This window comes from Mytilus trossulus, chromosome 1 (assembly GCF_036588685.1).
Source record: "Mytilus trossulus isolate FHL-02 chromosome 1, PNRI_Mtr1.1.1.hap1, whole genome shotgun sequence".
Taxonomy (NCBI): domain Eukaryota; kingdom Metazoa; phylum Mollusca; class Bivalvia; order Mytilida; family Mytilidae; genus Mytilus; species Mytilus trossulus.
Genome location: NC_086373.1, coordinates 39,488,991 through 39,610,886, shown reverse-complemented (window position 1 = coordinate 39,610,886; position 121,896 = coordinate 39,488,991). Strand labels below are relative to the sequence as shown.

The 121,896-nt window shown below is 30.9% G+C and overlaps 6 protein-coding genes across 10 annotated transcripts; 3 read left to right on the top strand and 3 right to left on the bottom strand.

Annotated features, from left to right (window-relative positions):
• Positions 1–419: 419 nt before the first annotated feature.
• On the bottom strand, positions 420–31,375 carry LOC134724308 (ubiquitin carboxyl-terminal hydrolase calypso-like). 2 transcript variants are annotated; one of them, XM_063587450.1, is made up of 15 exons: positions 31,258–31,375; positions 25,150–25,179; positions 24,580–24,634; positions 19,936–20,065; positions 18,902–19,021; positions 17,914–17,975; positions 13,816–13,958; positions 13,363–13,441; positions 12,960–13,083; positions 12,349–12,363; positions 9,064–9,913; positions 8,011–8,123; positions 3,405–3,497; positions 2,027–2,968; positions 420–1,429 (listed from the first exon to the last, which is right to left on the bottom strand). In XM_063587450.1, exons 1-14 carry the CDS (start codon positions 31,292–31,294, stop codon positions 2,765–2,767), a joined length of 2,055 nt encoding a protein of 684 aa, XP_063443520.1. In that variant the 5' UTR covers positions 31,295–31,375; the 3' UTR covers positions 420–1,429; positions 2,027–2,764. The 2 variants fall into 2 exon arrangements, with proteins under 2 accessions (XP_063443520.1, XP_063443521.1); XM_063587451.1 differs by lacking the exon at positions 12,349–12,363.
• A 236-nt stretch (positions 31,376–31,611) lies between these two features.
• On the top strand, positions 31,612–37,544 carry LOC134724292 (putative Dol-P-Glc:Glc(2)Man(9)GlcNAc(2)-PP-Dol alpha-1,2-glucosyltransferase). Its single transcript, XM_063587448.1, has 3 exons — positions 31,612–31,777; positions 33,406–33,603; positions 36,414–37,544. The coding sequence occupies exons 1-3, from the start codon at positions 31,631–31,633 to the stop codon at positions 37,524–37,526; spliced, it is 1,458 nt and encodes a 485-aa protein (XP_063443518.1). The 5' UTR covers positions 31,612–31,630; the 3' UTR covers positions 37,527–37,544.
• A 5,969-nt stretch (positions 37,545–43,513) lies between these two features.
• On the bottom strand, positions 43,514–56,382 carry LOC134724276 (ras-related protein rab7). The gene is made up of 5 exons (XM_063587447.1): positions 56,247–56,382; positions 53,681–53,733; positions 47,940–48,066; positions 47,423–47,641; positions 43,514–46,263 (listed from the first exon to the last, which is right to left on the bottom strand). The coding sequence occupies exons 2-5, from the start codon at positions 53,731–53,733 to the stop codon at positions 46,045–46,047; spliced, it is 618 nt and encodes a 205-aa protein (XP_063443517.1). The 5' UTR covers positions 56,247–56,382; the 3' UTR covers positions 43,514–46,044.
• LOC134724260 (EEF1A lysine methyltransferase 2-like) lies at positions 56,369–63,439 on the top strand. The gene is made up of 6 exons (XM_063587446.1): positions 56,369–56,470; positions 58,043–58,108; positions 60,017–60,134; positions 60,387–60,494; positions 62,755–62,989; positions 63,327–63,439. Exons 1-6 carry the CDS (start codon positions 56,415–56,417, stop codon positions 63,422–63,424), a joined length of 681 nt encoding a protein of 226 aa, XP_063443516.1. The 5' UTR covers positions 56,369–56,414; the 3' UTR covers positions 63,425–63,439.
• A 4,787-nt stretch (positions 63,440–68,226) lies between these two features.
• On the bottom strand, positions 68,227–93,375 carry LOC134724233 (copine-8-like). Of its 2 annotated transcripts, XM_063587445.1 has the most exons (22): positions 93,197–93,375; positions 88,058–88,098; positions 86,949–86,995; positions 85,642–85,745; positions 85,193–85,232; positions 84,839–84,912; positions 83,934–83,965; positions 82,986–83,014; positions 82,467–82,570; positions 81,304–81,408; positions 80,356–80,397; positions 79,896–79,971; positions 79,489–79,554; positions 78,327–78,388; positions 77,637–77,789; positions 76,852–76,927; positions 76,345–76,472; positions 75,542–75,588; positions 75,141–75,196; positions 74,236–74,293; positions 73,323–73,396; positions 68,227–73,018 (listed from the first exon to the last, which is right to left on the bottom strand). In XM_063587445.1, exons 1-22 carry the CDS (start codon positions 93,268–93,270, stop codon positions 72,818–72,820), a joined length of 1,689 nt encoding a protein of 562 aa, XP_063443515.1. In that variant the 5' UTR covers positions 93,271–93,375; the 3' UTR covers positions 68,227–72,817. The 2 variants fall into 2 exon arrangements, with proteins under 2 accessions (XP_063443515.1, XP_063443514.1); XM_063587444.1 differs by lacking the exon at positions 75,141–75,196 and having other exon boundaries at positions 75,486–75,588.
• A 14-nt stretch (positions 93,376–93,389) lies between these two features.
• On the top strand, positions 93,390–116,293 carry LOC134724197 (constitutive coactivator of PPAR-gamma-like protein 1). 3 transcript variants are annotated; one of them, XM_063587443.1, is made up of 17 exons: positions 93,390–94,288; positions 95,453–95,541; positions 97,194–97,288; positions 97,775–97,872; positions 98,034–98,101; positions 98,613–98,742; positions 100,893–100,984; positions 101,471–101,602; positions 102,190–102,346; positions 104,581–104,842; positions 107,170–107,278; positions 107,628–107,834; positions 108,176–108,500; positions 109,529–109,700; positions 110,182–110,470; positions 111,132–111,292; positions 111,949–116,293. In XM_063587443.1, the coding sequence occupies exons 1-17, from the start codon at positions 93,571–93,573 to the stop codon at positions 112,118–112,120; spliced, it is 3,276 nt and encodes a 1,091-aa protein (XP_063443513.1). In that variant the 5' UTR covers positions 93,390–93,570; the 3' UTR covers positions 112,121–116,293. The 3 variants fall into 3 exon arrangements, with proteins under 3 accessions (XP_063443513.1, XP_063443512.1, XP_063443511.1); XM_063587442.1 differs by having other exon boundaries at positions 100,893–101,017; positions 108,176–108,482; XM_063587441.1 differs by having other exon boundaries at positions 100,893–101,017.
• The last annotated feature ends 5,603 nt before the right edge of the window (positions 116,294–121,896 follow it).

Genomic DNA, 121,896 nt, shown 5'->3' with positions numbered 1-121,896 from the left:
TGAGAGATTTAACCAAAAGAATTAAGGTGAGCGATTCAGGCTCTTGAGAGCCTCTTGTTTAATGTCAAGCTGTATGTACAAAGAGATATTGAGTATTTGTATATGAGATAGTAACTCAGTGAGACTGGATGAGTTGTACTTTTAGCTTCTGTTCAGGAATGATTCTCAACTATAAGTATTTATTAAACAGAAAAATTATAGTGGGCTCAGATTCTTAGTTCTAAATGGTCATTATGAGTAAGCCTCTGTAAGAATATAAAGTATTTGCAGGTAAGTTAGAACTTGATGGATGAATGTGAAAAATGCATCACACAATAAAGCATGCTTTTAGGAAGCTTTGATTTTTAGTTGGAGAAATAAGCAACAAAAAAATCATCAGACAACACTGAGAGAGGGGGGTATGAATTAAACAGCAGAAAGTCAAAATTAAAACATTTTATTTTTATCTTGTAGCACATAGTAATATTTACTTACATCTTTTTAAATACAACAAGTGTTATCCTTTGGCTCAAGAATTACAAAATGATTATCCATACCTAGAATAGACTTTTCTTTTCAAGTTTTAATTCACATGATTGTAATTTATTCAACAGATAAGAAAAACATGAAATTGTGATAAATGCAACATGTCATTAATAATAATCACAGATATCTCTGAACAACAAAGACAATGATTTACAATTTCATTCAAACACAAGGATGGCAGTGAATAAAATCTTAAACAATGTGAAACCTGACAATTCTATCAAGGTCCAAACAGCGGCATCTATAAATAGGAAGTTAAATTCACATCTGCACATTTGGTCATATTAACAGTTATGGCTTTGTATGTAGAAAATGCCAGAGTCCATGTTTTGCTAAAGGAAACCCAAGTCTGCATACAAGCCTTTAGATTTATTTTTTATTTCTTAAATATTTAATAACATTGTTCTCCAATACCCATGAAATCAACTAAAATTGGTGACCAACAAATATTGATGAATCCACAGTAGATGCTGACGGCATAAAGTAAATGCTGATTGAACTGACTTTTAACTTCTGTAATATGTGTTTGAATTAGTTGAATTCAATTTAAAAATTCATCTCATAATAAAAATATCTTAACACATTTACTGGAAAGCAATGTTCTACAAAGACTAAATTTTTACATTGACAAAATAATATTTTTACATGTATGAGTATTTGAGTGTATACAAAAAAACTAAAATAACACATAGCTTAACCTTGATCTTCATTGTAAAACTTTCATGTAAATACACAAAAATTCACCTGGCTTTTTTCATTTCACTCTGTCCATGTTGGATGTACAAAAAACTTTTTAATATCCCTATGGACTCGACATACCATTTATTCATTTTTTCTAAAGAGCAGAATTGATACTACAATACCTTGAAAAAGTAATAAAAGCTAATGTATTCACAAATTTTTACTTAAGGTAGCTCGCCAGTGTATATTTTTTGAGAAAGAATATTTTTATAATTTGCCAAAATGAAAATTTTACTATGCTCTTTTCAAAAATTTAGTAAAAGTTATGGGTCACCGTGCTATTTTTCAAGCTATGAGTCGTTGAAAATTTCAAAAATTTGGATAGTTTGTTCATGAAAAAACACATTAGTGTGCATAAATTTTTTTCTATGAGATGAAATTTTGAAATAAATTGTGAGAAGAAAGGTTTCATAATATGTTTTAAGAAAATAAAAAGAAAACATGGTGTCACCGAACTTTTTTTTTTGCTACAAGTAAAAATAAAAAAAATCCCTATTAGCCCAGTATAAATTTTGTACTAAAAGAGTTATCTCCCCTTAAATGGCTCATTTAAAAAAATGATTTTTTAAACCAAAAAAAAAATTATATTTGTTAAAATATTTTGTTTAATACGATAAACTAACAAGTTCCCTTAGATAGAAAAAACAGTCTAACCATTGAATGGCAAATCTGTCTCCAAATTTGCAGATTTAGGAAATTTACTAGAACCAGTTAGTACTGTGAATGTACAATCCAAGATGGCGGTATACCATAAATCTACCTTAATTTTATGATATATGATAAAAAATAATGCAACTTTTCAAAATATGTCATGAAAAACAAACTTAACATACCAGTATCTATTGCATATCTAAAATTGTTTATTATCGGATATTCCTAATCATACTCTTGAGATTGAATAGACCATTCTTGAATGTCCTGTGGTTTCAAAATAAATAGTATAGAGAGTAAAAGATGACTGATGGTAAATCATTGCTTATGAAAGTAACAGACTAGATGAAAATAATTTACATAAACTTTTTAAGCTTCAGGTGGTAACTAACACTACAGGGAGATAACTCTGTAAAATCAGCTAAATGTTTTAATTACGTTGTGTTGTAAAGGGAATAGTAAGCATCTCAATGATCAAACTGCTATATAACCAGTGTAATTTTTTCTGACAAAATTTTATGAAAATTAAACAAGCCAAATTAATTTGATTTAAAGTGTTGGGTACCGCCTTAAGAAGGCTCAAAGTGATATTGATTCTGTAAGTTTAAATAATTTCAGTGAGCCATTTCTTATTACTTCTAATGCAGTTTAGTTGCAAAACTGTAATTAAACTGACAATACCATGATCATGAATGTAATAGAAAAGTTGGCTGAAACAAGTAAATTGTTAGAGCTACATACAAGTTTAATAAGTTACATTCCAATTACTTTCAAACAATATTTTGAAACATCAATAACTGTCATACAGATTAAAAATTACAGAATAATGCTCAAAACTAAACTTTTATTATCTTCGTCTCTTTGGTTTTGGTCGAGACCCTTTGACAGGTAAAGAATGCTTTGTTGGGCGGCCTGCATTGCCACTATTGTGCCTCTTCTTGACCGACATCTGTTGGTCAATAAGATTTGCTAAATGTCCTTCTTTGGCTAACATTGATAAAAATGTACAGATAAATTCATCATAATTATGTGTTCTTCTACAGTCATCTATCTGCAAGTAAAGGATAAAACTAGATGTTATTTTAGTAATTTTATGATGAGTGAACGATGTATATATGTTAAGACAGCTAATTCCTGCCAAAAAGTCATTTTTTCTATGCTTTTATATTTTAAAAAAACCAAGCAAATTGATCTATCTTTATCATGTTTATCATGCCCCATCTTTAATAGAAGGCGGACATATTTTATGATTTTTGGTCTATATATAGATTCTTTGGTACCTATTCTAATCGCCACAATTATTATTTTTTCGCAAATTGCGAACATGTCGACCGCCAGCGGAAACCCTGACACAATAGCTGATAAAGGTTATGACCTTTTTACTTGGCAAATCAAAATTAGAGATCATCAGAACTACAAAACCTTGTAGGGCATACCATGAACATTATGCTAAAAATATAAAAATATCAACTATAATACAAGCTTACCCTATATTTCTTTCTCTTTTCTAATTCATCTTTCAAATTTACTTCACACAACTTTATTTCATTTTCTACATTCTTGAGAAGAGCTAACAAATCCTAAAATATAAGACTCTGACTATTAATGCCTAACTTCCACTGAAGATTTCATACATATTCTTATAACGTTCAAAAACATTTAATATCTGTCCATAAATAAATGTTGGAGGGATCAAAAGCTATTAGACAAACATTTAAATTTTGACTGCCATTTGCAAAGAAGGGAGTTGAGTAACAGTAATGTGGGCTAATCCGTTTTTGTATTGGTTTTTCTGCAAACCCTTTTTGCTATTTTTTACGAAAAGCACAAAATATAACTCCTTGAACATTATCTTCTTTATGAATCTTTGGTCTTTCCAAACTATCATAGCTGTATTTAATCCAGTCATTTACAAACAAGAGGCTCTCAAGAGCCTGAATCGCTCACCTTAATTTTTTTGGTTAAATCTCTTATCAATGATTATTTTGGCTTTTCAATTTATTTAAATGTTCTTTGAATCGTCCTATTTTCTTCAAAAGCAAAAAAAAAATCATTTTCTCCTATGTTCTATTTTAGCCATAGGAGCTATGTTTCTTGACATACAAGGAAATAAAATATAAAATTTATACTAGATACTCTGAAACTCATTTAGCCTAAGTTTGGCAGAAATTGATACAGCAGTTTCAAAGGAGAAGATTTTTTAAAGTAAGTCAACATGATGAACAAATTGTGAAAAAAGTCTTTAAAGGGCAATAACTCCTTAAGGGGTCAATTGACAATTTTGGTCAAATTGACTTATTTGTAGATCTTACTTTGCTTAACATTTTTGCTATTAACAGTTTATCTGTATCTATAATAATATTCAAGATAATAACCCAAAACTGCAAAATTTCTTTAAAATCATCAATTCAGGGGCATTATACCTGAAAAAACAGTTACCCAATTCAGCTGAAAATTTCAGGACAGGTAGACCTTGACCATACTATAACTTCTTGTCTTATTTGCTCTAAATGCTGGAGTTTTTGAGATATAAGCCAAAAACTGCATTTTTAGCCATGACGGCCATGTTTTTTGACGAAATAGAAAATAAAACACAAACTTTATTTTATACACCCTACTGATCATTCAGTTGAAGTTTGGTTGAATTTGGTTGAGAAGTTTTAGAGGAGAAGATTTTTTAAAGTTAGCAAATATGATGAACAAATTGTGAAAAATTGTCATTAAAGGACAATAACCCCTTAAGGGGTCAATTGACAATTTTGGTCATATTCACTTATTTGTAGATCTTACTTTGCTGATCATTTTTTCTGTTTACAGTTTATCTTTAGCTATGATAATTTTCAAGATAATGACCAACCAGATGCTCCGCAGAGGTTGAACCCTGAACGGTTGGGGCAAGTATGGACCCAACATTCAAGCTGGATTCAGCTCTAAATTTGGATTGTGATTAAATAGTTGACACAGCATAGGTTTCTGACACAGAATGAATGCGTTCTAATGAAATTAAAACTTTTGTTTTCTCTTAAGAGTAATTCACTATGCTGTTGAATATTATTCCTCTCAAAAAAATGTTTGAAGAAATTTTCTTTTTATTTATGAAATTTCAAATGAGAAAATTGAACCCCATTTTTTTAATCACATCCCCCTTTCCCTTATTCCAAAACTAATCTCAATTAAAATTTCTAATGGAGTTTGCAACAATTACTACTCATTTAAATACATCATAAAATATTAAGATGTAAAAAAACTGCTTGTTATCACTGAATGGTAAAGATTATTTTAATTTATCAGTTGGTAGTAAAAAGTGAATATACATTGTATATTGTATATATAACAAAGATTTAAGTTGATTCTGGACAAAGAAAGATAACTCCAAATAAAAAAAATTCTTACAATTAGATATTTCTTGCTTACTATTCTGGACAAAGAAAGATAACTCTAATTAAAAACAAAATTGCTATTTCACAATATTTTGCAATAAGATATTTCTTGCCATTGCGCAATACTGTGCAATTGAAAAGACTTGCTATTGCACAAAACTTAATATAATGATTTTAGATCCTGATTTGGACCAACTTGAAAACTGGGCCCAGAATCAAAAATCTAAGTACATGTTTGGATTCAGCATATCAAAGAACCCCAAGATTTTAATTTTTGTTAAAATCAAACTAAGTTTAATTTTGGACCCTTTGGACTTTAATGTAGACCAATTTGAAAACAAGACCAAAAATGAGGAATCTACATACACAGTTAGATTTGGCATATCAAAGAACCCCATTTATTCAATTTTTGATGAAATCAAACAAAGTTTAATTTTGGACCCCGATTTGGACCAACTTGAAAACTGGGCCGATAATCAGGAATCTAAGTACATTTTTAGATTCAGCATATCAAAGAACCCAACCGATTAATTTTTTGTCAAAATCAAACTAAGTTTAATTTTGGACCCTTTGGACCTTAATGTAGACCAATTTGAAAACGGGACCAAAAGTTAAAAATCTACATACACAGTTATTTTCAGCATATCAAAGAACCCCAATTATTCAATTTTGATGAAATCAAACAAAGTTTAATTTTGGACCCTTTGGACCCCTTATTCCTAAACTGTTTGGACCAAAACTCCCAAAATCATTACCAACCTTCCTTTTATGGTCATAAACCTTGTGTTTAAATTTCATAGATTTCTATTTACTTATACTAAAGTTATGGTGCGAAAACCAAGAAAAATGCTTATTTGGGTCCCTTTTTGGCCCCTAATTCCTAAACTGTTGGGACCTAAACTCCCAAAATCAATACCAACCTTCCTTTTGTGGTCATAAACATTGTGTATAAATTTCATTATTTTCTATTTACTTAAACTAAAGTTATTGTGCGAAAACCAAGAATAATGCTTATTTGGGCCCTTTTTTGGCCCCTAATTCCTGCACTATTAAAACCAAAACTCCCAAAATCAATCCCAACCTTTCTTTTGTGGTCATAAACCTTGTGTCAAAATTTCATAGATTTCTATTTACTTTAACTAAAGTAATTGTGCGAAAACCAAGAATAATGCTTATTTGGGCCCTTTTTTGGCCCCTAATTCCTAAACTGTTGAAAATAAAACTCCCAAAATCAATCCCAACCTTTATTTTGTGGTTATAAACCTTGTGTCAAAATTTCATAGATTTCTATTAACTTAAACTAAAGTTATAGTGCGAAAACCAAGAAAATGCTGATTTGGGCCCTTTTTGGCCCCTAATTCCTAAAATGTTGGGACCAAAACTCCCAAAATCAATACCAGCCTTCCTTTTATGGTCATAAACCTTGTGTTTAAATTTCATAGATTTCTATTCACTTTTACTAAAGTTAGAGTGCGAAAACTAAAAGTATTCGGACGACGACGACGACGCCAACGTGATAGCAATATACGACGAAAATTTTTTCAAAATTTGCGGTCATTTAAAAACTGCAAAATTTCCTTAAAATTACCAATTAAGTGGCAGCTACCCAACAATGGGTTGTTTGATTCATCTGAAAATTTCAGGGCTGATAGATCTTGACCTAATGAAAATTTTTACCCCATGTCAGATTTGCTCTAAATGCTTTCCTTTTTGAGATATAAGCCAAAAACTGCATTTGCCCCCTCTGTTCTATTTTTAGCAATGGCCACCATGTTTGTTGATAGATCAAAACTTCGGATACAATTTATAAACTAGATACCCTAAGGAACATTCAGTTAAAGTTTGGAAGTATTTGGCCTAGTAGTTTCAGAGGAGAAGATTCTTGAAATAGTTTACGACGACGACGACGACAGACGACGACGACAGACGACGGACGCCAAGTGATGGCATAAGCTCACTTGGCCCTTCGAGCCTGGTGAGCTAAAAATTCAATATATACTTGTTCATTCAAAATTTAATGAAATTTATAAGCCTCAAAATGTCAGTGGCTGTCTCAATATGTCAGTGGCTATCTCAATTTCAAAGTGCATCCCTCTCCCAATCATGTTTGAATGAAACAATAAAACTTTCCTCCATTAACCTGTACAAATGTACAGTAAAGCATTGACGGATAATGTCCCCTTGTGTTGCTTAAATGCTAAACATATGGTAATTTTATAGAGATTTATATATTTGGTAATTGGGTTCTTGATAGATTGAGGATAATTGCATGCAGTGCTAGCAATGATTTCCTTAAAACAAGTTTATAAATTTAGATATTGGTTTAACTAAATATAAATATGGACCAATTCAAGTACACCTTCTAGGTGAGCTCAACTTTAGTGATTCAGCACAAGATGTTTTGAAATAATAAGGTTATTTAGGACTTTTTGTAAACAATAAACGCTAGCTGATCATAGAAAAATAAGTGAGTAAACTATGTTTCAAATTTTATAACCAAAATTCTTGATTTTATTTTCACCAAATTCCATTTTTCTATTAAATGCAATGAAACTATAAATAATTATTCTTAGCACGAAGTTTCCCCTTGGTATATATTCAAAATGGCCCATCCCTATTATTCATTATCTTTGCTGTTTTGATACTATTGCAGTTGAAAAGTTCATAATTCACAGGCCACAGAAGGGGTCATAAACCTTTTAATATATCTGACCTTTGGTGTAAAAGCTTGATGACTATGGAATTTCCTTTTATGTTTATGATGGTGACTAGAATCTGAAGATCTTCCCTCTGACCTTCTGTCTGATAAAGTATCTTTTTTCATGTCTGAAAATAAATAAGTAATGTAATGTGAAATTTTAATTTTATGATTTGTATATATTCTTAAGACACAGTCCACTATACCATAATGACTGAATACATATATATATTTGAATATGTGCATGATGTGTGTATAAATTCTTTAAGGCGGTAAAATTCAAATGTGTACATCATAATGGTTATCTCCATTTTACTGGATCTTTTTCGTTGATTATGATAAAAGACAACATGAAAGAATAAATGTTGCATCTGTATTTTTTTTTAGCTTTAACAAGGACCACCTAAATTTAAAAAAATCTAAATTTGAAAAATAAGCCAAAGCAGTCTTTTTATTTAATTCGGAATACATATGACATAGTATGTATAAACTGAATCATTTTATACAAGTATTCTTCCTTAAAAAAAATGTTCAGATTGTAGTAACTTCAATGAATCTCTATTTTTAGAGCCATGTTTGATTTAATCATTACGCTACATAAATTTTGCTATCAGATGAAAATCATGCATATTCTGTTATACCTTCAAATACTTTTTTTATAAACCATTATTAATATTTGTAACTATTTTTTTCCTTCCTTGTTTTAAAACCTAAATTTTCATAAGATTTTATATATATATTGTTTATCATGTTTATCATATTTTGTTTTAAAATTATTCCAAACAAGTTTCAAGTTTGAATATAAATCATTATTTTTCAAAGCAAATAAGAAGATTGTTAAGGTTCAGAATTTAGTTATATATCTCAAAGACTTTAGATGATACATCTTTTTTATTAATGTACCTGCCTTCCATTTTTCAAATTTAGAATTATTAATACATGTCATATGATCAGATTTTCAAATTTGGTCTAACCAACAGATTTCAAAACAGAAAAATGATTTGTATGTCCAAGACATGGCTATCATGCCTCACATCAAATACATTTGTTCAAATCATAATTTCTAACCTGCACTTTCCCCATTACTACACACAGGGCTATTCTGACATGAATTTGTATTTGGTGAACTAAAACAACTCCCTCCTTCTGAAGCAGTGTCTGTACTCTCACTACTGGGTCCAGACGGACCTCCAAACTTTGTTTCTATAGTCAATGGTTTAGTAACATCTGTTGACGCTACCGATCGTGGAATTGTAACTCCCTTCCCACAATCCCCATTGTCAACAGAGATCTGAATTTTCACATTTTTATCATCAGTACTAGTCACTTGTATTCCTTCAAGAGATTCTTTGTTACTTAAAATAAGAGGTGGTTCTTCAATAGATTCTGTATATACAGAAGTTAAAGTAACACTTTCAGATTCAATTTCAACAGAACCATCAGATTTCGATTCAATTTCAATTTTACTATCAAAATTATCTTTCTTGATATTTCCAATTGTTTCAGACAATTTTTCATTATCTTTTATATCAGATTCTGTTTCCATGGAATCAACATCGATTATAATGTCTTCACTGTTTTCAGAAATATTGACGACTTTATTTTCATCATCCATAGGCACTATTTTTGATTCCGAAGAACTATTTTCTTGTACAGTCGTATTATTGTCTGAGTCATGTGATTCTGTAATATTTACAATGCTTCCATCTTGAGATGTCTCACTGGATTGTGATTGGTCGCTATTTGTCATATTACTTAGAGATTTTTCTGCTATGTTATGTTTTGCCGCTGATTTGGCGGCAGCATCCTCTTGAGCCTGTGCTATCAGAGCTTCTTCCATCTTTTCATGCTGTTTCACGGCAGCTAAATATTTGTCTTTATCAGAAGATGTTAGTCCAGGATTTGTAACCTTGACCATCTGAAAAATATCATTGTAATGAAATGTGTATGTAAACAAGGCTGTAATTAGATAATGTAATGTGCAATAAACCAATATTTGTATTTTAGTTCTTAGCTTATTGGTCAGCATCATGAAAACAAAAAAAGTTCTAGAATCTAAGGAATTTAAATTCCTTCACATGAAAATAACATTTGTAAGTGCTGAGTGAAAGGCTGAGTTTATTGCCAATCAACTCCATATCAGTAGGTTGGAGATTTGCTCATTTTTGAAGGCTGTATGGTGGCTTTTACTTGTTACCTTCTATTTCAATTTGTCTTTAATGAAGAGTTGCCTCACTGGCAATCATACCACATCCTCTTATTTTGATGTTATGGGCTCATAATTCTAATAAAATGCACTTAAACTATGTTAAAATTAAAATATATTTCAATATTCTTCAATGCTATATTGAAATATAAATTGGTTCAGACTACATGGGAATTCAGTAAAGGTAAAAGAAATAACAACAAATAATAAAAAGTTTGATATGTATGTATATTGGATTACAGGTTAAATACAGTTTCATATAATAAGACATTTCTGAATATTTTTTATCAAAGAATTGATATCCACAGTGACTTAAATAAATGGATCCACTGTAAATTAGTTTTAGTTATAAAAACATGTAGCAATATCACCTTAAAAACCCCCACAGTTTACCCTAGATTAAAATAAACAAGAAAGAGCAGTCATATTGACAACAAATAAGGTTTTCTATATTTTGAAAGCAGCTTTCAAGGTTTTTTGCCTGCCACATTCTATATGTCTATTTTCAAATATGTCAAGGACCATAACTCCTGAACCTCAAAAATTAAAATCATTAAAATCAATCTTCTTCACCACATTGTCATCCCTAATTAGATATAGGAAGATGTGGTGTGAGTGCCAATGAGACAACTCTAACACCATATTAAAATTTTAGAGCATTGACTGGACCTAGCATAAGTTATATCATGGAAACAACATAAATTATCAAATCTACATATCTACAAAGGACTTGTATGACAATAGAAATGTGAAACAACAAGAAAACAAAAGATTCCTTATACATGTATAAAATTACCTTATAAGGTTAATTATCAAAAAGTTTGAGGTTAATATGAATAATGCTTATTTACAATTGGTCATTAATCTTAAGATTCCACTGTTTGTCAAAATTTATTCCCAATTAGACATGTCAGAATATCTTTATATATATATATATGTATGACATGTATTGTTTTTATGCTTTAAATGAATGAATCTTAATTTGTATTTCTATTGATAGATAAAAGCTGAGTTCAACTAGGTACAATTTATTTTTAAGTACCAGGATACATAAAACAAACAAAATACAATGTGACAACGCATTCACACTTTTTATCTAGTGAATAGGGTCATTCAGTTAAAATTCTATATGTGTAAAGCACATTTTTCATTTTTTATAAAAAAGAAAAGAAACGGTGAAACAATTCAATACAAAAAAATCACTAAGTGCATATATGATGAAAATAAAAGAAGAATAAGTTCGTTGGACAGATGTCCTTTGTAAATATACTGAAAATTTAGCAATTTTTCCATTTATAATGGGTCATGAATTTAGTAAAGTGAAAATTACAACATCCAAAATTGATCTATGTTTGATTGATATACATTTTTCTGAGTTTTATAATATTTGGTTGACGAAAGTTAATGTTGGAGAAAGGAAACCAATTTTTCAGCATACAGATGGATGTTCATTACCAAAACCACATAAATTTATTGTAACCTTATTTTCTATTTACTCATTTTTAATCAACAGTTTCTTGTCCTGAATATTCATGTTATATCTGTAACCCAAACATAAGGAAATTATTGTCCAAATATTGTTCTATTAGTGGAAAAGAAGGTATAATTATCATTAATAGAGGAAATTTTTGGGATTTAGAATGAATATGAGTTTTCATTTGGGAAAAAAAGCATTTTCCAGTTTTAAATTTCATAATTTTAGAAATGTTTAATGTTCAATATCATGATGCTTTACCTCTTTTAGTTTCTTTTTATTTCTTTATGGGTTGCTGTCTCATATGTTTACAACCCACCTCTTGTTTAATTCAAATACATTGAAAGCAAATTGTTATTCCATTTATAGTGTGCAGTTTCATTTATTTTAGGCTATCTTTTAATGGAAAAGAAAAGATATGATGTAACAAATTAATGACATAAAACCACTACGGGCATTCAAAATAGCAAAAAATAAAGGAACAGCATTTTTACATAGTTCTTTGTCACACTTTATACTTTACTTAGGGTTGCTTACTGCATAAAGTTAATCTGTCTACATGAAAAGAATACAAATATAAACAACAGGAAAAGCACAAGTATTTCTGTCTGAATATAAAAATTTATAAGAAAATAATAATATAACACGACAATAAAATACAAAGGAGATATACCTTGGCATCCAGCAGCTTAAAAAGGAGAAAATGAAAGTAAATCAATCTATATATCTCATATTCTGTCAACCAGCTATACATAAATTAACTTGGAACTCATGAGTTATTCCCCTTCTACCAATTAAAAAAACTTTGAAAATTGTAAATAATTGTAACAGATTCCTTGATAATCTCTATTTATGCTATTATGGAAAGTTTAGCATAACAAATTTCCATGCTCAAATTTGCCTGACATTTTCCTGCTCAAAAATATATCTTAAGCAAGTTTGTAATTTATAAACCAAAACTTAAATTAAATCAGTTCCAACACCCATTCCTATATTAAAACAAATACATATATTTAAGAAACTAAAGCTAAATCATTAATTACTAAAAACATAAATATACTAGAGCTTATATGGATCAGTTTTCTGTCCCTCCAATCAAAAAATAGGTACAGATTGCACAAAAGCCTACCAGTGTAAATACATTTAATGATTGGGAAGTAAGCTACACATGGTAGACAGGTGAAAAATTATCAACTCCATCTGAGCTGTAGTGTATTTCTAGTTTAAAGTGAATACAACATGTCCTTTTCCAGTTTTAATTCCATTTAGAAAATCCAAACCTACCTGTTGTAATGTTTCCAATACAATTTGTCTGTTTGTTTTCAGGGTAGCTAACTTGTGTTCGTACAACTGACATTTGTCAGGAACAACTGCCATTAAGTTAAATCTGATATCATTATTAGGTTCACTGAAATACAGAGCATAATAATCATAGTCTAACTTGTATGAATATCTATGCTTTGCAAAACTAGTAGATATTGATATAGTGTGTAAAAATTCCAGTAAGGAATGTATTATTTCAAAATCAAATTATTTAGTATACTTTAACATCAAACTTGTTAGAAATATGATGAGAAGACACAAGAAACCAAATATTAAAATACTTGAGTACTATGATATCATGGAGTACTAAATTCCATATTTTAGAAGATGACAAAAATCGAAGTTACTCTTTACAAAAGCTTACCCTCCAGCAGCCATTCCTAATCTTTCTGTTATCACACGCCTAAACTTCTCTGTCCAGTATTCATCCCTTTCCCATGGCCCTGAAGAATAAGACAGTTAAAAATCTATCATGTGACATTTACAATTTTGACATGATAAGAGGATTTAATGAAAGTCACTTCTATACAAAAAAGTTAAGATTCTTACAATAAAATAGCTTCTTTTTAGATTCTTCAATATTTAGTAACAGTTTCAGGTATTTATTGCTTTAGAGTTTTAAAAAATCTTTGACTGGCACAACTGAACATAAAAGAAGTCATGTCTGAATGATTTTATTAAAGTCTAAAGGAGATAATTTTAAATTCAATTTTATTTATAATCATTTACAATGTTTGTGGCAATACAAGTTTAAACAAAATAAAAACAGAACAGTATTTTTCTACTACAAATAACAAACAAAAGTCTTATAACTTACCATGATCTATAGGATAAGGCTTTAGTCCATCCAATTCAAACAGATGATTTTTAATAGGTACATAACTAACAAAGTGGAAAGCTTCCATAGTTTTAGTTGTTGCAATACCTTGCTGTTTCTCTGGAAGGTGACGTGGCTCAGGCCTAAAAAAATAAAATACCACAAGTTTTACATCTTTATTACAATCAATCAAGTTTAAGTAATTGAAACATTTTCCCCCCTTTTGTATATTATCGGACCACAGATAAATTATCACGTTGTGATTGGTTAAACGTCGTCACGTGGTGACCCCCTATGAGACCGTATGGGGTTAGTAAGTTTCATATGGGGTTCGTGACGCGTTAATGGCGACGTCATCTATTAATGTTGTTGTGTTTCATTGTTTATTTTTCAACAAAACGCCGCAGAAAAAGTGCAGGTCCGATAAATTCGTTATACGGTTAACTACTGACCCCCTACGGATCCATAGAGGGTGAATAAAATTCATAGGGGACTCGGCCTCCGGCCTCACCCCCTATGAATTTTACTAACCCTCTATGGATCCGTATGGGGTCAGTAGCGAACCATATAACTTATAATATGGAAAAAATGTAACTTTATCATTGTGTTCTGCCATTTGGTAACCAAAGAACAGGAAAACAGTTGGAATAAAAAAAATAAGTTTTGTAATCACATTTTATTGACAGTAAAATTGGTTACAATTGAAAATTAATCAATAAACTGTTGATATTAATTTTTCTAACTCATATAACAAATATCTGTAATCCTAAATTACAGGTCTATTCCATTAATAAAAAGTATGAGGTCATGAACGATCAACCTACTTTCTTGAGTAATTTTACATACACCAAACTGATATACCTTAATAAATGACCAATGACCCTTTTACAAATATAAAACTTTCCATTTTATCCTCATTATCTAGTTTTAATGAAAGACACTCAATTAACCAGATGCTCCGCAGGGCGTAGCTTTATACGACCGCAGAGGTTGAACCCTGAACGGTTGGGGCAAGTATGGACTCAACATTCAAGCTGGATTCAGCTCTAAATTTGGATTGTGATTAAATACCGTAGATACTCGCTTATAAGTCGGAAGTTTGGGAGTAAAATTCAGAACCCAGAGAGGGGTACCGACTTATAAGCGAGATCTAGAGACAAGAGGAAAAATCCAAGCTCGAGAAAAGTGGTCAGGAGTGAATTTCCTGGTCAAAACTACGTTGGTGATTACCAAACCTACATAAATCCCTAAATTGAAAGTTTTTGGTGAAAATAAATGACTACAATACTGTCTTTGTGTTTTATTTGTTCTCTGTTAACCTTTTTCTGACAATTTGTGTTGAATTGCCGACTGTTTCCGGTTTGTGTATTGATTTTCATGGTCAAATGGTTTGTGCATAAACCCAAAAGAAAGAGCCAAGAACCAAAAATGTAAACGAGATTACAATGTACCAACTATGTAAAAGGATGTATTCAGTGGAGTTATTGTGTCATTGTTGTGATATAATGATATCAATTCAATACTTATAAATCATACAATAATAAAAAATAATTTTGATAGTCATTCCTAGATCAAAATGTTATTCATTAAAATGTCTCAGGTAAACACAAAGATTACAAAATTAATAGGCAAGCCAATATAATCCATTGATAACCCCTAATTAAGAGACAAAGAGTTGTATTCACTAAAGGTGTGAAAAATATCAGTGATAGGTGAACAGATGACACTAATGAGTTGGGAGGTATTTTAATATAAAGTTGATTAGCTTCACTTAATTTTTTTCAATCCTTTAATCATCACAATATGAAAAGAATTATGAAGTCTACAAGCTTCTTTAACACTGAGTTATTTGTGCTGGGAAAAATATTGATTGACTTTAAAAAAAAAAAAAGGTTCATATTGGTTGATGTTCGCTTTTCTCAAACAATAGGGTGTTAGTCATACCCTACAAAATCATTAATGCATTACGTAAACAACACATGGCCAATCTGTAATCAAACAGTGAACAAAACAACAGGAATAAATACATCTTTATTCATCTTTATTATTAAAAGCTATATAAATTATCAAAATCAACATCAACTAAATTCAAATCAAACAAACATTCATGCAGAAAATGAATAGTATTCCTGTATTTGCATTGGTTTTACCGGCGTTCAGTAACTGTCAGCTGCAAAAAAAATGTCCCAATTTCGTCCGACTTATACGAGGGTTAAGACTAAATCCTCAGAATTTGGAGCTGAAAAGGGCATCCGACTTATAGTCGGATCGACTTATAAGCGAGTATCTACGGTAGTTGACACAGCATAGGTTTCTGACACAGAATGAATGTGTTCTAATGAACTTAATTTTTTTGTTTTCTCTTAGAGCAATTCACTATGCTGTTGAATATTAATCCTTTCAAAAAAATGTTTGAAGAAATTTTCATTTTATTTATGAAATTTCATTTCAAATGAGAAAATTGAACCCAATTTTTTTAATCACATCCCCCTTATGTAAAAAAACTGCTTGTTATCACTGAATGGTAAAGATTATTTTAATTTATCAGTTGGTAGTAAAAAGTGAATATACATTGTATATAACAAAGATTTGAGTTGCTTTTGGACAAAGAAAGATAACTCCAATTAAAAAAAAATATTGCTATTTCACAATATTGTGCAATTAGATATTTCTTGCTTACTATTCTGGACAAAGAAAGATAACTCTAATTAAAAAAAAAATTTGCTATTTCACAATATTGTGCAATTAGATATTTCTTGCCATTGTGCAATACTGTGCAATTGAAAAGACTTGCTATTGCACAATACTTAATATAATATTTTAGATCCTGATTTGAACCAACTTGAAATCTGGGCCCATAATCAAAAATCTAAGTACATGTTTGGATTCAGCATATCAAAGAACCCCAATATTTCAATTTTTGTTAAAATCAAACTAAGTTTAATTTTGGACCCTTTGGACTTTAATGTAGACCAATTTGAAAACAGGGCCAAAAATAAAGAATCTAGATACACAGTTAGATTTGGCATATCAAAGAACCCCATTTATTCAATTTTTAATGAAATCAAACAATGTTTAATTTTGGACCCGGATTTGGACCAACTTGAAAACTGGGCCAATAATCAAGAATCTAAATACATTTTTAGATTCAGCATATCAAAGAACCCAACCGATTAATTTTTTGTCAAAATCAAACTAAGTTTAATTTTGGACCCTTTGGACCTTAATGTAGACCAATTTGAAAATGGACCAAAAATTAAGAATCTACATTGTACATACACAGTTAGATTCTGCATATCAAAGAACCCTAATTATTCAATTCTTGATGAAATCAAACAAAGTTTGATTTTGGACCCTTTGGGCCCCTTTTTCCTAAACTGTTAGGACCAAAACTCCTAAAATCAATACCAACCTTCCTTTTATGGTCATAAACCTTGTGTTTAAATTTCATAGATTTCTATTTACTTATACTAAAGTTATGGTGCGAAAACCAAGAAAAATGCTTATTTGGGTCCCTTTTTGGCCCCTAATTCCTAAACTATAGGGACCTAAACTCCCAAAATCAATACCAACCTTCCTTTTGTGGTCATTAACATTGTGTTTAAATTTCATTGATTTCTATTAACTTTAACTAAAGTTATAGCGTGAAAACCAAGAAAATGCTTATTTGGGCCCTTTTTGGCCCCTAATTCCTAAACTGTTGAAACCAAAACTCCCAAAATCAATCCCAACCTTTCTTTTGTGGTCATAAACCTTGTGTCAAAATTTCATAGATTTCTATTAACTTAAACTAAAGTTATAGCGTGAAAACCAAGAAAATGCTTATTTGGGCCCTTTTTGGCCCCTAATTCCTAAAATGTTGGGACCAAAACTCCCAAAATCAATACCAACCTTCCTTTTGTGGTCATAAACCTTGTGTTAACATTTCATAGATTTCTATTCACTTTTACTAAAGTTAGAGTGCGAAAACTAAAAGTATTCGGACGACGACGACGACGACGAAGACGACGCCAACCTGATAGCAATATACGACGAAAATTTTTTCAAAATTTGCGGTCGTATAAAAAAGAAACATGGTTAAAACCAAGACTATTATACCTTGCATGACTGTTATGTGCTTCAGCTAATTCAGGCATATTTCCAATGGCATAACCTTTGTCCTAAAATTACAAAGTAGGTCATACAATTATGTACATAGGTATCAGAATGTTGCATCTCATTTCCCATTTTAAAGAGAATTTAATCCCTTTCTTTCTCATATAAAGGATAATTTTTAAATTAAAATATTCAGAATCTGTAGCTTAACTACATGTAGCATTGTTTTAATTGGTAAAAATGCAACTTGAGATCAGTAATACTGTAAATTCAGAAATTATTGCGAGGTTTTTATTTTTGTGAAAATGTGAGAGAGTTGTGAACGCAATAATTTAAACTCGCACTTGTAAATATTCCATATGAATTGAATAGGATTTTTCTCAAAATCGTAAAAATTAAAATCACATTTAAGTCTTATATGCCAAAATCACACAAATAAATGCACGCAATAATTTCGGAATTTACAGTAGTTGATTAAGCCAAATTAAACAACTATTAATTAAGAAATCAGTTGTGTTTTGAAAGAGCCAACAGTAATATGTTTTACTTAAATACTGCAACACAATTTTGAGACATAAAAGTGAAAATTTCAATAAACTGTTTTCAATCTTACAGTGCTAGTCATATTATTTCTATTTTCTATTCATTTCTTTTTTTGACATCTTTATATTCTTGTTCTCAACTTGTAGTGCTGTTTATCATAAACAATTTTCACTATAAAGTGTGTTTTGCCAGTACATGTAGTCCCGTCTTGTTAAAAAATACAAAGAAATGTAAAACAAATCACATTTTAAAACAAACTATTGTGTTTATGATTCTGGCATGTTTGCAGTATCTAAAATAGTATCAGGATTGACAAATTATCAAGCCCAATCATCACTGATCCATATCTGAAGATTAAAGCCATAACTGCTAACAAGGAAAATAATATCTCTTATGAATACTATTACACAATAAATAATGCATCATTATAAACCAATACACAAATTACCTCAGGATTCATGCCTCTAGAAAACAGTTTGAGCTTTGACAATGTATCTCCAAGTCTCACTTTATCACAGTTTAACAGCACACTCAATAAGGCATGTGTAGCACAGGAATTAGGAACCACCTAAAAGATGTAAAATATATGTTAAACATTTACTTATATTTTCATCATTTGAACTCTGGTGGATAGTTGTATCATTGGAAATATTTTTGCATGTCCTTCCTCACAATACAAGTGACAAATTTGTCCTGAAAACACTTTCTCCCAGAACCAAACATTTATTCAGAAAAAGAGGGGCAAATGCTTAATAATATTGCTATATTTTTTTTTTATTATTAAAATCTTGTTTTATTCACCCTGAAACAAATTGACAGTTTTTTTTGTAGACACCGGCTAACCTGACAGGTATGGCTAATACTGAATATCATTGCTGTTTTTTTTATAAGTTTAGATTTCCCATGACCATTGCTATTTACACCATATCTGGAGGCACATGATGCAAAATTTGATATTCCAAAATTGCTGTACACAATAAGTAAGATATCAGGATTACAGAAGATTTTCATACTGTAAAGATACTTTTTAGATCTTCAGCATAATAACATTTAAATTGATAGGCTTCCTTACTATAAACATTTAGTGTAAGTTTTATTATATTGTAAGTATGCCTCAAGTCATTACCCATAAATAACAAATTTCTCTGAATATTTGGAATATTGGTATATTTTGAGACTAAATTAAGCAGTTGTGAAACTTTGAATTAAATTGATAGGTTTCTTCTCCCTTCCTGATACCTTCGGTCTATGTAAGTTCATATTTAACCAAAAATGATCAACTTATCATCTGGAGCCAACTTTTTGTCATTGAAGAATTGTTGTATTCTGATATTTAAATAAAAAAATAGAATTTCACAGACTTGTTTACTTGGAATGTTTTAAAAGTATTTGGGAAACTGAAAATCCACATGAGAAAGCTGTAAATATTAGCTCAGATTGAGAACTAACTACTTTAAAAACATATGCTGTTTTTCTACATACCTGTTGTGCAAAGAACAAATTGTTAACTTCATCATCATTTGTAAGAAATGTTTCTTCTTCTGTGATTGTTTTTCTTCTGCTTCTTCTTTCTTCTATCCATCGGAATAAAAAGATAAATCCATAAACTGGCCTGAAAGAAATAACATTTTGTAAGACATTACATATGTTTTATCAAGCAGAGAAAATAATACTGTATCTTTTCAGAAGAAACTATGTGTTAATGTGCCTTGAACTCAAAATCATCTTATTAAAATGTTCATACATCATAACAGGAAAAAAATAAAAGAGTGATCCCAAATTCAAATTCAGAAAACATTGTAGTCATTAGAAGAAAAGAAAGGTATGTATAAACAGCAAGCACAAAAAAAATGTTAGCTTTTGGCTAATCAAACTCCCATCAAAAGTGGATTGATATTATATGTAGATACAGAATTGCCTTAACAATTTATAACTCAGTAAAAAAGACTTAAATCTATGACAATCCCTGAAAAGCATGTGATCTCTCTCAAATCAAATCGAATTCAATCTACGGTAGTATTCATTAACAAAGGAAATCAAAGAGCTGAAAGCTCTGAAGAAAAATGACGCCACTGTCTCTAATATTGGGATAGTTTTTATGCAAGTCTTGTTTTCACATACCGTAATTAGTTTAACAATGCAACATGTCTCGTAAGCATATAATTGATATTCGTATATGCGTGTGTGTGAAGTGAAGGTGCCAACTGGCTGGGTTTTTTTTAAAGACAAATGAATAGGTCAAGACTACCTGAATTGTACAAATAAATACCGTAGAAAGGCTTCTATATTTCTCACTGGTACATAGGCTGAATCCGGGTCCGTTCGCGCCCATTCACGTTTGCGCAAACTCATGTTCGCCCCCTTTCACTTTCACACCGTACATGTTCGCAACTAATCTTAATTGGTTTTGTGTTTAATAACTCTGTAAGCAAGTGTTTTCTTATAAGTATAATTGTTGTCATTGTCTCAAAATAAAGTGAGACAGCATTTTTTTTTGGTGTTGAATAAATCTTAATCATGTTTTGGATAGCGTATTGTTAAAGATAATAATAATCCTTTCTAAATAAAGTGGTATTTTGTCAACGTTTTATTTAGCGTTGAATAACTCTTAATCATGTTTTGGTTAGTGTATTGCTATACTTTGTTTCATTGACCTCTTTCATAATGAAGTGAGATTCTGACTATTTTTTTTTCTGTGTGTTGAATAAATTTTATCATGTTTTGGTTATAATAGTGGATTGCTATATTTTGGTTCCTATATTTTATTGTTTCGTTGTTTCAGATCAAAGGGCTTAAAAACAATTATCTTTTGTGTTTTTCCTTTAAAATCTTTAATGTTTTACTCATACCAAGCTATAAATACATTCAGTATTTACACCAAAGCAATTTAAAACAACAATCATGATTTTCCAATTATTCAACTTGAATTTGAAATTAAAATTGGGCGCGAATGAGTAGAGTGCGAACGGACTTTGGGTGTGAACGTGCGAGGTGCGAAAGTGTATTGGGCGCAAACAGACCTGATACCACATAGTCTGAACCCCCTTCTCCCACAAAATATGAAGTAAATTAAAAACAAATTGTTCAGAGAACAATTGAAGTCTTTCCACTAGAAAAGATCTATTTCTATATTGAAATATGAAAAATCAGTTTAAAATGTTAGTTCCTATGGCTTTATGACGTCCTATTAACCTATGACCTTGACCTCAATTTCAAGGTCACAAACCATGGACCTTGAATCAAAATATCCTAGGTCTTTAATATGTTTGGTTAATGAGTACTACCACTTGACGCGTAATTTTAAATGTAAGATGGACAAAAACTCCCTTTTATTGTATGCGCAGCCTTTCAACCAAAATATACAAGTAAGGACATGTCGCAACTAATAATTTATGAAAAATTATTTGTCAAAATGTCATACAGTATTTGAAAAGAAGTGAAAATAAGCCAAAATCAAAATTTATAATATGACCTTGACCTTTGACATTGACCTCATTTTCATTTTTAGTACCAATGACCTCATGAAGACCCTATGTCTCTATCAGTTATCGTTTACCAGTTGAAAATGCATATCGCTTGAATCAAATGAAAAAGGGGGAATAACTCTCATATGGAGTCCCCATAGAGCTATGGTTCAAACGAATATTCTTATCCTAAATATGTAACGAGCAATTTGGTAAAATAAAATCTTTTACGGTTACGAAGGAGAGGTGGCCACAAGAAAAACAGTGTTTGGGGAGATAACTCTTACAACGTAATGTATTTTGTTATAATAACATTTGATATATGTTTCATTATAATACTTTATTCTGATTGGCTAACTGCACATCACATGTTATTCCTCAAGCAATTGCATCACTCAATAAAACTTTTCATTCATGATAACACGTGGTCCCACAATAAAGTGCACAGATGAATTGAATAAAAAAGTTATAAAATTCGTGTTTTCATGATCCTAGCTAAAAAAAGTAATTATAAGTATTGAATGTTTCTTTTTGTAACCTCATAGGGTTGCAAAAGCGTTGACTGTGAGCACATTTTTAGAATGAAGCGCTTACGCTTACGCGCTTCATACAAAAAGTACTTCGGTCAACGCTTTTACACCTCAATGAATTTACAAAAAAAAAGCATTCAATACTTAAATGCAGTTGTAAATTTTTAAAGCAAAAAGAGTTAATACTAACTTTCACTTTTTTGGATGTTCATGTACATTTTGTATGTATTTATTTTTCTCAACTACATGAATTTTTTGGTGTATTTTTAATGATATATATGAGTAGTCCAAATAATTATTACGTCTGGCAAGGCTTTTTAAATTTTATTCTGGGACACCTTCCTATGACCACAACATGCACAAGGCTATGTTAATTTTTTTCTGGGACGCCTTCTTAGGAAGCCTTCCTTATGAACGTCTTAGGAAGGCGTCCCAGAAAAAAATAAAATAGCCTTGTCAGACGTCATTTTTATTTGGACTAATATGAGATATTGGATATTTTTATGCATTATTTAGCCAGTTGAGTCTTTTACAGGATTGTTTGTTTAATGCTGTTTAAACATTACTGAAAAAAAAACACCTTAAATTTGCTAATTATTTGGCATGAAAGTTTGATTTATTGAAAGGGACTCATAGTTTTCCATTTAATTTTAATCTTGGTTAAAACAATAGCTTCGTTGTTTACTTTTATACACAACAACATATTCACTTTGGTTTCGTTGTTTACCTAATATTCACTATGTATTTGGTAACAGTTATTAATTAATTGAATAAAAAATATTATAATAAATATTATTGGAAGCCGAATTGACGTCAAATAGGTGCCGATTTGACTAGATGCCAATTTAACCAGGTGCCGACTTGACTTGTACGTTTCAATTCCTCTGCGATCGTTTGCGGTATTTTCTTGAGAAAACCTATCTTCCGTCATCAAAGAGAAGAAGAAACTGCTTGAAATGATTCCCGAACGCTTCGTGATTGTTAAAATAAGTTTAATTCACTCAAAAAACAATTTTAAAACTTGCGATGTTTAAACAGGAAGTTTCAAAAGCACGTGTAAAAGAAGAAATTAACCGGTGAGAGTGGAAATCCGTACATAACATATATCACTATAGTACGACTTTTAAACAGTTTCATCCTTTTGTAAAACAGTCTTTAATATACCTATCACATTAATGTTTGAAGGGTCTTAAGCTTATTCAAACCATATAAGTCGGTATGAAACACCAAAACGGAATGATAATAACCGATTACGTTTTGTAGTTTACAAAATTCTGGACTGGTTCCTGTCAAACTACAACACTTTGTTCGACTGTAGTGGAATACAAACAGAAACCAGTTAGTTTGTAAACTGGTTCCTGGCTGATTACTACACAATGCTCATGCATAATGATATCACAAGCACATTCCAGTTTGTATTGAAATTAGTAAATACGAAACCAAGCGCGGTAGGCAGAGAAATCAGGTCGGCAGTTATGGAACAATGACTGCGTCATTTTCCAAAAATACAGACATACAGATGAAGAGCTTTATTTTCTCCAAAATGTGATTATGATATTTGCCTATTAATACCATTCTCCAAAATGTTCTGCACATAAACTATCCATCTACTATTGTTATACATTTATATGTATTGCAGTTCTTGTAGTAGATTTATAATTGTATGAAAAGACTGTGCAGTGCCTTATAAATGTTTATATCCTTGTAAATCCTTATACTTTGGTCTCTGGTGAATAGTCATCTCATAGGAATCATACCACATATAAAAAAGAAGATGTGGTATGATTACCAATGAGACAACTATCCACCAAAGACCAAAATGACACAAACATTAACAACTATAGGTCACCGTACGGCCTTCAACAATGAGCAAAGCCCATACCGCATAGTCAGCTATAAAAGGCCCCAATAAGACAATGTTAAACAATTCAAACGAGAAAACTAACGTCCTTATTTATGTAAAAAAAAAAAAAAGGAGAACGAAAAACAAATATGTAACACATAAACAAATGACAACCACTGAATTGCAGGCTCCTGACTTGGGACAGACACATACATAAATAATGTTGCAGGGTTAAATACATGCATGTATAAATTTATTTTATATAAATGTATAATCATGATATTTTTACCCATCAATGGCCTTCTGTAGGTCATAAATTTCTTCTACTTGAACTCCTTTTACCCCTGGAAAAAAGTAAAGAATCATTAGACTTATTTCTTTATCGACATTCTCACTGATAAACATTTATGTTGAATCAATTTCAGGTGTCCACTTATGCAATGTTTAACAGCAGTATTTTATATATTTATCAAAAAGACACAGATTTTTCGATTTAAAATGTTTGTATGATGAAACATCTTAACTAGAAACTGTTCTCTTCACCTGCTATGTCAATGAACATATTGTTTGATGTTATCTGCTTGAAAACATGAAATAAAAATTAAAAACAATTAAAATTAAGATAAAAATCTATCTACCAAATTTTGCAGCACAGGTTAAAATCATAAACATGATAAAGAAAGCATGTAAATGTTAATTTTTGTTGAAAAATATACTAACTAGATAAGTGAGTAAGATAGTGTTATTCTTCTAATTTTTGACAAGTTTTGGATGATTTCTGTTTTAATATTTTGACTTATTAGCTAGACTGTACATTGAATTTGTCCACTATTCTTATCTTTATTATATCCTTACTTACCAAAATCTTCCAACAACAATGTAAACAATCCTGAAATAAAAATTATTTTTAAATATATAAATATTATCATTTATGTCTCATATATGGGCAGGAATTCACTAGTGAAATTTTAGGGTCAATAGTGTTTATCCAATTAAAAAATAAAGAAATCATGCAAATATGGAGAATAAACATTGTTTAAATAGCAAAGTGGGTTAGTCTTTATTGCCACATGCAAAAAAAATGGATCCAATTAAAAAAAAAATAAAAAAATCAGCACTTGTTATGTGCTGGCAGTTGAAAACTGTAGACAAAAAGTGTGACATTTCTGCAGTGGCAAAACCCCTAGTCATATTTAGAATATGCCTGAAGAATTGTTCTACTATAATAGTTGAAAATCAACTGCAAAATGATCGGTCTATCATTTAGAAACCCCATTTTGTACAGAATCCGATTATTGCTGCAAATAAAATACGTTTGAAAATGGACAAGTGCATGTAACTTTTCGGGTCAACAAATGTTACATGCACCTTTTCATTAGCTGATTTGCTTTGGAAGCAAGTTATTGGTCCAGCATGGCAAATTTTGAAAGGTGTCAACAATGGTTACAATTTGGATTTCATGATTTTTATCAATCAACTGAAGTTTGAAAAATATAGAAGGTAAGAAAATTTATTTCATTTTCGTGTCAATACTGCCCAATAATACTCATCTTTTTATAACAGTTGTATACTTTTTATAGTAAGCATTAACATAACTATTTTTTTCAAATTTCAACCCACTGATAATTACATTAAAATGTGGCTTTGTCATCTTTCACACTTGACATCTACCAGTGATCAAGCAGATGATAAGAGAGTGGGACCAGGTTAATTTTGACCTCACAATGAAGTGTTACATGCACTTTTTGTGTAAATTAGGTTCTTTGATAATGATGTGTGACTTGCTTTGCAATTTTGTCAAAAAATATAAGTTTATCTTGTATTTAAACAGGTTTGACCCTTACGATATTCATTTTATTGCTGGAGAGATTTCTGTACATAACATTGACACGGAAATATTTACCAAGGAAAGGTGTTTATGATACATGCAAAAGCTTTTTTTTGTACGGTTTGCCTTATCAATCTAATTTTTTACATGAAATACCACAGATTAATTGCCAATTTGATTAACTAGTACTTGTATTCATTCTCAGCATTATAAAGATAACTGGCCAATTAACTTGAAAACATAAAATGTAACATTGACACCAGAATAAAAACAATATTACTTTATTACACTTAAAGCATAACTGGCCAGTGCATAATATTAAATCAAATGTAAATTTATGCTGAATTTTTAACAGAGAAGTTGTTGATCTTTCTTCACTTGATTTCTAGACTTTACAATATTTACTTGTAATTCTTATCGTTTAAAGGCATGTAACATTGACACATCTTCTGCGTCCAGGTTACATGCTACAACCTAATAAATGTGCATACAATTATTCAATCAATAAAATCTTGTTGAAATTTAAAATTTGCTTCATTAAAATGATATTAAAGAAATAAATGAGTTTTAATTATTTGTGTTTATTTTTTTCCTGATTGACTAGCAATTTTTCCTCATCATTTGTTGGTGTTCCTGTCAATGTTACATACATAACCCAGAATTATAATGTTTTAAAAGCATTGATTTCCAAACCTCTGTTATGAGCTTTAAAACGAGTTTATCTGAGTTTATAAATGACTAACATCTGAAATATTGTCATCACACAATTTCTTTGATGCTCCTATGATAACTTTATGAGTAACATGGACTACGATTTTTGTATCAGGTCTTTTTTGTGTTACATGAGAAGATTTTACTGTGTTGAAATCAACAGTTAATCTAATTTTTAATATTCAAAGTTATTATTATGATACTTATTTTAAAAAATAATGTATAAAGTAAACCCAAATTAAACTTTTTTTTTCATTAAGAAATTGTGTTTGTAACATTGACAGAGTCTATTATTTAGACTTTCACATGTTCAGGCCAGTGTTACATGCGTAAACAAAACTTACTGCCATATGGAGCTATTATCTTATTTTTTATTTTACAAAATTAAAGCGTTTTTATGTTTTCCTGTTTAATTTGTCTTTTAACACTAGTTAGTAACATTGACAACAATATTTTGTGTCCAGATTTTTTATGTTACATGCAAAGGTATTACTTCCTTAAAGTCAGACATTTATATAACATTTTATAACCTAAATGATTAATTAGATATTACTGGGCAGCAATTATATTATTTCTCCAAAGTTGACTATTAAGCACACCACTTTCATCTTCTGGTCTTCATGTATGTAACATTGACATACAACCTTTTACTTTCTGTCAATGTTACATGCATGAACAGAACTGATAACATTTACTAACTCCTTTGCTCTATTAAGAGATTATTGATAATTTAACTTGTTTTACCACCATCAAACTTCATCTTTATTTCTAAATTTAGACATTCTTTTTAGAAGTGTATTTTCTTTATTGACAACAAAATTGGTGTCGGTCTTGAAAATTTACATTCAATTTTTAATAAAAAAAATCTACAGGCAATATAAACCTAAAAAGGAAAAAGTTGATCAGCAATAAATGTGATGAAGAAAACTCTTAGGAAGATGCTGCAAAAAGATACTGTCCCTGTCAACCAGTCAGATGGTGATGTCCCTGGCAGCCAGACAGATGGTGATGTCCCTGTCAGCCTGGAAGATAGTGATGTAAATATCAGTCAATCAGTTAGTTGGTGATGTTCCTGTCAGTCAGTCAGTCTGTGATGTTCTTGTAATCCAGTCAGAGGGTAATGTCCCTGTCAGCCAACAGCTGGTGGTGTCCTAGTCAGCCTGGCAGATGGGGATGTTCATATTAGTCAGTCAGTTGGTGATGTTCCTGTCAGCCAGTCAGAGGGTGATGTCCCTGTCAGCCAGTCAGATGGTTATGTCCCTGTCAGCCAGTCAGATGGTGATATCCCTTTCAGCCTGTCAAATGGTGATAACCCTAGCTATCAGCCTAGCAGATTATGATGTCTGTGTTAGCCAGTCTGATAAGGTCCCTATTAGTGAGTCAGGTGGTGATGGTCCTTTAAGCCAGTCAGATAGTAGTGTTTGTCTGTGTCAGAAAACCAGATGATGGTGACTGTGTATGCAGACATACTAGTGATCTCCAATTTGACCATTCTACAGCAGTGTAGAAGATAGTTATTTCAAAATCTTGTTTATTTATCCCTTTTCAATCACCAGTCAACACATGTATCATGTGTATTTACTGATGCTCATTATAGAAATCATGAGAAATTCCATTTGTAACATATTTTTTTTAATTGTTATGCCAATAATTGACATTCCAGAATATCTTTTGCATTATAAGAGGTTCAGGCTCCTTCTGATTTCAAAATAATAATAATAAACTCATCATGGATACCAGAATTAAAATTTTGTAGGCCAGAAACGCTTTTCGTTTACAAAAGACTTCAGTGACGCTAATTATAAAACAACAAAGTAAAAGAAGGCCAAATAAAGTTGAAAACAGGACTATGGTCTAGTGGGTGTTGGTTTTCTCTTCTGAATTGTTTTACACTGGTCATTATGGGGCCCTTTAAATTGTGGCTTCCTGTAGTTTAGGTAACAAGTTTTCAAGATGAAATGGCATTGAAAAATCGAAACAAGATATTTGAGAGTTTCTATATTATTGTAAATTTTATAATCTATGCATGGATTTTGGTTCTGATTAAGGGTAGATTAATTGGTTTTTTTTCAGATAGATAGTTGAAAATGTTGGAGACAGAAAACAAGAAACAAGAAACTTGTTTTGAATGTTTGAAATAAAATTTATTGTTTAAACCTTAAAAAGTTATCATAAATGTAAGATTTACCAGCAGAAATAAAACGAGATATTGGGTAATATGTCTATCAGACAACAACCTCAAAGATGAAACCCAAATTGTTCTTTATAGAAGTTATGTAAACGATTGAAAATAAGATTCTCAATAAATGCAGCTGTATCAACCTCTCTTAGATTTGTCCATATTTTGTCTTGGTTTTTCATACTATTAATTTAAAGTGTTACTGTGTCACATGAATGAGGGATACATGTAATCATTTTGTACCCTTACTTTGTCAGTATTAGTTATTGAGTGAGAAACTTGTGGATGCTGATGGTTGTGTGGTTGTCTTCTTATCAATCTCATCCCTGTGCATAAAAAAACGGGTTGCTTAAACTTACTGATATAAAAATGTTTCATGTTGCAGAAATTTTGGATGACTCCTTCATCAATTGATCTATCTTTGGTCTTAATTTGATTTTTCTGGTTATTTTGACATTTGATTATCTTTTAATTTAGCCTTCCATAGTGTACCACCATGAACAAGCATAACTACTGGTATAGTTAAAAAATATGTCTGCTGTCTGAAATTTAGGTGAATGGTTTTGGTATTAACCACTATTTAAATAATATCATATATGAGAAATGTGGCAGTATAATTGTATAATTTACATTCAGATGGTTGTTTGGAGGCTTTTTATATCTTTTAAGGTCAATTCTGGCATGGTTCATTATTCATATATTTTGTGTCCACGTTACATGCAACATTTAAGTCACTATTTTATGACAGAAATGAGATAATTGCAAAAATATTAATACAATTTTTTAATGTGAGGGTAACACAATGAAAAAGAGCCTTTACATGTTCAGAAAGAAAATGATTCTTACTGTATTTATCTCTTAAACATTGCATGTAACATTGACAGAAAAGTAGAGGAAACTTGTTTTCACAAAATTTCTGAAAGAAATGAAAATATACATTTTAGAGTTTTGATGATAGACAATGTTTTGTGATCAATATATATGATATTGAATGTTGAATAAGTTAAGGAATCATTAATCTCAATTTGGAAAAAGTGTCCATGTTACATGCTCCAAATTCATTATTTGCATTGGTAATCCAAACTGACGCAAGTTTGAAAATGATTTTTTGGTTACAAATAGAAGGACACCATTTGTAGCAATAATTTGTAAAAAATTTAGAAGCTTATAATGATTTTTATTTTTTTCTTACAATGTCACACTAAAGTAGCATTAGTGAATTCCTGCCCATATGTGTAATATCATCAGCTTGAATATATAATATAGTTGTCATATATCATAGAAATCATCTTCCAATTTTATTTTCAACATATGATCTAGAAAAGAAAGATACAGTGTTTGATCTAGAGATATCCTCGTCTCATGGGTTTCCGTGCTATTAAGAATGCATCATGACATCATAATTCCTGTTGAAAAGCATGCATAATTCAAATTAATATAACGTTTGAAAACATATGATCTGATCATACATTTCGTCATTCTTAACTTCTGTCTAAGCTGAATTCATTTTCTAGCGTCTTCCTGTTATCCTTGGTGGCTTCAGACAGTTTCTCTTGCAATAGAAATAAGGGGTTTAATACACCTATTCGCTATTTCTTCCATTCCGGATAAGTTCTAAAATTACACAACTTTTTCATCCAGTTGAAGCTATTTGGGACCCTGTTTAAACAATTCACCATGCATGATACTTTTTAATGAGACCTGTTTAAACTACCGTAAATTCTTCAAACAAAATATTTTTTTACTTTAATTTTAATTTCGAAAAAAGTGGATCATACTAAATCAAAGTTTCTTGATTATCACTTTCTAAAGTTTTTTCTCCCTCAGCTCACTACTGATGACCTCCATTTTTCGGCCGTTGACCCAAACAGGAAGTTGTATAAATGACTGTTTTTCCCAGAATGGACAAAATAGAGATAAGGTATGTCCAATGATGCTTCCCTCCCCCTTCCCCCCCCCCCCCACACAAAAAAAACAAACCAACACCAGTACACTGACACCCCCACCCCCCAAAATCGCATTTATAACCTAAATTCGAATTCTACAGGATGACCAATAGAAAATTCTACATGTGCCATGATGTGGTCTGGTAGGCCTGTGTGCAAGCATTGAGTCTTCTAAAGTTGGTGATCAATCATGTCAACAAAACAACCGGTCTTTTATGTTTATCTAAAATCAAAATAACTCAATGTAATGAACAGCCAGTTTACTCAAATGTGGCAAAAACAGAAGCTTATTTAGATATTTACCTGGATCACTTTCTAGCTCAAGCCATCCTTTGTTCATTTTTGAATAATATTAAATCAAAATTTAAAAAAAATATTGATCAGCAAGTGCTTTTTTGAAGCATGCATTCCTATCTCTAAATAGGAGAAGAGAGGGACCAGTTATTTTCGTAAAACATTATAATTTAATCAATCTTTTTATATATATATACATATACCTATATTTTCAATATTCTATCTTATTGAAAATTAATTTCAGCTACAAACATATTACTTAGCAGATAGAAGTTACCTTGTGAATAAATATTTTTCAAAACTTTCAAATAAAGGCAATAACTGCTCCACATATTAAAGATTTTAGGAGTCTCTCTAGAGCTTTCCAGTTGATTGTTGCATCATGAACTTCCCAGTGGCTCTGGCCTTTCTTGTTTTATTGTTTGCATTCACCTTTTTTGCCATTCATAATGAACAGACTGATCCATACATGGATGAGATTTTTCATATTCCTCAAGCAAAACAATATTGTCAAGGAAATTTCAGTCATGTAAGACATTTTTTATAACATCCAAAATACAAGTTATATTTCTAACTAGTTAAGTAGTTTAGGCTTTGAATTATTAGTCTGAGTTGTTTTATCAATGTTTATAGGAATGAGTAAATTCTTACGTAATAACAAAACCATAATCATCATTATTATAGTTTACTATATATAGTAACCACTGATAAAATATCAATGCTATAAACTCCTCTCTCCAGCGGGTGACTGTGCGTGTAGGCAAAATAACTCAGGATATAATTAACTTTTGATGAAGGCCTCAATTGTATATAATGTGACAAAGAAAATGTATGAGAAAAGACACAACTGTGAAAGCTGTCAATTAGTTTCTTATGTATTTCAAAATTAAATGATGTGATCGTATTATATTATTCTAAAATGACCTCCTTATTACGCTTTGTTAAGAAAGCTGTGTTCTAATGAGCACAAAAAATATGTTTGACACATGCCCACAGAGTTACTGTTTATATTAACATTATTTCCATCGTTATCCTTTTAAATTATTTATGTTTAAGCAGCTAACATAAACTTTTATTATATATTTTTATCAAACAACATATATTTGCCCTGCTCGTAGTTTTTAATCTTATCAAATATGAAATGTAATATACAGACTCCTCAGGGAGGACCAAGAACAGCCAAACATTCTTATGGTATTTTTGTACGCTTCAATCTATAATTGTATTTGTCATATATTAGAATCGAAAATAATTCCTTCATGTCATGCTCTATGCTCATTTTAACATGGGTAGGCATTATATTTGACCACATTTTACACCTCGCTAATGCTCAGTGTAAAATATTGACAAATATAATGCCTATCCATGTTAAAATGAGCATAGAGCATGACATGAAGGAATTATTTCTTAAGTTAAAACAAATAATTATGATGTCTTGAAAGTCAATTTCTATTTCTCTGAAGGAGGGTGTCACAGTAAATAATAATTTGGAGAATTAATATAATTGCAACGGGAACATTGTGTGTTTTACTCATGACATGCCCATATATGCTCTTTTGGTTTGAGATTTATGAGGATTCAGAGAGAAAAGTCTTTTCATTATGTTAAATACAATTTGTTTTAACGCTGTTGTCGATGTTGTTAAACATGTTAAGAGTGGTAATTGAGAAAAAATAAATAAATGCTGAAAGAAGAATCATAATGCCTTTCACTATTTGTTCAGGGTGGGAAAATTTATACTGTTGATTGATTTATTTTTATGAGTACCAATTTTCATGGATTAAGGTCAAAATTTATTAATTTAAAAGTGGATTTAATTTTGTGGTTTTGTTTAAAGCTGACTGTTATATAGAAATTGAGAACTTCATTGAACATAAGAATTGTGGTTCACCATAAGCAATGGAATCTGCATCACACAAATAATAATGGATCCCTGGTTATTTATTTATTGATACGGGTCAGTATAATACACTGAACAAATATTATATATATATATTTACATTTTCAAGTTTTGTATTTTAAATTATTTCTATTGCATGTATTAAACTAAGATTGATTGGAAAGTGATTCTGTGATTCATGTAACTCTTTTGACTGATATTTTTCAATCAAATCATATATTTTGGCAGAAAAAGTCATTTTTTTTCTCTCATTTTAGTGGGATCCAATGATTACTACCTTACCTGGCCTCTATTTGATGTCAGTAGGCATTCTGGTACCAGTAGGGAAAGCTCTTGGTGTTCAGACTGATTTTGTGTGCTCAGTGTTATGGCTAAGATCTGTCAACCTCCTGTTTGCCATTGGAAACTTTTATGTAATATATGCAATTATGTGTAAATTACACCAAAAAGGAAAGGTAAATGTATTTGTAGATATTTACTTGAAGGTCAACTATAGGTGTAATACCAACAAATTCATGGTACGTCACATCGGGTTGTATACAAAAATAGGTAGAAAAAAATGTTCCCTTGAATTTGACAGTTGTAGGTAATTAATCCTACATTTTATTGCAGTTAATTAAATTTCGGTTTCATAAACAAATGACATGGGTATTTCGAAGCACCATTATTTTTAAAGGACTGCAATAATTAAAAAAAAATTTGGTCGTATATTGGTATCACATCGGCATCAGCAGAGTTTTTTTGTAGACGGATGATTTCCGTAAAAATAACTTTAGTATAAGTAAATAGAAATCAATTAAATTTTAACAGAAGGTTTATAACACCTTAAAGAAGGTTGGGATTGATTTTGGGGGTTTTGGTCCCAAAATTTTAGGAACAAGGTGCCCAAAAGAGGTCAAATTAAGTTTTTTTTTTAGTTTCCAGACAATAACTTGTGTGTAAGTACATGGATCTTTCTGAAATTGTACCACAAAATTTCATTTAAAAAAAGGAAGGTTGGGATTGATTTTGGGGGTTATGGCCCAAACTAGTTAAGATTTATTGGCCAAAAAGGGTAAAAAACAACACTTTTCTAATACTTTGTATAAATTGCTCGTTTCTTGACCAATTTCAAAGGGGTTTATACTTGAGTTCTTGGGGTTCTTTAATATGCTGAATCTAAACGTGTATTAAGATTTTGGAATTTGGTCCCAGTTTATAAATTGGTCCACACAAGGTTCAAATTAAACTTTGTTTGATTTATCAAAAATTGAATTATTGAATGTTCTTTTTTATGCTGAATCTAACCATGTATTTAGATTCTATGTAAGAAACCTATGCTGTGTCAACTATTTAATCGCAATCCAAATTCAGAGCTGTATCAAGCTTGAGAGTTTTGTCCATATTTGCCCCAAACTGTTCAGTGTTCGACCTCTGTGGTCGTATAAAGCTGCGCACTGCGGAGCATCTGGTTTTATTTGGGGTTTCTATAGAATATTTTGTAACCTTGAGGTTACAATACATGGTTACTAATGCGTGTACATTATTTTCTTATATGCAATGAAATGTTATGTGAAATTTTTTCATAAGTACTGGGCAGGATAAACTTTACTCATGCCAAGTATTTCTTTATTTAAAACAAAGATAAATTCTGCGCAGTTTTTTGAAAAGTGCAAATTTAACAAAGACTAATAGGGGAAAATAAATGATGGTATTTCACCTATAGAGGTTAATTATATTTTGTCAAATATTCAATTTTGCATATAAAAAGGAGATTTGAGGTATGCATCATAAAGACAGCTATTACCAAACAGCAACAATCTTATCATTTTGTCTATTAAAATTATTATAAATGATATGTTATATTTAAATGATATAAGTTACACAGCAACTAGCTCAAATAGTCACAAAAAAATATGTTCTCATTAATAATTCTTATCTGACAGCCTTAACAGCTTTTCCCGTTTGAATGGTTTTACACTAGTAATTTTGGGGCCCTTAATAGCTTGTTGTTCGGTGTGAGCCAAGGCTCCGTGTTGAAGGCTGTACTTTAACCTATAATGGTTTACTTTTAAAATTGTTACTTGGAGGGAGAGTTGTCTCATTGGCACTCACACCACATCTTCCTATATCTATTGATATTGTAAGACTTAAAATGTAAGGAGCTCTAATACTATATATCATTAGTTGGTGTTTTGGGCTTTGAATGGTCAGTTAAATATTTATTGTTTCATTATTCTTGTACAGCACTTTTATCATAGATGAACTGTGAAATGTTATTTAGGTAAATTTGCAAGAAAAAATTCCACAGATGAAAAAAAATATCTTTTTTGTTGAGCCTTTGACTTTAGTCGAAAAAGCAAGACTAAGCGATCCTACATTCCGTCGGCGTCGTCGTTCGCGGCGTCCACAAATATTCACTCTGTGGTTAAAGTTTTTGAAAATTTAATTACTTTCTTAAACTATACTGGATTTCTACCAAACTTGGACAGAAGCTTGTTTATGATCATAAGATAGTATCCAGAAGTAAATTTTTCAAAAATAAAATTTCATTTTTTCTGTTTTTTACTTATAAATAGACTTAGTTTTTCTGCGGGGAAACATTACATTCACACTGTGGTTAAAGTTTTTAAAATTTGAATATCTTTCTTAAACTATACTGGATTTCTACCAAACTTGGACAGAAGCTTGTTTATGATCATAAGATAGTATTGAGAAGTAAAGTTTGCAAAAATAAAATTCCTTTTTTTCAGTTTTTTGCTTATAAATGGACTTAGTTTTTTCTGCGGGGAAACATTACATTCACTCTGTGGTTAAAGTTTTTTAAATTTTTTTAAATAACTTTCTTTAACTATCATGAGTTTGTACCAAACTTGGACAGAAGCTTTTTTATGGTCATAAGATAGTATCCAGAAGTAAATTTTGTAAAAAAATAAATCCAGTTAACATAAAATACAGTCTGCACTTTAAGTTTTTAAAACATTTATTCGATTCATAAACTATCCTGAAATATATACCAAACTTGGACAGAAGCATCTTACAATCAAAAGATATTATCAGTAGGAATATTTTTATTGATTGTTTTCCTCATTTTTGTTGAGCCTGGGAGTTACAGCAAAAGTAGGCGAGACACTGGGTTCCGCGGAACCCTTACAATTTTTTTTACTTTAAATAACTTGCTAAACACCAAAATGAGATACAATAGCTATTTAACTTAATTTATTCTTTTTATGAAGCTTATATTTCTGTTACATATATTTTACCCATTTTATTTTCTAATTTTCAGATTGAGCCAAAGATTATCGTGACAGCTTTGACATTAAGTCTTCTCCCTTTGTTGTTCTTCTTCAACTTCCTGTATTACACAGATGTGGGATCAACATTTTTCGTCTTGTTTATGTATTTACTTCATCTCCAAGGCAACAAAGCCCTGGCTTCATTAGTGGGAATCATTGCAATAATGTTCAGACAAACTAATATCATTTGGGTAGTCTTTATGGCTGGTCTAACAGCAAGAAAACTCATTGTTGATTGGTTTAAAGAAATAAGTGGGAGTGGCTACCAAAGAAAATCTTTAAAGGAACATTCAAATCTATCTAGATCATCACAGCCAAGTGAAGACAATGATGTGACGTTATTTCAGATAGTTAAACTACTATCAAAACCACCACAAAACAAAGAACTAAATTTAATGTATTTGATATTTAACATTCTTAAATCAAGTGCATGCAATATTATGATTATTTTAGGATTTTTAGTATTTGTGTATGTAAACCAAGGCATTGTTGTAGGCGACAGAAGTCACCATACAGCTAGCCTTAATTTCCCACAGTTATTTTACTTCATTTCATTCACTGCCGTTTTTGCATTTCCCTATATTGTGACACCAGGGAAAATCTACAATTTTCTTACATCGTTTAAACAAATATCAAGCTATGTGAAAGCTTTCATGTTTGTAACTATTTCTTTTCTTTTGATCCACTATTTTACATATGTTCATCTTTATACTTTATCAGATAATAGGCATTATACATTTTATATTTGGTCAAGACTTTATAGTAGACATTATGTGGTCAAATATCTTCTCATTCCTGTGTATATGTATTCATACTGGTCATTTTCAACATTGCTCAATACAAATTCACATACAGATGAAATATGGAAAACTGTATTTGGCATATGTTTAATTGCAGCTACTGTGCCACAGAAATTGCTTGAGTTTAGATATTTTATTATTCCTTATTTAATTTTCCGTCTTAATATTAGGCCAGGTTCCTGGGTACAGTTATGGACAGAAGCTATGTTATATATTGCGGTAAATTTTTTAACAATTTATTTGTTTGTAAACAAACCATTTAAATGGGAGAATTCATCTGATGTACAGAGATTTATTTGGTAAAATAAAAAATGATCTGATTGTTTATTATTTATTTTTTTACCTGACTAATTAGGATGGAAACAATTTTCTGTGTTCCCTAAAAGTTTTTTGCATAAATATGAGGAATGAATTTCACTATAGTTTGAATATAAAACTTTGGTTTACACAAGATACCATTGTACATTTCCAGTTTTTGGTACCACAAAATCAGTATGATACAGATATTTCAAAAGCATCAGTAATCAAATGAAGTCAGTGAAAAAAACTATGTGAATTAAGTTATTTATCCTACATTGAACTTTTGATGTTGTCCCTTAGAGAAAAGATACCAAGACATTTGCAAGAGGGGGGGGATAAGTTATAAAAAGACTCACAACACAATGCATGAACAAGAAGAAAAAGATTAAAAGACAAACAACTGGTCACTATACAATAAACAAATATAATTGAGCTACAGGAACCCAACCAAAACCAGACCATGAGCTCATAGGGGTTAGCAGATCGTGGTGTTTTTTTTAACTCAATTTCAATCTTTTAAGTCATAGTCTGTGACTAGGATTCATGATCCTCTAAACCTCTGAAAATTTGTAAAGTTCAGTTTTGATGATTTTGCTCAACCTCTGTATATTTGGTATATTTAATGTGTTGATACATTATGTAGTTGTTATACGACCGCAAAATTTGAAAAAATTTCGTCATATATTGCTATCACGTTGGCGTCGTCGTCTGCGTCGTCGTCGTCCGAATACTTTTAGTTTTCGCACTCTAACTTTAGTAAAAGTGAATAGAAACCTATGAAATTTTAACACAAGGTTTATGACCACAAAAGGAAGGTTGGGATTGATTTTGGGAGTTTTGATCCCAACATTTTAGGAATTAGGGGCCAAAAAGGGCCCAAATAAGCATTTTCTTGGTTTTCGCAAAGTAACTTTAGTTTAAGTAAATAGAAATCTATGAAATTTTGACCCAAGGTTTATGACCACAAAAGGAAGGTTGGGATTGATTTTGTGAGTTTTGGTTCAAACAGTTTAGGAATTAGGGGCCAAAAAAGGGCCAAAATAAGCATTATTCTTGGTTTTTGCACAATAACTTTAGTTTAAGTAAATAGAAATCTATGAAATTTAAATACAAGTTTTATGACCACAAAAGGAAGGTTGGTATTGATTTGGGGAGTTGAGATCCCAACAGTTTAGGAATTTGGGGCCAAAAAGGGACCCAAATAAACATTTTTCTTGGTCTTCACATTATAACTTTAGTATAAGTGAATAGAAATCTATGAAATTTAAACACAAGGTTTATGATCATAAAAAGAAGGTTGGTATTGATTTTGGGAGTTTTGGTCCCAACAGTTTAGGAATTTGGGGCCCAAAGGGTCCAAAATTAAACTTTGTTTGATTTTGACAAAAATTGAATCCTTGGGGTTTGTTGATATGCTGAATCTAAAAATGTACTTAGATTTTTAATTATTGGCCCAGTTTTCAAGTTGGTCTAAATCGGGGGTCCAAAATTAAACTTTGTTTGATTTCATCAAAAATTGAATAAATGGGGTTCTTTGATATTCCAAATCTAACTGTGTATGTAGATTCTTAATTTTTGGTCCAGTTTTCAAATTGGTCTACATTAAGGTTCAAAGGGTCCAAAATTAAACTAAGTTTGATTTTAACAAAAATTAAATTCTTTGGCTTCTTTGATATGCTTTATCTTAACATGTACTTTGGTTTTTGATTATGGGCCCAGTTTTCAAGTTGGTCCAAATCAGGATTCAAAATTATCATATTAAGTTTTGTGCAATAGCAAGACATTTTCAATTGCACAATAGCAAGAAATATCTAATTGCACAATATTGTGAAATAGCAATTAATTTTTTAAATTGGAGTTATCTTTCTTTGTATAGAATAGTAGTTGAATCAACTTTAATCATAGTTTTATACAATATACAATGTATTTTCATTTTTACTACCAACTAATAAATTAAAACAATCTTTACCATTCAGTGATAACAAGCACTTTTTATTACATTTTAATATTGTATGATGTATTTAAATCAGCAGTTATTGTTGCAAACTTCATTAGAAATTTGAATTGAAATCAGTACATTATAACTTTAGTATAAGTGAATAGAAATCTATGAAATTTAAACACAAGGTTTATAACCATAAAAGGAAGGTTGGTATTGAGTTTGGGAGTTTTGGTCCAAACAGTTTAGGAATTTGGGGCCCAAAGGGTCCAAAATTAAACTTTGTTTGATTTCATCAAAAAATGAATAATTGGGCTTCTTTGATATGCCGAATCTAACTGTGTATGTAGATTCTTAATTTTTGGTCCCGTTTTCAAATTGGTTTAACATAAAGGTCCAAAGGGTCCAAACTTAAACTTTGTTTGATTTTGACAAAAATTGAATCCTTGGGGTTCTTTAATATGCTGAATCTAAAAATGTACTTAGATTTTTAATTATTGGCCCAGTTTTCAAGTTGGTCTAAATCGGGGGTCCAAAATTAAACTTTGTTTGATTTCATCAAAAATTGAATAAATGGGGTTCTTTGATATTCCAAATCTAACTGTGTATGTAGATTCTTAATTTTTGGTCCAGTTTTCAAATTGGTCTACATTAAGGTTCAAAGGGTCCAAAATTAAACTAAGTTTGATTTTAACAAAAATCAAATTCTTTGGCTTCTTTGATATGCTTTATCTTAACATGTACTTTGGTTTTTGATTATGGGCCCAGTTTTCAAGTTGGTCCAAATCAGGATTCAAAATTATCATATTAAGTTTTGTGCAATAGCAAGACATTTTCAATTGCACAATAGCAAGAAATATCTAATTGCACAATATTGTGAAATAGCAATTAATTTTTTAAATTGGAGTTATCTTTCTTTGTATAGAATAGTAGTTGAATCAACTTTAATCATAGTTTTATACAATATACAATGTATTTTCATTTTTACTACCAACTAATAAATTAAAACAATCTTTACCATTCAGTGATAACAAGCACTTTTTATTACATTTTAATATTGTATGATGTATTTAAAACAGCAGTTATTGTTGCAAACTTCATTAGAAATTTGAATTGAAATCAGTACATTATAACTTTAGTATAAGTGAATAGAAATCTATGAAATTTAAACACAAGGTTTATAACCATAAAAGGAAGGTTGGTATTGAGTTTGGGAGTTTTGGTCCAAACAGTTTAGGAATTTGGGGCCCAAAGGGTCCAAAATTAAACTTTGTTTGATTTCATCAAAAAATGAATAATTGGGCTTCTTTGATATGCCGAATCTAACTGTGTATGTAGATTCTTAATTTTTGGTCCCGTTTTCAAATTGGTTTAACATTAAGGTCCAAAGGGTCCAAACTTAAACTTTGTTTGATTTTGACAAAAATTGAATCCTTGGGGTTCTTTAATATGCTGAATCTAAAAATGTACTTAGATTTTTAATTATTGGCCCAGTTTTCAAGTTGGTCTAAATCGGGGGTCCAAAATTAAACTTTGTTTGATTTCATCAAAAATTGAATAAATGGGGTTCTTTGATATTCCAAATCTAACTGTGTATGTAGATTCTTAATTTTTGGTCCAGTTTTCAAATTGGTCTACATTAAGGTTCAAAGGGTCCAAAATTAAACTAAGTTTGATTTTAACAAAAATCAAATTCTTTGGCTTCTTTGATATGCTGTATCTTAACATGTACTTTGGTTTTTGATTATGGGCCCAGTTTTCAAGTTGGTCCAAATCAGGATTCAAAATTATCATATTAAGTTTTGTGCAATAGCAAGACATTTTCAATTGCACAATAGCAAGAAATATCTAATTGCACAATATTGTGAAATAGCAATTATTTTATTAAATTGGAGTTATCTTTCTTTGTATAGAATAGTAGTTGAATCAACTTTAATCATAGTTTTATACAATATACAATGTATTTTCATTTTTACTACCAACTAATAAATTAAAACAATCTTTACCATTCAGTGATAATAAGCACTTTTTATTACATTTTAATATTGTATGATGTATTTAAATCAGCAGTTATTGTTGCAAACTTCATTAGAAATTTGAATTGAAATCAGTACATTATAACTTTAGTATAAGTGAATAGAAATCTATGAAATTTAAACACAAGGTTTATAACCATAAAAGGAAGGTTGGTATTGAGTTTGGGAGTTTTGGTCCAAACAGTTTAGGAATTTGGGGCCCAAAGGGTCCAAAATTAAACTTTGTTTGATTTCATCAAAAATGAATAATTGGGCTTCTTTGATATGCCGAATCTAACTGTGTATGTAGATTCTTAATTTTTGGTCCCGTTTTCAAATTGGTTTAACATTAAGGTCCAAAGGGTCCAAACTTAAACTTTGTTTGATTTTGACAAAAATTGAATCCTTGGGGTTCTTTAATATGCTGAATCTAAAAATGTACTTAGATTTTTAATTATTGGCCCAGTTTTCAAGTTGGTCTAAATCGGGGGTCCAAAATTAAACTTTGATTTCATCAAAAATTGAATAAATGGGGTTCTTTGATATTCCAAATCTAACTGTGTATGTAGATTCTTAATTTTTGGTCCAGTTTTCAAATTGGTCTAAGGTCCAAAGGGTCCAAATCATAATGTGACATAAACCTATGTTGTGTCAACTATTTAATCACAATCCACATATTAAGCTGTATCAAACTTAAAAGTTGTGTCCATACTTGTCCCATCTGTTCAGGGTTCTACATCTGCAGTCGTATAATGCTGTGCCCTGCGAAGCAACTGGTTTACCAATTCCTTGGTTTTCTATAAAAACTGTTGAAGTCAAAAGCAAAACAAATACATGGAATAGAAGGTTATGATGCAGAATTTATACCTTTTTTGAACAGTTAAAAAAGTTTACAAAACTCCTCACAATGACTAAATATGAATAGATTGACAGCTACCTTGCAATGCAATTCTAAATTGGGAAGTGAACCTTGTCAAATGACTCAAATCGGTTCCTCAGATACCAGTTCTATATATCAACTTTATTTGGCATATGGAATGATTGTATGGTCACTTTTATGGTGAAGGTGTTCATTTGGCAGTGTTCACTTTAACTTAACCCCATTTTTTATGGCTAGTCCTCAGAAACAAGTTTAAGAAATAGGTCATATATATTTTGTGTTTGGAATTGTGATTGTTTTATAGGTCTGCCAACGTATATCTGAGTTTGAAGTCATTTTTAGGGTGCATTGGTCAATGTTTAGTTGGTGGTTAGTTATGTTTCCCAGATATAGGTACTATAAGAAATAGGTCAACTATATTTGGTATATGGAATTGTTGTAATGTCTTCATTTCTGTCAGACAAGGTTCATATGACTGGTGTGAGTCAAGGCTCCGTGTTGAAGATCGGTCATTGACCTATAATGGTTTACTTTTTCAAATTGTTATTTGGATGGAGAGTTGTCTCATTGGCACTCACATCACATCTTTTGAAGTGTTCAAGTTTTGTGGCTAGCTCCATTTCTCAGATACTATTTGTAAAAGGACAACTCTGTAAGGTGTATTGAAAAAATTGTATTGGTGTACAAATTGGTCTGGCAAATTTCATCTGACCTTGACCTCAATTGCATGAATCATTGATATGTGAAGTACAGTAAAACTCATTCTTAAAAATTCTTTCAGCATATATTTCTATGCTTATTCAGTAGGCTTTTGGTATAATAATAGCAATGGCTAAAACAGTTTACAAAATTGCAGTTTGAATGCTTCTTCAACAACCTTTGACTGAAGCAATTTGTTAAAATATTTTTACCAGTTGATAGGTTTGTTGTGGCATTCAAACTGAAATTTGGTAAACTGTTTGAGCCATTGCTATTGTGATACCACAAAGCCTACGGAACCACAGTTAATCATGATAAGTAAGGTAGGCAGCACATTCAGCATTTGCCCTTTATCTCCTCTGTAGCTGAAATTCCAACATTGTTTCTTTGTAGCCAATATGGCCATCCATACTTTTTCTTATACTGGTGGCAAATTCATGAAAATAAAACAATGATGATAAGTTCTTGATTTTTATTCATAATTATCACCTTAAATATGACAGATACAGGAGTATTCCTTTTAGAAGAAATTACTGGTGTTGATAAATTAAATTTCAACATAAAACAGTCACACATTGTAAATAAATATGTATATGTTGGCATCTTTTCTGACAATGAGGCTATATTTCTGCATGACCTGACTTTAATTTTACAGTTGGTAGTATTTCAGCATAATCATATTTCTTACTTCCCACTATTCATATAACTGCTTTAAATATGTGTACTGATGTTTTTCATTATACAGTGTATTTTCTGAATTTACATTCAATGTAAAGCAAACTGATGTCTGGTCCCAGAAAAATGCCATGTATCTTGAAAGTAAGAAAGGGACATTACATTAACGAATTTCACAACACTTAACATGAAACTAAAGACCTGAAATATGTATAAAGCACTTTGTTTTATGCACTTAATTGCTTGCGGATTCTAAATAAAAATTTAATCAATTAATTCTGGAAAATAAACAATTATTGTTCAAAGCATTAAGCTACAAAATGTTATGAAAAATGCCCATTGATTGATATAATCAAAATATGTCATTTAAATTTGAATTATTGTTCAATATTTTGTCATCTTTTACGCTTTCTACAGCAGTCCTGAAAGGTGCTCTTAAATTGGGGGATATACCAATTTGAAAATGTTCATGTTAACCATTATCAGCTGTTTTGAATGACCATAATAGTGTTTAATCAGCTGTCTGTCCAATAGTTATAATTTATTTTGCATAACAAAATCAGGCACATGTATATTCATCTTCAGTGGTATAGGACTAATATTTGGTCAAATAGGGCAAGTACTTTGATAACATAACTTAAACATTGTCAAAGGACAGTGGGTCTAAAAGCCTTCTAAATTTGTATTGGATTATTGTTTCAGTATAGAAAAGAACACTTTGCCGTTTTCAGGACCGATAATAATGTAAAAAACATAACCCAATGCATTACAATCGCTACATGTATATTATTTGCCACTAGAAGCAATATTATTGAATACCAAACTTGCAGGGAGGAGAATATTGAGACCTAGGTATCATTTGAATATACTTAGATATACTTATATTGCTCCTAGAAAAAGATATACATGTATATCAGTATGCATGTTTGTTATAAGGGTTTGAATAATCAACCACTATATAACCCTAAGGATGGCACTAAAAAAGCTTTCAAAATACAAAATAGCTTGTTCAGAAACACAGCCCACTTTTTCAGAGTGGTAACCCTGGGAACAGTATTTGTTATGATGGTACATTAAATATTACATAATATGAATCCAAGGAATTACCAAACTATAGCATATATGAATATTTTCCTATACATTAAACATCATCAAATGTGTTCAAAAGATTACTGACATTAATTAATAAAATAGTAATTATTACAAATCGAATAACTATATGCATGGTAGAGACAATTTATATTCTATATCAGTCATAATATTATAATATTAAAAATCAAATATGTACATTCAAATTTTGAAACTGTATATAGAACTATCTATAGAGAATTGACCAGGAAGAAATTTGCACTAATTGAACATTGTTGACTATTCATTAACAAACATGAAACCTTGCACACACTTAAAAACTTAGGGATTCATTTCAAAACATGCCCAAAATTTTATAACATCCTTTAAATATATACTTCCCTATCAGTAACAGTTTGAACATGAAGAATAAAAATTCCTCTTCAGTTCCCTGATCTATAAATAGTACATATTTTGAGGTGCATATCAAGTATCTTTTTTTAAAATAGAAAATGTTTTCTTTTGGTAATACACCACATTATCTTCAAACTGGTTTTGTGCAATGATAGATCAACAAAGCTTACATATGTGAAAAGATACATATGAAATAAATATAATAGTTAAGATATTATAATTTATAGTATGATTCAAAATAAGCATTTCTCCATATCAGCATTTAATAATAGATTACCCATTCAGACTAATCACTTTCATTCTATTGTCTTGATTCAAGAATTCATAATAACTTTTAAGAGATATACAGGGGCAATCTGTTATATTAAACATTGTCAAATTTTGGGGGAGGGGGCGTTACATGTGACGATGAAATATTACAATGAAGACAGGATTGCAATATAAAATCAACTCAACCCAGACATTATATTATTTTTTTTTTATTTATGAAGCTTTAATCATCAATATGAAATCTAAAATGATTGCATTGCCTCACAAAATTTGACATTTTGAAGCAGAACTATCTTTTCCCATAGACCTGTTATCAAATTAAACTGTAGGAATAGAAGATTTGGTCATACCACATATAAAATGTTAAATATCACATGAATCAATTATTTTAACAATTGCTGTCACAGAAAAATGTTTTTGTTATTTTCCAATGACCTGGGTGCATTTGACCCTGTTGAAATAAAGTTTTATATATCACATTCTATGCTTGTGTGTGTTCTTCAAGCTGTACACATAATTCAATGAGTTATTTTTCAGAAATAAAAATTATCCTAATAGATATTAACATCCACAACCCTCTTTGGGTTTACCACTGTCATTTGTTATTTTTATTTGATCGGGAAATTCGTTATAAAGTTCTACTTCTGTTTCTTGCGCTAATGCATTCTTGGCTACAGTCTGGAAAGCTTGTTCTACGTTGATGGCTTCTTTTGCACTGGTTTCAAAGTATGGTATATCTCCTTTACTCTGACACCAACCCTGTGCTCTTTTTGCTGTAACCTAATTAGAAAAGATACCAGTATTAGAATATTTTCATTTACTATTATGTTATTTTTTCAAAAATCAGGTGTTGGATTTCTCAATGGAATTGTTTCAATTTTTTTCATGTTGAGGCCTTTTATTGGTATCTATGCTGTATATGTATTGCTCATTGTTGAAAGCTATATGGTGCCCTAAAGTTGCTTCCATCAAACCAATGTTGATGCTGTTTGATAGTTGTCTCATTAGCAACATGTCACATCTCTTTACTTTTATCATAATTGTTGAATGGCATTCAATGTCATATTGAGAAAATATATGGACAAATAAATGAATAGTCCTTATTCTGCTAAAGTGATTTCAGAAAGTCTGAATGACTTAAAGTTATTTTCTTTTACAGCTATACATGGATTACTTATTTGTTCAAAAGAAGAGTTATTTTTAGGAAATCCATTAACAGACAAAATTCACAAGTAAACTTCCCTCTTTATAAGATACTTTGCATAAACAAACAATGTTTTAGGTAACACATATTTATTCAACAGTGTAAATAAACAACTCTGTTAAAGTACTTATAGTGACATTTAAAACATGAATTAAAAGCAAGCTATCGTAATATCATACATTAAATCTATTTTAAAAGTGATATGGACTAACTAAATTCTACTTTGCTTCCAGCAGAAAACACATTAACAAGATTGATCCATATCATTTTCCAAAGAAATAAAAAAATTACTGTTTTGATTGTTGTGTATCCAATTAATTATTTTTATAACATCTTCAAAAAGATACCATCAATGGTAACAGAGCATTTCAAAATTCAGTAAACATAATAAATTAACAGTCATGACAGTTATTTTCAACCAATTCATGTAAGATGTATTATAGAAAATGTCTTTACAATTTTATGCAAATAGTTGTTCGATTAGCATGATTAGGTGATGGCACTTAGGGAACAAAATTGAATTTTTTAAGTTGACGGTTGTTTAGATAGCTGGTCAAATGTTTTATTGTCACCATTGAAATGTTGCAACCTCACTTGACGTTATGCATTTAAGTATTCATTTTGAAACATATAACAACTTGGCTTCAATTAAAAAGATGTAACATATCTTGATTCTTATATCCCATTTTTAAATTCTCATCTATCATGTCTATATTCCCTATTCCTAATACTTACTGCTCTATTTTCTAAATCAATTTTATTTCCTATAACCACAAATGGGAAATTTTCTGGGTCTCTCGGACTAGCTTGTATCAAAAATTCATCACGCCAACTGTCCAACTGTTTAAATGTATTTGGCACAGTAACATCAAACACTAACACACAGCAATCAGCTCCTCTGTAAAAAGCTACACCCAAACTCTGAAATCTTTCTTGCCCAGCTGTGTCCCATATCTGAAACAAATGCAATACATGTATTTAATTACCATCATTGTCCTTCCTTTACCTATCATGCCTTTGGCAGAACTTATCATTGATTGAGGGATCATTGAAACCAAACCGTTCCAAGTTTCTTGAGATTGAAGTAAGCTTTACATTCTAAATTTTCTTAAGAAACATCTGATGTAAATTATTAAAGAATTATCTTCTCATGTTTCCTACATTATACCTGTAGTCTGCATAAACCAGCAATAGTACTTCAAACATAGTAAGTATGTGCAATAAAAGTTAACTGTAATGCTACTATACAAACCTGCATTGTAACTAATCTGTCGTCCACCATAACTTCTTTTGTAAGGAAATCTGCCCCGATTGTGGCTTTGTACTGGTTACTGAACTTTTTATTTACATACTGGTTCATCAATGATGTTTTTCCAACACTGAAAGATAAAATAATTAAGTATTACACACATTACACAGATGCTGTGTTTTTTCCTTAAAGCAGGATATATATCTAAGACTGAACCAATGGACATTACCTGTATACATGGTATGCAGCTAGTGTACTAAAGCATTTCAGGGGTCTTTGTGCTTATGCGAATTATATGTTTTATTTAGCTGGATGGATGTTTAACTTCATGTGGCAAATTAAATGCATATTCAGGCATGAACATATTAATGTAAGATGAATATTAACCTTGCTTTGTATTAGAAAGACATGCTAGTTCACAAAGTAACTGCAGTCTGAAGGAAATCATATCAACCTTCCTATCACCAATTATTCCGAATCTCAACTGACCTATCTTTCCTCTTACTCCTAAATTAAGTGTGATAAGTGAAGGAGAAGCAGTTACAGTAATCATGGTTGTTAAGATTTGAAACTTTTTGAATATTTCCTTACATCTGATCTATTCTCAACCAGTTCATCCAAAAATCCGGTCTGTAACTTTGAGACATCACATGTACAGAAGCTTAAACTTGAATCATTAATATCAATTTTGACCCTACTTTTTCAGCAACATATACTCATGTAATGTGTTGACCCTACTATATACTGGTAAAGTATGATTAGACCTGAAACTAGTAAAGACACCTTAAAAATCCTTGCAACAAGTTACAACTATCAAACTGACTACGTTTTTGATCAAGAAAACCCCAAAATCAATTTGTATTCCTATAATTATTGTATCAACCAGATTATTATTTAGTTAGAGGGATATAAAAAAGTATTTTATAGCGAACCCTATTGAACCTTTCTATAGATTCACCTGCAAGTTACCTGTCCAGTTCTATTGTCCCATCTAACAAATACAACAGGTATTGTTCTCTGTATAGTTTATTCACTCAGACCTTTAAATTTCTTCTAAGAGAAATATATCATTCATTGATTAATCTACCTCAGTAGAAAATTTATCTGCTAAATTGATAGAAATTACATGTTTCACATAAAAAAAAAATGCCTGTGATTTCGTGTTTATTAAACATTTATAATATTTTTTTCAATATGTTCAAAATAAATAATAACTTAATCATAAACAGTTTGTTTTTAAAATAAAAAGTATTGTTCGTATGAAAATTTGCATTTTTTAGTTTTTGTTAAGTTATAGAATCCTTTTAAGAAGGCCTTGATAATGTAATATATACGTGTTTCTCGTTTCTCGTTTTGTTTATATAGATTAGACCGTTGGTTTTCCCGTTTGAATGGTTTTACACTAGTAATTTTGGGGCCCTTTATAGCTTGTTGTTCGGTGTGAGCCAAGGCTCCGTGTTGAAGGCCGTACTTTAACTTATAATGGTTTAATTTTTAAATTGTTATTTGGATGGAAAGTTGTCTCATTGGCACTCACACCACATCTTCCTATATATATCTATCAACATTTTTAGGGTTTTTTATTAATTTTTTTTTGGAAATAGGAATAATGTTAATTTTTTTTTAGGAATCAACTTTTATTAATGTTTGAATCAGTGTTTACATTGAACAGATTGAAAATATAATACATTCAAACTCATATACAGTTTTTTATAAATAGTACATATGTTATTTCCATCTAATTCAGCAGATAAATTTTTTACTCAGGTAAATTAATCAATGAGTGATATATTTCTCTTAGAAGAAATTTAAAGGTCCTGGTGAATAAACTATACAGAGAACAATACCTGTTGTATTTGTTAGATGGGACAATAGAACTGCCAAAAGTTTAAATGGACAGGTAACTTGCAGGTGAATCTATAGAAAGGTTCAATAGGGTTCGCTATAAAACAAGTAACATTTGCATTAACTACAGATCTCTATACACATGATACACAAGCTTGGAGTGGATATATATAACATGTGATAGCCACTTTAAATAACAACGTCAGAGGTGCAGTTACATTTATCAGTTCACATACCAAATTTACATGTATTATGACCTTTATCTATTTACAGTGCAGACCTGATAACACATTTATGAACATGTTTTATTCTTCTACATCTTTATACACATTTATTAAATCAAATTATGTATATATCCTATTTACACCATGATACTTTCAGTTTGCTTTTGCAAAATAATTGCTTTCAAACATTTAGTAATTCAATAATTCGACCTTATTTTAGGATAAAGCATGATGTAGTACAGGACACATAATTACATTTAATGACACACATACTTATGTCACATGTACATGTATGTTCAAAGTTAATTATCAATTTAATAATACATGTTAAACAAGGATGTACAAAAGCAGTTCCCACATTCAATATCTTAATATAAACTTTCATCTGCCTACTCATAATTTTTTAGTGGGAGTCTGAGAGTTAGCAGAATTTAGTTCAAAGTTCTCACTAAGGTTTTATGAAGGCAATTGCATGTCAACTGTGACTCTTCGTTTTTTGCTATGGTCAATGGAGAGTCTATCAGTCAGAAGACCCAATTCAATTGATATTGGATATATTTTCAGTCCCCATGACAAAATACAGCAAGGAAATTACACAAAAAACATAGATGATTTTTTTGGTATAAAATGATGATATGTACATGATACATGTCCTTAGTTGATACAAACTCTTATAATATTGAGGCATCTTGGGACTCATAAATCTGATTTTGATGAGTTCAGAACTCGTGATTCACCTTTTAATGAGAACCCTGAAGTTTTGATCATAAACATTCATCTGGATATCTTCAAGTTTTGTATGTGTGGACATTAAGTTGCTAATATAATTCAGAATTTAAATAATCCACTAACACTAATACAGCCATCTGTAAATAAAAAGCTGAATTCAACCCAGATGTAGCTTAAAACTTTACTTGACAAGAAAAAATTTAATTTGTGTCATTTTTTTAACATGGTAGTGGAAGATTCTATTCCAATCATGAAGAAAAAATTAAATTGCCAGTAACCATGCATGATGTAAGAGGTTAAATAAAATTTTTTATATTTATAGACTCTGAAATGACAACCACACAAAAATCTTGATATTTTGACTAAGGATAAAATTTTATTGTGGTAGTTTTGGTAACCATGGTAAAGGTTAAGGACTATAAACATGTACATTTGTACAGTAAAGTACTTGAAGCATGTAAGGTATGAAAAAATTACATCTACATTATCAAATTAAACCAAGCAAATCACATGTCAAACAGGTACAACAATATAGGTGTAGCTACTAAGTAATTATTGTTTGATGGATATCTTGTAACACCTACAATTCTATAAAGTGAGTGGTGACAATATTCTTTACTCATAATAAATTACCTCTCATTTTATTTTTTTTAAAAATAGGAAAATAATTTTAGAAATGATCACAAATGAAGGTGTTCAATAGATTCAGTAACATTGTGGCACATATAAAACTGGGAAATTATGCATTAATTTGGTTATTAACTGAAAATATGACATTATATATAGACCCACTTGAAATTGTGTCCATAAACAATGTGCATGATATGTATTAGTATATAGGACACCATGCATTGCTTCCGCTATCACATTTTTAAGTTCAATGACCTGTAAATTAATTATTCAAATGTAGCCTCAACTTCATGGCAAGCTATTTAACCTTAACAGGACTGATGATCAGATTGATATATCTGGTTGAAAAAACATTATTGCCTCTCTTTCATAGGTGCGACTTAAAATTAAAGTTTTCATTTAACTGAACAATCATCATACATTTTAATTTATCAAGTTTTGCATTATCAAGATATCACAATGAACTATGTGGACTTTTAGTAATAAAATTATCTATGAAAAGAAGATGTGGTATGGTTAATAACAAAAAGTTATCTCATACATTTTTTTGTGATAGTGAAAGGTCCATGCTTGTGATGCAACACTAATTTTCAATTTAGAGATATGACATCACGATGATGATTGCCAATGACAGCCATTCATTCATGTAACTTTTAAGGTGGTTCACAACACAACAGGGAGATAACTCTGTAAAAATTAGTTGAAAAATTGGTTTATTTATATAATTATATAAAGTACAAATGAAGTATGTTCCTTATTGGAATTTTGAAAACAATGAAAGTTTTAATTACGTTTATTACGTTCGATTGTTCAGGAAATATTAAGCCTCTCAATGATTCAAATTTGGGTTAATCAAACTGCTATTTGGTCAACAAGACTTTTACAATAGTGTGTGGTTCAAGTTTATTTCATTTTTATATTTTTGCCATAAGGTCAAAGAAAATATTTTGTCAAAGTTTTATGAAAATTAAACCATCCAATTTAATTTTTTTGAAGGTGTTTGGTACAACCTTATGCCACAAAAAGAGCAGACAAGAAACTATGAAGTTCTTGATTAAAAAGTTTCCATTATTTTTGCCATACTAGTAGTAATTATCATGATTGTGGGGAATTAAGTATTTAAAAACAAATTTTGATTATAAATATTTTTGGACCTATACATGTACATACCAGTAATTCAATAAGGCTAGAAAATAAACTGTAGGTCAGAATTACCTTTTATTGATCAGGGATGCTTTCCCTTTTAAGTTTACCGATATTATTGTAGTGCAAGTTGCTAATATCATGAAAATGTGATTATTACATGTATGTATAATCATGTATGCCATTGTAGATTTACATGATTATTAACCCATACATGTAGCAAAATATAAGTAAGTGGCAGTATTGTATATACATGTAGGTATTCAATCAAGCAGTAAGCATATGATTACAGCTAACTCTAAAAATAATCCAACATTGATGTATCATTTATGTGTACTTTGATTTGAAACAAACATCATTAATTAATGACAACGGAAATATATCAATTGTTGTAACCGCAACCACATCCTCTTTTCCTCCAATGTGACATCACAGAATAAGAGTGGTAACAGAATTTGTACATACATTGTACATGCATATATGTACATGAGCAACAGGGTAGGCAACACATGTGGAGCAGAATCTGGTAACCTTTTGGGACTCATACAAACACCCTCAATTTTTGGTGGTGTTCATGCTTTTGAGTGTTTGAATAGATAACAGAAAACAAGAATAAGCCCCTAGTACACGGATGCCCCACTTTTTTTATGTTCAGTGGACCGTGAAATTGGGGTAAAAAATGTAATGACAAATAAGGCATTGAAATTAGAAAGATCATATCATAGGGAACATGTGTTCAGCTTCTACATTCAATGACATTTGGATCTTACAAATTCACAATATACTTAGTTTTTTTTATAATAAGAAAATACATTTAGGGGAAGTTCCTGAGTTGGACATGAAGTGTCATAACATTTGCTCTTGAAACAGTTTTTTTTTATCTTTAACAATTGGAACCTTAACTTCTGTCAAACTATTGAAAGTTTTGTAAAATTCCATCATCAAAGTTTGACAAAGTTATAGATTATGATCCCTTATATGCCTATTAAACCAAACATGAACCTCATACTGAAAATTAATGTTGACAACATCAAGACATAGATTGGAATACAGGATCACTGTCTTGCTGGCAAGAGCAAATTCATCAAAGTCAAGATAGCATAAATAAATAAAGCATACTACTGTTCATTAAAATAATATATTCCTTAAAGTTAAAGTGACGTTTCAACTTACCCACTGTCCCCTAATATAATAACTTTAAGCAAAACCTTTTTTCTTGATGCCATCTGAAAAAAAATTAATCCATTATTAAATTATATTGACATTTCTAATAACCAGTAATCCGCATAATAAAAAAAAAAAATATTATAAATTGTATTTCTATAAATTTATATTGTAATTTTTTTTATTAATATTTATCTCTTATATTTTATCTATTTGCATATGTACATGTACATTTACATGTATAATATGCAATTGTTAAGCATAGATTCCGCGCATAATGAAACCAATTGCAACTGTTTATCTAGCAGGCTTCTTTCAAGCATTTTAATAGATGGTCGTTTATACCTGTCATTATAGCATATTCTTATAAATGGACACAATAACATGAAGAGATAGCCGCAACCACTGACCACATTCCAGACATGTACATGACATGTTTACTTTTAGTTCATTAGTTTCATAAATACATGTACAACAATGTAATGATGTAGCTACATGTCCATCTAAAATGTCATGGTCTTTAACTTACCCACATCACAAACTAGAGGCTCAATTAGCATGATAAGGAATCTGAATTTGTTTACCTTGCAAAAAAATATTATTATTGTTACTTGATATTAATTTTATACTTTTCATTAACATCTTGTATCATTATCAATAATAATATATAGTTTACAAAATTTGCAGACCTTGTTTCCTCCCCAATAATCATGATCAAGGCAAAAAATTGCTTGAGTGTTTGCAACTGATCAATATTATTTTTAAACATACACAAAATGTATGTCAGTATTCACCGCAGAAACTAACAAAACCTTTAAATAGACTTATTAAGAAGGGATATAGTTACGATACTGTTGTCAGGTCATTAAAGATTGCATATTTTGGCGTCAATATTGATTCACTTATAGGGTCTTTGCATCGGAACTAAACACATTTTTAAAAAAAAAACAGTTGTTGGCATTATGTTCTTCTCATATATATGTTATGATGGTACATGCATGATACTAAACCCCAAACAGGAAGGATTGTGCCTGATATTCATGTGAATCTTTTTAATTGAAGTCTGGAGCTGGCATGTCAGTTAACTGCTAGTAGTCTGTTGTTATTTATGTATAATTGTCATTTTGTTTATTTTCTTTGGTTACATCTCCTGACATCAGACTCAGACTTCTCTCGAATTGAATTTTAAATGTACGTTTTGTTATTCATTCACTTTTCTACATCGACTAGAGGTACAGGGGGAGGGTTGAGATCTCATAAACATGTTTAACCCCGCCGCATTTTTCTATGTTCAATGGACCTTGAAAATGGGGTAAAATTTCTAATTTGACATAAAATTATAGAGAATGTGTAATAAGTTTCAAGTTGATTGGGCTTCAACTTCATCACAAACTACCTTGACCAAAAACTTCAAACTGAAGTCAGACAGACTGACAAACAAACGAACTGATGGACAGACCAGAAAACATAATGTCCATATTAAAATGGGACAAAACAACATCATTTTGGTCTCTTGTGAACAGTTGTGTCATTGGCAATCATACCACATCTTCTTTTTTATATGAACAAACTTGTCTGAAAGCAATCCAAATAATTCAATCTCTTGCCATAATCTATTTCTCCTAGATACATTGTATTTGAGAGGGCCTGATGGAATTCCCTATACAACAAAACTTAACCTGGATTTGATTACATGTAAATGAAATAGCACTCACTCACTGCTGTACATGTCTTGTCATCATATAAGTTGTAACAGTTGACCTACCAGCAGTCAGATCAATTTTACCTACATTAAGGACAAGTGTACTGTGAAATAATACCATCAGCAATGAGACATATAAAAATTACAAGAAGGGGTAAAATTTGGAAAGAGGTCAATGAATGATTCTGTATGATTCAAACATTAATGTAGGCTGTAGTCATTGTCATGATTGTAGAGTAGCAGCATAATTTCAGACTGAAGTAAAAATGTATTCAAATTACTCAGCTACCATAGGCAGATTCATGGGGGCCCGGGCCCCCCCTTTCGTGGGAAAAATTTGGTTGCTTGTATATGGAATCACTGAAGCATGACTGGAGTGCCCCCCTCCCCCTTTATGTCAGTCAGCAGGGCCCCCCTTATGAAAAGTTATCATACGAGACTGGGCATTTTTTCCATGTGGCATAATTTTTATTCTCTCATGCCAATCTTTAACTTAAAAGAAAAGAAAACAGACTTGACAATAATTATCTTGTTTCTAGATGAATCAGCTGATCAACATCAAATTAATTGAGGTCATGTTTCTAGGTAATTTTTTGTGTGACTTTTCCTCAGGATGTTATTTTTCAAAATAAATCTGCTTCCTTTGCAAGAACTATAGACATCTAAGCAGTCTTATGAATAATCAAATGTGTTACAGTTTGTTGATTGGTTTATATCAATAGTTGTCCTGTTGATCAACATGATCAACATTTTGGTGAAATAAAAACTAGGTGTCATTGAACAGTGGTTTCTGGTGTTCTTGAGCAATTATATGACTGACAATAGCGATCAAACTTAAATATGAGTACAGATCTAACTTCTGAATAAAATTACCTTGTTTTTGTTTGAGAATAAATAGGTTACTTCAGCTGTAAGATCTGTTAATAATCAAAACTCCTACAAAATGGCGCAGTCGCGTGACCCATATTACGTCAAAATTTATTTACTTCCGGAATATTTTTTTCGGAAGGTCTCTTACAATATTGACTCAAAGTTGTTGACATGTCAGGTCCAGGGCAACGTGATTTTGAATCATCATCATTAGGCACTATTGAACAGTAAGCACGTGTGTACAAAACCAAATGCGTTTTCTGTAAACATTATAAAGTTGTCAGCATGAAATTTATTAATACAACACAAGGCCAAAATAGTGATGACTGAAAGTTGTCAGACATTGAATCTGAGACTACTATGTGTTATAGTAGTTAATGATTGAATGAACAAATGAATGATGGAAATCAATTGATCAAAGGGAGACTGAAACAGGTTTTTTTTTCATGGAATCTAATATACTATCATTGCAAACTAGTGCTATATCATTCTGTACCATTTAAGTTCTACTCATGTACCATTTCTAAGTCCTTTTGTTTTAAATATGGCGTGTACACACAAGAACGTCACTTATTTCTAATTTTGTGACGTAAAGAATTTCTTAAGTCACACCTTTTACTTTGGAATTCTGTAGATCATTACAAATTATAACATTGAACATTTTCTTCCATCACATCTTCTCAACATTTTGGGGTCGTGACCAGGATGTCAATAATATGTGATTTAAGTAATGATATAGACAAATGCATTGTACTTACCATCAGCCAGAAAAAAAACACCATTGGAACATCATACAAACTACATGGTCATACTTTAGAACCTGTCAAAAGCACCAAGTACCTAGTCCGCACATTCATGTCCTGTCTTGAATGGAATGACCATGTTAACATCTGCAACAAAGCCAATGAAACAATCAGCTTCCTAAAACAAGATGGGATCCATACAATAAAACAGAAATAGACTGACTAGAGATGGTCCATAGACGTGCAGCATGTTATGTGAATAACAAAGAACAAATTAAAGTTGGTGATGTTGTTCTTGTCCATAATCAGTCAACAAAAATCAATTACAAAACTGCTTTTGTAACAGAATTTATTTGAGGAAAAATGGATTTGTGTGTGCAGCCAAAATGAAGATGAAGAATATTGAAACTACTAGGCTGCATGATAGTGAAACTTTATCCGCTCAAAATAACATGCAGTAATGAAAAAGATGATACATGTGAACAAAGTACCATATGATACATCTGTCCAAGTCATCAAACAAGTTTAAAAGATGGTGAAAAAATCTGTAATTGGATGAATCTGCTTTCAAATGAGGATGATAAAGGATTTATTGAAACTGTTGACCACATGTACCCCTCTTAAATAAACTGTGAATCTTTATTAAGTATTTTAGTATCAAAGTATCAAATTCAATTACCGCTATACAGAGACATTAATTATTTTCTAAACTTAGAGACAAATGTCGTATTTGCCAGTCATGACCAAATCTGAAATCTTTTTGTCCTAAACAATAAATTGGGATTTAGGAGACAAATTTTATTTTTTTAGTGAAATAATTTCGGTCGTTTCAGGTTTCTTCGTCACCCTTTTTGCATTTGTTTTTGTTGTATCTCTTTCCTGTAATGAAACTGCCTCTCAAGTATAGTATGATAATCCTGAGTACCTTTCTAATAGCTACTGGTGTATTTAATGCTCTTATGGAAATAATGGATATGATTGCTTATATCTTTTTACCAGTACATTATTAATTCATAAACATATGTCTAAACTGACATCCTCTTATTTTAATTTCAGCTGGGATTCCACTTATGAAAAAGAACTAGAAGCTTTTAAAGATATAGGAGATGTTGGAGAGATATGGTATATTTTTATAACAAAAAACTAGATCTGAAAAGTAAACTTTTTTCTGAGAGAAGGATTGTGTTGTGGTTATAATATTTATAAACATACGTTCAGGGTTTCCGCTGGCGGTCGCCATTTTCGCATTTTGCGAAAAAATAATAATTGTGGCGATTAAAATTCGTCATTGGCGAAAGAATTTGGCGAAAGAAATATATAAAAACGATTTATTTTCAGCCATCTTGTTTATTTACTTTTTACGGGTTTCTCTGACTTTACTCGGAATTCACCTTGAACTCGTTAAGATTTTGACAGAAAATCAATAATCAGCTGATTGCATTCAAAGCTATCGACATCAAAGGACTAATTAATAAAGGTGTTGATTGTATGATATTACAAAATGAAATTATGGTTAAATGGCTTCTGTCACATGTCACAAAAGGGATTTATTAACAACTTTGCAACGCACGTGTTTGAAGCAAAATGTTTACGCTTCTTCTCCTTCTTTTAATTATAGTCCAGAAAAGAAAATTGTTGTTATGACGAAAAATATTCAAAGCAAGAAAGGTCTCTGATTTAAAACTTTATCATTTAACTTTCATATAGATCATTGATTTGAGTGGGTACTTTAAAGTCGTTTCAGTTACACACATGTTTCAAGCATAAAGTTTTACTTATTTACGATGGTCTAGAAAAGAAAACTGTCGTTATGAAATCTATCCAAAAGGTTGGCATGAGAGTAACCCTTCAATGTAATGACTACACCTTACACGAGAGATCAATTCCAAGTGATAAGATGCTTCATTTTGTTGTAAAAAACAATTCTTATTTGGGCGGTGAGGGAGAGGGGGGGGGGGGGGGGGGGGGTGCTGGAAAAAAAGGAAAATTTTATAAGAAATATATATTTGTGTTACTTGGCGAAAAAAATAATAAAGTGGCGAAAAATATATTGTTTTGGCGAAAGAGGTGGCGAAAAAAATAATTGACCCAGGGGAAACCCTGCATACGTTTAATATACAATTACATTTAGTCATTTACACATATGAACAATATATAACTATCAATAGGGATATTGAATCAATGATAATTGAGCTGGCACAAACAATTAAAATACTTGAACACAAACCATTTTGCATAAATAAAAAAATGAGATGTGATATACTTGCCAACGAAATAATTCTCCACCAAATGAGGAAGAAGTTTACAACTATAGATCACTGTACAGTCTTCAAAAATGAGCAAACATATACTGCACAGTAAGCTCTTCAAAAAGCCTTAAAATGACATGTAAAACAAAGCAAACAAGTAAACTAAAGTAATGACCTGAGGTTAAAACAATGCAAAAAAATGAAATAAAGAAAATGATATTCATTGACAAATGATTGTTGTTTTTGACTGAAGGCTGTCTGTTTCCATATAATTTAGTACATAAGTAAGATTTATTTAAAGTTCTTCTTTTAATGAAAGATACAAAATAAATGCATAAATGAGATATGGTTAGCTGACCCTGAAATTCTAAAAAATAATTATATTATTCCATTCTTGCATTCACTGATAGATGTAAAAAAAAAAAAAAAAAAAATCTGGACAGTTACAATTGTTAACAGAATAAGAGTTGTTATTTCACTTTGACATCATAAACATCTTTAAATTGTCATATTGTGAATTTATTTTGCACTAATATATTGGCAATTTTTTTTATGAGCAAAGCCATACTCTTTTTACCATATCTATTTCAAGAACATAAGTCTTCATGTAACTTTGTTTGTTTTTAAATTAACTGTTTAAATTAATAACGCATACAGAGATATTTTCAATTCTCCTATAAGATGATTTTGATCAAAAGAGAACTAAAAAGAATAGAGATGCAAAAAAATCAAGAATTGTTTATAGATAGAAAATTTTATATAACCTGTTTAATATTTTTAGGTTTGGGGAGGATAGCCAGGAAAGAATACTGGACTGGATAGAGGATAATGAGGAAATAAAATCAGATGATTCAATAATAGATTTAGGATGTGGCAATGGAATGCTTCTTGTAGAATTGGTAGTTTGCTTATTGTTGTGTCCATAAAAATTGATTTACATGATGACTTACATGAGTAAATATATGTAGTGTTCGTTTAACTTTCTTTAAAGTCAGAAATTATATCTCCTTGAATTATCACTTTAATCTCCAATTACTTTCAAGTACGATTATTTGCAATCATCATATGAAATTTTTGTTTTTATAATTACAATTTTTTTTTTTTCACTTTACTATAATAATGATATTAACAGATATGTTTTTATACTTTAGAGTCAGAGAGGTTACAGTAATTTAACAGGAATGGACTATTCTGCTGGTGGAATAGAGTTAGCCAAGTCTATCGCTCAGACCAATAATGTTGAAAATATAAAATATGAAGTAAGGATATTTCACTTTTTATTTTTATGATATAATATAAGCCTTATTGATTTCAAAGTCTGGTTATAGCAGTTTACAAATTTTACAATCAATCAAGATGTTAGGACTGTATATTTAATTTAGATTTTTGTTATGCAGATGTAAATATTTGCTCTGCAAAAAAAGTTTAGATGATTATTTGCAAGAGTAACTATTTGTCCATGTTCCATATAAATGCAACACATAGTAAAAGGTGAGATGGCTATTTTTGAATTTAACACAGTTGTAGAACACTACCATGTGCATAAAGCGTTGTACAGTCTTACACTTAAGGGAAACTAATCTAATACCTCCCTTCAATTTACAAAAAGAGTTGAATGCCCTTGTTTTTCCAACAATTTTAGATCATTTAAAATTATCAAGGAATGACTGTGATATTTTTTCTGTCTATGAAGAAATAACATAAAAAAATGTGGTGCACACTGAATAACGTGTGTAGCCGGTTATTTACAGTGTGCACCACATTTTTTATGTTATTTCGAATAGACAGAAAAAATATTACAGTCATTTCTTATAATTTTATTCTAAATTCCATTTTAAACCGTAGAAAACCATAAAAAAAACATTGATGACGTCACATTCACATGACTAAATTATGTCTATGGGCTCATAACAAAATAATGTCAGCCATTCAGAAGACGCGTTACATCCAAAATTAAATTATTAACGGATAGAAAATTAATTTACACTACCAAGATATCTGTTGGAAAACTCAGACAGTGTATATGCCCCTTCTCTTCTATCAGATGCAATTCCTACATTCATAACATGAATTAAGGAAGGCACTTCTATTAAAATTTGATGTGATATATTGTTGAACAGCCCTAAGTTATATTTTAAGCCTTTTGCATTATACTTTTTAGTTCAATACATTTGCTTTCCATCATTTTGTCAGTTATCTTCTCTGTCACAAGTATATATCATTGCAATCCCAATACAAGTTTCTGTCACAAGTATATATCATTGCAATCCCAATACAAGGTTCTGTCACAAGTATATATCATTGTAATCCCAATACAAGGTTCTGTCACAAGTATATATCATTTTAATCCCAATACAAGGTTCTGTCACAAGTATAGATCATTGTAATCCCAATACAAGGTTCTGTCACAAGTATATATCATTGCAATCCCAATACAAGGTTCTGTCACAAGTATATATCATTTTAATCCCAATACAAGGTTCTGTCACAAGTATATATCATTTTAATCCCAATACAAGGTTCTGTCACAAGTATAGATCATTGTAATCCCAATACAAGGTTCTGTCACAAGTATATATCATTTTAATCCCAATACAAGGTTCTGTCACAAGTATATATCATTGTAATCCCAATACAAGGTTCTGTCACAAGTATATATCATTTTAATCCCAATACAAGGTTCTGTCACAAGTATAGATCATTGTAATCCCAATACAAGGTTCTGTCACAAGTATATATCATTGCAATCCCAATACAAGGCTCTGTCACAATCTATTGTCAAGTCATGTTTAATTCTTTGCTTTGTTATCTGTTTCAGCTTTGCATTAATCTGAAATATTTAGCACAGTTGTTATCCAGTTCATTGACCTATAATGGTTTATTTTTATAAATTGTGACTTGGATGGAGAGTTGTCTCATTGGCACTCATACCACATCTTCTTATATCTATTGATTTAGTTATCTCCCCTGTCATAAGTATGTTGACTATTTTTAATAATGCTAAGTTATTTTTAGGTAAGATGCATCACAATCACATCACAAGCTTTGAAATCTAATATCTCTTCTATTGTATTGAATAGTTTTAGTTGTTATTCTTTCATATTTACATCTACTTTAAAAAAAAAAAAAAAAGTAAACACAAGGTCAGTTTATTTTCTTAAGAGGTTATCTCCCTTGACACAATCTACAATTTATCTGTTTGTTTGGTAGTTTTTTTTTTAAGTTACTTCATCTCTTCTATCATCATCATAATTTTCAACCCTGTCACTCTCAAATTTGTGTATTTGTTGGATAATAGATATGCTGCTGTTCAATTCGCTCTTTGTAACAATCTTATTTGGTCGAGTTTTATCTAAGAAAATTTTTCTTCATGAGAATGAAAATGCATGGAAAAATAGTTAAAATTATTTGAATTTTTGTTTATTTTATTTAAATCTTGGCTGACCAATTACTGTTTTTTTTTGTGATCAATGGTGACATAAGACTCTCATAATATTTAACATGTTAACCATTTTTCAGGTGGCAGATTTGATTTGTGATGATGCAAACAAGAAATACACATGTCTTGGTCATACATATAAAGTATGTGTAGATAAAGGTACTTATGATGCAATCAGTCTGATGCCTTCAGATGAAATACCAGCACGACAATCCTACCTCCAAACACTGAAGAGGTTAATGACTAGTGAAAGCCTCTTTATCATTACTTCTTGTAACTGGACACAAGATCAGCTTGTAGAGTTCTTTGGATCAGGTATGAAGATATTTTTGAAATTTTGTATCCTAAAAAGTTATAAAATGTAATAAGTAAAATATAAAAAAAAAACTCTAGGGAAAAATCAAATCAGAAAGTCCACTGGCCTATGTGATTGATAGTTCACTCATAGACACCACCATCTTTTTATTTAGATAGATGCTTTTTACAGAAAAAGGGATCTTTTAGTGTCTGAATATCCAACCATTTATCAACATATTCAGTAAGAAAATAAATCTACACGAGCAAAATAAAAGATTTTAGAATAAGTGGTATCAATGTAAATTTTCAATGATTTTCTGCCTTTACTAATTCATATTTTTTTTTTATTTTTTAGATCTCCATCTGCATGATAAGATAAAGACTCCAAGTTTTCAGTTTGGTGGAAAAACTGGAAATACTGTGACATCTTTGATATTTAAATTAAAATCATGATATATGTGCAATAAATATCTCAGTCCTTTTTTTAACATATTGTTTCAATTAAACATGGTTCCAAATGATCTAGGACATTTCCTTGTCCAAACAATGCCTCTACTTTAGAGGGCTTAGCATTGAGATGTTAAAGCTTTTTACTACAGGTTATGTTTCCTTCTCTGATCAATAATTGTTGCTGTAAAGTAACTTTCAGAAACTTGCATGGTTATTTATTCAGAGCTATTTGAACATAAAATTGAGAATGGAAATGGGGAATGTGTCAAAGAGACAAAAACGTGACCACAGAAAAAAACCAGCAGAAGGTCACCAACAGGTCTTCAATGTAGCGAGAAATTACTAACATTTATACACATCATACCTGTCTCTAGAAGTTGGGACTATGTTACCTCAAAAACTATGTAGTAGAACAGCATCATATTTAGTCAGCAGCTTGACAGTGACAAGTTGTAGTGTGTGAGCACTTTTGGGTCAGATACCTGCTTCACTTTGACAATACTGCACATGGACAATAACTGGACCAACTCAAGTTGATTTACAGTAGTTTGAAATGTTTAAAACACCTTCATCTGGTTTGCTTTTACTTTGAATGATGAGTGTGGGTATCCTCAGCACAACATGGCTTGCATTTTTTTTTTTATGTCAATTTCTAGTTCTGACCCATGGCATTATTGTGTACATAGCCTCAGTATCTCTAACCAGATCCCAGTGACTGGTATGTGGACTATCTTGTACTGGTAATTTGATAGCAACATAAATGTTACATCAGTGGCACACACACTTTTCCTGGATAAGTTTTACTCACTATTTTGAGTTCATTTCCAGTATTATACAGATGCAGATTGCTGATTCAACTTTTATTTTAAGAATGTGCAACTCTTATTTCATAGTGTGTTATAAATGTTCAGGCTAAAAGTAGTTGACTAATATCAGCTCATGACTCATTAGCTTTGAAGAGATAGCAAATACCAACTTTCACAAGAGTGCACACACTGAAATGTCTCGCCTTCTTTACTAATCATTGATATAATGTTGATAATCCTAAATATAAAGCTTCATTACAACTGTCACATAAACTTAACATAAACCAAGAACACTAAACATTGACCTTTGAACCATGAAAATGAGGTCAAGGTCAGATGAACTATGCCAGGTAGGCATGTGCAGCTAACAATTCTTCCATACAACAAATAAAATTGACTTATTGCTTATAGTTTAAGCAAAAGAGAACAAAAGCTTAACACTGAGCAATGGACCGTAAAAAATGAGGATAAGGTCAAATAAAACCTGCGTGACTGACATGTAGATCATGAAATATTTCCATACACCAAATATATATAGTCGACCTATTGCATATAGTATAAGAAAAAAAGGCCAAAACTCGAAAACTTAACTTTGACCACTGAACCATGAAAATGAGGTCAAAATTAGATGACACCTACCAGGTAGACATGTACACCTTACAACCATTCCATACACAAAATATAGAAGACCTATTGCATACAGTATAAGAAAAACAGACCAAAACACAAAAACTTAACTGTAACCACTGAACCATGTAAATGAGGTCTAAGGTCAGATGACACCTGCCAGTTGGACATGTACACCTTACAGTCCTTCCATATACAGAATATACTAGACTTATTGCTTATAGTATCTGAGATATGGACTTGACCACCAAAACTTAACCTTGTTCACTGATCCATGAAATGAGGTCAAGGTCAAGTGAAAACTGTCTCACTGACAAGAGGACCTTGCAAGGTATGCACATACCAAATATAGTTCTCCTATTACTTATAGTAAGAGAGAATTTAACATGACAAAAAATCTTAACTTTTTTTTCAAGTAGTCACTGAACCATGAAAGTTTTTAAGAAGTGAGCTTACACCGCCTTCACCCCGCTGCCGGATCATTATCCCTATGTATATCGAGCTTTCTGTGACAAAAGGCGCAGGCTCGACAAAAACTAAACATTGACCAATGAACCATGAAAATGAGGTCAAGGTTAGATGAATCTTGTCAGGCAGGCATGTACAGCTGTTAATTTTTCCATAGAACAAATATAGTTGACCTATTGCTTAAAGTTTAAGAAAAATAGACCAAACACAAAAACTTAACACTGAGCAATGAACCTTGAAAATGAGGTCAAGGTAAAATAAAACCACCGCTACTGACATATAAATCATAAAATATTTCCATACACCAAATATGGTTGATCTATTGCATATAGTATTAGAAAAAAACTCAAAAACTTAACGTTGACCACTTAACCATGAAAATGAGGTCAAGGTTAGATGACACCTACCAGCTAGACATGTTCACCTAACAATCATTCCATACACCAAATATAGTAGACCTATTGCATACAGTATAAGAAAAACAGTCCAAAACACACAAACTTAACTGTAACCACTGAACAATAAAAATGAGGTCTTAGGTCAGATGACACCTGCCAGTTGGACATGTACACCTTACAGTCCTTCCATACACAGAATATACTAGACCTATTGCTTATAGTATCTGAGATATGGACTTGACCACCAAAACTTAACCTTGTTCACTGATCCATGAAATGAGGTTGAGGTCAAGTGTAAACTGTCTGACGGGCATGAGGACCTTGCAAGGTACACACATACCAAATATAGTTATCCTATTACTTATGATAAGAGAGAATTTAACATTACAAAAAATCTTAACTTTTTTTTCAAGTAGTCACTGGACCATGAAAATGAGGTCAAGGACATTGGACAATTGACTGACGGAAACTTCTTAACATGAGGCATTCATATACAAAATATGAAGCATCCAGGTCTTCCACCTTCTTAAATATAAAGCTTTTAAGAAGTAAGCTTACACCCCCGCCGCTGGATCACTATCCCTATGTATGTTGAGCTTTCTAAAACAAATGTTGCAGGCTCAACAAATACTGTTTAGAATTGGCTTTGAATCAAACCAACTCTAAATCTTGATTAAGCACGAGATAACTGAATGATTGATTGATTTTAAATTAGTTGTTGTTTGCTTAACTTCCAGTGGTAATGAGAAAACAGAGAGTGAACAATTAGTTATATATTGCTATCTGATTTTAAGTTTAAAACTAAAATATTGTATGATTGCCAATGACACTTCTCCACCTGAGAATAGATGACATAATTTAAGCAACTATAAGTCACTGGGTATGCATTAACCAGACCTGAACATAACAGAGGGGATTCAAGAAAGAAAATGAGAGGTGTGGGGCAGGTTCATATATACAAGTCATGAAACCGTACACCTCCACCGAATAAAATGCTTTTAAAAGAATCTAGACAGACAATTTTTAATTCTTACCAAGGGCATACTGCATCTGTTGTTGAATGCTTTTATGAGGGTTTATATTTTAAAGGTGTGTACTTTTCTAAATTTGTAATCAATGACTAAACTAAGCTTCAACTATCGTAAATTCAGAAATTTTTGTATGCATTTGTTATTGCGATTTTGTCTTTTTATACTGAAATGCAATTATCATTTTTTGCGAGATTTTGAGAAAAATCATGCTTAATTCATATAAAAAAAATGTGTGTGTTTTAATTTTTGCGATTATAACTCGGTTGCATTTTTCACCATAATAAAAACTTCACATTAATTTCTGAATTTACAATAAATCATTTGATTTGTTATCACAAAAAGAAACCAAAACACAGGTCAAGTATAGATTTGACACATTTATCATTTGTTTTTATAGAGTTGTTCTGAAATACTTTATTTTTGTATAAATGACTTTATATTGATTATATCATTTTTCAACAGATTATGTTCTCTGTGGTATGATATCCAGGAACTAGACTATATTTAAGAATTTTTTGGGGAAACTGGTCCCTGGTCTAAAAATGTCATGGTCTGTTTCAATGCACTGTACTTTAAAATGAGGAATTCTTTCAAGAGATATCAGTCTCCAGATGTTGAGGATCTACTATTGATCAGGATATATTAAAGATATGCTGTCAGTTCAAAATTATTGCATGTATTTATTATCAGTATTGCCATTTTGACATGACAGACCAAAACGTGAGAATATTTTTTGCAATTACAGGCAAAACTAGCTACAAACATATGTTCCCGATTTTAGACTGTGAGCTATTGTTTTGCATTTGTTTTTTCTACAGTGGCTAGAGGTTATTAAGGCTGAGGTATAGTGGGTTGAGATCTCAAAAAACATGTTTAACCCTGTCTCATTGTTGCGCCTGTCCCAAGTCAGAAGCCTCTGGCCTAAGTTAGTCTTGTATGATTTTAAATTTTAGTTTCTTGTGTATGTTTCTAAGTTAAGTTTGACGTCCATTATCACTGTACTAGTATACATTTTTGTTTAGGGGCCAGCTGAAATACACCTCTGGGTGCAGGAGTTTCCCACTGTATTGAAGACACATTGGTGGCCTTCTGCTGTTGTTTGTTCTTTGGTCAGGTTGTTGTCTCTTTGACACATTCACCATTTCCATTCTCAATTTTATTCTGTTTATTGGGATACTGAGTCTCCCACAGGCACATTATTTGAAATAATTTTCCAAATTTACTGCAATATAAAACATTTGATATACCAGAGGAATTTTTCCAGATAAAATCAGTTCCTGATTCCGTAGCTGTCAAGTTTTTCTGATTTAAATAGATGACTCATAAGCTAATAAACCACAAATTTCTGTAACTTTATGTTTCTTAAAGCATGGCATAGAATCAAATGCTCAAAAAGGAGAACAAGAAATATAACTCAGCAATACTTTGGTATATTTTACTAAAATATTGTCAAAATACAGGTAAAAACATAAAATACAATGATATTCAACAAAACATGGGTAAATATTGTATGATAATGTATCAAAATCAAATATAATATGAGGATATTCAACAGTATTAGGATAAATATGTAAATGTATATGATATTGTATCACAATCAATAACAATGAAACAAGTAAATAAACTGTTTCAAGGAATTAATGAGCATTATGAGTTTGATATAAATTACATAATACAAGAAGTACTTTCATACTACAAAAAGATAAAAAGGAAAATGATTTTATTTAGGAGATCTGAAATACATCTAAGCTAAAAAGTATAAAAAAAAAGATTTACAGCAGTATATTTTGTTAATAACGAAAGCATGGTTCTTACCGGTAAGTTAGAAATACAATAAAATATCTGTTTAAACTATAACTTGAATGTTAAGCAGAAATGTCTAAAATGAGTGCCTTAACATATAATGTTTGATGTATATTGCGTACTGTTACATATTTGTTAATGCTAGTTTTAATTTTGTTTACAAATAATAAAAAAAACATATTGATTAGATTCTAAAATTGTATATCAAGCCTAATAATCACTAATCCATCCAGTCTATTACTATATAATTTTGATATGATATGACTTTCTCAGTTTCTCTACTACCTAAATATAATACAGAGAAAAAAATCTCTTTCTAGATGGTGGTTTAAACTGTGGTTGTTTAGCTATACATGTATAATCAAAGTAGCCTACACTTTGGGAGGTGTTGAAGTCTTCCTCCTGTGATTTGTTAAAATGGCAAGGTACACTAAATTTACTAACAAATTCAATCACAGGTCAATTTTTTTTCGTATTTTTTTTTTGGACATACAATCAAAAAGTAACCAGTATGAACCTGACAGCCATTAAATAGAGGTAGTGTAAAAAGAGATGCATTTAACCGCCAACAAACAAATAAAAAATCTGTCATGGATTTTCTTCGTAATAAAATGAATTCTATAAATTATGTCTACAAATACTAAGAGCCCTTCCCACTGGAAATACATCATATGAAATTTGAAATTTGATTACATGTAATCCAACCAAATACATGTATTAAACTAATAAAAAATTAATTTTGTCATTCTTCATGAGAAAAAGCTACAACCTTGAAATTGGAATGTAAAAAAAAATCAGGACAATATTCTTGAAAGACTATACCTTTCTACAAAATAAATAAAATATTTATGCATTTAGTTTTTCAAGGGTATTATTTTTTTTAGCTTTTGTACTTGTTGCAAAAAAAAATCATACTTTCAGAGCGTGTAGTAGAGCAGGTATGTATGTTTAAGATTAATCAAAACCTTATCAACATAAAAAGTTATAATTCCCACTTCTTATTCAATGGTCTTCTTAATTCATAAATGTCAAAATCTAACATAAATACTCTTTATATTATTTTTAAGAATGAAAACTTAGCCTGGAAAATATTGTTTGCACTTAGAAAGTAATTATACTACAATAATCTCAATGCCCTTTAAGAATTTATGATTAATATTTCAAAACTGTAACTGTAAAACACAACTTTTGGTATAATAAAGCTGTAACTCTGGTGACAACATTGCATATGACATGAAATGGGCGTATGACATTTGCGCCGATTTTGAAAATTTTCATTCTTTCATTTGTGCCGATTTCATTTTTTCATTTGCGCGGATTTTATATTTGCTCCTAATTAGATTTACAGGTAAGTTAAAACTTGTACATGTACTGTGCTATACCATTGGTAAAATCTGGTTATAATTGTTTTTCGTCCATGTTTAAGTTAATTTTGATTCATATTGTTCTGGAACTTCGTTGTAACTTGATGGTCATCTTGCACATTGAAACGGACCTAGAAGTAAATTCTTTAATCATCGAGGGCCATACATATCGGAAGGTCTGTGTTCTTAAACATAACTACATATCTTACTAATGTACCTTAAAATCGTGTAAAGCCAGAGTTACCATGGATTCTATTTTCAAAACACAGATCGAGCATAACCATGTGGTAGATGTCCGAAAGACAGATGCCAAAGAACAACGGATACGGTCAATAAGGGAAGAAGTCTGGAGATGTATCTTGTAGGCCTTCTTCCACCTCCCAGTGGTGAGCAGGGGACAACCGTTATAAACATGTTGTGATTGACAATTCATTTCATTTGTACAAGTGGCAAATGGAAGAGGTCTATACTGATAAATGAAAAATAACGACTTGGATGGAGAGTTCTCTCATTGACACTCACATCTTCTTCAAGTTCTTGTACCTATTCACCTGTAATTTACCTGTAATAAAATCGGCGCAAATGAAAACAAAAATCGGCGCAAATGAAATGCAGATCGGCGCAAATGCAAAACACCGCTTGAAATTCTACCACCATCTGATAAACTTATGAAAAGTAAGAACCCATTACAGCTGATATAAATACTATTGATATATTACTTATACTAATTTTTGTGATTTTACTTTTCACTAATATCATTGTTAGAAGTAAGTAGTAGGAATTTATATTATGTTCAAGGATCAAATGCCCATTTTTCATTACCGTCAGTTTGAAATTTAATTATCATTCTTTCGAAGGATTTTTTAGCTACATCAAGCATCAAAAGGATAAAATTGTTAATCACTATTTCATTTTATCTTAAATTTTTAAATAATGATTAACTATAACACAGAAATGAAGTGGTGTATGAATAAATTAAATTTGGTCCTTTTAAAATAAAGAACAAATAAGAATACAAAATACAAAATTAGAAAATTTATAAACAGTACTCATGTAAGTTAAGAGGTAGGAATGAAGAAATATAATGAAGAAATAGAACATGACATGCCAGGGTTTCAAATAAATTAAAATGGGCCATTCATAACTTTAAAAGACATCAAAGTCATGCAAGGTAACCACCAGAGAATCTAGGCAAAACATATATATACAAAACACATGAAAATAATTCATTTGAATTGTGTTATGGGTTCTGTAAACTAGCAGTAGCTTGTATTTTGATGGGGTTTCTGTTAAATGGTATAAAAATAGCGTGAACAAATCCTTCTTGTTTTAAAGGCTTAGAACTAGAAGTTGACTTAAAACTAATAAAGTTTAGAGCAGCGACAGACTTTCGTGAACATTCTTGTCAAAGATCCTAAAGTTTAAGTAAATTTTTTCACATTTTTTTCAACATTACACATTTAATTTTCTGAAAATTTATACTTTTTATAGAAAAGTGTAGTAGTCAATTTTTTCATTTTCATAGCTCAACAAACAAAATTTAGAAAATCCACATTTGCTGTGATTTTTCTCTACTTTTGCTTTTCCCTTACAAATTTAATCTAGCTATCTCCTAGCTAATGGGGAATAGGTATTCTAAAACATTGTATTTTCAATGAGTCTGTACAAATGATAATATTTAAATGGTATTAAATTACAAAACAAGATCTCTAGGGAAAATGACAAACATCTAATTCTTGGTTATCTGTTCATAATTTTTGTCACATTCAAAAACTGTACAAATTTACAAAATTTTTCATTACTTTTTGGCACTAGTATTAGATTGTTTTTTTTAAATTGACAATTCTATAACAATTTACATATTTTAAGTCTACAGATATGCGACCTATGAACCCAACTTGCAACAAAAACTTTGCACAAAAAAATATTCAGAAAGTTTTATTAAAAAAAATCCCCAATCTACAGATCTCTTTTCTCGTTCATTTCACTATTAACAGACATGAGTCAATGCATTATACAGTTTATAATTTAAATAGGAGTAAATAAATAAGTACAAATATTTTCTTATAATAGTTATAATCACATTAAAAAAAATTATCATAATATTTATAATAATTATTAAGACTTATAGATGTCTTTTGGATCTTTTTTATATTGTCTCATTGACATAAACCCCATAATATTCATAGAGTAAAAAATTCACAAATATTCAAAAATGGAAATAAAATGCCTATAAAAATAGTAATAAATATGTTCATTTGAATTAGATTTTCTCACTATTCATTACTCTCTTCTCTATCAGAGTGAAAAAGTACTGGGAACAGATTTTTGCTAATTTACATACTAGTTCTTATAACAGAAGGAATGCCTTTTCAATGCAACAAATGAATCTGTGAAAATTTAAGATAATTGGAAAAACTTTGTCTATCATATGAAAACAATTACTTCTCATGTAAGTAAAAAAGAAACAACATTTATTATTGTTTAGCATGTCCGAAGAATATATGAAGGAGCGTAATTTATTAGCAAACACTACATTATTAAAATATCTTAATAAAATACAATATTAGTAGTCTGAATTACATATTTAAACAACTAATATGTGACAACCTTATTTCATAAATTTTTCGCCTTAATTCGTGTTCGATATGATTACTTTAATATGCATTAACACATCTTTTTTTTTCTACTCTACACAATTTCTATTCACAATATATGATAATCATTGTAAAAACCCCAATTTCGTCTATACTGAATAATGCAATAGAGGGATCACAATCAAATTCTTTATATCTCTGCCCAAAATCATGACCAGCACTATTTATATAATACATCAACATATATAGAACATTTTAAGATCTATTTCATTGACCTGGATTTGTTCGTTACAGTACTCAAATCATTGCTCAGATGCTGGAAGAGAAGTGACTGATGATATTGTAAGTTGTCTTTGTAGAGGGGGTTTTGGTTTGATGTTCCGTGTCTTCATGTATGATAAGAACTGGTCAGGAATTTCTTCTAGAACCTCTTTAGCCAACATAGCCTGAAGAGCGGCAGGATTGTCTCCTTGACGACCAGTAAAATTTCTCATTGGAACAAACTGAAATGAAAAATACAAAATTAGTTTTAAGCAAAAATACAAACCTTGATTCTGACATGCTGTTTATTAAAGAGTCCAATTAACAGATCTTTCTAAAACTTACAAAAATATCAGCTTAACATTGACCAATTACCATTAACACAATATCAAGGTAAGGAAAATCTGTCAAAACTACTTTGCACTGACCAATATTTATTTTAAGTTGATTGCTTCATCCTTTATTCATTTATTTTAAAGATTAGTGAACCATAAATTATTGCCATTATGTTATCAATTCCTGTTAATTAAAAACGTATATGTTTACCTGCACAATATCTCTTTCAGCATATTTTCCTCTTGATGATAACCTGACATCATCTCCATCTAGAACATCCATTGCTTAAATGATATAAAAAAAATACTATTATCACTGGTGGATACAGGTAAACCAAGAATTCAAATGTTTAAGGTAATATAAATTTTCTACAGTTTTTGTATGCAGAGTTTGGTAAAACCAAGAAATCAAATATCCACAAAAATGCAAATTTTCCCTTCTAACAATAAAGAGCTGTGCTTTAAGCGCATAATATACTGTTGCAATAACTGGAAAATCCCCCTTTTTTTAAATATAAAAATTCATAACACAGAAAGGTAAAATCTGAACTTTGTAAAAATCAAAAAGGGAGCATACGTCAATGAAATTTAACAATTCACCAAAGTTTCATTTTTAAAAGTTGATTGAATCATTTTTGAGTTATTGTCCAAAAACTGGAAAATCCCCCTTTTTCTAAGGATAAAACTTTATAACATGGAAACAAAAATCTGAAACTTATAAAAATTGAAAAGGAGATTACTTTAATAGATATAAACAATTCACCAAAGTGTCATTAAGTTTGATTGAAGCAGTTCGAGTAATGTCTGAAAACTGGAAAATCTGTATTTTTTTTAAGGATAAAACTTCATTACATGGAAACAAAAAATCTGAAATTTATAAAAATTGAAAAGGGAGCTTATGTCAATAGATATAAACAATTCAACAAAGTTTCATGAAAGTTGGTGGAACATTTTTCTAGTAATTGTCCGAAGAGTGGATGAGGGACGGACGGACGGACAGTTGGACAGACATATGGACGGACAGGGGTATACCATAATAAGTCCCGTCTTAAAAGGGCTTATAAAAATTGATACCCATAAATAAATGAACCCACAGTAAGTACATCCTTCAATTTATAACTTACCTTCAAAATCAGCATCTCCTACACCAACAATAATTATGGACATTGGAAGACTTGCAGCCTAAAAATAATAATCAGTTAGTTTATTAAAATTATTTCTTTTTTGTTTCATTGATTCATCTAATATAATATTTTCTCATTGCTTAAATAATCAAACTAACATTTTATTTTGTAAATTTATTTTTGATGGAAATATTCAAACACAATAGGGCTCTTCACGGTTAGTTTGGCCATATTAGATAGGGGCAGACTTTCATAATAGAGGTACAAATGGTTTGAAAAATACAGGAACACATTATTAAAATCTAGCAGTTGCTTGGAAACATGCATAGGATTTTCCATACTGTAATACTATTTCCACCTCTTTCAAAAAAATCTGCCACCTATCCAATATGGCTGAACTACCCGGGAAAAGCCCTCTTTAAATTTCGGTGTCAAAATATTTTTGCATATAATATATATAATTGATAATATAAATAAATTCCACTTTTCAGAAATCTATGCTAGGAAGTTTATATAGAGTGTACAAAGGCTTGTTTCCAACTCTTATCTGGTTCATTTTCAGTTAATACATCAAATTTTGTTGAACTTTCTAGTTTTGTCAATGTTAAGCCCTGCCTTATCATAAAAATTAAATAAAGAATGATTATCACACAAAAAAACATTTTTTTTGGTAGATAATAAGAGTTGTACCTATTCATTGAAATTTAATAATTCTATCAGAGTAATTTTTACTGTTCCTACAATCTCATCTTTTTAAATAGCATATAAATATAAAATGATAACAGAAAGTTGTGATTTAAAATTTAATTGTCTCAAAATGTTACAGAACCACTCACCTGAACTATTGCATCACATGTCTGTGGCATGTCAGTAATTATACTGTCTGTTACAAAGTAAACACTTACATGAACTATTGCTTCACATGTCTGTGGCATGTCAGTAATTATACCATCTGTTACAAAGTAAACACTTACATGAACTATTGCTTCACATGTCTGTGGCATGTCAGTAATTATACCGTCTGTTACAAAGTAAACACTCACATGAACTATTGCTTCACATGTCTGTGGCATTTCAATAATTATACCAACTGTTACAAAGTAAACACTTACGTGAACTATTGCTTCACATGTCTTTGGCATGTCAGTAATAATACTGTCTGTTACAAAGTAAACACTTACGTGAACTATTGCTTCACATGTTTGTGGCATGTCAATAATTATACCGTCTGTTACAAAGTAAACACTTACGTGAACTATTGCTTCACATGTCTGTGGCATGTCAGTAATGATACCGTCTGTTACAATCAGCAGAATAAAATAGTCAGTTCCTCCTGTTTTAGCTTCAGCAAACCTAAAAATAAACATTTTTGTTGCTTTCAAATGCCACTATTCATACATAAGTACAACATATTATGTGACAGTATGTGTAGGAAGATTGTGGAGTGCCTCATATGAAGTTGATACAATTACAGGAAAAACTTTGTCACACATCAGTAGATCAGGTGCACAGCACTAGTTTTGCAAATTAATGCAAGGGATAGTTATTGTTTAATTGTATGATAAAAACTACACTAACGTGTTTCAGACTCTGTCACCTGCTTTTTGTAGTGCCAAAGTCTCTGCCAAATTTCTAAGGGGTGAAAACTTACAATCTGAGTGAAATGAAATGTATGGATGATTATATAACATCAAACAATAGTTTTCTTTTAATAATTATATTTACAATATTCACTAAATTCTTAATGTAAAAAACAAAAAACTGCATAAAAAACATAATTAACTGGATCTCTTGGAGCCCAGAGTCAATTAATTTTTCATCTTTAATCTGCAGATAATTGGGGTAAATCAAAACATTTCAAATACATCAGTTAAAAGTTGTGGCAAGATATGTGATACGATAAACAAACAAAAAGCTACAGTAAATTCTGGTTTTACAAAATCCTTCAGGGATTCATTTTTGTTAATACAGTTATTCCTTTTCCAAAAAAAGGGGAAAAAAGTAACAGTTTGCAAATTTTCTGTGTGTGTGTTAATACAAGATCAATCTTGAACCTTATTGTTATATAAAAGATTTGAACAGAGCATGGTTAACTATACTGGAACTTACCTGGACACATGATTGATAACTGGAGCAAAGTTTGTAGGACCATATAACTGTATTGAATGTAAGGCTTTATTGTAAGCTTCTAAAACACCTTCTATACCTGTACAGTAAGGATTGTTTGGGTTACCATTCTGAGAAAAAAATAATTGTTCATATTTGTATACCAGGGTAGATGTAAAAGTATTAATTCATATTTGTATACAGGGGTAGATGTAAAAGTATTGATTCATATTTGTATACCGGGGTAGATGTAAAAGTATTGCTCATGAACAAATTTTCCTTTACCATGGATTCCCTACTATTAGTGGTATACTATTTTATGTGAGTTTCATGGATACAGATGAATCACAAATTTAATTGTTCAAAATGAGCAAATTTTCATCAGGCTTCAAAACTTTAAACTATAGAAAAGATAACAAAGTGTTTTGTTTGCATGAAATGTAAATTTCAACTGTATTGTCTTTTATATTGGTTTTCAATTCCACCGATGTAAAAATATTAACAACTTACTAATGCAAATTCATGAGAAACAACACCATCTGGTGGTAGACGAGCACCAAAACCAAGGACAGGAAATAATTTATCACTGAAAAAATAAAACATATATGCACGATTAATTCTGGTTCAATTATGGCATAATTTTTACAATGTTTTGATTTTCTTCTTTTCTTCTCTAAACAGCAAATACTAACACTAAAAAAATCAACAGTTTTATAGCATCAGTAAAATAAATTGAAATGTTCAAAGCATTAAAAATTGCTACATATGCATATTATCAAAATCATTTAAAATGAGATTAACAAATTGAGCTGTGTTACATCATACAATGATTTCATTATAAAACGTTATTTTGATTGGCTACAACAATATTGGGCAATCTGCAATAAACCTTCATTTCAAAATTAATTGTAACATTCATAATGACATATTTCCACAATAATTTGCACAGGTAAATAATAACAAAAACATGATAGTATAAATCAAGTTTTCATGATCATAGCGAAAAAACATAATTATAAGTATTGAATGCTTCTTTTTGTAATTTCATAGGGTTATTAAAGCGTTGACTGTGCACACATTTATGGAATGAAGTGCTTCATACAAAATGTACTTCAGTCCACACTTTTACACCTCATTGAATTTACAAAAAGAAGCATTCAATTTTTAAAATAAATTTTCATTAAAATACATGTATACATAAAGCTTATTACATTATTCATATTTCAGCATCAATAAAATATAAATACATATATTTTTTCAATATACCGGTATCACTATAAATCCTTTAAACTTACCTATCATAATCTTTGATTATCTCCCCTACAGATCTAAGTGCTGTTTGATATGAATTTGGTCTGTATGGATTCATGTAATGTAAAGATGATGGTGACTTCGGATCCCCATTAGATGCTGTGAAATCTACTGCAAATGAACAGTTCAACTGTGTCCTGTAAAAGTAATACAAAATGCAGATGCAAAGCAGAGTTATGGTCTGTTTTGAAGTAAATGATCGAAGACAGAAATTTGACATTTTATCTATAAATATATATGCATGTTTTTTACAAAATATAGAGCAATTGAGTTATAGATTAAATCACAAAATACTGTCACCACAGAAATGTATCAAGTGTGTTTTGTATCATATTATTGAAAACAGCAATTTGTTAGGAAAATAATTAAACTTTTTTTTGCCACAAATCTTGAACTTTTTTCCATACTTTGATAACATGATACCAAATAAACCACTGATGAAGGTATTTAAAAAGATTGATATTCTTTGCACAAATTATTATTCAAATGTTTATGATTAATTCTCCAATGGCATTACTTATATCTTGTCATTCACAAAATAAGTTTACTGATTTATAAATACTTGTTGGTCAATGTCCGGCATAAACCAGTATTTATGGCAAATAAAAAAAAAAGAAATGCATATTTTGCTCCTCATAAGAAAAAATTAAGATTAATGAAAATATCTTAGTTACCCTCCTCTAACATAATCCAAAAATGTGTAGACTTTCTCCATTTTACAACTCATTAATTCTATCTGAAATATATAAATTTCATTATAGGATTAATGATTTTTAAAAACTGCTTTATATACATTTTACAAATGGTCCAGTGGTCTTTTGGTTAAAAAAATTGTTGAAGAGTTCAAACCTTTTGGAAGCTAAATTTGTGATCAACAGGCTTCCACTGGCGGTCGCTATTTTCACAATTTGAGAAAAAATAATAATTGTGGCGATAAAAATTCGTCATTTGCAAAAGGATTTGACGAAAGAAATATATATTACGTTTTATTTTCCTCCATCTTGTTTATTTACTTTTTTTCGAGTTTCTCAGACTTTACCTGATCAGACAATACTCGAAATTCACCTTGACCTTATCAAGATTTGGACAGAAAATCAATAATCAGCTGATTGCATTTTATAGCTTTTGACAACAAGGGACTAATTAATAAAGGTGTTGATTGAATTGTTTGACAAAATGGTATGGTTAAATGGCGTCCACTTAATGTCACATACAGAATTTATTTACCAATTTGCGGCGCATGTATTTGAAGCAAACTTTTGACGTCTCCTCCCATTTTACAGATAGTTTAGAAAAAAAAGCTGTTGTTGTGACCAAAAAAAAATCAAAAGCAAGAAAAATCTCTGATTTAAAACTTTAATTATCCTTTGACTTTAATATAGGTAATTGATTAGGAAGACTACTTACTGTAAAGTCGTTTGAGTCATACACATGTTTCATGCATAGTTTTACATCTCAACCTTTTCATTTAAGATAGTCAAGAAAAGAAAATTGTCGTTATCAAGAAATCTATCAAAAAAGTTTTATTGGGAACAACCCCTCGAATGAAAGACTAGTATGGTAGAAAAAAAGGTAAATTTTAAACGAAAAATATATTTATTTCACTTGGCGAAAAATATAATGTTTTGGTGAAACAAGTGGTGAAAAAAAATATTTTACCCAGGGGAAACCCTGGTGATCAAGTCAGTTTTTAAAAGAGATTTATGTTGAGATGTGAAGGCCAATATTTCTCATATTAAGTTACATCATGTTCAGATCAATTCCTTGATTCAATACTAGAGAAGCAGTTGTTATGTCACAATGTGTTCAATATATCAACGGGAAAAATATACTCACCACACCTGAATTTGTATAGGACTTTCCCTTTTTTAGTTTTTTGTCCCTCTTCTTTCCATTAATGCACTGTAATAACATTAAGACAGATATAATGTCATGACAATTTTTTTTACTAAGTTTATGTAGAAAGTAACTTCTCTCAATGTTGTTTGGAATTCTCCAATAAAAGTTTATGCATGTATTTAAATAGGGTGTTTTAAATGTAGCATCAATGTAACTTTTCATTTAGTTTTTAAATTTCTAAACACAAACCTAAAGGGAAAACTATTATTCTGTGATTAAAAAAAAATATTTCGTGTTTACATATATTATGTATCAAATTATCAAAGATGATAGATGAAGTCATTTGTCTTTAATTACTAAAACCAAGAATTAAATGTAAGTTAGCAAAGAACGAGGGAAATTACCTCAAAAATATTTTGCTGACTAGGTCCTCTAGAAAGTTCTCTCAATGTTGTTTGAAATTCTCCAATAAAATCATGGCTGAAATATATACAAATACCAGAATATGAAATAAGCAAACAATTCAAATGATGGTGTCAAATGATTACAATCGATTCAGTTTGTCACGGAATTGAAATTCCTTCATAATATAAGTTCCAAAAGGAAAAATATTCTGGAATATAATTTCCACACGGAATAAATATTACAGTATATGTTCCGAACAGAAAAAATGATATAGAATATTTTATTACAATGTTTATAACATAGTTTCCATTGGAACTTCTGTTAGGTGGAACAAATATACGTTGACACTGTAACAGCATTAAATATTACATTACTGCATTTTCTTTAAAAGTAATTTACATGCTGATAGTTTTATAAACAATTTGGTGTTCACAATTATTTTATAAAATATATACCAACCCTCCATCTGCATCCCAGTCATAACATTCAACTTTGATAGACCTGTTAAAATATGAAACACATTTTAAGGATTTCAAATATATTTCATGATTCAAGTAAATATACAATGACTTACTCTTTGAAATATTTCTTATTTATTACACAATTTTATCAGAATTTTTTTAATCTAGAGAATCCTACTTTTTAATATACCTATATATCCTTTAGGAAAAGTTTTACTCTAATCATTATTATCCTTCTCTAGTTTTCATGCAAACAGACACTAAAGCACCACAAACATTAATTAAATCCAAGTCATTTTGATTTTGTTGGATGTAATGCCACCAAGCAAAAGAGCTGAAAGAAATTTTAATAGTGAAGTGAAGTTAATACTTATTCTTTTTATAGAAAGAAACTTTTAATGTAAATTCCCAAATTATTGTATGCATTTATCATTGCAATTTTGTCAATTCAGACTAAAATGCAATTTCAATTTTTGCATCCTTTTTAATTCATTTAAAAAATTCAAAAATCTAAGTTTAAATTCTTGCAATTACAACCCTATTACATTTTTCGTCTTTATAAAAAAAATTGCAATAACTTTGGAAAATACAGTATGATATAGTATTCTCCATTTGTGATAATAAGTTTTATCGTCCTTCTGAGCGACTTCACATTGTGAGAGGAGAAGTTATCAGTGACGTCACAATGCGAGAGGAGATGCTATCAGGCTTGCTTTCGTTAAGTCTTAAACTGTCTTTTGCAGAGGATAAGACAAATAATAGAAATTGTAAAATATCAGCCGCTCAACACAATGTTAATCTTTAAGCTCGTTCGCTGCACTCACTTGCCAAAAAGGTTCACATTGTGGTTCGCGGCTGATATTTCACAATATCAATGTGTAGAAAAGTGTAAACCTGATAATCTATACATATCCAAATAGAAATTAGAGGCTTAAAAATGCATTACCTGTCATAATCTCCATTACAAAGAGCTCTGACTGATATTGTAAATGGTTTCCATGTTGGATTCAGTGTCTTTTTAATAACTTCAGTTCTGTGAACTACTGTAAACCTATATAATAATAAAAACATTTAAGTTTTCATTAATCTTGCTGGAAAATGAATCCACGTTTCTGTGGGAAAAATAATCCAAATTTTACAATTATATGAATTGAAAATGTTGAAGACTTGAAATATGCAACAAAACATTACAATTAAGAGATAACTGTATTGTATTTGAAGCTTTGCGGACGTCCATCGGTAGTTTTACTGTCGCAAATTTAGTTTACCTGGCGACGCGGAGCAGAGACAGGTAAACGGGTATTTGCGACAGTAAAACTACCGATGGACGTCCGCAAAGCTTCAAATACAATACAGTAATCTCTATTCTAATGCAAAACAAATTTATAATTAAATTTCAATCATTAATTAAGTCTAAAATGTTCATTAAAGAAAATTCCGCGAAAAGATGTTATGTTTTTTGGTCCCTACACTAGGTGACGTTATAGATATGCTTCCGGCGTCAAACATAAACACCGGGTGTTTTCTGGCTTCTGTGCCGCTTCAGAATGTAATAAAATTTGGTAAAAAGAAGATTTTTAGGCGCAACAAGTGAGTTTTTGGTTTATTATTGTAGAAATACATTCCGAAATTCAAAATGTCGGCTTCCTTAGTTACAGACAAGGAGATAGAGAATTTTACGCTTGCTGTTATCCAATCAGAACAATTGTTACAAAATAATTGCATTAGAATTACTTTTTCTGACAATTTTTTGGCCTAGTCATATGCCATGTATACACAAGATTAATCGTACTAAGATTAAATTACAAAATGTATTCAGTGAACATTTTTATCATAATTTCTAAGTTCTAAAGTAAACAGTGACTGTTGGGATATAAGTGCCTTGTTCAAAAAGGATCTTGATAGATGCCTTCTTACATCTAATTTTAACCTTTATCTGAAACACTGATTATGCTGGGATTTTTTTTTAAAGAAAATTAAACTATGCACAACATTGGTATTAAAAACCGAGCAACAGCTATTCTTCTACTTAACAACCTATAATATATATATCATTATTCTTTAATATTTTCACAACCCCCTTTTATGCCTGACTTATATATAACTTACGAACTGTCTTCATTTGCCCTGGAAAAAGTCAGGAAAGGATCTGATTTCCCAAAGAAATCTTTTTTATCTAACTTTGAAGCTCTAAACTGGAAATTGCCTTGTTCCTGCAACAAATAAATAAAACATTTTTAATATAAACAGAAAGAATGGTTTACCTTATAGACAATAGATAAACAAATAAACATACAGACGATACTGTCTTCATACAATCCTCTCCAATTTTTAAACCCCTGCAGGAATAAAGAGAAGGGACACAGAAAAAATTGGCCTTCATCTATCTTCATTTAAAGAAACCCATGCAGAAAGTATGACACCTTTCCATACCATCCTCCATTACCAAGTAAGTGTAATTGATCCTTGTAAAATTGGATCTTTTTGCTTAATATTGTGTCGAGACCGAGCAAAATGAATGGGCCTTGCAAACATAAAAATTTTGAGTAAGATGATTGTACTCAACTCAGAGTCTCAGACTCAAAAATTAACTATGGTGTGCAAGTTTAAATAATCTCATGTTTTTACCTTACAGCTGCTTAATTCTTCTACACCAACTGAAATAAAACAAATAATGCTTCTGTTAACAATAGAATGTCATTAGAATTTTCTATAGTATCTAAAATATTCTGGTTTTCTAGATCATATGCAGCAGAGACATTAAGTGTGATAATGACAAATAATAGATAAAAACAATTATGGCAAATTCAACAATTTTTTCACTTTAAAAAGGGACATAACTCAAGAATTATGAGGTGACGCTTGTAATAAGGATATGTATAAGTTCATTCATGTTTGGTAGAGGCAAAATTAACTCAAGGGAGCTGAAAGCGAATTTGGAACAGATATATGTACAGACAAAGAACAAACTTAAAATGCCCCCTCTTGCTAATTCTAGTGGCCGAAGCAAAAACACTTTTAAAAAATTAGGTACCAATTATGCATTACACTATTGACACTCAGGGTTCTCATTTTTGTCTATGGTGAGTCCCAACAGTAAAAAGATATTTTATTGCAAAAGGATTTATCATTTTAAGGCTCCATGACCTAAAAGAGCTGAAATGACATTAAATTTAGATTTCTTTTATTCTTTTGCTAAAAATGATGATATGTGCTCAGTTTATACAAAATATTACAATTTTGATGCATCTTTGGACTCACCAGTTTTGAAAATGGTGAGTCCAGACAGATTTTCATGAGTCCTGGACTCATGGACTCGTCTTAGTGAGAATCCTGACACTGGATGTAAACCTCTATCAATATTTTTTTCATCATTTCAAACAAACAGCATTAATATTATTACATTATTGCCATTTACCAAACTATATCATAAATCCCAAACTCAAGTAATAGAGTTGACTTTAACATCTAATTTAATACATATACCACAAAAAAATCACATTTAAAAATAATAGTATCAAACATCACTTACATAGCCATTACAACAGTAATTCTAAATTATTTCTATATGCTTACCAATTATAGTCCCACTGTTTTTCTTTGGTCCCCTGAAAAATTACAAAAAGCTTTCAATTGAATTTACTACTGTATTCAAAATAAAAATAATTCCATGAATGAAGCCTTTCTCAGTAAAAATGCTTCTTAAAATGAATCCGTCAGTCAATTTTCCTTTGTGTGTTATCTACAGTCCTGCTATATAATCACAGGTTATTGCTATTTTAGGAATTTTTCCTTTGATCTTGCTGACTAATTATTTCCTTTCTCAGCGAAGTCGAGTGATATGAATACAGTGTCGAGTGATATGAAAATATTGCTGGAAACAAAGGGAACATGTGCCATTGTCAAGGAAATTAACAAAGTAAAATAGCGATAAACAGATTATCAATGGACATCCCAACACGATTGCTTTTCTCACTTTTGCCGTACCAGCTCAAGAGAGAAAATTAATCTCATTGAGATAACCAACTATAATCTATAAATATTGCTTTTTCATTGTCACCTGTAATCTTAATCAAGCACCAAGAAAATTTCTTGTATCACTGATTACTAATCTATGGTCACAAAAGACTACTCTGTCTCCTTGACAACATTGAATTACTTCCTGTTTTTGTGATAATGTCTGTTTTATCATTTACTTATTTGTTTATGGACAAGGAAATAAAAGAAAAAAGTTTTGTATCTTTTTGTTGTTAAACTTTGTTCATGAATTTTCTGTTTGTTAAATTCTACCAACTGAACTGGCATATCAGCCAGAGTCGACACTCAGTTGATGATAAGTAACACCAAAATAGTCCCTGCAAAGAGACATATATGAATGGCTAAATCAAGAAAAATAAATATATGTTATGTGACATTTCATTTAATTTCATTGCAACACCCAAATCTCTATTGTTTAAACATTTGAAAAGAAAATATCTTACAGAAGTCTCCTTGTATATCTGGTCCCTGAAGCAACAATCTCGCCAAGTGTACATTCCATTCTTCCTAAAAAGTCCTGCAGATATACAATCAAAATGTATGTTAAAAAAATATAATTTAACTTTGTACATTATTTCATGAAGGTTTTTACATTTTAATTAGACAAGGATTTTAAATCTGGAAAACTAAATTTTTTTTCAGAGTTCAGTATAATCATGATAATATATCATAATTTCATCAGACAACGTGTTAAAATTTCTCTTTATAAATTTCATTTTTCAATTTCTGCTGATCAACTTCTAATGATAATCGTGTTATCTTTATTTATACTTCCATTTTCTGGTACAAGTACTTACATGCTTTGACAAGTCAGCTGATTTGGAATCAACATCATATCTGTAAAGAAAATACAATCAATCATAAAACACATCAGGGATCAATTTCTTTATACAAAAATATATGTAGTTGTTACATTACAACACAGCTGAAATAATTTAAAAGGATCCCTTTAATTTATTTTTGAATTTCCTTGTATTTTTTTCCACTGACATTACTGACAAAAGTCAATTTAATGAAAAAAAACATGGCAACCATGTACAGGGGACTATCAGGTATGGTGTTAGGGCTTTATAAAAATATCTAAGATATAGGTATATTTTAAAATCTTTCCAACATATTGGTATATTTTAAAATCTTTCCAACATATTGCTATTTTGATCATAATAAACAAAATGAATAAACTTTAAAACACATCAAAGGAAATAAAAAAAATAAAAATCAAACATACAATAATTTTTAAACTTACATTTCAAATTTCAGTTTCTGACTTTGCTCAAAGTAGTAGTGCATTACAAATTTCTTAACAAAGTCTGGATTCAAGTTATTCCAGATAATTTCTGTTCTTCCCAGCTGAAAAAGAGAAACATTACGCCATATTGCAGAAAAGACCTACATAACTTCTAGTTGCTCAAAGCTTAAAAATGTGTTCAATCAGTAACTAAAGTTTAAAATTTCAAACGAAAAATTCAACAAAATTCCACTGAAATGTATTTTAAATTTAGAATCTGACACTTTCAAGGTTGTAGGACACACAGTGTTGTCACATATATATATATTATGACAAGAGACATTTATTGTCGTAATTCGGATCTGGTGTACTTGACACCGTATGTTTGTGGCATATCATCGTGGCCACTAGTTAAATTGTTTTTTCTGCTTAGTATTAAATTTATATTAAGATCCATTTTGTTACATCTTGTGATCAATTTTATTTGGCAATCGCCAATGGCAGCAGGGTTAAAGAACATCAGTTGTTCGACCTGTTAGTCAAATGCGTTTTGTTTAAATATACTTTTTCACTCTTTTGGTCTTTTGGAAAATGTTGTTTATATTTTTTTGCTTCGGCTTGTATCATATTTTCCCTCCGTTTCATCCTATATTGACTCTTAAAATTCAAGAGTTTATCTAAATATAAGGGTACTTTTTCTAAAAATGAGGGTTCTTTGTATATGACCTTCCAAATACCGTTTCGATCCCTAACATCACTGAAGAGACATTTATTGTCGAAATCCGGATCTGGTGTACTTATAAAAATATTGACACCGTATGTTTGTGGCATATCATCGTGGCCACAAGTTAAATTGTTTTTTCTATAAATATACTTTTTCACTTTTTTGGTCTTTTGGAAAATGTTGTTTGTGCTGTTTTTAGACTCTTCTACAACGAAATTTGTTTTACATGCACATGTATAAAAATTGTGGTTTTTATCCAACGCAATCATAGGTTTGAATGTAGTTTTCAATTTAGACTCGTTTATATATATATATCCCGGCGAGGGAAGAACCAAAAATTTGGAAAAGCAAATTTACAGATCTAACATTGTTGGGTTGATATTTAGACGAGTTGTATATACATATGTATATATATATAGTGTTCTCGCTGAAAAAATGACATTTGCCTTATTCTGAATTATAAGAAAAAGTGTTTACTAGAATCTAGAACTCCCGAAGTACTTAACCTTTTTTTATACAATTAAAACCAAACTTATGTCATGATTGTTCATGTTTAACATAAGTGTTATAGTACAATATCTTATCTGAAATATTTGCTTACTTCTCTGTATTGTTTGTTGGCATTATCCATCTCGAACAACACACCAACTAAAATAAAAGATATTACAATTTAAAACATGTTACATGTAAAGTGCTTCATAAGAAGTCGTTATTTTTCAGTATAGTTTATAAAAAATTTGTAAGGGTTCCGCCGAACCCAGTGTCTCGCCTACTTTTGCTGTAAATCGCAGGCTCAACAAAAATGAGGAAAAAAATCAATCAAAATATTCCTCTTGATACTATCTTATGATTGTAAGAAGCTTCTGTCCAAGTTTGGTAAAAATCTAGGATTGTTAATGAATCTAACAAATGTTTTGAAAACTTTAACTGCAGACTGTATGTAATGTTAACTGGAAGAAAATGGTCCATTTAAAAGTAAAATACAGAAAAAATGGAGTTATCTTTTTACAAAATTTACTTCTGGATACTATCTTATGATCATAAATAAGCTTCTGTCCAAGTTTTGTACAAACCCAGGATAGTTTAAGAAAGTTATTAAAATTTAAAAAACTTTAACCACAGAGTGAATGTAATGTTTCCCCACAGAAAAAACTAAGTCCATTTATAAGTAAAAAACGGAAAAAATGGAATTTTATTTTTACAAAATTTACCTCTGGATACTATCTTATGATCATAAACAAGCTTCTGTCCAAGTTTGTTAGAAATCCAATATAGTTCAAGAAAGTTTTTAAAATTTCAGAAACTTTAACCACAGAGTGAATATTTGTGGACACCGCCGCCGCCACCAACAACGACGGAATGTAGGATCGCTTAGTATTGCTTTTTCGACTAAAGTCGAAGGCTTGATAATAATACTATATAAAATTAACTCTTTGCAAAAAGAAAACCTTTTGTTTAAAGTGTTAAAGAGGATAAGAGCTGAATCAAATTTGAAATTGACACATAGACTTCTGTACACCATACATCCTCTAAATATGATGCCAATATGTGTCATATATAGTAGGAGCATATGTCAAAGAATAGAAAAAAATGATCATGTGATGGGATGATTTCGAGTGCTACAATAAATATCTCAATACAACATGTTGTACAATACTGCATTTTCTGGTACATTAATATTTTTTTATTATTTGATACAATAATACTTACTTGGATCTGATTTTGAAAATACATCTGAATCTATGAGATGTCTGAAATGATATAAATGTTAAAAATAAAATCTAAAAGAAATTGTAACATGTTATTTTTAAGTAACTGGTTAGAAAAACAAGTTAGTATTCCCTCCTATAGATTTTTTTTTGTAAGGTTTCATCTTTTAAGATTTATTTGTGCTAGTAGTTGACTCTTGTTGTCTACCGTTCAACTGACTTCGAGATAACAAGAGTCAATTCTGTTTTAATAATTTATCTATTTTTTCAGAAACATTTTATATTCTGTATTAATAATTTATCTATTTTTTCAGAAACATTTTATATTCTGTATTAATAATTTATCTATTTTTTCAGAAACATTTTATATTTCTATATAATATCTTTTATTTTATTTTACTCTTACTCTTTCACTTAATACTTTATTTTCCTGCCAATTGATTTTTATCATATTCGTCCTAAACACGCATGGAATATTTACCTCTGGACGTTAACAGGGGCGGATCCTGGAATTTATAAAGGGGGGGGGGGGCGTAGAGTAAATTATAGAAATTATCTTGCCGAGCTTAACAAGGCGAAAATTATTTTAACCTCTTTTTGGCTAAAATCACGTAAAATAATATAAAAAAAAGTGAAAGTAAAGGGGGGGGCGTACGCCCTCTACACCCCCCTGAATCCGCCACTGGTTAATTGCCAACCAACAAGCAATCAATATTTTCTTTATATTTCATCACCTCTGTATATTCTGTTATCTATATTTTTTGGCCTCGCTTCCAGACTTACTTTTTGCCCATTATTCTAATATCTGTAAAACACTCATATCCTTATAAATGGTGACCTATTCATAGCCTCATTCATGTACATGGTAGTTGAAACAAGAAAAAATAAACAAATATAACTATATGCTTGGGCTTTTAGAGAAATGTATACATGGTATAAGCCCATGATTCTGTTACAAACATATCTTAAACAAATAAAATAGCAATTTTATTAATGATTATTTATTAGAAAATATCAATTCATTTTTACTGGACCGGGGAGGGGGATTAAAGGGAAACTTCGCAAAAAAATCAAAAATTGATATTATGTCCATTCTGTATAAAAATGCTCAAATTTATAAATATTAAAGTTTTATTCCGCTAGATAAGAGATCACCATCGATTTTAAATTTTGAGTATCAGTTCTCTGCCTTCCGCCATTTTGTTATCTTGTCCAAATAAAAATCACGATATGTCTATAAACCACAAAGAAACAAAACTACAGTAACCGATGTAGTCTTAATTACGTGTCGATATCTTGTCAATCATACGGTTGTTTTATCTGACTAACTAACTTGATACGAAAAATGTTCTTATTTTTTAATAAACATATAGTCTGTTAATATTGAAATTAGTTAAAAAGTCAAAGTTCAAATCATAAATAAGTGTTCCGTGAAAATTGTTTTTGAAAATCTAATTCGTTCATAATTCTTTAAAGTAATATACTTTATTCAAATAAATTAGGATCTTCGCTCCACTGATCACCCGCATGGCTTAAGGTATTACTCCCAAAGGTTTTGTGAGGGGTGTAAGGTGACACTCCAGGTATTCAAGCGATTTCCTGTCGGGCTTGCAAGTTCATGCATCGTTTCACTTCTGTAGGTATTGATCAGTGTACACGGCCGATAACTTATAACTTTCCATTTTGAACTATCAGGTGCATGTATAATATACATCTCTGTCTTGCGTATTCGAAAGTGATATAATATACTAGTCATTACTTAACTCATACGCTTGTTTATAAATAAAATTTCTGGTGTAAAGAATATTATTTATAAAAAAAAAAATGATACAAAAATTTTTTTTAAAAAAATTGAAGATATATACAAATATACGTATTTTTTCCAAGGGTTTATTTGGGAAAATCAGAGACATATAATTGTATGTCTCTGGGAAAATGTAATATTTACTCGTTGTCAATAGTAAAGTACATAGTTGGATCATTCCCGAAATGTTGATTAAAAAAATGTGCGCACTTGTCGACGATTCGTTTATACGCCCGGATAGAAAGTTACGGAACTACAGCGCAATTTAAAATATATACATGTATACATTGAACATAAGAAAGAAACATACATTTTGTGCAAATTGGGGTAAAAGTTTTGTAAATAGACTAGTCCACGTATACCAACAGTATGTAATCATCCAATTCGATAGACTATTGTATACCAAAAGAAGAAGAAGAAGAGGACCAATTTGATTTAAATACAGGTCGATCTATAACTTGCTTTGGTTCATCGAAGTTATGAACATAGTAAAATCACAGATTTATATATCAATTAGATTGTTCTCGAATAAAGAAAGAAATTCGTCATCACCACAATTGTTCCGACATATGCAACTGGACCTACACTAATAATCCCCGAGGGATGTGAATATTTTCTAGGAAAGCTATTGAGTATTAAAGTTTCAAATCATTTTCGGGATTTATTTTCTTTCTTGATATTCAATGACAGCAAATTTAAAGAATAAACTGCTTGTCAGATATTTGTCCGCTTTAGGGGTATTCTTGCCAGTTGAACAGACTTATAATTACATTCAAAAATAGGAAAAGATGACATTAAATTCATTGTCTTTTGTTTTTAAACATCTTTGGTCAAATAGTTATTAAGTATTATACGTTGTGAGACGAAGACTATTTTAATAAGGACGTCCCCGATTATGATAAATTTGGTTGACGTTTTTCACACTTGATAAAGAATATCTATTCGTAATTTTTCGATTCCATTCCAAGAAGACCTTAAATTTGCTGTCAATTTTTTAAAACTTCTTAAGTAGAAAAATATTTTTTCTTTATTCGTTCATATTATATTCCACTTCGGTAGAGTTATCTTCAGTGAGTTCCAGTTATTAACTTATACATGGCTTTTAAAAAGTCTAAATCTAAGTGTTCTCATTCATTTATTTGCCTAATAAAGACAAATAAATATACTTTGGTAAAGCTATTTATAATTTATAAGTTCTCCTTTTTATTAGACATCAATCAAGGACAAAAGGTGTAAATCATTTCAATCGGACATATGATTTAAGTTTCCCGTCTTTAACCGAAAATTGTGTATTTCTTAGTAAATTAACTTATTTGAATTCAAATAAATAATAGCACCAAACATAATTAAATAATTCCACGGCGATCAATTTTTATTTGTCACCAACTTGAATATATATTTTAAATATGTGTATTGAATGCTCCCTTGTCTTAAAATTCACTGATCCGAATAGACAGTCACACCTGGCAAGGTGTGCCCGAGAGGCGTGGTTAAATACCGAAGTGCAAATAACAATTTACCTTTCAACAAGCCATCTACGAGTATTGCCACAGAACCGTGAATACACACATTGTATCAACCAAGTCATAGCAGAGATAGTAAAAGGTCAATAAGAGTACACCAACATATTGTCTTTACAGATTATTGTACTTTACTTTGTTCACCTTATCAGTCCGAAAATATATTAATTAAAAAAAAAATTATAACTTTTTGTGTTGTCTACAAAAATAATTCGAATATATACGTTTAACATAGAAAATTTATCTCATGAATATGTACAATTGAACGTCTGTGCGTTTTATCTTCTTATTATCGGATGGTTATTTAGATGAAGCATAAGTCATCGGCGCGCTTACGATAACGTTAAAATATGATTAAAAACCAAGACTTTTAATGATTGTATTTTAAATCCCGGCATGCAAAAAACCAGGAGAAAACGTCACGACCTACAGGAAGTAGTTAATATTTTTTCATTAAATATTGAATTTCTCCTTTATTACTGCACATATAGCGATAAAACTTTGTGAATATATATATTATGTCATAATGGACATATTTAAACCATAAGTAAAAAATCATGAATTTTCCCTTTAAAACAAATTGTTGATTTTCTTTGAAAATAAGAGGGGAAGGAAATACGACATTCCGTTTAAAAATCAAATCTTGTATGGTAATAAAAAATAAATACAGTAGTTTAATTTGTTGCTGATTAATTCACAAAAATACAGTTTTGAAGAAAAAAGAACATCCATTCACAAGAAATTGTATTGTGAGTACTGTATTTTGGAATGAAGAGATATCCCAAATAAAGATGTATACCAACATTATCGACATTAAACATATATTTGTACCTATTTTTAAAAACACAGATCAGAGGATTTCACCTGGTAATTATAATATATATAAACCAATACAAATTCGTACGGTTCCATTAATCAACATGTAAAATAATGTATTTTACATAAAATCTTAAATTGCAAAGAGACATTACACACAGGTGTCAATATTTACACACCCACCGATAAGTAATAAATAAATAACGCATGTGGATGCTGGAATTAATAACGGCCAGTTTAAGAAGTCAAATCAAGCTGTGATAAATTTCCGCTCTAGCTAAGCAGATTCAGTAGCAATAAAATTATGTTAGAAATTTTTTTTATTGACCTTAACTGGGGGGCACATGCCCCCTGTGCCCCCACCCCACCCCCGTAAATCCGCCACTGTATAATGAAAATGAGGTCAAGGTCAGGTTAAGCCTACCAGTCCAGTTGGACAGGTACGCCATTAGTCCAAATAATTATGACGTCTTGAAAGGCTATTATAATTTTTTTATTTGACGCCTTACTTCGACGTTGATGTAAGGCGTCAAAGAAAAAAATTATAATAGTCTTTCAAGACTTCATAATTATTTGGACTAGTACACCATATAATCATTCAACATACCAAACATACTTGAAATATTGCTTTAAATATATGAGAAACTGACCAAATCAATAAAAACTTAATGTTGATCAGTGAACCATGAAATGAGGTCAAGGTCAGATTAAACCTGCCAGTCAGACATGGAAACCTTAAAACCATATTTTTGACATTATTGTCAATTCACCATGTAAACTTCATTGATCGCATTTAAAAAAATATGCTTTTACATTCACTTTAACTTTTTACGCATTTATAATCAATTTGTTTATGTCTAATCAGAGATGTTGATTACGAAATGTTTACTTTGACATGTTGATGCAGAAATTAAAAGTCAATAAAATGATGCATCTTCTGTGCCAATCCCCATGATACAGATTTTTAACTTTCGAGAGTATTGATGCTGTTAATTCTTACCGACAAGAAATCGACAACTCGACTAAAGTAGCAGGTGCTACACCTGTTCCTGGTTGAAAAGTATTCTCTGCCATATTATTTTTGTTTACAATATTTCACTTTTAAAATTCTCTAGATTTTACTGCAAGAGGACAGGACAAGTCAACTTATACCGAATGATTTCGAAATGCAACATGGGAAATCCATCCGGGCCTTGCGTCATCAACACGCATGTCAAAGGGTGTCAGAGCCGCTAGGAAGAAGCACATGGCCGCTGAATGAGGTCAAATTCCTTTCATTTTCTTCAATTTTAGTGCTCTGTTTACGGAATTTTATCTTTTGGCATATAAAAACTAATGAAGTAATCATTTAACTTTGGAAATAAGGTAGCAAATATGGGAATTAAATCTCTGCAAGATTATATTGAGACGCACTGCTCTAGTGCCTGTGTGTCAGTTGATTTGCTGAAAATATCTAGGGGTTTTGTACCAAAAAGGCGTGGCAGGTATCCAGGTTCATCCAAATTCTGCCTTGTTGTAGATGCAGAGAGCTGTTTAGATCGTCTCTATGGCGGCTACTTTTCAGACTGGGTATGTGGGGGTCAATGGAATAGGATGACATCTTATTTAAACAGCTTAATCCAGGCTTGTCAAACAGCTAACATGGAACTGGTAGTCTTCTTCAATGGGTCTTTGGAGAGTCAAAAAATGAATGATTGGTTTGCAAGTCAGAGTATGGAGAAGAAGAAGGTACAGTCCATCCTGAGACATGTCAACAACAAAGGAACACCACCTCCCAAAATTTGGTGGATCCCACCAGTGTTCCTACATGGTGCACTTAGAATGGCATTGCGACAGCTAGGTGTTACCGTTGCATGCTCTATGGATGACCATGAGCAAGAGGTTATTGGTTATTGCAGAGAACATGGGCTTCAAGGAATCCTTGCACAGGATGCAGTATACACAATATTTGATCCACCACGCTATTTTTCATCACACAACCTGAAACTGACCTATAAAGGTTCTCTAGAAACCAAAGAATACATCATGGATGAAATTGCAAAAAATCTTAACCTGAACCCAAACAGATTCTGCATATTTGCAGCATTATTGGGTAAGTTCAGGAGAATGAAAACATAAAGTTATTTAGAATTACACATGTAAACAATCAAGTGAACAGAAGTAACTGATTAAAAAAGAAGTGACAAATCAAACGCACCTTTCACCTGAAATAAAAAAAAAATCAAATTGGTTCCACAATATTTATATACTTTCAAATTTTTGATTGGTTCTCTGTTCAATTATCAACTCCCCGAAAAGAAGGTTGCGCCTTAGATGCATGTAATAAGATACATATAGGGTTGGTCCGAATAGAACTGCATGGTTGACAAGAAAAATGTAAATAAAAACTCCTGAACACCTGAAGCATGAACTTCAAATTATTAAGGACATTAGAACATACCTGGATATCGCGGGTCCGTGACTGAATTAAAGTATATAACTATGCGCAAGCCTTATTTTAGTATTAGTATTGTCATCTGATAAAGTCATGCCGATTATAAGAATACACAGTTTTCTCTGCTTTCAAATCTTTCTGTTTGAACCCCTGGAACTGAAATGGAGTATTTTTTAATCAACAGCATTGTCCTATATAAGCCATAAATAAAGTTGAATTCTTTGATTCGCTGTTTTATGTCATTCCCGCTAACAAATTGAAAACTATACCTATACGCCTTATTATAAGTCCAGATTTTTAGTATTCGTATTGTTATCATATATAAATTACTAAATTACTGATTAAAATACTACAGTTGGTAACAATTTGACATATGTCAATCCTGTGATTATGACCCGTGTATATAGCATATTAATCCTGAATACACCGTTTGGTGGTGCGCCTTTCAGATGCGGAACGTACAGATAAGGTAATAGGTGAATATACTATTGGTATCGGTATCGGACTCGACCCGGAACTTCTTAATTATTGGCAATATTAATTACGTGGAAAACAAAAGGGCCTGGAGTGGTGTAATTTTTAATCTACACCTTTGTACTATATTAGTTATATATAAAGTTGAATTCTTTGATTCGTCGTTTTAACGTGATGACGGCTGACAAATTGGACCTCGTAATTTTAGTATTATAGATGTTTACATTTAAGAATCTATTGGAAGAAATTTGGTTGATGAACTTCAGTGATTTACATTAGGGTTGATGTTTAATCAATTAAATTCGTTTATTCTGTAATAATTGTTTAACATAATTTTTTACCCTCCAGGAAATCACATCTTACCAGATGCAGACTTGTATGACTTCTACAGAAATTTGCTAAACACCACACAGCCAGATGGGGGACAACCAATTAAGGTATATTCGTCTTTGAATTAGTCCAAAACACTGTTTGGTGTCCAACTATTATTTCATTTATTAAGAGAATGGTATGCGGTTCACAATGCTGACTTTTAGGTTTTTGCTTACATTGCTTACATATGAAGAATATTCAAATCTGCATTCTTTTTCACCAACTAATAACTTTAAATAATGTGCAGGTGATAATAAAGAACAATAACTCAAAGAATCAAAATTATTGACATTTATCATTTGGCCTGTGTACACTTAATTACAAAAATTAAAATGCAACCTTGTATCGATCAAACTTGCGTCAGGGTTGCAATTCTGGTTGATAGTTACTTGAATTGAATAATTTTGTCTTTTACCTGAAATATGGTTATTATGCACATGTACGCATTGTAAACAAAAAATAAGATTATCTTTTCAATTTAAATCTTTTAGCAAATGTATAATTCAGCAATAAGTGCACATTCAGCCTTAAATTACCGGAGAATAAAGGCTTTTCCCCCTGGAGAAGAATCCCAATTTGAAAAAGTGGCTTAAAATTATTCCCTAAAAAGGCAACTTTTTCCCAAACAGTGCAGTCTCAGTAGTATTTGAGGACGAATTCAAACTATAAAACACTCATTTATACATTTTATTTTGAGGAAACAATGATAGTCCATCAGAAGGGGACGATAAATGGCTGACCCATGTTAAAAAAGAGCCATATCTCTTGCACATTAAAGACACCTTTGAAGATTTCGAAAAAGAGCAGGCTAATGCCGCTACAAGGCAGCACTCGCACCCTCAAAGTGGAAAGGGATTAATATAAGTTCCAAAACTTGTTTCCCAATCCACTATTAATAAATATGTTTTAACAAAACATTTTTTTGCCTAAAATGACGATGTGCAAATTAAAGGCTCTACTTAAGTATCGTCACTGCCAATAAGGGGTCTTATTTCAAATGAGGGTCTGCAAGTTGAAGTTCTGTTCCAGTCAAATTCATGGTTCATTATAAATTTCCCAATTTGACAAAAATTAGGCACATTTTCCCAATAAAAAAGGGTAGAGGTAGTCTTGAAAAAAGTCATCAATATCACTGACATAACTGTATTCATTAAAATTATTATTGGAAAAAGTTAAAGGTGACTGACTGATAAAATCACTGTGTAATCAGCATACAAAGAATCAATTTTTTTGGGGACATTTTGATTGCTAAAAACCTTTAGTTTAGTGGTGTGATCAGGGTTTTACTTGTTTTGACTATTGCACAAGTGCATTCACAGGCTTCATGTATTAGGAAATATATTTTAATCATTTTGATTTTTATTGAATTTGAAAAATTATTGTTTGAATTTATATTCAGATTTTCACATGAAAATGTATTTAATTGGGGCATCAGTTTGTTTCTGTGCAATAACTTGTGATCTTTTCAACAAATCTGTTTTTAGATAAAATATGTTAATATTGATGACAAAATGAGGTCAAGGTAGATTTTTGTCATAGAATTATAAAGATAACAAATTATATGGCAAAAGGTTTAAAATTTGATTATTTTTCAGAAGCTTGAATATTATTTTAGAACTCCCACCCTCTAAAGCTTTCTGTGGTGATCATTTGACCATCATGTTCATAAACTCTTTGAGTTATAAGTAGATATATTATTCTAACTTTTGTCTTGCAGTTTACTCCAGAGAATTGTATTGAAGCAGCTGTAAAATTTGTTCGTAATTTAGCTTCAGTAGATAACTTGGATACTGTTGGAGAACAAATTTTCAGGTAAATGACTTATCTCTGATTATGATTTCTCCTTATTTTAGTGTTTTGACAAAGTATTCATGTTAAATTCTCCAAGATGCACTAGTTAATCACCATTTTAACCTCCAGTTTAACAAACGAATCTGGCAAGCTGACAATGTTCACAACATTAGTTCAATAATATTTTGAAAGTAAACATAGTTTTAAGAATCACATTGTTATATATTTTCCATTCATTTGGAAAGTTTACTGCAACAGAGGAAATGAAATGTTGAAGGAATTGGTGATGTTCAGGGCTATCCCATTAAAATTTATGAGAGAGGGTAGAAAGTGAAGTGTGATTATTGAGTCTTTTTTTCAGTATGCATCTATTACCAATATCCAAAATTATCTAAAATGGTTCTTGATTGTAGGGATATTTGAAAGTCTGTTCCTACCTTCCAACCATACTATATTATTAGCCCTTACTGATAAACATTACTAATGAACATATAATTGATTTTGCAGGAAGAAGACAGAATTGATTGCAAAGTTTAAGCAGTGTGTTCAATATTACCTGAATGGTACACAAGATGGCTTTCTCAAGTACAGACCACCACAAAACAGTAAGTTTTGTTTGTTAATATGCAACAAATATATATTACATATTTCATAACTTTGCAATCATTTATGCAATTTCTGAATCGTTAAATTGAAATATACGATACAAAAGATTTTTGATATTTCTGTTTGTAGATATGCATGTGAAAATAATGTGACATTTTAGTTTCAGGCATGCCAAGACAAAGTGGTTATCCTGTACAACATACTGTCCAAACAAGAGCACCAGGACAGGTATGCCTATATAAATTGTCTTTACAAAACATCTCAGTCATTGCAATTTTGAAATGTACATAATACAATTTCCAGAAACCTAGTTATTGTAAATAAAAAGTAATGAAAACTATGAAAGCTGTTTTGAAGAATACATATCATTGAGACTAATAAAATTGCTGTTCACTTCAAATTTTTTCCAACTGGAATGCTAATTGGTTTATACGTACTAGATATATACAAGGAGATGACACATTTTCATAAAAAAAATATATAATGCATCCTCGACTTATTAAGAAGCGTATTTGGTTTTGTGATTGCAAATTCTACTACATACGTGGAATGGATTTTACATCGTTGTTTTGCTTTACAGTCAAATATGCATATCATACAGTTCCATAAATGACCATGTTATGCATGTAGGAAGCAGACCTTTTACATTGTTATATGCTGTTGTATTAGTGTTATTGTATAGACTTATTTGTCTTCCAAGTGTAAGAAGGGTTGTGATGTAAAATTAATTGCTTAACAGGAGGGACAAGGATATGCAGCCGACCAAGGACCTGCCCCACAGATTGTTGTTGACCCTCCAAACCAACAGAACTTGAACAGCATGCAGTCAGGTTGGTCTACTGATAAACCTAATGAGAAAGGAGATGCAGGTTTGTTAACATTGTTTGCTCATTTCTGCAATACTACTTTTTCTGTTGTGTTTATTTAAAAAAAATTATTTTGATGAATTTTAAATCCCAGCCAATCTTCTTACCTTTACAGCTGGTTTTGCTTCTTTTAGAAAATTGAAAAGAGTTTATAATTCTTGTCTATTAAATAGTGTTGAAAAGGGTGGTATTTTAAAATAAACTTGATACTAAAAAACATATATTTGTCCAACATTCTGTTAGCCTTACAGCTTTTACATTAATGCTAGCAAGACAAATCTTTGTTTGACTTGCTTGCTTTGCTTGTATCAATGTTTGCTCAATCATGGCAATTAAGATAGGCGGGGCTTCAGCTTTTATACATCATACTTAAATTTTATTGGACGTTATGCTTGAAGCTTAGGACAGTCACACTAACTTTTAAAACATCACAAGATGACAAATATAAAGCGCAATCGTAGAAATGGAAGCCAAAAACTTGTATTTATTTATTTTCTCGAAGATATGCATTTTTTTATCATCCAACTGATAAGACTGTCGTCAAGTACTTTTAGTAAAACAAAAAAGCTATCCGAACACACCTACTTTGGTTTAGTGATTCATTACAGAGGTATTTCATTTGACCCATATATTTCATCTTTTAGTACTGTGATTTTTTTTATGTTATAACGTCAACCTGTAGCTTTGCTATATGAAAATGATAGAATCTGAAGCGAGATGATGTATCAAATATTCTTTTTTTTTGTACGTTTTCAACACAAAATATTCATCTCAAATACACCCTAATAAAGAAGGTGCACTTGATTTTCTAATAAAAGGGATAAATTAATTAGGGGGGATGACTTAATTAGTTTATTCATTATGTCTATTGCTATTGAATATTGCGCACTTTGGATTAATTTTTGCTTGTAAACCTTCAAACTGATTATTCTTTGTTTATAGAGAAGGCGATAAGTGCTTTCTGTAATGTTTACTTTAGTAAGAATTTTTTTTAAAGTGAATAGAAACAAATAAAATAATAATTTTCTTCTCAAATACGAGTGTTTTAATTTAAAAAAAAACCAACCATTTGCATAAGTTTTTAATTTATCTATTACATAGTTAAGCAGAACAGTTAGATATCAAGTCAAAGACATGGTTATCTATCAAGTTGGATGAGAAATACTTCCCCTTTTTTTTATTAAGACGGACGGAGAACATATCAATCTATAAGTTTACTTATTTCCGTGTCTGTCCTTCCATTACGTGACTCAAGAAAAAAAATCAAAAAATTTGTAACAATTATATCAAAAAGAGAAAATCGAGTGAACCTTCTTATGTAAGGTTGTGTTTGAGATGAATAATTTGTCTAAAAAACGCACAAAGGAAGAACATTTGATACATCATCTCGCTTTTGATTCTATCATTTTTATATAACAAAGCTACAGGTTGACTTCATAACATAAAAAAATCACAGTACTAAAAGATGAAATATATGGGTCAAATGCAATACCTATGTAATGAATCACTAAATCAGAGTAGGTGTGTTCGAATAGTTATTTTGCTTTTCTAAAAGAACTTGACGACAGTCTTTTCAGTTGGATGATGAAAATGCATATCTTCGAGAAAAAACAAATACATTTTTTTTTTTGGTTTCCATTTCTACGATTGCGCTTTATATTTGTCATCCTGTGATGTTTTAAAATTTAGTGTCCTTAACTTCAAACATAACCGTCCAATAAAATTTAAGTATGATGTATACAAACTAAAGCCCCGCCTATCTTAATTGCCATGCTTGAGCAAACATTGATACAAGCAAAGCAAGCAAGCCAAACAAAGATTTGTCTTGCTAGCATTAATGTATTAGCTGTAACTCAAAAATGCATTTTGAAGACTGGAGCAAGCTTTTGATTAAATTTTTGTAATCTAATAGACCAATACAGTTTATCTCATAATATGCAAGTATCATAATTGGAACAAAGTTATTGTATCTTCTAAAGTAAAATATATTGTATAATGAATATGTGCCATAACAAACCATACACCATTGGCACACCCAAAATATGATTGAAACTTCAGATTTTATTTTTCTGCTATAATGCTAAAGGCTGAAAAATAAATTTATCTGGAGATGAACTTGAGTTTACCTAAGACATATCTGAACTTCTTTTCAGGTATTCCATTAAAACCAGAGATGTTAGCTGCCGCCGCTTCCTCTTCTTCCAGCAGCAGTAGTGGATCCAGCCCCAATCGTAACAGTCCTGAGGTTGGTTGGCCTCAAACTCCCAAAGTACAGGGGGTAAGCTTCTTGAAATAGCAATGGGAAAATAATTACTGTGTATTCATTCATTTTTGAGGATAATGGAAGAATGACATGTTCCTGGATATTTAATTTCATGGTTTTGGCAAAGTCTGGACACAAACCTATAAAAAATCTGTCATTCCTTGAGCATTTAATTTCGTTGATCACCTGTACCCACTAAATCCACAAAAATTGATATCCAACAAATAATAATGAATTCACAGTTAACAGCAACTTCTTATTTCATGATTAAATTAGTCTTTCTTCACATTCATAATTTGTTCATGGATGTTAAGCATAATACTATCAATCTTTTTTCATATTTGTTGATTAGTTTAACCTAAAAAAAGTTTCGGATTCTAATCATTTCTATGATATTAGTTTTTTCTTTCAAACTTGTTTTGAGAATATTGAATTTGAGGTTTTAATATGAATATATACTTCTTTCAGGTTCAGAAACCCCCAACAGGACAACCCTCTGATTCTAGAATTCCTCAAGTTCTGCCTGAGATAATGAGAGTAGCTAGTGAGAGACATCAAAAGGGACTGATGTGTTCTTGGATTTACCAATTATTATCCCAGGTGAGATGATCTGCTTCCTTGTGTCATCATGAATGATAAATTTAATTGTGTAATGAAGTTGATTCAGGAAAAATGGGAGATTGCAGTCAGCCAATCAATTAACATATTATTATGAAATGCACATCTGATGTAATTAATTATAATGCCTGTACGACTCATAAAGAAGAGTGTATCATTTCAAAAATTATTCTAATTTAGGATTTAGAAATTTCACACAAATATTTAATTTGGAAATTATCATAGCATGCAATAGTAAACTTTATATTTGACAAATAAATAGTTATATAAAGAAATAATCATTTGCTTTACATTGAATGTGGGTATCATTGGGGTCTAAGCGTGACGCAGGATTGTCGATTTTTTGGAAGTGTGACACGTGAAAGTCAAGTTATTGTGCAGTGAAAACGGGAAATGAGGTCTTGCGGGACCTGAGAAATGGCAAAAAATATGAGAAGTGCTTACGTACATAGTGTAAGCGGGTATACGGGAATCTGACAAAACAGTAAGCGGGATCAGGGACCAGAACCCTCCAATGAGACCCTCTTGAATTTGAAACTTATAGAAACTTGCTTTGTTTGTTCTATTAGGGAGAGATCAAGATTGCAGTTACCCTTGAAGATGACATCAGTAGAGAGTTACCAACAGGAGTAGAACTGTACAGACCTATCAGACAAACTGTTTACTCTGTCTTATTTAACCTCAACAAACAGAAAATCATTCATGATAACCAAAACAAAGAACAAGGTAAAATATATATGTTTTAGGTTGATTGTTACAAAAATGTGTGTAAAGGGTTTGTCTTGTCCATGTGTCTTTTGATCTGTTTCAACATAGTTTTAGTGAAGACGCTATCAGACTATCACTGTAAACATATAAATTATAAATAAAATTTGACATTCCAGTGTTCCAGCTAGCATGAAATGGAGGGGCGCCGCGCCCCGCCCCCGAAATTTTGCGCCCCTCTGCCTTTTTTAAGCGCCCCTCTGTGCCCTTTTGAAAAATAGTTTAAAAAACGATCTTTTTTCCTCACATCGTCGCCATTTTGTTGAGTTCTTTATACACACACTTCATTAAGACAACAGATTAAAATTGTTGACACTTGTTACCTGATTATAATCACCTATTTGATTAGAGTCAATTACTTAATCAGGTGAAATTTACGACCCTGTCTAATCCCTTTACCCTGAAGCACCAAACATCGAAGTTAAATAAATTGATTATTTTAACACCTGACGATGCAAAATATAATTTATAAAATAAATGTGAACGGTGTTCATTTCTATTGTATTTGTTATTTATTATGTCATTTAAGAAGAATCATTCCAATAGGTCAACACGCAAAATGCATGAAACATGATGTAACTTTGACCTCCGTAGCAGAGTTCAAAAAATTTATGGGTCACTGAATATTCACAATTCAGATCGTTTTTGTTTTGATGTTTTTATTTTTGAAACTGATCTTTCAAACTAGTTTTAATCCAGAAGAAAGTAAAAACATTGCTTGACTGTACCTTAAGTTGAATATCTATGTCCAAATTAAATTAATTAAAACTGTAATCCATGATCACAAATTGAATGCTTTGTTTACAATTGTTCAAAGCCATGTGCTTTTTGGCGGGAAAATTCGGGAAACCCCTTATTAACAGGAAACAGTTACATTTCATTGTTATTTATAGACAGTAGGAATTTCATTTTGGAAATCATTTTGATTACAACTTCTAAGATTTATTCATGAAAAATTATAATAATTTCTTGGGGTGAAACTAATAATACTTTTTTTTATTTATTAAAATAATTTACATCTAGGGGTATGGAAAGGGGGGCTGGTTTTTTTTGTTTTTTTTTCAATAATATTACAAATATATATAAAGTTCACCAGTCTCAAAATACATGGTTAAATGGATTTTAATTCTGAAAAACTCATGTTTATTTAATTCCTTTATTATTTTCATCATAATAAGAAACAAGCTACATGTATAAGGTATTTCAAACATATATTTTTGGCTTTTATATAAGAACATTCAAGACTATTAGTATGTATGTGCCTGCAGTAAAAACAAACCTGTTAGAGCCTAAAAAATTCTACAGGGCCCTTGAAAAAACTTTTGAATCCAGGCTGGCCTTCAGAGAAAATGTTAAGTATTGTTCCTGACTGTATTGCAGATTTATGTGAAGTTTTTAAACTGACATGCACAATTCATTTCACAAGTGTAATAAAAATAATTCTACAAAACAACGCAGCGCATTGCGTTGCAAATTCATCTTAGACCCACCATGCATCAAGAAATATGTCTTTATGTGGTAATATTAAGTATTTGATTTTTTTTCAGTGAGAACGCGCTAAAGTGCCCTTTTTAAAAACGCGCCCCTCTATTTTCAAATCCTAGCTGGAACACTGCATTCATACAATTGAATTTGTTTTAGGAGCAATTTTCAATTTCTCATATCAAAACATATACTTTGCAGTAATATGATATGTAAAATAATTTCTCTTAATTCTATGGAAATATATCCCTTTCCGAACTCATTGTATAAAAAGAATTTATTCAAAGTGTGGTTGCCGGTGATCTCAGAAGATGATTGGCTGAGTCAAAGGGTCAAAACCTTTGTCAGCTCCCTGAAATGATCAAAATGTTCTGACAGATGTTAATGAAATGGAAAACTTCGTGGAAATTGGAAGGCTCTCGAAGGGGATTTTGGTTTAGATTAAAAGGAAAAATTATCTTTTAATCAATAGATAAAAACAGATTATTACATAGTAACGAGCAGATTATCGAATGTATCCAATCTCGATTGATAAATTCACTTGTACCATTGTAATAATCTATATATATCATGAGCTTAATGATACAATTAAAAAAAAAAAATTGTGTGGGGGGAGACTTGCATTTGGGAAGCAGTCTTTTTGATAGTTATCTAAAATTAATAGGAGTTGACTTCAAAACAAACATATATTATTTTTATTGCACTTTTTTCAGCCCCAGATTTTAAAAAGTTTGAAGTGCCAGTAAAAGAGTGGATCATAAGACGTGGAACAACTAAGATCCAATGTGAAATGGTAACAGCTTATCCAGTAGATTGGAAAACACCAAGTATTGAACGTATGTGGTTAGGAACCAATGTAGAAGATAAAACAAGGAGATTGAGGGCATTCCTTACCTGTATGGAGAGTGACACTCCTCTGATGCTGAACACACAATATGTACCTCAACAGCTCTTGTTGTTATGTTGTGTTTTAAGGTACAATTTCGATAGTAATCTGTTAAATGTTTGGCAAACCCTTATGATTTTCAATATGGAAATTTCAGTATCTTGATAGAATTAATGTCATTTACAGCAGGTTGTTGTGGTAGAACAATAAGTCTCAGATATTGTTATAACATAAAATGAGAATTAAGTTGAAGGAGATACGACAATTATATAAAAGCCTGTGATGTTGTATTGAATTAAACCCCTGCTGTAAAAAAGTGGGGGTATACTGTTTGTCTGTCAGTCCATCCATCCCATGAAAATTTTCCATTGCATCTTTCTAAGGAACTACATAATAAGGATTTTTAAAATTTGGTTTCAGTGTTTATACAAGGCAGCTTTATTGTGCAATGTGTTTTTATACGACCGCAAATTTTGAAAAAAATTTCGTCGTATATTGCTATCACGTTGGCGTCGTCGTCGTCGTCGTCGTCGTCGTCGTCGTCGTCGTCGTCGTCGTCGTCGTCCGAATACTTTTAGTTTTCGCACTCTAACTTTAGTAAAAGTGAATAGAAATCTATGAAATTTTAACACAAGGTTTATGACCATAAAAGGAAGGCTGGTATTGATTTTGGGAGTTTTGGTCCCAACATTTTAGGAATTAGGGGCCAAAAAGGGCCCAAATAAGCATTTTCTTGGTTTTCGCACTATAACTTTAGTTTAAGTTAATAGAAATCTATGAAATTTTGACACAAGGTTTATAACCACAAAATAAAGGTTGGGATTGATTTTGGGAGTTTTAATTTCAACAGTTTAGGAATTAGGGGCCAAAAAAGGGCCCAAATAAGCATTATTCTTGGTTTTCGCACAATAACTTTAGTTAAAGTAAATAGAAATCTATGAAATTTAAACACAAGATTTATGACTATAAAAGGAAGGTTGGTATTGATTTTGGAAGTCCCAACAGTTAAGGAAAAAGGGGCCCAAAGGGTCCAAAATTAAACTTTGTTTGATTTCATCAAAATTGAATAATTGGGGTTCTTTAATATGCCGAATCTAACTGTGTATGTAGATTCTTAATTTTTGGTCCCGTTTTCAAATTGGTCTACATTAAGGTCCAAAGGGTCCAAAATTAAACTTAGTTTGATTTTAACAAAAATTGAAACCTTGGGGTTCTTTGATATGCTGAATCTAAAAATGTACTTAGATTTTTGATTATTGGCCCAGTTTTCAAGTTGGCCCAAATCGGGGTCCAAAATTAAACATTGTTTGATTTCATCAAAAATTGAATAATTGGGGTTCTTTGATATGCCAAATCTTACTGTGTATGTAGATTCTTAATTTTTGGTCCAGTTTTAAAATTGGTCTAAATTAAAGTGCAAAGGGTCCAAAACTAAACTAAGTTTGATTTTAACAAAAATTAAATTCTTGGGCCTCTTTGATATGCTGAATCTAAACATGTACTTAGATTTTTGATTATGGGCCCAGTTTTCAAGTTGGTCCAAATCAGGATCTAAAATTATTATATTAAGTATTGTGCAATAGCAAGTCTTTTCAATTGCACAGTATTGTGCAATGGCAAGAAATATCTAATTTCACAATATTGTGAAATAGCAATTTTTTTTTTAATTAAGAGTTATCTTTCTTTGTCCAGTATAGTAAGCAAGAAATATCTGCAAGAATTTTTTTTAATTGGAGTTATCTTTCTTTGTCCAGAATCAACTTAAATCTTGGTTATATACAATATACAATGTATATTCACTTTTTACTACCAACTGATAAATTTAAATAATCTTTACCATTCAGTGATAACAAGCAGTTTTTTTACATCATGTATTTAAATGAGTAGTAATTGTTGCAAACTCCATTAGAATATTTTAATTGAAATTAGTTTTGGAATAAGGGAAAGGGGGATGTGAATAAAAAATTGGGTTAAATTTTTCTCATTTGAAATTTCATAAATAAAAAGAAAATTTCTTCAAACATTTTTTTGAGAGGATTAATATTCAACAGCATAGTGAATTGCTCTATTAAAGAGAAAACAAAAATTTTAAGTTCATTTGAATACATTCATTCTGTGTCAGAAACCTATGCTGTGTCAACTATTTAATCACAATCCAAATTTAGAGCGGAATCCAGCTTGAATGTTGTGTCCTTACTTGCCCCAACCGTTCAGGGTTCAACCTCTGCGGTCGTATAAAGCTACGCCCTGCGGAGCATCTGGTTTAAGATTTGTAAATTAACAACTTCCTTACCAAAACACTTACATCATTTTATTCAAGAACATCCAAGTATATTTCAGCAATGGTATCATCTGATAGCTGTAGTTTGCAGTTTCACTTGTTTTCTATGCACTATATTTTGATATTCATTAACAGGTTTATATTGACAAGAGGAAGAATTTTACAGAGACAAGAATTAGATGCTTTCCTTGCCATGAGTGTTTCTCCATTATTACATGATGTACAAACCATGCAGGATCTCAAGGTAATGTTACTAAGATACTTTTAGCTACTGAATATACAATCCATTCACTAAAATTTGTTGTTAACCTGTATCTAGAAATAGAAATATACCTCTTCCCCCAAATTAAAATGGTGGCAGGTTGCTTTTTTTATATACAGTGAACTCTTGTGGGGAAAAAATTCTCAAACAAAATATTTGTTTCCTGCAAATTTGTATCATGCTTTATCTATGAGATGTGTTTTCACTTTAATAGAATCATTACTCATCAGTTTCTTATTTAACTAATACTTGTATTCATCCAACAATAGCTCACAGTACATTTTGTTATCTCAATGATATTAGGTATAAATTGATAATTTATCTGTTTTAGTTGCCAAATGTGTTGCCAAGAGGAATCCATTTAGCTTCATTGTTTATGTCAGGAGTGGAGACAGCAGTGTTTGCCAATGATGTTTGTGGTGCACCAATCCCATGGAATATGTGTGCTCCATGGCATTACTTTGATGGCAAACTTTTCCATTACAAATTACTCAAAGCCAACAACAACACACCATTGATAGATATGTGTGATGGACAGGTAAGATGAAAGAAGATGTCAAATTAGTTTATCAAATGTATTGTTTGTTTTTTGTGATCACAGAAATATTTGAAAAGTTCTTCAGCTAACAAAATGAAATACTGTAAATTCAGAAGTTATTGGAAGCATTTATTATTGCGATTTTGTCACTTTAGAATAAAATGCAATTTTCATTTTTACAGTATTGAGAAAAATCCTGTTAAAATTATTGTGATTACAACCATCACAGTTTTCACAATAATTTCTGAACCAATTATGTTTACAAATTTAATTTAAACTTAGAAATGTATTTTTAACTTTTATTGCTCATTACAATTTTAGAATGATCATTTGTTTTAAAGGTTGACCAAGTACTCCGAGTAGAAAGAATGCGTCAGGCCATTATGGAAGGTCTCAAAGTGGAATTTGCCCGTCCCCTTCTTCCTTCCGCAGCTATGTCCATGTATACCAACTATCCATTCAATCAATTCGCAAATCCAATGGGCATGACACCTGGTGGTATGCGAGGTGGCCATGGAATGCGTGGGGGACATGGAGGAATGGGTGGTGGTCATGGAATGAGTGGAGGAGGCCCAGGCATGCGTCCTGGTATCCCTGCTGGTATGGGACAGCAGCCTAAGTCTCCAGGAAGAGGGAGGGGAATTCTGGGTAAATATCAAACTAAAGGTGCGGTATATACCCTCTATCATTTAGTTTGCTTGCTGAAGTTGCTGTGTTTTTTGTTTTGTTCTTTTTCTTCTACACCTTATTATTATTCTCTCTGGAAGTAAAGCCAGTGGTAGATATAACTTTGAAGTAAATAATATGTGGGAGAGTATAAGATGGTTATTACTAATTTCATGATGTTCTAAAATTAAAATCCTATCCATCTACAAAGTTGAGTTTATTTCAACATTTTCATTAAACCTGTCTATCTGTCTTTACGCTTGATAAGTAACAAAAAAATCAGTAAGAATACTATGGATTCATTTATTTTTTCTTAGATATTAACAATATTAATAAATTAAGGAAAAGTGTTTATTCATGACTACTTGTTTTCATGATTCAGTCAACGTCTTCAAATACAGCTTTTCTTTAGAAATTTGTGTTTTTGTTAAATATTTAGATTTGTGGTTCCCCTATACCCTAGAAATACAATTAATAACTTTCAAATGTTTATCCTTCGGTATTTGATAGTATCTTCCACTGGCATTATTTTCATCAGTTTCTACTTCTTGTTTGTTTCATGTTTATATATTACATACCACAGTGTTTCCTCCATACAATCTTGCCAAAGTATTAGTTATTGACATAGAGATTCATTTAAGTTAATCAGTTTGCTTTTATATTTTCTAGAATTTATTATTCATAAAATGTTGTTTGAACACCAGAAATTTTAGAAGTTTTGTATTTTCACAAATTTTGGAAGAAACACTGGGGTCAAATATTTTCATTTGCTTAATTTGTTTCATTTCATTAATTGCCTTTATTTTGAATACTGGTAAGATTCAGGGTAATAATTTGTCTGTTTAATATCATTATTTTGGGGGGATTTTATTAGGAATAACAGCATGAATAAAACAGATGATTTTTTTTATATACACTCAATATTTCTCCAGGCATGCAATATTAAGTGTCTATAAGCAATATGTAGGTGCATAATTTGCTCTTGATGTTACAACTTCTCTTTATTAAATAAATGATGTGTACTACAGGACAATCTCCCATTGATGCTCGAGGTGGACAACTTGAAATTGCTGGAGTAGTTGTTGGAAGTTGGGGAGCCAATATACCAGGCAGTAGAGGAGGTAATGGTGGAATGGGATCTATGTCACCTAGGGTTATGTCAGTTGGAGGTCAAGGTCAGAGAAGAGGTTATCCTACAAGGTAATATTAATAACCAAATTAGTGTAAATGTTACTGATACATCTGTATGGTATATCACTTGATTGTCGTTATATTAGGATTTTGGTTCCGTCATAGTGTTGTCATTTCTTAATAAACCAAACCAGAAATAGCAAACACTTTTTGTCCCAGCATTTAAAAAAACATGGGGGTATTCTTTTTATGTTTGACCTCTGTACCACACTGGATATATAGTTTGACCAGCTTAATCTTAGTTTTCAAGCAAAAACTTGTATATAATGTATGATCTTTTTAAGATGGTATGCATAGTGTACAAGGAATGATGAATTTGGTCAATTTTATTTGAAATGACAACCAATGGCCGAATATTTAAACTTCCGTAATCTATGCATTATTCTTGTGGCTTGAACTTTGGAACGGCATACTATCGATTTGAATGATAAAATAACCCAGTCAGTAAAGAAGTAAAAATAATTGACATTTCACTACTGATTATTTTCAGGGGAGGAGGTATGATGGGTAACAGAGGAGGAGCTGGAATGATGGGAAATCCAAGAGGAGGCATGATGGGTAATCCTAGAGGAGGAATGATGGGAAACCGAGGAGGAGGATTGATGGGTAATAGAGGGGGTGGTATGATGGGTAATAGAGGAGGTGGTATGATGGGTAGACCACCTCCATTGATGGGACGTGGTATGATGTTCAGAGATCCAGGCTTTGGTAGAGATGGAATGAGGCCCAGAATGGGTTATCCACCTGCTTATGGAAGAGGAGGGATGAGATACCAAGGGGTAAGAAATTTTCTATGAAACAGAAAAAGTTACAACTGTCATAGCTGGTAGGGGAAATAAAATAATGCAACAGTTATTGTATGATAAAAAAAACAAGGGAGATTTGGTGATTGCCAATGAGACAACTATCTACCAAAGTTGAAATGAAGTGGATTTAAGCATTTAAATTAACTGTTTTTAACCATACAGCTTTAACAATGAGAAAAATAAATGTACTGTATGGTCAGCTATAAAAGGGCCAGACATGAAATAAATGAACCAATTCAATTAGCAGAACAAAACAAAAAATATGTATGACAGGCTTGAACCAATGCCAACCACTGAACAACAGGGTCTTGACTTTGAACAGGCACATAAAGAAAGAGGCAAGGTTAAACATTTGTAAGTTCAAAGAGTGTTCTCAAACCCAGCTCGTGCAGGTGCACACTACTCCAAGTTTTCCTATAGATGGTTGGCGGTTTTCTTCAAGCATTCCAGCTTCCATAAAAACAAGTTATTACGAAATAGCACAAAAGTGGCATTATAAACACAGAAAATCAAATCATAATCTTTATTATTTGGATTTAACATCTTGGTGAGACTGCAGTTTTGCTAGCAAATATTTGATTTTAAATTACCTGTATTTTAATTCTTGTGTTATACTAATTTTCTTTTTCTACAGATGATGTCCCCTGAGCGAGGCTACTACAGAGGACGAGGTGCTATAAGTGGAAGAGGAGTGAAAAAGATCCGAGTCAGACCAAGAGTTTACAACAACAACAACAAGAGAGGAGGTAAACCATCAGGTGGAAGAGGACGAGGGGTTACTGTGGAATCCGATGGGTAATTAATATAAAAAAAAAATTCTTGCTTTGTTATAATTGGTAAACGAAGTTGAAATAGTATGATCACCAATGAGACAACTCTTCACCAGAGATCAAAGGACAAGAAAGTTAGCAACTATAATCAGCTATTACATTATAGCAAGAGTATATTAAGGTATGAAAGACTCCATCAAGACAAAAAAGGAGAAAATTTAAAATACTTATAATAGTATTTCTTGTATATCAAAACTAGAAAAGGAGAAGGCATACATGAAACATAATTTCTGTTTTTGATTGTGTTTCTTTTTTCTAGGAAACTAATAAAATTGTTTTAACAAAACACTTGTATGAGTAACAGGACTGTTTGACTGTTTTGTAGTTTCATGGAAAAATTCATTTTAATGACAATTCCTTCTTATGCGTGATAGATAATGACAATTCCTTCTTTGGTGTGATAGGTGGAATTGTGAAGCTGTAAAAGCTTAATAAGAAAATCAAACAGCAATTCTTTAAATATTACAGGTTTGCTTTTTACTTCAGCAGTATTAAAATTGTTATTATTAAGGATAATTGATGAACTATGGTATAACAACTTCTAGTCTTCAAAGGACTTGTTGAAAGATATAAATTGTGATTCCTAAAAGATTATTTTTAATCAAATTGTTTATTTGATAGAGAGACTGATAGCATTACGATTGCTGTAAATGGTGATAACAACAAAATAAATGGTGTGTATGATGATGCTGAAGAAGTGACCACACCTACTGCCAAAGGATTACCCGAGGGCATTCAGAGCCCAGATAGTGGCATTCATGGTGACAAATCCTCAACAGATATCACTGCCTGATTATTATACTATTGACTGTTCAAATGTTTGTGGAATTTAAGTGTTACTGATGAAAATTATGGACTTGTTATTATGTTATAGTTTCTCGAGGCCAGTTCTTATTTATTTCTTTTTGTACGTTTTAATTTCTGTAACTTTTCATTACTTATTTTCAAATGTTCCAGCAACCGATGGAAAAGGTAGACACTTAGTTATTATGACTTTCTGTCATTAAGCTTGTGCCGTTTAGCACTGATAGTTATTTGATGAAGTTTTATCAAAACTGCTATTGAACTCACAAAAAAAATTGTTGAATTATTTGTTTCAAATATTAGATTCATTTCATTTTGAATTGACAAATGGTTGATTTTGAATTGGTTATTTTGATACTGGAAACAATAATTATGTTTTTGTATTATTTGTCTTTCTACTTTTAAAAAATTGGTAACACTTATTTTCATTATTATAGTACTAAGTTAACTCTCAATTAGAATGCACTTGCCTAAGAAATTTCTCTCTATTTTTCTTGTTTTTTGTTAAATTTTTTCATATATTTACATTTTTATAATGAACAAGTGCTTTCTAATTGAACATATATATTGTTATAGTGGATGTTGATTTCGATCAAATTTATGAAATTTCCCTAAATCAGCATTCAAGTAACATGTTGAAGACGATATTGTCAGATCAGCTCTTTAAGTCTTTCAGTAATTTTTGCCTTTTTATCGCAAAAAAAAAAATGTGCTGTGAACAGTCTCTTCATCAACATGTTCAAAGTTTGAATGATATTTGCAATAACTGTTTTTCAAATGTCATTCAAACCGATTCTTTTTTGTTATGGCATGTTTACTTTTGTAGCATTGCCTTGTTGCATTTATACATATATTTTTTTTTCAATTGTTGTCTATTGACAACGCCAGTCCTCGGGACTAAAATGCCACAGGAAACAAACGCAGTCATGTTAAAGATTGTTTGAAGTGATCCTGCATTTGTATGCATGTGATGAATGTTTTTGTCAGCCAAAATTGTGTTTTTTGACTGCATTTTACAAAGAAGATATTTTTGTAATTTCATATATTTTTTATGGAAACAGTCTGAATGGAGATCGTTGAAAGACTTGAAAAAGGGATATTGAAAGATTGTTTTAGAATTTCAAAGTAATGATTAATAATAATACTTTATAAAATTTTGAAGATAAAATTTCCCATAATTTCAAACATTGTTGTTGGGTATAAAAAATCTTAAATGGATGTTAAATCAGATGAAATAAAGCAAGCTAGAATTTTTAATTAATTCACTTAAATATCTTCCTTGAGTATTTAGTAGGGAAAATGCATCACATTGTAAAAAGAGTAAAAATGCTGTAAGGTACTAAATGTAATTTGATATAACTTCAAGACTGATATATAATTTAAAAGTTTCAAGTTGAATATCTTAAGAATGGAGATCCTTTTGCATCAATTGGAGCACAACTGTTTATTTGTGCTATATAAAACCTATTGTAATCGAGAATTGATGCATAGTGAAAAAGTTTAGGTTTAAAACGGGAGGTTGTATCCTTAATTGGGTTGAGTTTGTTCCTAATGGCTATTTAATATGACTAGGTAAAAAAAATACAAGTAACGCAATATTACGACAAAAAAGAATATGTAAAAAAAAATGTCAAGATTGCATATTTGATAACTAAGAGGAAGTTGGTCAGAAAAAGATTTTTACTTCTCGTCTTAAAAAGTTTGTAAATTGAAAAACTGATCATTCATGAAAATGATGTGAAAAAGATATTGATCAGAGTGGGCGGTAAATGGAAAACAATCATTCTCAGTTTATTTTGCCTTTGATAAAGCACACACATGATTTCAAGACAAAGGCAGAATACTCTGATGAATTGGTATTTGCTGTTGCCCATTAAAAAAAGTTTTTTTCGAAATCCAGTTTCCTAATGGATTGGTATCAAGACACTAACAAGGGTTGGTCATGCCCGTTAGTCTTGACTTTGTATAGTTTTTGGGGACATAATTGTCCTCTTTTATTTCTTTGTATTAAATTTTGATGAACTATATTTGTAATGATATGAAGTTAAAACATATTCCTCATTGTATAAATGATGATTAAAATCTATAAATAGATAATATAAATATTTTAGCATTTCCCATTTATAAAATGTTTGCATGAAATTTTTGGAGGAAATGCCACATGAAGCTAGAAATTTGGCATGGCACTTTTTGGTAGCATATTGTTTTGAATATTTTTCTAAAGAATGATGAAAGAGATTATTTAATCAACTGGTCGGCTCAATTTCTAGCTTCTTTTTAATGGTTTCTTTTTCACATGTTTGAATATTGAAATTTTTTTGGTTCGTTTTTAATGGCTTGCTTAAACATGGACACATTTCCATGTTGATTTATTATGCTTAGGAACAAGGTACCTCAGGAATAAAGCAATGTTTCAGAATGGAGAGTTGAGGAAAATAAGGGTCATTGACCACTGGGCAGGTGTATTCCTGAGGTATAAAAAGTCCTTAAATAGGAAGAAACAAAAAAAAAAACAATTCCATTATTCTCATTAAGGTATCCCCCTATTCATTGTTTATATTAATCTTTAAAATGGCTCTTTATAAAGTCATGATCATGTATTTCACTAGAATTTGGTTTATTATTATAATACATGTTATATTAATAGCTTGTTCAATTATCTTGTGTACATTTAAGTAGGGATGTACCTGTTTATTCAGTAACTTACTCTTAAATCCAAAATGTAATAGGAAAAAAGGTTTGAACTGAATATTCTTCTTGCATAAATTATCAAAACATTTTGAATCCATCAACTCAAAATCAAATGTTCAGCAAGATAAGAATTGTTATTACAAAATAAATGTTATATAAATACATAATGTTATTGGTAGAGATAAATTATTTTTTTGATTTTAAGGTATTTTGAGTAAGTTGCTGAATAAACAGTGAAACATAATATTTTTCTGTGGAAAATAAACTTGCAAATATGATAAGAGTTTAGAATGGAAAGAGCCATATACAATGTATGTTCTGTAGTTTGTGAGAGGTAATCTGGACAGATTGATGGTTTAGATCTTGTATGAAAAGGGATGGAACTATCACCTACCCAGACTTATCTGTCCTATTACAAACAAGTAAAAACATAACTACCAAGAACACTAATTCTCACCATTGTATATCTTGACAAACTGACTTGTATGGGTTAAAATGGAGATGTCTTGGGATCAGTGTAAAGCAATATATTGTCCACATTTTGTAATGTGAAGGTTGATAAAGGTCATTCGTCAGTTATAAAGACTTGGATAGATTAGTGTACTTGTTTGGTTAAGGTTTTTCAAGAGCTCTTTATAAAAAAAAAATAATGAAATGATAAAGTGAACTACTCAAAGAGGAACACAACTAAAAATGGTCAAGAAACTAAATATTGCAGTTGTTTTTCCATATTAATTGTAAATATTTTTGATTTGGAAGTTTTGAAATACTGGAATTTCTTAACGTATTCCTATTATATTGATATGACTGATATCTTTTGACTATGTATACTATCAAATATTGTACTTTTGGAAAGCTTACAGTGTTTAGAATAATAGTAATCAATTATTGTATAATTAGAGTTTGGTGGCTTGTCAAATGGTTTATTGCAAAATATTCAGTAGGGGAATGACATTGAAAAAAGGATGCACAATTATTTTAAGGTTATGTTCAATTTTGAGACCAAAATATATATTGTGGTCACATCCAACAATCATGGATGTGATAGATATTCATGAAATATTAACTGCTGGATGCAAAGCTAAAACTACCCTGTCAATCAATCCAACAAGCATGATACCTTAGGTAATATAAATATATATATACTTATTAGTTCAAAGAAAATGTCAAGTCATTGTTAAATGTATAACTACATAAAGGTAATTAGGGAGTTGATGAAAAATTACTGAGTATTTTGTAACAAAAATTGTCTTGTTCTGTGAATTAATCTGTTAATTGATTGAATATTATACTTTAAGGTGGGATTTAATTAGGACAGAGTTAGCACAAAAGCATAAAGTAGGGATATACTGCTTTACTGAATATTGATTCCCTATCATATTGGCACAAAAAAGTGATTAAGGAAGAAAAGATGGTTATGGTTTTGATGTTAAGACATGGACTGCGAGTTTTTGAATAAATGTTGTTTTTGTGGAATTGTTTTGTTATTTATACAACTGACTAACATGAAAATAGAAAATGTAGCAAACTTGCCTATTTTGTAAGACAATTCTCCACTAGAGACAAAATGACATAGAATTTAACTGCTATAGGTCTCTATAAGGCCTTCAACAATGATCAAAACCCACAAGGCATAGTTAGCTGTCAATGATTTGATGCACTGTACATGTTCGCTTTATCTTAGACTGGTCACCACCATTGTAATCATTCAAAAGGCCATTGAAGGTTAAAAATGTGTAATGTATGAAAGCTGATCTATAAATCTGATTCAATATATGTTGGGTACCACTAGGCTCCTGGGTAATGCTGCAATGTGTCTATCTTTCCACTGAAGAATCATTACCAAATTGGACCAAGCAATTGTTGGATTTGATTAATGACTTCATTAAATTTTCCTTTTTAATAAAATATAACTTTTCAAAGAACAGGAGCAATGAATAATTAGGAATGTTGTTGTTTATAGTGTCAGATTGGATTAAATACGTTTTTGTACATTACAACATATCTATAGACATATTTATTTATAGTGGATTGGGAAACAAGTTTTGAAACTTATATAAATCTCTTTCCACTTTGCGGGTGTGAGTGCTGCCTTGTAGCGGCATTATCCTACTCTTTTTCGAAATCTACAAGGGTGTCTTTAACGGCAAGATATATTGCTCTCTCATAACACGGGTCAGCCATTTATCGTCCCCTTCCGACGGACTATTATAGTTTCCTCAAGACCATACTCGCGAATTGTGTCAAGGGAGAGCCTAAAATTTAGTTTCTGAAATTTTCATCCCAAACGGGAATCCAACCAGGAACCTTTGTGTGAGTAGTCCGATGCACTAACCACTACACCACGGCTCTCAATTCATGTGGGAGTATAAGAAACTCAACTTGGTAATAATAATGTGTTGTGTGGAGGATCTTTTATAAACCTTTGTGTAATTCCAGTAGGCTTAACAAGGAGACATTTCCATCATAGCCAGAAATAACAAATTTTATTTCACCAAAAATTATGATAAAATTGAGAATGAAAATGGAGACAACCCAACCAAAGAGCAAAAAGCCACCAATAGGGTTTAACACAGGGAGCAAATCCCACACCTGGAGTCTTGCTTCAGCTAGCCCCTAAACAGTCAGAAACACGATTGAAATAGAACAAAAGAATCAGAGCTCTTTGTTAAAGAAGGCGATAAATGCTTACTGTAATGTTTACTATCGTGACAAAAATTAAAAAAATTAATAGAAACAAATAAAATGACAATTACAAAGTGCTTTATTTTAAAAACACCATTTGCATAAGTTTTCAATTTATCTAGAACATATCTAAGAAGAAAAATTAGATATTTAGTCGACGACATGGGTTTCTTTCAAGTTGGATGTAGATAATGAAAAGCCTCCGATTTAAAAGAGAAAAAATTCCAGGGACGGAAAACATATCAATCTATTAGTTCAGTAATTTTCGTGTCTGTCTTTCCATTATGTGACTCGAAGAATAAATTCCATAAAAAAGGTAACCATTGTGTCGAAAGGAGAAAATCAAGTGCACCTTTTAATTTTAGAGCGTGTTTGAGTTGAATATGTTGTCTCGACATCTTACAAAGCCAGAATATTTCATACATTGTCTCGCTTCAGATTTTATCATTTTCATATATCAAAGCTGCAGGGTGACTTTATAATATAAAAAAATCACAGTGCTAAAAGATCATCTTTAAGGTGAAATATATGGGTCAAGTGAAATACATATCTAATGAATCACAAAAACAGGGTAGCTATTTCTGTACTAAAAGTACTTGACGACAGTCTTCAAGTTGGATGATAAAAATGCATATCTTCGAAAAAAATTTGTTTGTGCTAACTAGGGTTTAGACCACTAAAAAAATTTAGTCTGCCCGCCCTTCCACGAAGTATTTAATTATTTTTTTCATATGACCGCAAAAATTAAAAAAATTTTGGTCGTATATTGGTATCATGTTGGCTTCGTCCAAATAATTTTAGTTTTCGCACTCTTAACTTTAGTAAAAGTGAATAGAAATCTATGAAATTTTAACACAAGGTATATGACCACAAAAGGAAGGTTGTGATTGATTTTGGGAGTTTTTGTCCCAACAGTTTAGGAATTAGGGGCCAAAAAGGGCCCAAATAAGCATTTTCTTGGTTTGCGCACTTTAACTTTAGTTTAAGTAAATAGAAATCTATGAAATTTTGACACAAGGTTTATGACCGCAAAAGGCAGGTTGGGATTGATTTTGGGAGTTTTGGTTTCAACAGTTTAGGAAGAAGGGGTAAAAAAAAAGGTCCCAAATAAGCATTATTCTTGGGTTTTCGCACACAATAACTTTAGTACAAGTAAATAGAAATCAATGAAATTTAAACACAAGGTCTATAACCACAAAAGGAAGATTGGGATTGATTTTGGGAGTTGAAGTCCCAACAGTTTAGGAAAAAGGGGCCCAAATAAGCATTTTTCTTGGTTTTCGCACCATGACTTTAGTATAAATAAATAGAAATCTATGAAATTTTAACACAAGTTTTACAACCATAAAAGGAAGGTTGGGATTGATTTTGGGAGTTTTGGTACCAACAGTTTAGGAATAAGGGGCCCAAAGGGTCCAAAATTAAACTTTGTTTGATTTCATCAAAAATTGAATAATTAAGGTTCTTTGATATGCCAAATCTAAATGTGTATGTAGATTCTTAATTTTTGCTCCCATTTTCAAATTGTTCTATACCAAAGTCCAAAGGGTCCAAAGGGTCCAAAATTAAACTAAGTTTGATTTTAACAAAAAATGAATTCTTGGGCTTCCTTGATATGCTGAATCTAAACATGTACTTAGATTTTTGATTATGGGCCCAGTTTTCAAGCTGGTCCAAATCAGAATCCAAAATTATTATATTAAGTATTGTGCAATAGCAAGAAATTTTCAATTGCACAGTATTCAGCAATAGCAAGAAATCTTCAATTGCACAGTATTGTGCAATAGCAAGAAATTTTCCATTGCACAGTATTGCTCAATAGCAAAAAATCTTCAATTGCACAGTATTGTGCAATAGCAAGTATTTTTAATTGCACAGTATTGTGCAATAGAAAGAAATATCTAATTGCACAATATTGTGCAATAGCAAGAAATTTTCAATTGGAGTTATCTTTCTATGTCCAGAATAGTAGTTGAATCAACTTAAATCGTTGTTTGATACAATATTCAATTTATATTCACTTTTACTACCAACTGATAAATTAAAACAATATTTACCATTCAGTGATAACAAGCACTTTTTTTTACATTCTAAATTTTAATATTTTATGATGTATTTAAATGAGTAGTTATTGTTGCAAACTCCATTAGAAATTCGAATTGAGATCAGGGAAAGGGGGATGTGGAAAAAAAAATGGGGGGGGGGGGGGTCAAGTTTTCTCATTTCAGATTTCATAAATAAATAGAAAACTTCTTCAAACATTTTTTTTAGAGGATTAATATTCAACAGCAAAGGGAATTGCTCAAGGCAAAACAAAAATTTAAGTTCATTAGACCACATTCATTCTATGTCAGAAACCAATGCTGTGTCAACTATTTAATCACAATCCAAATTTAGAGCTGAATCCAGCTTGAATGTTGTGTCCATGCTTGCCCCAACCGTTCAGGGTTCATCCTCTGCGTTCGTATAAAGATGCGCCCTGCGGAGCATCTGGTTTTAAATGTCTATGAATTTTTAAAAATTCCACCTGACAACCGATCATACAATAGTTTGATAAACTGAATCAATGCAGACAATATCATTAGGATTATGTACCCTTATGTTGATTCAATGCTAAACATGGACATTTTATAGAAAATCCACAGCCTTTATCCTTGTACTATCATATTCGGCAATTTGATGACTGATGGATTTAGGATAATTGCATGCAGTGCTAGCATTGATTTCCTAAAAACAAGTTTATTAATATAGTTATTGGTTAAAACATAAAAATATGGACCAAATCAAGTACACCTTTTAGGGTGCGCTCGACTTTAGTGACTCTGCACGAGGTATTTTGGAATTTACAGGTTGGTTAGAACTTTTTGTAAAAAATAATCACTAGCACATCATAAAAAAAATCAAGTGGGTAATCCATGTTTCAAAGGAGTAGGTCCGGTAAGGGCCGATTTTGGCCTCAAATTTCAGGTTCATCTGACGAAAGATTTTGACCACTTTTTAAACCCTTAAGTGTCTATTTTATTTGAATCAATTAGTTTATGTGAAAGATTTTAACTGATTTAGTCATAAAAAACGCACTGATTCAAGCTAAAATATGAAAAATCTACCAAATATGCTGAAAAATGTCACTTTTCAGATGTTTTTTGTCAAAAATGAAAGTGGTCGCATCCGTGTTCATACTCAACCTTTATATATGTTATGTATTATCATAAAATACAACTTACTTTTCAATATTAAGGATGAACATGAATGCGGCCAATTTCGTTTTACGCGAAAACCGTCTAACATTTAACTAAAATGCTAGAATTGTGAAGATTTCAGTAATTTAGCATGACTTAATGGAGCTAGTACCCGATATATGTGCATTGTATAGTCAAAAAACAGCCCATATTTATGTAGCAATATAATTTTACTGTCCAATAAATAACTAAAAGTTTACATTTTAACAATTTTGTAAAACAGCTATATTTTGGGGCCAAAAAGGGGTCTTACTGGACCTACTCCTTTTATTACAAAAATCTCTAAATTAAAGGCTGTGGATTTTCTATAAAAATCTTGGTTTATTTGCCACAAAGAACGCCTTTTCTTTTAAATGCAATGAAACAGTAAATTATAATGCTTTCCGTCAAGTTTCTCCCTAGAATATGTACAAAATGGCCTGTCTCTATTATTCATTTTATCTGTAGTTTTGATACAATTGATGTTTGAAAAATTCGTACAAAAATGGCTACAGAAGGGCTCATAAACCTTAACTGATGCTCATTTGCTAGTTGATACATTTTCTTTTAAAATACAACTGGCATATAACGATCGTAATGGTCAATGTGGATAATGGCAGCATAGAAATATACACACTAATGCTTTTTAATATGTATATACATATATGTTCTGATGGCAGACAGTGATATATATTTGCTTGTAGCAGAGACATACATATGTCTCTGTATGTCTCTGCTTGTAGTATGTCCGTCTGACGGTGTGTCTTAATTAAACTCATTTGTCAGATGCTTATAATATGTCAAGTTTTGATTCCTCAATTTATGCAAAACTATATCTGGTTTTAACGAGTTGTGTCTGATTGGCTTATGTAAAATTACATTGATCTATTTTGGTTATTCGATGCAAGACGCCTTGGTGGTCACAGTCATTTTCGCCATACTTTGTAAAGTCATTTCGGCCATACTTTGTAAAATCGGTTTGGCCATAGTTTGTAAAGTCGTTTCGGCCATACTTTGTAGAGTCGTTTCGGCCATACTTTGTAAAGTCGTTTCTGCACAATTATTATCCAATCAGACGTAAGAACCAGAAAACACTAGACATATTTAAACTTCTAAAGACTCGTACATATTTTCATTTTTACATACACAATAACGCAATGGAATCTTTTAC

Bases quoted from the DNA above. Each gene is read 5' to 3' on its own strand.
- LOC134724308 (XM_063587450.1), bottom strand. From the start codon at position 31,294: ATGAACAAAGGATGGCTTGAGCTAGAAAGTGATCCAG. The intron at 25,180-31,257 runs GTAAATATCTAA...TTTTTATTTCAG, and splicing joins TGAGCTAGAAAGTGATCCAG to GATTGTTTACATTGTTGTTG. The intron at 24,635-25,149 runs GTAAGTAAGGAT...ACTTTTTTCCAG, and splicing joins ATTGTTGTTGGAAGATTTTG to GGGTAAAAGGAGTTCAAGTA.
- LOC134724292 (XM_063587448.1), top strand. From the start codon at position 31,631: ATGAACTTCCCAGTGGCTCTGGCCTTTCTTGTTTTATTGTTTGCATTC. The intron at 31,778-33,405 runs GTAAGACATTTT...CTCTCATTTTAG, and splicing joins GTCAAGGAAATTTCAGTCAT to TGGGATCCAATGATTACTAC. The intron at 33,604-36,413 runs GTAAATGTATTT...TCTAATTTTCAG, and splicing joins AATTACACCAAAAAGGAAAG to ATTGAGCCAAAGATTATCGT.
- LOC134724276 (XM_063587447.1), bottom strand. From the start codon at position 53,733: ATGGCATCAAGAAAAAAGGTTTTGCTTAAAGTTATTATATTAGGGGAC. The intron at 47,642-47,939 runs GTTTGTATAGTA...CATTTGTTTCAG, and splicing joins ACAGATTAGTTACAATGCAG to ATATGGGACACAGCTGGGCA. The intron at 46,264-47,422 runs GTAAGTATTAGG...TTTTCTAATTAG, and splicing joins TTGATTTAGAAAATAGAGCA to GTTACAGCAAAAAGAGCACA.
- LOC134724260 (XM_063587446.1), top strand. From the start codon at position 56,415: ATGTCAGGTCCAGGGCAACGTGATTTTGAATCATCATCATTAGGCACT. The intron at 56,471-58,042 runs GTAAGCACGTGT...TTTTAATTTCAG, and splicing joins TCATTAGGCACTATTGAACA to CTGGGATTCCACTTATGAAA. The intron at 62,990-63,326 runs GTATGAAGATAT...TTTATTTTTTAG, and splicing joins TGTAGAGTTCTTTGGATCAG to ATCTCCATCTGCATGATAAG.
- LOC134724233 (XM_063587444.1), bottom strand. From the start codon at position 93,270: ATGGCAGAGAATACTTTTCAACCAGGAACAGGTGTAGCACCTGCTACT. The intron at 74,294-75,485 runs GTAAGTGTTTAC...TATTATTTTTAG, and splicing joins CATGTGAAGCAATAGTTCAC to GCTGCAAGTCTTCCAATGTC. The intron at 73,397-74,235 runs GTAAGTTATAAA...ATATCATTTAAG, and splicing joins AGGAGATGCTGATTTTGAAG to CAATGGATGTTCTAGATGGA.
- LOC134724197 (XM_063587441.1), top strand. From the start codon at position 93,571: ATGGGAATTAAATCTCTGCAAGATTATATTGAGACGCACTGCTCTAGT. The intron at 97,289-97,774 runs GTAAATGACTTA...TTGATTTTGCAG, and splicing joins GTTGGAGAACAAATTTTCAG to GAAGAAGACAGAATTGATTG. The intron at 98,102-98,612 runs GTATGCCTATAT...ATTGCTTAACAG, and splicing joins AAACAAGAGCACCAGGACAG to GAGGGACAAGGATATGCAGC.